At 43.3% G+C, this 144179-nt stretch overlaps 2 protein-coding genes and 1 long non-coding RNA gene across 6 annotated transcripts; 2 read left to right on the forward strand and 1 right to left on the reverse strand.

Moving 5' to 3' along the window:
- Positions 1–11391: 11391 nt before the first annotated feature.
- PDE6D (phosphodiesterase 6D) lies at positions 11392–74745 on the reverse strand. The gene is made up of 5 exons (XM_049888449.1): positions 74506–74745; positions 25160–25248; positions 24418–24543; positions 23636–23741; positions 11392–21177 (listed from the first exon to the last, which is right to left on the reverse strand). The coding sequence occupies exons 1-5, from the start codon at positions 74553–74555 to the stop codon at positions 21096–21098; spliced, it is 453 nt and encodes a 150-aa protein (XP_049744406.1). The 5' UTR covers positions 74556–74745; the 3' UTR covers positions 11392–21095.
- Positions 74746–75053: 308 nt separating this feature from the next.
- Positions 75054–81026, forward strand: LOC126078211 (uncharacterized). Its single transcript, XR_007517993.1, has 3 exons — positions 75054–75306; positions 77463–77629; positions 78476–81026. It is a non-coding gene; the product is annotated as an uncharacterized LOC126078211 (long non-coding RNA).
- Positions 81027–95322: 14296 nt separating this feature from the next.
- On the forward strand, positions 95323–117058 carry COPS7B (COP9 signalosome subunit 7B). 4 transcript variants are annotated; one of them, XM_049888450.1, is made up of 7 exons: positions 95323–95429; positions 98456–98633; positions 101113–101188; positions 103457–103545; positions 105674–105876; positions 107931–108036; positions 115820–117058. In XM_049888450.1, exons 2-7 carry the CDS (start codon positions 98472–98474, stop codon positions 115976–115978), a joined length of 795 nt encoding a protein of 264 aa, XP_049744407.1. In that variant the 5' UTR covers positions 95323–95429; positions 98456–98471; the 3' UTR covers positions 115979–117058. The 4 variants fall into 4 exon arrangements, with proteins under 4 accessions (XP_049744407.1, XP_049744408.1, XP_049744409.1 ...); XM_049888451.1 differs by lacking the exon at positions 115820–117058 and adding an exon at positions 108197–115811; XM_049888452.1 differs by lacking the exon at positions 115820–117058 and adding an exon at positions 108200–115811.
- The last annotated feature ends 27121 nt before the right edge of the window (positions 117059–144179 follow it).

Below are 144179 nucleotides of genomic sequence, written 5' to 3' on the forward strand. Positions count from 1 at the left end.
GGAAGAGGCATAAATATGGATCTCTTCCAGTCAGTTGGCCAGGAACAGCTGCAAACATCTATTAATAATCAGAACCTGGAATGTACGAAGTACGAATCTAGGAAAATTGGAAATCATCAAAAATGAAATGGAACGCATAAACATCGATATCCTAGGCATTAGCGAGCTGAAAGGGACTTGTATTGGCCATTTTGAATTGACAATCATGTAGTCTACTATGCTGGGAATGACAACTTGAAGAGGAATGGTGTTGCATTCATTGTTAAAAAGAACATTTCAAGATCTATCCTGAAGTACAATGCTGTCAGTGATAGGATAATATCTATACGCCTACAAGGAAGACCAGTTAATACAACTTATTCAAATTTACACACCAACAACTAGGGCCAAAGATGAAGAAATAGAAGATTTTTATCAGCTGCTGCAGTCTGAAATTGATCGAACATGCAATCAGGGTGCATTGATAATTACTGGTGATTGGAATGTGAAAGTTGGAAACAAAGAAGGATCAGTAGTTGGAAAATATGGCCTTGGTGATAGAAAAAATGCCAGAGATTGAATGATAGAATTTTGCAAGACCAACGACTTCTTCATTGCAAATACCTTCTTTCACCAACTTAAATGGTGACTATACACATGGACCTCACGAGGTGGAACACACAGAAATCAAATTGACTACATCTGTGGAAAGAGATGATGGAAAAGCTCAATATCATCAGTCAGAACAAGGCCAGGAGGTGTCTGTGGAACAGACCATCAACTGTTCATATGCATGTTCAAGCTGAAACTGAAGAAAATCAGAGCAAGTCCACAGAGCCAAAATATGACCTTGAGTATATCCCACTTATGTCTTATAGTCCAGTCTAATCTTTGTCTGAAGAGTTGGCTTTGGGAATGGTTTTAGTTCTGGATTAACAGAGAGTCTGGGGCCATGTCTTCTGGGGTTCTCCACTCTCAGTCAGACCATTCAGTCTGGCCTTTTTACTACGAATTTGAGTTCTGCACCACACTTTTCTCCTACCCATCAGGGACTCTCTGTTGTGTTCCCTGTCAGGGTAGTCATTGGTGGTAGCCGAGTTCCATCTAGTTCTTCTGGTCTCAGGCTGATGGAGTCTCTGGTTTATGTGGCCATTTTTGTGTCTTGGGCTAATATTTTCTTTGTGTCTTTGGTGTGCTTCATTCTTCTTTGCTCCAGGTAGGCTGGGACCAATTGATGCATCTTAGATCACCACTCACTAGCTTTTTAAAAATCTTGATTTATTTTTGTGATTTCCCTATCTGGGTTGACATCTAGTTGCTCTGTCCTATGTTCTAATCTTGGGTTGATATCTGATATTATTGATTTTCTAACCAGAGAAATCCCTTCAGTATTTCTTGTAGTTTTGGTTTGGTTTTTATGAATTCCCTAAACTCCTGTTTATCTGGAAATGTCCTAATTTCACCTTCATATTTGAGAGACAGTTTTGCTGGATATATGATTCTTGGCTGGCAATTTTTTTCCTTCAGTGTTTATATAAGTCATCCCATTGCCTTCTTGTCTGCGTGGTTTCTGCTGAGTAGTCCGAGATTATTCTTACTGACTCTGCTTTGTACGTAACTTTTCATTTATCCCTAGCTGATCTTAAAATTCTCTCTTTATCTTTGGTTTTGGCTAGTTTGATTATGTCTTGGTGACTGTCTTTTGAGATCTACCTTATGTGGAGTTTGATGAGCATCTTGGGTAGATATCTTCTCATCATTCATGGTATCAGGGAAGTTTTCTGCCAACAAATCTTCAACAATTCTCTCTGTATTTTCTGTTATCCCTCCCTGTTCTGGTACTTCAATCACTAGTAGGTTATTTCTCTTGATAGAGTCCCACATGATTCTTAGGTTTCTTCATTGTTTTAAATTCTTTTATCCAATTTTTCTTCGAATATGTTGGCGCCAAGTGTTTTGTCTTCAAACTCACTAATTCTGCCTTCTAATTCCTCAATTCTGCTCCTCTGACTTTCTATGGAGTTGTCTAATTCTGTAATATTATTGTTAATCTTCTGAATTTCTGATTGCTGTCTCTCTATGGGTTCTTGCGGCTTATTAAATTTTTCATTATGTTCTTAAATAACCTTTTTAATTTCTTAAACTGTTTTATCTGTTCCTTGGCTTGTTCTGCATTTTGCCTGATCTCCTTCCTGATCTAGTTCCTGATGTTTTGAAGAGTTCTGTATATTAATCTTTTGTATTCTGCATCTGGGAATTCCAGGAAGTCACCTTCATCCAGAAGATCCTTTGAATCTTTGTTCTGAGAGCTTGTTGAAGCAATCATGGTCTGCTTCTTTATGTGATTTGATTCTGACTGTTGTCTCCAAGCCATCTATAAGTTATTGTATTAGTTTATCTTATGTTTGCTTACTGTATCCTAGTTTCTTGCTTTGTTTTGTTTTGATATGCCCAAGTAGGCTGCTTGAGTGAGCTAGCTTGGTTATTTTTACCTTTGAAGCTCTAACACCCTGTCACTAGATGACTAGAGCTGTTACCAGGTATATGAGCCTAGGAGTCCATTCGTTTTTCTTGTATTTATGCAGCTCAGGTGTCCAGGTAGTTGTTCATCAAGTATGTGGCACAGGCTCTGTCCTACAGTCTTAGAGGGACAGGGGTGATTGGTGTAGGTACAGCTATCTGGTTGCAGCATGGGATCACGTTCTGAACAAGGCAGGGGGTTGACAACTGTCTCCCAAGTGTTTGTGAGGAAAGCGTGTCTCTGTTCTCTACAGTGCATTGGTCTGCGGATTCTGCAGATGGTCCATGGGTACCCAATGCTTTTGGTTGTAAGGACTGGGAGGTACCACTTATCCTTGGACCCCCGTCATGGTTAGCTAGGTGACATGGATGGAGCCACCAGTCCTTAGGCCCCTGATGTGGGTATGTAAGGACCGTGTTTAATAGGGAAAGCGGTGTCAAACATCAAACACCCACCTTTCTACCACACAGCTGAAATAGCTGCAATCTGCCAACATAGGCCTAGTCTCCTGAAACGGGCCCACACAGGTCCATGCAGGGGTGAAAAGTATTCAAAGTCCACGGACCATTTATGCCTAGACAGGAGCTGCTTCTGTCCTGAGCTCCCTAGCTTAGTGGAGCTGGCAGATTATCTTTTCCCCCAGTTGTGAATTTATTCCTTTTCCAAGGCCAGAAGAATGGCTCAGGGTGCACAGCAGGACCTATGCCAGGCCCAGGAAAATTGACAGCCACTGAAGCCAGCTTGGGGGCTGGATGTGCAGTTAAATAAATGCAAGTACTTAGCTTTTGCCAGGAGCACCGTTCTTCTCTGGTCCCGGAGGTGTGAGTAGGCTTTGGGACTCCCTGTCTCTTCCTGAGGAAACCGAGTCCAGAATGCTACCATCTGCCCCACAGTGGTCACTCCAGGGGATGGTGCCTGAGGATTCCCAGTGATTCAGGTCCGGCAAATCCTCTCCGTTTCTGAACCATCTCTGCCTCCCCCTGCCACTCAGTCTACTTTCTAACTTTGCCTTTGATGTTCAGAGCTCCTAGCTTGTCATGAATATAATCATTTCACTTGTTTTTTCAGGTCTTTGTTGTAAGAGGGATCACCAGAAGCATCCAACTACTCTGCCAACTTGGCCCTGCCTCTAGCTCACTAGCTTTTAAGACCCCAGAAGCCACACAGCAAAGTGGGATGCAGAACATTTTCTTAATAAACTTTGTTATGCCAACTGACCTAGACGTAGCTTGAAACCAATGTCCCCAGAGACACCCGCCTCTGCTACTCTGTCCCTTGAAGTGTTTGGTTTTATTCAGGAAACTTCTTAGCCTTTGGTTTAGTCCAGTTGGTTTAGTCCACTGAGCCCAGTTACCCATGCTGCTTGAAAGCCAGGTACATGCTAACTCTCCCACCTCCTCCTTGCTTGCTAGCAACTGGAGGGTCACATACACCATGTGGTTAAAACGACCAGTGACTTAAGGGTCCTAGATTTGAATTTCAATCCTGACCATGGACAAGGCTCTAAGTAAACAATACGTGTGGCCAACAGTGTATTGTGAAAGAAATGACCACTATCAACCCCTGTAATAACATAAAACGGTAAAATGGAACTTCAAGGTCTATGAATAAGTAACAATCATATATAGCTCGATTATACAGAGGTGCCCTGTGCACCATTCATATAGCATATTATATAGCTCTTATGTACACAATTTAGTTCAAAATGAAAGTAATAATTATAACATATATTAAACATTCAAGTGATGATAATTTTATTTATCCTCTTATAATTGAGAAGGGCTATTTGGGAGTGATTTGAATAATTCAAGTCACCTAAAAAGCCATTCCAAGAAATTTGCATAGATGCCTTCTTTTACTAAATCTCCTTCAATAAGTACAAGAATTCAAAATCATTCCACCAATCCAAGAGCTGCCTCAGAGTTCAGAAGTGGGTGGTCAACACCTGTTTGCTGCTGCCGCTGCCTGTGATGCTGCCTGTGTGTGTGTTTCTAACCCCCCTGAAAGTCATGTTTTAGAGCTAAGGTCTTACTGGACGGAGCGGGAGAAAATTGTAGGACAAAATATCAAATTCACAAAATATCAAATTCACCAGGCTTTCTGGTCTGACAATGACTGGAGGAACCTCTGAGATTATGGCCCTAAGATATCCTTCTGACCTGGAAGGGAAGCCATTCTTGAGACCACCTCCCAGCTAAACAACAGACAAGCACATAAGATAAACAATAACACCCAAGGGGAACATATTCCTTAGAGCAATCAATTACATGAGGTCAAAAGGGCATTATCTACCCCAAAGCAAATATGAGAAGGCAGGAAGGGATAGAAAGTCAGGACTAAAGAAAATGGGGAAACCAGGGAGGAAATGCAGAGCGTGCTGACACATCATGGGGAATGAAACCAAAGTAATGAAACACTTTTTTTTTTTTTAATTGTGCTTTAGGTGAAAGTTTACAGCTCAAGTTAATTTCTCAAACAAAAACTCATACATACATTGTTATGTGACCCTAGTTGCAATCCCCACAATGTGACAGAACACTCTGCCTTTCCACCTCAGGTTTCCTGTATCTATTCAACAAGCTCCTATCCCCTTCTGCCCTCCCATCCTGCCTTGGGACACGAGCTGCCCATTTAGTCTCCTGTATTTACTTGAACTAAGACACACAGTCTTCATCAGTATTATTTTATGTTTTGTAGTCCAGTCCAATCTTTGTCTGAAGAGTTGGCTTCGGGGATGGTCTCAGTTCTTGGTTAACAGTCTGGGAGTCATGTCTTTTGGGGTTCCTCTAGTTTCTGTCAGACCATTAAGTCTGGTCTTTATATGTGAATTTGAGTTCTGTGCCCCATTTTCTCCTGCTCCGTCAGGAACTCTCTGTTGTGTTCCCTGTCAGGGTGGTCATTGGTGGTAGCCAGGCACCATCTAGTTCTTCTGGTTTCAGGCTGATGGAGTTTCTGGTTTATGTGGCCCCTTTTGTCTCTTGGGTTAATATTTTCCTTGTGTCTTTGGTGTTCTTGGTGGGTTGGGACCAATTGATGCATCACCAAATGTTGAGGTACAACATTTTCTTACTTTATTATGCCATTTGACCTAGATGTCCCCCAAAACCATGGTCCCCAGGCCCTGCCCCTGCTATTCTGTCCCTCAAAGTGTTTGGTTGTATTCAGGAAATTTTGTAGCTTCTGGTTTAGTCCAGTCGTGCTGACTTTCCCTGTATTGCATGTTGTCCTTCCCTTCATCTAATTCTTGTCTGCTATTTTTTTTTTATCTAGTTAGTGAATTCCTCTCTCCCTCCCACCCCACTCTTGTAACCATCAAAGAGTGTTTCCTTCTGTGTTTAAACCTTTTCTTAAATTCTTATAAAAGTGGTCTCATACAATATTTGTCCCTTTGCAATTGACCCATTTCACTCAGCATAATGCTTCCCAGATTCATCCGTGTTGTGAGATATTTTGAGGATTCATCTTTGTTCTTTATCATTGCATAGTATTCCATTGTGTGACTATACCATAATTTGTTTATCCATTCATCTGTTGATGGGCATCTAGGTTGTTTCCATCTTTTTGCTATTGTGAACAATGCTGCAATGAACATGGGTGTGCATATGTCTATTAATGTGATGGCTCTTATTTCTTTAGGAAATATTCCTAGGAATGGGATTGCTGGATCATATGGTAGTTCTATTTCCAGCTTTTTAAATAAGTGCCAAATCAATTTCCAAAGTGGTTGTACTGGTTTACATTCCTACTAGCAGTGTGTAAGTGTTCCTGTCTCTCCACAACCTCTCCAACATTTATTATTTTGTTTTTTAGATTAATGCTAGCCTTGTTGGGGTGAGATGGTATCTCACTGTAGTTTTGATTTGCATTTCTCTAATGGCTAATGATCGTGAGCATTTCCTCATGTATGTCGTAGCTGCCTGAATGTCTTCTTTAGTGAAGTGCCTGTTCATATCCTTTGCCTATTTTTTAATTGGGTTATTTGTCTTGTTGCTGCAAAATAATGAAACGGTTTATATACAAACTATGGAATGGGAAATTAATTTGCTCTGTAAACTTTTGCCTAAAGTGCGATTAAAAAAGAAAGTCACTCTAAAAAAAAAAAAAACCAAACAAAACCTAAGGGCTTACCAGAGGCCTCCAAACTCTCTCTGTGTGCAGCACCCTTGCTATTCTTGTTAGGTGCTATTGAGTCAGTTGTGACTCATAGCTACCCTATGCACAACAGAACAAAACATTACCTGGCCCTGCACCATCCTCACAATTGTTATTAAGCTTGAGCCTATTGTTGCAGTCACTGTGTCAGTCCATCTCGTTGAGAGTTTTCCCCTTTTTCACTGACCCTCTACCAAGCATGAAGTCCTTCTCCAGGGACTGACCCTTCCTGATAACTTGTCCAAAGTGTGCGAGACAAGTCTCACCATCCTTGCTTCTAACGAGCATTCTGGCTGTATTTCTTCCAAAACAGATTTGTTCATTCTTTTGGCAGTGCATGGTATATTCAATATTCTTCAACAACACTGTAATTCAAAGGCATCAGTTCTTCTTTGGTCTTCCTTATCCATTGCCCAGCTTTCACATGCATATGAGGCGACTGGCTTGGGTCAGGTGTACCTTAGTTGTTTACATGACATCTTTGCTTTTTAACACTTTAAATAGGTCTTTTACAGCAGATTTGCCCAATGCAATACATCGTTTGATTTCTTGACTGCTGCTTCCATGGGTGTTGATTGTGGATCCAACTAAATGAAATCCTCTACAACTTCAATCTTTTCTCTGTTTATCATGATGTTGCTTATTGGTTCAGTTGTAACGATTTTTGTTTTCCTTATGTTGAGGTGTAATCCATACTGAAGGTTGTAGTCTTCGATTTTCATCACTAAGTGCTTCAAATCCTGTTCACTTTCAGCAAGCAAGGCTGTGTCAGCTGCATATTGCAGGTTGTTGATGGGTCTTTTACCAATCCTGATGCTGCCTTCTTCATATAGTCCAGCTTTTTGGGTTATTTGTTCAGCATAGAGATTAAGTATGGTGAAAAGATACAACTGTGATGCACACCTTTCCTGATTTTAAACCACGCAGTATCCCCTTGTTCTGTACGAACAACTGCCTCTTGGTCTATGTATGGGTTCCTCATAGCACAATTAAGTGTTCTGGAATTCCCATTTTTCACAATGTTATCCATAATTTGTTATGATCCACACAGCCGAATGCCTTTGCATAGTCAATAAAACACAGGTAAACATCCTTCTGGTATTCTCTGCTTTTAGCCAGGATCCATCTGACATCAGCAATGATACCCTTTGTTCTACATCCTCTTCTGAATCTAGCTTGAATTTCTGGCAGTTCCCTGTCAATGTACTGCTGCAACTGCTTTTGAATGATCTTCAGCAGAATTTTACTTGTGTGTGATATTAATGATATTGTTCTATAATTTCTGCATTCTGTTGGATCACCTTTCTTTGGAATGGGTGCAAATATGGATCTCTTCCAGTTGTTTGGCTAGGTAGCTGTCTTCCAAATTTTGTGACATAGACCAGTGAGCAACTCCAGAGCTTCATTCGTTGAAACATCTCAACTGGTATTCCATCAGTTCCTGAAGGCTTGTTTTTCACCAATGCCTTCAGGGCAGCTTGGACTTCTTCCTTTAGTACCATTGATTCTTGATCATATGCTACCTCCTGAAATGGCTGAATGTCAACCAATTCTTTTTGGTACAGTGACTCTGTGTATTCCTTCCATCTTCTTTTGATTCTTCCTGTGTAGTTTAATACTTTCCCTGTAGAATCCTTCAATATTGCAACTTGGGGCTTCAATTTTTTCTTCTGTTCTTTCAGCTTGGCAAACTGACAGACATGTGGTAGACAGCATCCTTAGTGCCGCAGTAATCTTGTTCACAGTGCTTCTAGGCCAAAATAACCAAAACCAAACTAAACCCACTGCCATCAAGTTGATTCTGACTCATAGTGACCCTGTAGGGTTTCCAAGGCTGTACATCTCTACAGAAGCAGACTGCCACATCTTTCTCCTGCGGAGCTGCTGGTGGTTTCAAACCACTGACCTTTCAGTTAGCAGTTAATGGCTTTAACCACTGTGCAACCAGGCTTCCTTCAGGCCAAAATAAATATCTAACAATTCCGGTTATTAAGTAGGTACGTCCAAACAACTTAATAAGTATTCACATTCTAACTTAGTAGCTGTTGTACTATTTTGAAAAAATAAAAGTCACATAAATTGAAAGAAAAAATAACTTTATTTCATTCTTCACCACAACTACTTCCTAGTGAGGTGTGTGGCCTGGTGGGCACTGCTCAGCTTCTCAAACCTTAGAATCAGATTGGACATCTATTTCCTGTTCCATATTGATTTTGAGTATTTGATATTTACTACAGCATGCTCTGAAAAACCTAATTTCTGAAGATATCACCAAAAGAATGTAGTATGACTGACTGTAGAAACTGAACTATCTTGAGCTGATGGTTTGAGCAGCATCTGACAGATGCTCAGTGTTCCTGTATTTTTTTTGAAATTTAAAAAAATCCTGTGGCATTCCTGTGAGCTTGCTGTGGTGTCCTGAGGTGCCCTTGCACATAGTTTGGGAACGTTGGGCTTATTTAACAAATCCCTGCTTCTCACCCCACCCTACCCCCTCAATTTATACAAAGCTGCAGTTGAAGATGTCACTTTGAGGACTAAAGTGTGCCTGACTCAAGTCGTATTTTCTGTTTTCTATTGTACTTTAAATGAAGGTTTACAGAACAACTAGCTTCTCATTAAAGTTAGCACACATATTGTTTTGTGATATTGGTTGCCAACCCCCCAACATGTCAACACTCTCCCTTTCTTGACCTTGGGTTCCCTATTACCAGCTTTTCTGTCCCCTCCTGCCTTCTCATCTTTTCCCTGAGCTGGTGTGCCCATTTAGTCTTGTTTTATTTTATGGGCCTGTCTAATCTTTGGCTGAAGGGTGAACCTCAGGAGGGACCTCATTACTGAGCTAAAAGGGTATCCAGAGGCCACACTCTCTGGGTTTTTTCAGTCTATGTCAGACCACTAAGTCTGCTCTTTTTTTTTTTTTTTCTTGACTTAAAATTTCTTCTATATTTTTCTCTAGTTCTGTCAGGACCCTCTGTTGTGGTCCCTGTTGGGGCAGCTGGTGGTGTAGCCGGGCACCATCTAGTTGTACTGGGCTCAGTCTGGTGGAGGCTGCAGTACTTATGGTCCATTAGTCATTTGGATTAATCCTTCCCTTGTATCTTTGGTTTTCTGCATTCTTCCTTGCTCCAGATGGGGTAAGACCAGTGAAGTATCTTAGATGGCTGCTCACAAGCTTTTAAGTCCACTCATCAAAATAGAATGTAGAACATTTTATTTATAAACTATGTTAAGGCAATTGAGCTAGATGTTCCCCTAAGGCCAAGGTCCGCACAGCCCTTAGCCCAGTAATTCCATCCGTCAGGGAGTTCGGATGTGTCTATGGAGCTTCCAAGACCTTTCCTTGGACAAGTTGTGCTGGCTTCTCCAGTATTATGTACTGTCTTACCCTTCACCGAAGTTATCACTTATCCATCATCTATTTAGTGTTTTTCCACCCTACCCCTCCCAGATAATCATCAAAGATTGTTTCTTTTTGTGTGTAAACCTTTTCATGAGTTTTTAAAGCAGCAGTCTCATACAATATTTGTTCTTTTGTGATTGACTTATTTCACTCAGCATGATCCCCTCCAGATTCATCCATGTTGTGAGATGCTTCACAGATTCATCATTGTTCTCTATCATTGCGTAGTATTCCATTGTGTGTATATACCATAGTTTGTTTATCCATTCATCTATTGGTGGGCATCTAGGTTGTTTCCATCTTTTTGCTATTGTGAACAATGCTGCAATGAACATGGGTGTGCATATGTCTATTCACGTGATGGCTCTTATTTCTCTAGGATATATTCCTAGGAGTGGGATTGCTGGATCATGTGGTATTTCTAAGGAAGTGCCATATTATTTTCTAAAATGGTTCTACCATTTTGCATTTCCATCAAGCCATATTTTTAATTGCCTCATATGCATGTGAAAGCTGGACTATGACTAAGGAAGACTGAAGAAGAATTGATGCCTTTGAATTACGGTGTTGGCAAAGAATACTGAATATACCATGGACTCCAGAAGAACGAACAAGTCTATCTTGGAAGAACTACAGCCAGAATGCTCCTTGGAAGGGAAGATGGGGAGGCTTCATCTCACATACTTTGGACATGTTATCATCCTGGAGAATGATATTAATTTAGCTGGTGTCAGAATGGTGGGTTTTGGTGCAATGGCCCAGACTCACTGGAATATGTGGTTTGGAAAAAAAGGGGATAAATGGGAGAATGAGAAACCTTTGGTTTCTAGATGAGATAAAAAACACCAGTGGCCTTGCGGGATGAAGTTCCCAGGCTCAAAGATGAAGGACCATAAACTTGGGGGACATCTACGTCAATTGGCACAACATAGTTCATAAAGACCAAGTTCTGCATCCTACTTTGGTGAGTAGCTCCTGGGATCTTAAAAACTTGTGAGATACAATTATTGGTCTCTTTCCATCTGGAGCAAGGGAGAGTGAAGAAAATCAAAGACTCAAGGGAGCAACTACTCCAAAAGACTAATGGTCCACATGAACCACAGCCTACATGACTGATACCAGAAGGACTAGACGGTGCCCAGCTACCACTATTGACTGCCCTGACTGGGATCACAACAGAGGGTCCCAGACAGAGTAAGAGAAAAATTGTGGAATAAAAAATCACATTCACAAAAAAGACCAGACTTACTGGTCCGACAGAGACTGGAGGAACTGCTGAGACTATGTATGGCCTTTTTTAGGCTGGGTTGTCTAAAGAAGCAAAACCAGTAAAGCATATAAATATATAGTATTTATATTGATATAAATATTGTATATTTATATCAAGGAAATGGTGCAGGCCAGTTGTAGAGGCTGGAATGTCCCAAGTCTGTGGGTCAGTATAGAAGCTTCTCCTGATTTGCATAGCCACAGGGGCTGGCAAATCCAAGATCAGCAGGTCAGAGAGCAGGGCTTTTGCTCACAGGCTGCGAAGATTGATGAATCCTAAGATTGGCAGGTAAGACCACAGGTAAGCTGCTAGCTCAAGTCCTAAGAACCAGAGGTCAGAAAAACAGGAGATAGCTGCAGGATCCAGCATGAGCAAAAAGCCCCCAGGCCTTGCCAAAATGTCTGCTTATATTTGATGCAGGTCACATGCCCAAGGAAACTTCCTTTCAACTAACTGATTGGCTACTCACAGCAGGTCCCATCGTGGCGGTGATCACATATCGAAGCTCGACAGGAAAGTGATCACAACATTATACGACTTCCAAAACACCGAGAATCATGGCTCAGCCAAGTTGGCACACAATCTTAACAATTATAGGCCCTAAGACACCCTTCTGAACTGAAACTGAAGCCATTCCTGGAAACCACCTTTCAGCTAAACCATAGACAAGCCCATAAATAAACAATAACACCCAAGAGGAATGTGCTCCTTACGGCAATCAAAGGGGAGAAGATCAAAAGGGCAACATATGCCCAAAAGCAAAGATGAGAAGGCAGGAAGGGGCAGAAAGTCAGGATGAAAGGATAAAAACAAAAACCCTCTTGAAGTAGCTATTATACTGTAATTGGTTACCCAAGGCAAAAGCTATTCATGGAATTAGGAGTTGGTGGATCTAACTCCCAAGGAATTGGCTAGTTGGATCCATATGGAAATACAGAGTGATAAGGAAAGAGCAGACATACAATTCCTTGGTTTCTGCTGTCAGTAGTAGCTGCAATGGTAGGGAAAAAGAATGTAGGGGCAGACCGTAGCACTGAACCATGCCCAGATCTGGTCAGGTTGTAGCTAAGACTGCTAGTCTCAAAAAACTGACCTAAAAAAAAATCCAAACCCACTGCCGCCGAGTAGATTCCGACTCATAGCGACCCTATAGGACAGAGCTGACCTAGAAACGAAAAATTATGCCAGAACAACATGAAGTACCCCTATGACTGCTGGTCACCAAGAAAGTAGTCTGAGAGGGGAATGCGCAAAATCAACAAACTATTGAAACCAGGGGCTATAGAGGAAAGAAGATGTTTCAATTTGTAGATCACTATCATTAGCTTCCTGAGGAACCATTACTAAAATGAATTGTGAGAGCAACTAATTTAGAGGCAGTGTCTTTAGTTTTGTGAATGCTGCAGAATGGAGGAGTATGTTTGGGTTGATGCAAGACGCACAACTCACTATGGAACAGTCATGAATGATAATACATGACCCAGTTACATGGCAGGTTAACCTGGAGGGACAGCCAGCTTAGTGGACTGGATAATACTTCCAGTGAGATTTGTTTACTCTGAGAAGGTGTCTTGGTCATCTAGGGCTGCTATAACAGAAATACCACAAGTGAAGGGCTTTCACAAAGAGAATTTTATTCTCTCACAGTCCAGTAGGTTAGAAGTCCGAATTTGGGGCACTGGCTCCAGGGGAAGGCTTTCTCTCTCTGTCAGCTCTGGAGGAAGGTCCTTGTCATCAGTCTTCCCTTGGTCTGAGAGCATCTCAGCACAGGAAGCTCAGGTCCAAAAGACATACTCTGCTCCTGGCACTGCTTTCTTGGTGGTACGAGGTCCCAATGTCTCTCTGCTCGCTTCTCTCTTTTATATGTTAAAAGAGATTGGCTTAAGACACTCTCTAATCTTGTAGGGCTCATCAACATAACCTGCTACTAATCCATCTCACTAACATCATAGTGATAGGATTTACAACACATAGGGAAAAATCACATCAGATGACAAAATGGTACACAATCACACAATACTGGGAATCATGACCTAGCCAAGTTGACAGATATTTTGGGGGGACACAATTCAATCCATGACAGAAGGGAAACTACCCCTCTCCCCTCTAAATACACAATGGAACACTCCAGAGGAAACAGCTGGGAGAGCTTTATGATGATCAGGATATTCATTCAATGACTATGCCCTTTACACAGATATGGTAATCAAGGGAGCCCTTGCTACTTGGGCACATCATGTAACCTTGCTACTGCAAAACAAAGCAACATTTGAGAAGCCTTGTTGGATCTGTTGACACAGCTTCCCCACATGGGTCTTAGAGATGCTAAAAACATAAGATTGATTCATAGAAGAATGGGAAGAGGCAATGGGGAAAGACTTACCCCAGCACGACAGATATTTTTAGATGGTTACTAAGAAATGGGATGAATATACTGGACATTGATAGAGTTGAGACAAAGGTTCTAACATAGCTCTACGGAAGGTTGGCTGGACTGATGGAAACTCCTGCTGGTCCCCAAACATTAAAGAGGGCCTAAACAAATCTGTTCTGTTTGCCCAAGTCAGGAAGAATTTAATGATGGGAAGTCCCATCTGGGACCATTTGAAGCAGAGGCTCAGCTAGTAGATAAGGTTGATGAGGGAGCCAGGGTCTTCTAGTTCAGCCTCCAGCAGGGGACCCAAGTTCCATATGCACATGTGTGGGTAAAATGGCCCAGGGGTGGGGAAGAGAAATTCTTGGGGTTCCTGGACACAGGAGCCCAATGTACTGTAATCCCAAAACCTGTTAATAAAATCTTGAAGGGGCCTAAGGTTAGACAGGGGGGATATGGGGATGTAACGGTTGATGGCACTAAGTGAAAGTTTGGGTAAGAATTGGAAGATTAAACAGATCTTATATGAAGTAGTTGCATCTCCCTTAGCTGAATATATTATTGGTATGGATATTATGTCTAGTTGCGCAATACTCCCTCTACCTGATGTTGTAAAACTGAAGATGTGTAAGTCTGCCCTTAGGCCAGTATTGATTGGAGATGCTAAATGGGAACCATTAAAATTGCCTGAACCCACTCAGGTTATTAATTTGAAACAATACAAGATACCTGGTGGATGAAAAGAGATTATTGCTTTGATTAAAGACACGGTAAAAGCTGGAGTGTTAGTGCCAACAAATTCTCTGTATCACAGCCCTGTATGGCCCATGAAAAAGGCAGATGACTCATGGAGGCTGACAGTAGACTATCGAGGCCTAAACAAAGTAGTGCCATCTCTGGCTTTAGCTGTTCCAGAGATGGTATCAATGGTGCAGAAAATACAGCAAGCTAAAGGAGACTGGTACACAGTGATTGATCTTGCAAATGTCTCTTTCTCAATCCCAATCTCAGAAAAAAGCCAGACGTAGTTTGCTTTCATGTGGGAAGGACTCCAAATTACTTCCACTGTATTGCTACAGGGTTACTTGTATTCACCGTTTTACTGTCATAACTTGGTTGGAAGAGACTTTGACTTGGTGCAGATCTCAAGTGTAATGATATATTACACTGATGATATTATGTTAATATCAACACTGAAGAACAGGCTAGGGCTGACTTGAATATAGTGGTGGCCCACAGGACCAACAGAGACTGGTTAATAAATCCACCAAAAATCCATGGCCCTGCTCAAATGGTGGAATTCTTGGGGATAACTTGGGCAGGAGTCACCTGTGACATTCTGCAGGTAACCAAGAATAAGTTGCTGTTGCTACCTACTCTTAAGACTAAGCAGAAGGCCCAATGTTTGGTTGGTCTGTTTGGGTTTTGGAGTCACATATTCCACATATGGGAATATCGCTAGCTCCCATCCATAAAACCACTCGGAAGAAAACTGCATTCAAATGGGGCCAAAGCAATGGCAGGCTAAGTCCGAATTACAGAAAGCGGTCTCACTTTCCATGCGTTTAGGCCCTTATGGTCCACATTCAGACAGGATTTTGGAGGTGTCTGCTACACATGCTTATGCAGATCAGAGCTTATGGCGAAAACCTGAAACACTGCCCTATGGCAACCACTGGGATTCTGGACTAGAAAGTGTCCAGATACTGCAGCACGATACATGCCATTTGAAAGGCAATTTCTCACCTGCTATCGGGCATTGAGACTGCCTCAAAGACAGAAGGACATAAAATCATCTTGAGACATGAAATACCCATAATATCTTATGTGATGTCAGAGAAACACTCTAATAAGGAAGGTGGTGCCCAAAATAGCTCCATAGTAAAATGAAAATGGTTCATACAAGAACAAGCTACAGGGAGAATGCAGGGAGGCACCCACCATGTCCACAAGTAGGTAGCCTCTTTTCCCATAGGTCCTACCCTGGAACCACCTGGGAAGCTGTGAGAGCCCACTGCCACATGGACAGTGCCCTGTGAACAACTTTCTGCTGGCCAGCAGAAGGCTGCTTGGTTTATGGATGGCAGTTCCAGGGTACATGAGCAACACTGGATGTGGAAAGCTACTACATTAAGACCAGCAGGTGGAAAGACCCTGATTGAAGACAGTAAGAACAGGTCAGCTGAGCTGCATGCTGCCTTCCTAGCTGTGATGGAAGAATCGGGCAATAGTGAGAGCCCATATATATGGATTTTTACCAATTCATGGGCAGTGGCCAACAGCCTGGCTATATGGTTAGGCAAATGGGCAATGAAAAATTGGACTATTGAGACACTTGTGTGGGGCATGAACCTACAGAAAACATTCTGGAATTTAGAGGATGCCTTAGAATAGGATGTGTTGATGTCCATCAGAAGAATACCTTCCTGGATCAGAAGGCAATTGGAATGAGCAAACGGACCTGTTAGTATGCTCACTTGAGGTCACCAATTGGGTCCATGAAATGAGCAGACATGGCAGTGCTGCAGCAATGCAGATATGGGTGGAATCTAGACACGTCCCCCTTGCATCCTCTGAGGTACAAAATGCCAGTAAGCAGTGCTCTATTTACCAGCAAGAAAGACAGAGGTTGCAGATGGCTATTGGGCCCATTCCCCAGGGGGAACGGCCTGCACATAGCTGGCAAGTTGATTATATTGGACCAACGACGCTGGTGGCACTGGGTGGCTACAAATGGGTTCTCACAGGCATAGATACTTGCTCTGGACTGGGCTTTGCATATCCTGTGACAGATGCAAATACCAAAAACACCATTAAGAGACTGGAACAAAAGATACTCTGCCAATTTGGGCCACTCAGTTATATTTCATCAGACCAAGGAAAACACAGCCCACAGGCCAAGAACATCGTATTCAATGGACATACCATATTGCATAATACCACCCTCGGTGTAATGGTTTGATAGAGAATTGGAATGCACAATTGAAACATTTGTTATCTAAAACGGGGAGATAAAGGCATGAAGGGCTGGCTCACATGCCTTCATGAGGATGGGCTCACACTCAACATGGGGGTGCAAAGGGAGGGTCATCACTGGACAGATTTCTAAGCTTCTCTGGTAGATTTGGGGAAGAGTGGTGGGGGAGGACGCTGCTGCCACTGTACAGTTCTTCCCCACATCACCTAAAATTGTGTTTTTTCCTGCTGGATGCTGCAATTCCAGGGCCAGGGATGCAGCTCCGGGTGCTAGAAGCAGGGGTGATCCCTAAGCAAGAGACTTTAACTATATCCTTAGACTTATTCCCAAGGGCCTGATGGGATGGATTGTACTTCCCCCCATCTGGCAAATGGGGGTTGACAGTGAATACTGCCATATTGCCTGCTGGTTGAGATAGCCCACTAGTGTTGTACCTATGTAACCCTATACAATATGAATGGGAGTGGACTGAGGGGGATGCACTTGCTAGACTGGTCTTGCTACCAGCAATCTAGAATGACACAGCAGCTGAATCTGATGCCCCTTCCCAAGGTGAAAAAATTTGGGTAAAAATAAATGACAATTGGAAGGAAGGAGAAATGAATAGCTCAAAGGAAAGGAATGAATAAATAGGACATGCAGGGAGGAAAATCCAACATCATGCTGCTACCTAGAGAGAAATTCAGAAGCCAGAGAGGGTGAAGCTGAGATGACTTTTGAAGAGCCTGACCAGATCAGATGAATATCTGCAGCAGACCTGAATGGCTGGTACCTAAGTAACCTCACTCTGAGGACTCTTTGCCCCACTGAAAGATTAATTGTTAATGACTGCTTTGGACTGGTAAAATGATTGAAAGGGAGAAGTTAATCCTTCAGGTATGAAAAAGCCAATGTTTAGAAGAACTAGGGGTTGGCCTAGGTGCAGTGAATTCCTTAATATGGCCCTTCTAGCCATAGTCTTTGTAACTCCCAGCAAATGACTGGGTGAAACTATGCAAATGAGGTGCTTGTGGCCCACCAAGGGGATTGGATAGCTTGCTAATAATGTAAATAAGGTACCTGGCACCATTGTGGGAGTGCAACTGTGCAGAAATGTGTATGGAACCCTAACAAGGGGATTGGTCAGTTTTGCCATCCTGCTGGGCTTAAAAGGAGACATGGAGAGAGAGAGAAAGAGAGGGAGAGAGAGAGGAGATAATAACATGGAAGACAGTGAGAGACAGCAGGAACCAGGAGACCAGCATGACATGGCTGTGGTGGGGCTTGCCAACCCACAAAGCTAAGAGGTGTAATACTTGCCCAAGAAGGCCCCAGCAGGGTCTGGCAGCAGAGGGTGAGAAGGTGCCCTGATTGAGGAACTGTGTCCCGAGTTGTACTGTTACTTCCTTAATAAACCACTTAACTGTAAGTACGGTTCATGAGTTCTGATAAAGAGGGAGTTGTACAGCAGTTTGGAAAAGTTGGACATTTGGGACATCTGTAACCTCTACCTCATAGAAACTAGCTTTGTGCTGATCCTTATAAAAGAAATTATTCATTTATGTACACAGGGTTGCTGAGTCGGAACTGACTCGATGGCACCTAACAACATTGGTCCTATCTCCCTCCTAGAGACTAAGCTCGGTAAAGCAGGGCCTGGGCCTGAGCTGTGCCCTGCAGCTCCTCACACATCTTACCGATACACAGAGAAGGTCTGGAAGTGTGTGTGGCCAGATCCCCTTTGGGAGGCTGCTTTCCCGACCCCCTCATGCCTAGCTAGGGCCTATCTCAGTCCTGTACCACATTCCCCATCACAAAAGCCGGATACCCAAAGCACTGGCCAGTAACATAAATGGGAGATGGATGAGAGGGCTTACTGCGTGTTTACTGTAAACCTTAACCAAAATTCTTGAAACGTGTTCTTTCTCCCAAGTCTCCCCTCTTTCAGGCCCTGCTGTCTGGGATTCTTCTCTCTTCTCCTCTTCTGCATGGCCTCTCAAGACCCCTGGATTATCCTGAGCAACTGAACTCTTCCCCTCAGCTCACACTGGCCAGCGCTGGGACCACCCTTTGTTCCTTAAGCCTGCTGCTGTTTATCCTGCGGCCATTCCGGTGTACCCATGCATGTGTCTAACATTTATTAAACATCTCTACCAGTCTTTCTTAAAGTATGGTTCAGAGACAGTTGTGTCAGAATCACCTGGGATGCCTTAGTACGCAGTTCCTGAGCCCCACATCTACTGACTCAGACTCTGGGGGCAGGACAGCACCCACCAGTGCTTGAGAGCCAGTGGCATACATGGTGCCAGGCATGGTCTGCATGCTTCCCTTTCAACAACGCTCAGCAGCCTTCAGCGGGTCCAGGAAAAAGCTCAGATCTTCAGGCGTTTGGGCCTGCATCCATCCTGTAAGAGCTGACCTTGACCCACCAGGGGTCCTAGTCCAGCCGGCCACGTCTCCCCAGTTGGTCCCCACAGCTCTGTGTTCTCTCCTTTTCACCTGTGCTCATCCCTGGCCTTTCAGTAGGCCCCTCATCCTCCTCCCACTATTCAGAATTGGGCTGTCTCCTGGTCACCTCAAATCCCACCAGCACTGCTTGGAGCCCCTGGGCCGGCACTGTCCCTGAATCACACACTTCTTCATTGCTTGTTTCATGATAAAAGTGATCATTATTTCCTGAGTGTACGTATTGTTACTCCAAAGAGATGGCAAGTGTCTATGAACAACCGGGCTATCGCTCTTTTAGTATTCCTCGGAGCAGCTACCAAAACTGTGCCTGACAGTTCTGGGGCTGAGGGAGCGGAGGGAGGGTGCGGGAGGAGGCTAGTAGCGGGGACGCGCCCCTGATAAGCTCTGTCCCCACTGGATGTGTCTGTCCCCACAGGGTTCCTGGATGGGATTCTGTGGAGCAGATATGGTTTGGGCCAAGGGAAGGAGACAGGCCCACTCTCTGAGAAAAAAGATGGCAGTCCAAGGGAGCAAGAGGAAATCCTGACTCATTTTCCTCGCGGGTTTTTTTAATCCAGTCTTTGGTACTTAAAAACTAGACAGGCTGTAAAAGCAACAGATCTAATGTGAGGACGGCCTCACTGACAGATGATGGTGCACAAAGGACGCACGGCTTCTCCTCCCCGCCACAGCTTCAAACAGATCCTGAGGTAACGGACAGAGAGGTGAGCAGGAACCTGGGAGCCAGGGCCACACCACAGAAGGTCTGTCTCTCCGGTGTACTCTCCTGCCCTCTAGCCTCAGACCTCACTACTTTAGTAACTAGAAAACCATTTATTGTTGGTGTTTTATAAAGGACAGTGAAGGCTACTGGCAGCTCAGTGGTAAGTTCCTAAAAGAGAACTCTATCGTTTCCTCTCCATGTCAGACTTGAAGGCAGTGCATATATTTTCACTTCTCTTCCATGCCGACGTTCTCCGAACACTGTTTTCAGACCTCGGTTTCAAAGACCTCCCCAGTACTGCTCCCCACCCCCAATTCTTCACCATGGCTCTGCAGTTAAGCAGATGGAGGTTGCCTTTTCATTTTGTAACTTCAATTCTCCCACTTAGGAATAGAGGGGCCCCTACTCTACCAACTTAGAACGTCTACCCTTCCTGGAACTCTCTGAATAAATGAACACTGTAAAGGAATGGAAAATGTTACGAACAACAAGAAGCAAAGGACGCACGTGGGCTGTGGAGGAGAAACATGAAACATCAGGTCTCAGAGACAGACGTTAAGGTCTCGGGTCTTGTTCAGGTGCGCGGTATATTTTTGGAAAGCAGCATCTGAGGTACTCAGGAACCACAAGAGCTACCAGCTGATCTCTAGAGTGAAATATAGTTGTGATCCTAGGGTCTGATAAATTTCCTTCTCCCGTCATGCGTCCAGGTTCTTGTTCCAGAAAAGGAGAAAAGAAAGCATTGCCATGCTAAAGACTGTAGGAATATTTTAATTCATATGTTTTAATTATATTATGTAATAATAATATCAGAGTCTATTTTACAAGTTAAATGCAGAGAATGTATGAAATAGAAATGGGGAAAAAACTAAACATGGGTCAGGAACATGAATTTTTCCAAAACCAGGGGCCAAAGGAAGGTGTGTAGCCAGCCCGCAGGGTCCAAGGAGGAGGCAGGGGCAGGTACAGGATTGGCTCATGGTATGTGTTTGCTCCTCTGTGTTTGCACCGGGAAGGGGTCAAGGCACCCCTCCCTGACCTGGTCTGGGGTTGGATGTTTAGTCTGGTCGGTGGAAGATGGCTGTTTGGGACAAAAAAAGCCATCTGGTTACCTACACAGAGCTGGTCCCCTGGTGGCCACAGGTAGTTTTTGCCGTTGAGGGAATCGGGGGTGGAACTGTCAAAAATCGAATGTGTGGAGGAAAAAGTAAACGGTTTCCTCCTCCCCCCAAAAACCCAAACTCTTGAAATGCACACACATTCTTCTCTCAAATGTAGAAAAGTCTCACTCTGGATGTGCTCACAAGAAGATCATCGTCAAAAAATTTTGTTTCTATGATAACATTCCCACTGTAAGAAGAGAAACAGAGGGCAAAAGAAAGAGGGTGTGTCAGGCAACGAGACTGCATTTCCACAAGTGGTTTCTATCTGGGTTTGCTGGGCCCATGGGCATGCACCCCACCTAGATCCGTGGCTTGCGGACATTGAAATCTGACTCCACATGGGGTTAGACATCCTATTTAATCGGATCACGTGACTAGGCTTGACCTCCTCCCGTTCAGGAATCAGAAGAGAGAGCATGTCTTCGTTCCTGGGTACACTCTAAAGCCCTTAGTAGAGTGCTCTGCACACAGGGCGCTTAATAAACACGACTGACTTTCTGATATCCCACTGGAGGCCATACCTGCTAGACTACACACAGAACCTGCAGACATGGGGGCGGGGTGGTATTCCCCCATCACACCTCCCATACCTACCATAGTGGCCAGCTGTGGTCTGGCCTGCCTGTCCGGCATTTGTTCTCCTTTCTTTGGGTAACAGCACCTGGCTCTTCACTTGGGGAGCCATCCTCCCCCAGTCCCTGGGTCAATCAAGTGGCACAGGATGTAATGTGGGCCAAAACTCTCCCCTAAGGAGGATCCTTCCTGCGGCAGCTCCTTGAAGAAACCATCCTGGGATTCCCACCACCTGCATCTCCCGAGCTACCCCTGGTCTCACCCTCGTGCCTTCAACTCTGTTTTGTTCACGTTAGCCAGAGTCTGTCTCTATAGCTTGTAACCAAAAAGCTCTAAACGATACACCTATACTCTGCAGGCTAATGCAGGCAGAGAGAGGGCAAATAGGATCTTGGTGGGTAGGTACCTTGGTGCTCTCATCTGTAAAATGGGAAAGACTGTGAACTCAGTTGAGGCAACTTAAGAATTGTTTTCTGAGGTTCTAAAAAGTGAGACATGGCTTAAATAACCTAAATATGTTATCACAGACTTACTGGTTTTAGTACCTGAGAGAAATCAGGCCTGGCCAGCAGAAGTCAAATGAAGGTTAATAAAATCCTAAAAAACACCCTTCTATACTACACTGGTGGTGTAGTGGCTAAGTGCAACGGCTACTAATCAAAAGGTTGGCAGTTTGAATCCACCAGGTGCTCCTTGAAAACTCTGTGGAGCAGTTCTGCTCTCTTATAGGGTTGCTATGAGTCAAAATTGACCCAATGGTAATAGGTTTTTTTAAAAAAAGTTTTTTTATATTACACTGTGGAGCCCTGGTGCACATGGTTAAGAGCTACAGCTGCTAACCACAAGGTCAGCTGTTTGAATCCACCAGCGGCTCCTTGGAAACCCTATGGGGCAGTTATACTCTGTACTCTCGGGTCGCTATGAGTTGGAATCAAGTCAACAGCAGTGGGTTTATGCTACACTGTACTTTTCCAAGGTAATTAATAACCAGCAGATACACTTTTGCTCATAATTAATTATGAAACAAGTAAATCTGGTACTCAAGATCTCACTGGCTGATTGTTGTTGTTAGCTGCCACTGAGCTGGCTCTGACTCACGGCACCTTTGCGTACAGTGGGCCGACATGCGGCCCGGCCCTGCGCCTCCTTCACGGTTGCTGGGCCGACACGCGGCCCGGCCCTGCGCCTCCTTCACGGTTGCCGGTATGTTGAGTCTACTGTAGTGGCTGGCTATCGTGTCCATCCATCTCACTGAGGGTTCTCCTTGTTAGAACGGAAAAATACCCACTGTTGTAATTAAATATCTATTAGATAAAAAGCTACTGAAGACTTAAAAACTAAATAACCTCTATTTATAAATTTAGTGTGGCTTTCACAAAGGATGTGTTTAAAAAGACTATGCAATATTATGTAATTATCCGTGCAAGTAACTCCTTTTTAGGGACTGTTACAAACACATCTGAAAGACTAACGCATTTTTCCAAGAGAAAATGATAGGTGGGAAGTTACTGACGATGTTTTTGGACAAAGGACAAACTAACTGTTGTTTGGGCAGGAAACATAGATATTGAAATGGTAAATTTTTCTCTGAAACTCTGTAACCGAATATCATCCTCCAAAACGCCATCAGGACTTACCAGATTCTGTCAAAGGCAATCACAGTACAGGGGCTCCCCAAGTGCAGCTGGCAGGTGAGGGGCAAATTAGCATGCTTTGGGTACACATATGGCAGATTTTTCCCACATCACCTTGTTTAATAGAGAGAATTACTAATTTTAAGTTTAGAAATGAGAAGATTAAGGCTTCAAGAGCTAAAGTATATTGCCCAAGATGACACCTAGTCAGGGTGAAATAGGGATTTAAAACCTGGTCTAATCTGAGGTTTTTGACTCTTTCCACTCTAGCATACTGATGCTTCCACATGACAAAAGTCAGTACCTTGTAGAGTAGGATTCCCCAGATACTCTTTTACCCCATTCCTCAACCGGGTCCCTGCCTGCTGAGCTGGCCGAGAGGCCCACCTGCCTGATTTTTAGACATGCTCCACAATTTCCTGAGACCTGCTCACTCACGTTAAGACGCTCGCTGGCATCATCTGGGACTCGGGTGCTGCCTCTATCAAGGACTGCCAGGTATTTGTGGAGTTAGGGATCACAAAGCCAAACTCGAAGAACCATTCTGAAGGAAGAAGGAAAAGCTGGAGTGAGCAGGAACCCCAGTATAAAGCAGAAGGGCTCTTTGTGCCCCTCCCTAGAGTGAGCCTCTTCTTACCCAGGTGAGAGCCACCCAAGGAAGCTGTCAGAAACCTCCCAGACCAGAGACATAAACATGGGCACAGATGCCCCCTTCAGGCTGTCCTCTGAACCACACCAGAGCCTCGGTTCTTGTGCTTTGGGGTTTGACCGACTGGGACCAGGGAGCTGGATACAGGGTAAGCAAATTTTCTTAAAAGTAGGCTGGGTGTAAATTATAAACAGCAGTACAGAATAGGTCTTTTTCACTTGGAATTTTAGCTCTAAAATACAGCTGTGCACTCTCAGACTTCATGGACTTGCCAGTCAGATCTGTACAATACTGTATGTAGAGCACTGTACTAGGCCCTGATCATAGCCGCGTCCTCCACAGCCACATAAGCCGATGACAACGCCCAGGTCACGGGCATCAGAAATCCTTTGTGGAGGGCCTCACAGCATCTTGTGTTGCCAGCTTTGTTTGTTTTCATTGGGGGGTAGGAATGTTATTACAATCCAAGTTGTGAAATGAATGGTATCAAAGCACTGCTTTGGTTCACTGGGTCCTGCCTTTGTCCCCGCCAAACTAAGCCCTGACTTTAGGGATATTAGCGGCAGAATACCTTCTAGGCATTGCCCTTTGAAGTAAACTTTTTGTTCCAGGCGGAACTTTTCCATTTGCTCTGCTGAAGAGAAGTTCAACTCTCGAGAGACTGCCTTGCACTTGAGGATTTTCTTGGGAACACGGGCTGTAAGAGAAAAGTAAACACTGAAGCCATTCTCAATGAAAACCATACAACCAAGGTGCTTAATGTTTCTGGGGGCCTCTTGCCAGCTGTTTACAGAACACGTCACATGTGTTAAATTCCCATCGAAATCAGATAATATTTTGGTAACTGTCCTTTCCTTTTTAGTTGAAGGCAGAAGTTCCCAATTGGTCAGCTATGTTTGACTGAAAGATCCTCAAGGAACACCAGGTTTAGGGCACCTAAGGGCCTCACTTTGCCTCTCTCATCAGGAAGGTGCTGAATTGGTACCCTCTCTCTGCTCTATTCTGCTGGTTTTAACCCCTTACTTTTCTTTTTCCTTCAGGGAGATAAATGTTCAAACTTTCTTTTGGAAAAAAAAAGGTGACATCTTAGTCTGTATCTTTGGGTATGGACTAATGCTAAAATTTCAGCACAAAGTGAGTTTTGGGAAGTGGAAGAAAGAAACATAAGGAAGGAAGTAGAAATATCAAGCAGCTCAGTGAACCTTGGTGCTGTGCCTTCAGGGTCTCACCCACTATCAGGTCTGCACTAATGATGCCCAAGCACTGCTCCCGCACTGGTCACGCCCCTGTGCAGACAAAGGATTGCAAAGTACCTTCATGCTCCACTCCAGGGACAGACAGGTCTTCTGTTCCTTGCCAGAGTATCTTCCCTGTCTCAGCATCCCGAAGGTTCATCCAATTTCTGATCAAATATGGTTGAAGAAAAATAAGGTACTGAAAGTGACCCCTACTTTGTATTCTGGGTGTCTCACATTTGTTCCTATTAACACTTGTTTACTTTTTATCAAGTCTGCCAAACTGTTATGTACTATGAAAGCAGATAAGAATGTGAAGGAGAGCCCAACAGACATCTAAGGAAAGAAACAGAGACCTAGAGAAGATATTTTAATCTACAATGTAAGAACCGAAAGACTGGATATACCTAGAAATTACAAGAAAGGGGTCGGAAACTAACAGTGCAAAATTTTAAATTCCCTGACAGAATCTGATCAACCAAGATAAAAGACCTAAAGGAACAGACAGCAGAGATACCTGAAGGAAACAACCCAGGCAGATCACCCCCCAGGAAAGACCACAGTTCATAAGCTTCATGCCCAGGCACAGACCTTTCAAACAGCTTTTTAGTGCCCTGCTTTTAAATACGAGAAAACAGCCAAGGACCACCAGAAACTCAAGGAAAGCATTTACTAGGAAGACAGACCAAAACAAAGGGAAAAAAGCAACTAGAGAAAAAAAAAAACTTAGAGGAAGATTGTTGTTGTAGTTGCTGTCAAGTCGGCTTCGACTCTGGCAGTCCTGTGTACAACAGAACAAAACACTGCCCATTCCTGCACTGTCGTCGCCATCACTGGTATGGCTGAGTCCATAGTTGTGGCCCCTGTGTATTCTGAGTGCTGTTCAATCTAGAGGGCTCATCTTCCAGCACTTTACTGGGCAATATTCTGTTGTGACCCATAGGGTTTTCAGTGGCTAATATTCAGAAGTAGATAATCAGACCTTTCTTTGTAGTCTGTCCTAGTCTGGGAGCTCCACTGAAACCTGGCCACCATGAATGGCCCTAGTGGTATTTGAAATACTGGTGGCATAGCTTTCAGTGTCATAGCAACACGCAAGCTGCCACAGTACAACCAACTGATAGACAAGTGGTGGAGAGGAAAATACAGATTTTTTAAAAGGAGCATTAAAAAAAAAACAGACATAGCCTTTACAGACAGAATATAACATACAACCGGATTTTGTCTATTTTGTATGATTCTGATCTTCCTCTGGCTTGATGTTACAACTTAGGAGGCTGGTCAACTGATACTCTCTTTAGTCAGAAAATGCCTTCTAACTTTAGTAGTTCTATTTTCTAGTTTCTGTATTGTTCATTGATATAGTGAGTGAGTCAATAATACCAATTAAAAAAGGAACTTACAGAGAACAACAACAACAAAAAAAACCTCTTGAAAAGTATACATTTTGATAGCAGAACTGAACAAGTCAACACAAAGGTTGAGTTGAGGAACACTCAGAAAAGGAAAAAGACAACAAGGATAGAAAATAAGAGAGGAAAGGTATAAAAACCGGATGACAGTTTAAGAGGTCTAACATCTAACTATTAGGAGTTCTAGAAAGAACAGAGAACACCATTAATGAATTAATTCAAGAAAAATTTCCAGATTGAAAAGGTCCAGCAAGTGCCCAAGTCATAGTAAACTTGCAGAACACTGAGGATAAAGAGAAGCTTTCAGGAAGGAAAACAGTGAGTCATGTAAATGGTCAAAATCAGGATGGGGAAATAAAATAAGAATGGATCAGACTTTCAACATGAGCCCTGGAGGACTGAAGAAAATAGAGCAGAACCAAACTGAACCATTCCTGAATCAAACTATCTAAAAAACACCAATTTTCTCAAGAAGCAAATGATGATATACTCCATCAAAATGACAAGGAAACTAAGAAGCAAGAGATCTAAACCAAGAGACAGGTGAAGGGAGTCCCCAGAATGATGGTGAAGGAAGATCCCAAGACAACAGCTCGTCAGCAAGCCTGGGGACAGTCCAGGGTCCAGACTAGAGCAGGTCAGAAAGCCCAGGGATATTCACAGAATATCTAATGTGTTTATATTGAAAAGAGATTCATATAACTAGGGGAAAGTCTGGAGTCAAATTAGTGAGAAGTGCCCATGGATTGACAGAGTGGCTGCAACAATGGGCTCAAGCGTTAACAGCGATTGTGAGGATGACACAGGACCGGGCGGTGCTTCATTCTGTAGTACACAGGGTCGCTATGAGTTGGAACCAATTCGACGGCACCTAACAACAACAGAAAACCTAAGCAAATGAATTGAAAAAAAAAATTAACAGGGAAAATCAAAAGGGTACTGAAAGGAAAAAGTAGTCACCGTATACTATACAGCTTCATTAAAAACGGTGTTGACGCAGTCAAATTAATAGCTATGGATCCAAAACCATTATCCTGGGAGGATGGGGGGATGAGAAAAGTGTGTATGTGTGATCATGCATGAAATGCTGAGAAAGAACAAAACGGTCATTTTTCCATAGTGGGAAGTCAATAAATAACGTTGAAAACTGAAACATTAAGACATAGTCTCTGGTGGGAACGTAAAATGGTACAACCACTATGGAAAATGATGTGGTACTTCCTCAAAAAGCTAGAAATAGAAATACCACAAGATTCAGCAATCCCACTCCTAGGTATATATCCTAGAGAATTAAGAGCTGTGACACGAATAGACATATGCACACTGTTTCAGTCATTTAGTGGTGCTACAACAGAAATACCACAAGTGGATGGCTTTAACAAAGAGAAATTTATTCTCTCACAGTTTAGGCGGCTAGAAATCCAAATTCAGGGTGCCAGCTCCAGGGGAAGGCTTTCCCTCTATGTTGGCTCTGGGGGAAGGTCCTTGTCATCAATCTCTCCCTGGTCTAGGAGCTTTTCAGTGCAGGAGCCCCGGGTCCAAAGGACGTGCGCTCCTGGCTCTGCTTTCTTGGTGGTATGAGGTCCCCATGTCTCTCTGCTGGCTTCTCTCTTTTATATTTCAAAAGAGATTGACTTAAAACACAACCTCATTTTGTAGATTGAGTCCTGCCTCATTAATGTAACTGCCGCTAAACTCACCTTATTAACATCATAGAGGTAGGATTAACAACCCAGAAGAAAATCACATCAGATGACAAAGTGGTGGACAATCATACAATAATCATGGACTAGTCAAGTTAACACACATTTTTAGGGGACACAATTCAATCTATAACACACCCATGTTCACTGCAGCATTATTTACAATAGCAAAAAGATGGAAACAGCCTAAGTGCCCATCAACAGACGAATGGATAAACAAACTATGGTACATACATACAAGGAATACTACGCAACATTAAAGAATAACGAATCCAAGAAACATCTCACAACATGGATGAACCTGGAAGACATTATGCTGAGTGAAATAAGTCAAACACAAAAGGACAAATATTTTATGAGACCACTATTGTAAAAAGTCAAGAAAAGGTTTTCACACAGACAGAAACACTCTTTGATGGTTACCAGGGATGGGGGAGTAGGGAAAACCATTAACTAGATAGTAGATACGTACTAACTTTGGTGAAGGGAGAGATAACACACAATATGGAGGAAGTCAGCACAACATAATCAAGGTAAGGGAAGACACTGAAAGGTTTGCAAGGGTAAAAGGCAATGGTAAATACTAATACATATAGAATCCTGCAACAACAGTAATAACAAACAATAATGTACGAGTGGATACATAGGTAGATACGTAAACTGAACACGGGTGGGAGGGTGTACGGAAGTACTCCCATGTATATACATAAGTGTGCACGCTGTAAACGTACCCATGTACGCAATAGTGCACACAGGAAACAGAGACATGCAAACTTCTTAGCCGTAACCATACACATCCAGGGACTGAGATATGGGGCTTGAGGGCTAAGGACTATAGTCTTGGGGGACATCTAGGTCAACTGGAATATCATAATCCATACGGACAATGTTCTGCATCCTACCTTGGTGAGTAGCAACTGGGGTCCTAAAAGCTTTCGAGTGGTCATCTAAGATACAACAATTGGTCTCTTACTGTCCAGAGCAAAGAAGAGAGAAGAAAACCAAAGACTCAAGGAAATGATCGGCCCAGAAGACTAATGGCTCACATGAACTACAGCCTCCACTAACCTGAGACCAGAACCAGATGGTGCCTGGCTACAACTACCTACTGCTTTGACCAGGACCACAATAGTAGGTAAAGGACAGAGTAGGGGAGAAATACAGTACAAAATTCAAACTCATAAATAAGACCAGACCTACTGGTCTGATAGACACTGGTGGAACCCCCAAGACCACGGCCCTTAGACACCCTTCAAACTTGGAACTGAAATCGCTCCCAGAGATCATATCATAGCCATGCAAAAGGTAGGTCTATAAAATGAACAATAACACCAGTGAGGAATGTATATCTCAGAACAATCAACTATAGGAGACCTAAAGGGCATATCTGCCCAAAAGTAAACTTCAGAAGGACGTAGGGGTAGGAAGCTGGGCAAATGGATGTGGGGAACCCAGGGAGGAACGGAGGAGAATGCTGACACAGTCAGGGGTTTGCAACCAATGTCGCAAAACAAGCTGTGTATAAATTGTTGAATGGGAAACGAATTTGCTCTATAAATTTTCACCTAAACAATAATAATAATAAAAAGATGTAGCCCCAGTGTGCTATTTAGAAATATCAAGATAAATACTAAAGAAATCAGTTAAAAATAATTGAAAATATTTTTCTCTGGGGAGCCAAAAATAGGGATGAGAAGTCAGGGAGTGCTGCTTTTCATTAGAAACTGGGTAGAACTATGAACTCTTTAAATGAAGTACTTACATAACTTTGATTTTAAAAAAAAAGGACTAAATTAAAAAGATATTTCCAAGTTTTTTTTTAAACAATAAACAAACCATTAAAGGAAAATATTAATAAACTACGCAGAGAGGCTAAGTCTGAGAAAGATGGTTGATATTTGTAAAGAGATTGAGCGTCAGATAAATACAGTCGATATAGTTTACATGCCCTTCTCCTCCCTCCACCCCAGCAACCACACCCTCTTCCTGGCAGCACTCTGGCTCCTCCCCTCATACTACAGCAGTACAAAGAGCAGGGGGTGAGCACACGACCTAGGCTTGGACACCTGGATGCTTTGGTACAGTACCCTGAGGCTCTAGTCACACCAGGACGTGAGGAGCAAGTCAGCAGTTCTTCAGGGTGGGGCAGTAGGGCATGCCAACCTGACCTTCCCTGCTGTGTGGTCATTGCTACAGGTCCCGGTCCTCCAGCTTCCAGTCAGTTCTGAGAGCCCCAGACAGCCTTCCAGTACTTTTCCATTGTTTGGGTAGTTTGCAGTGCAGAACCCTGAGCACTGGTATCACAACTGTAATGGTATTACATCTGGCCCCCTAGAGAGATTCTTTCTAGTTTTTGCTGCTGTATTAGAAAAGTCACAAAGGATAACCAAGGATATCCAGTAGAGTGCCTTGGAACTAACAACACTCTAACTTCCTGTGTCCTCGACCTTCTTGTGCACCATTTGCCTGCATGAACGTACTGTTGCTTTGAGGCTGGTTGTGTGACTGTGCCACGCTCCTCACAGTGTGTGCATATCCTAACATACTGTCCTCATATGCTCATTTCAGCTCCGGATGCTGCTGGTCCTCAACACCCAGTGCTTTCTGTCCTCAGCTTTATACTTCCAAACTCCACATTTTTTGTACAGCCAAATTCAAATGCAAGTCAAAACTTTACATACTTGGCTGAGGCTGTATCTTACAATTCTAATTCCTACAAACATGCTTACCAAGACTGGAGTCATATTAAGAGAAAGTTTCCCCACCAGGAGAAATAAAACAACAGAAACAATCCCTGCTCTATAAAATCCTCTCTGAGCTTGTATCTCAACAGAACCGCCTTCAACATCTAACCTCAAAGTTTTCAGAAGACACAATACTCATTCAACCTGCTTTTTATATACTTTTTACTCTTTCTCTCCAGATAGTCTCCTACATTCTAGTACAGCAGCATGGACAATATCAGACTTTCCCCAATTAAACAACATAACAAATACACTTCCAAGGTTCTAGGCTCACATCCAGGCAGGGCATTCTAGCAAAACTAATGTGAGAAAAATCCTGTAGACAGGGCTTCCTGCACAAGGCAGCCAACTTTAAGAAAAAGCATTACTGCTACTGGTCTGGGTCTGCAAAGAAATGCTTAGGGCTGGGGCTTACTCTTTAATCTATTAGGTGATAAAAAGAAGAAAGGAAGTCTTACAGCCTTCTCTGATTACTTGGTGGGTAGTGAATGTAAGGTTCCTCCATTTCACAGCAAGGAAGAGAGGCTGCTAAACAGACATGACACTCACAGCCTCTTCTCTTTACAAAGAATCAGGTTAAGGACTAGTTAACTGTCTTCACGGGAAATACGTATTTTTAAAAAATATCCTTGGCTTTCAATGATTAGGCATTCCCTGCAATGAACCCTTACCTGGAAAACTGTCTATTATTGATCTCATTCTAAATCACATACTATTTGATAATCCTAACAAGATTTATAAGTTTTTTATCCTTAATAAATAATACAAAATTGGAGTAATGCAAACAGAGCTCCATTCAGGATATTGAGATGCAGACTACTTAAGACCCCTCTGAGTTCTATAACTTTAGGGGTGAAAAGAAAGGCTCTCAGTTCACAGGAGGGTTGCAGTCCTTTGGGAACAGTTTCATAAACCATAAAAATGCAAATCCATGACAGTCTATTAGCACAAAGAAATAGAAACTAAAGTAGGTGTCTTAACAACAACGAGAAAAGCTGGTCCTCAAGAGGAAATGAATTTGGTTAAAAATGTTAGAAATGAAAGGCAAATTCTGATGACAGGTAATTATCTGGTTGAACATTTTTGTTTTAGCAGCTTTTTGCTAACCGGATTTTTCAGAGGAAAAGAAAGCCTGAGTTTTAAGACTCAAAGGTCAAGTCACTTCCAATCTGGAGAGGAGAGGATTAGGTGGACAAGCTTTAAAGGAGGGGGTTGGAGAACTATTTATAAATACTACCTTCTAGGTCAGCCAGGTCTTTTCTCATTTCAAAGCTCCCTGGTCGTTTATGTGTAGGGTGAGCACAGAGGAACACAATTATTTTGTTATTTCACTACAGGCTGCCCCTGAATCACAAACGAGTTCCCTTCCTAAATCTGTCCTTAAGTGGAATTTGTACATAAGTCAGAATAGTTAGGTACCGTTGGTATCTAATATCAGTTAGTCAAATGTTTGTCTTGGTATACAGCATATAGTGTACCTTTCTATGGATAAAAAACATTTAAGAAACACTTCCAGATACACTAAAATGCTTCTAACATTATACAGTAATAACAACAATAATATAATGTTTTGATGCACGTTGCAAAGTAGTGCCTGTTTGTTATTATGAACCATTGTATGTACCTCGAATTTTTAATACAATAGGCTTTTTGGGGGTTGGTTACTACGGGATGCACATAAACCAGATATTCGTAACCTAGGGACTCCCTGTATTTCCTTCGCTCTAGGAAGCCTCCTTGCTGAGGGTGAGCTGGCCCTGGCACTCTCTGGTTCGGACCCAGGCAGACACAATGAAGCACTCTCATACATAAAAATGCGAGCATCTCAAAAATAAGCTTCAGAGAGAAATCAAGAGTTTGCAAAATATCAAGCCTTGGGAAAGGTAAAAAAGGAAGTAAACGAAGATAAATATTAAGAAAGGATGAGAGACACTTGGCTCAATGTGGAAGGTTACCTAAGTCCTCCTAGGTTTGTAAAGAATGGACGTGATCTGGCATGATTTAGGTGCAGTCCAGTGTAGGAGTTGGGGACAGACTTTACATTGAGGGCAATGAGAGAGACCGGCTGTGGAGTGGAAAGAGAGAGCACGGGGATAGGGATAAACCAGTTAGATCAACAGGGCACTAGGGAAATTTCCTTGAGACCTGTGAATGCAGGAGATGGGATAAAAATATTTCGAATATTTTGTAATAATCTAGAAGCATTTTGGAATGAACACACTAGCTTTCGGAGTCTTAATCTTAAATTGCAATGGGCAACATCAATTTTTATATAATAAGTAGGATAGATACGCTGTACATGCCAGTACCTCATTGGTCAGTTAAGGGAGGAAGAAAAGACGAAAGAGTGATTAGGGGAAGGGAAGAGAGTGGAAAGTAAGAGGAAATTGGGAAGGCAAAGAGGGGAAAGAGAAAAAAAGAAAGGACACACACATAGAGGGAAAGAGAAAGACACAATGGGGGGAGTGAAGAAACAACAATAACAACAACACTCAGAAAAAGACTCAAATAGAAATGTCCATATGGAACTCAGAATCCAGAGAAATGGCCAGGGCAGACAGGGAAAAAAAGCAGGAGGCCCAGGAAGTCTGGAGATGAGATCCCATACAGTTTTTTCCTCATTTAATATTGTGTTGGTTAGCAGCTTTCACAGACTGGTTTGAAACTCACGGACAGAGGAGGAAGACTGAGCATTCCAATGGTTAAACCCCTCTGAAAATGTTAATTGGCTGATTCACAGTTTTGTGTAATTTATCATCCAAACTGTAATTAATCATTCAAACTGAGAATGAAAGGGACTGCTAACTGGATAGCACACCTGAACGAGTTGGGCAGTGCTTTGTGAGGATTAAATGAGTCGGTTCGTGCAAGGTGCGTAGAAGAGTGCCTGAGCGTTTAGTGAATACAGAGCATTGGCTGTTATTGTTATTATTCATTATCATCTCCTATCTCGCCTCCTGTCTGGTTTTCCTTGCTTCCGTTCTTCCCTCCTCCTACCCATCCCCACTACAAGAAGGAAGTGGCCTTTTAAAACTATAAATTCGATTTCAACCCCTGCTTTCCTCTGTATTAAAAACGACAAAAAAATCCAGTCCTTTTCAAGGCCCCCAGTCACTACGCTCCTCCAGCCACCAAGGCCTCCAATTTCTCTCCAACATGCTAGAGCCTCTCCTGGCCTGCACCAGTCTTTCTGGAATGCTCTTCCCCTTACACAGCTGGCTGCTTCTCAGCCTTCAGGTGCTGGCTTCACTGGTGCCTCCTCAGAGACACTCCTGGGACCTGGTTCTACAGTTCTTTTTTTTTTTTTTTTTAATTGTACTTTAGATGAAGGTTTACAGAACAACCTAGTTTCTCCTTAAACAGTACGCATATTATTTTATGACATTGGTTAATTACCCCATGACATGTCAACACTCTCCCTTCTCTATCTTGGGTTCCCTATTGCCAGCTTTCCTGTCCCCTCCAGCCTTCTAGTCCTTGCCCCTGAGCTGGTGTGCCCCTTTAGTCTCGTTTTGTTTTATGGGCCTGTCTAATCTTTGGCAGAAGGGTGAACCTCAGCAGTGACTTCATTACTGAACTAATAGGGTGACTGGGGGCCATACTCTTGGGGTTTCTCCAGTCCTGTCTGGTCTTTTTTTTTCCTACAGAGGCTTTTGAATCCAGATTGGCCTGCCTCCTAAGTTGGCTCCTTCTGTGCCCTCAAGCCAATACCTGGCCACACCCTGGGCTCCTCTTAGCAGATGTTTTGTAATATCTCCACCTGCTCTGAAAAGAGCCTCAACGCCACTCCACCTTGGTGTCTTACTGCCTGATCAAAGACCTTCAGTGGGTCCTCACAGGCTGGTCCAGGGCTCTCCATATGTGATTCATTCAAGAAATGTTTACTGACAACCTCCTATGTGTCTTGTATTGATACTAAAGCAGCATGTAAAAAATTAGGGTAAAATTATTTTATAAAAAGTGAGAGGTGTGTGGGGGGGGGACAAGATTTATAAATTCATGTATTATTTTATAAAATCTGGTTTTCAGTATGTACGTGAATACATTTGTCTATTTCATTCACATCGCTTTTAAAAAATATGTTTTCATGAGAAAGATAATCAGGGTCATCTTACAGTTTGGCAGATTCTGCTAATTTTATTGGTTCCCTTCTAGTTTAAACCAAGTAACTTTTCTCCTCATTTTCTTCAAAACAATTCCTAGTCATGCATGATAATTCTCAATGATATTTCGATAATCCTCTCATGATATTAACCCAAATCCTGACTATCAATCCAGGATAGGTGATCTGTAACATTTCAACAAATCACCAAAAAGGGAACTGGTTTATCAAGTGTTAATCTAGTCTAGTCTTTTTTTTTTCCCCCCAAATAAACTTTATTTTAGAATAGTTTTAGATTTACAGAAAAGTTGTAAGATAGTACTGAGCTCCCATATACCCCCCACACCCAGCTTCTCTTATTATTAATATCGTATATTAGTATCTTACATTTACTACAACTAATGGACCAGTACTAATAATTATTAAGGGCTAAAATTTTTTTTCTTAAAGTCCATATGGAAACTCTGGTGGCGGAGTGGTTAAGTGCTACGGCTGCTAACCAAGAGGTCAGCAGTTTGAATCTGCCAGGTGCTCCTTGGAAACTTTATTGGGTAGCTCTACTTTGTCCTATAGGGTCGCTATGAGTCAGAATCAACTCGACGGCAGTGGGTTTGTTTTTTTTGTTTTTGGTTTGAAGTCCATACTTAATTCAGATTTCCTTAGTTGCACCTAATGTCCTTTTTCTATTCCAGGATCCCAACCAGGATATCACATTACATTTAGTCGTCATGTCTCCTGAGGTTTCTCTAGACTGTGATAGTTTCTAGGGCTTTCCTTGTTTTTAGTGACCTTGACAGTTTTGAAGGGTGCTGGTCAGATATTCTGTAGAAGCTTGTTAGAAGTGAGGATGGTGAGATTTTATCTTGTGTACTTTGGACACGTTACCAGGAGGGACCAGTCCCTGTAGAAGGAAATCATGGTTGGTAAAATAAGGGTCAGTGAAAAACAGGAAGACCCTCAATGAGATGGACTGACACAGTGGCTGCAACAATGGGCTCAAGCATAGCAACAATTGTGAAGATGGTGCAGGACCAGGCAGTATTTCATTCTGTTATGTGTAGGGTTGCTATGAGTTGAAACTGACTCGATGGCACTTAACAACAACAATAACTTCTTATAGGACATTTCAAATTCTCTAATAAAAGCACATATTATCTTAAATGCTCTCTCTATAATCTTCAATAAGGGAAAAAGAACCTGAAAACTTAATTATATTAATTAATGTTTGACCTCGGTTTTAATTCACTTAAAACCTTATAATTCCTAGAAAATCTGCTGCTATCCTTTGTTGCTCATACATTAACCTCCATCCCATTCCTTATCCTCATTCATTTAAGAGTACTGACAAGACCTGATTCTACTTTTATGTTTGTAAGTACTTAATTGCTAAATATTAGATAAATATAAACAGAGCAGAAATTGTATTTGAAAGATTTGAGCATTTTAATCTGAAAACAAATTAAAGGAAGAACTGGCTCCTTTACTTTTAGCATTTCAAAAAAACCTAACTTTAATTCCTTCTGGTTTTCTACTTTCCCGACATTCCACACAGAACTCAGGACTGATAGGTAATAACTAAAATTAACAGTGAGGTAGACTTTTTGAGAAAAATCACTAGAAAATTAAAATTTTTTTTTTCTATTTTTGGCCCTTGGTGTTAAGCTAGTTCTCTTAATACATATATTTTTTCGTTTATATTGGTGGCTCCATAGCCTCCCAACTTATTTCCCTCTTTCAAATCCAATATTTCTCAAAATGTGGCTCAATGCTGTTATTAAAAATGCCATTTCCAGTGCTTCATCTCAGACCTACTTAATCCAAATCTCTCCAGGTAAGTCCAGAGTGTTCATTTAAAACAATGAGTCTTACGTGCAGTAAAGTTGAAGGTAGGTGAATCTATGCTCTCTAATCAGCTCGGTGCAGTAAAGTTGAAGGTAGGTGAATCTATGCTCTCTAATCAGCTCGGACACTCATTTGAAACTTCTTAACCGAGAAGACCAAACCTAAAACCTATTGCCATCCAGTCGATTCCGACTCATAGCGGCCTTATGGGACAGACTAGAACTGCCCCATCGGATTTTCAAGGAGCGGCTGGTGGATTTGAACTGCCGACCTTTTGGTTACCCGCCAAAGGTGTAACCACCGCACCAACAGAGAAGACAGCAAATTCAAATTAGTTGAGTGGCCTTTTAGGGACCCAATCAAGTGTTATGATTACCATAAGACCACACCGGCCAAAGCTAATAAAATGAGGTGGGAAGAAACCTATCCCGAACTTAGAGCTCCATGTGGAGGCAATGGTTGCAGAGGAAAACAGAAGGAACAAAGCCACAGTTAATTGTCATCAGCAGTGGCAGGCTGTAATACAAGGTTGCCCCTGATGTACGAACTGCAGAGCAAAACCACCCAAGAAAATATCTCTAAAACACATCGAGGCTGACTGGTCTTCACTTCCATCACTGAGATGAGGAAATAGCCTTTGTTTTTTTCATTCAAGAAAGTTATAAATGCTATGCAGCAAAGCTTGTTTCAAAGAATGGCCGAGTTTCTCACTGAGTGAAGAGCTAAGGGAAGGGCAATAAAGCAGAGCTGTTAAGCAGCTTGGCCAAGGTCACACAGCTAGAAGGAGCGGACCAGGATTTGGGATTTGGAATCTTGGCTCAGCTCCAAAGCTAGAGCTTCTTCTACTACCCCCTGCTGTCACCTCATGCATGATAAAGAATAAAACAATTATAAAACGACAACCTTATTCTTCTAGCTCTGCCCATCACCTTTCTTAATCTCTCCTTCAATGATTAAAATTCACTCTGTTTCTATTGCAACTTTTAAAATTACTCCATTTTTTGCCTTAATGAAATGAAAAACAACTTATTTGTAAAAAGACCTGGAAAAACTAAGTCTTTAGCACTTCTATATATATACACCAAGCTGGTCAAATCAGTGACGATTCTGATTTCAGCCACAGGCTTCCACCTTTGACAAAGCTGATGGCTTATGAAAGTGATTCACAGATAAAATACAGCTCTTAATCCTTTCAACCAACAGCAGTTCAGGTGTCCCTTAGTTTGCTCATTCTTGTAGGTCCTGAGTTTTTATGGTCTTTGGATGCTGAAGAATTGAAGACTCTTGAATGTTAGGTGATGGAGCAGGAATGTAAATTTTTAACAATGGTTAAAAAAAAAAAAAACATTTTGTACTTAAGGAAGAGAATGGTCCAAGAAATGGTGAGTAACGAAGAATACAGATGCTTCGTATAAGTGAACCATAATTCATGATTGCTGGGGAACCACGAGAAGCATTTCCTTCAAAGTCAGAAGAAAGACAAAGAGAGTTTGTCTAAAAGCACTACTATTATTTAACATTATTCTGGAGGTACTAGGCAATATCATTATAAGGGAAAGGAATAAGAAACATAAAATTCAAAAAAGAGGAGAAAAATTATCATTATTTACAAGTGATCTGATTGTACATACACCTGGAAAACCTACTGTAAGCAATAAATAAGTAAGGATGCTTGGCTTAAAACTAATATACAAAAATTGATAAATATCCTATATATAAACAGAAATCAGAAAATACAATGGAATAAAAATCTCATTTGGAAAAGCAATAAAAAAGTTAAATACTTAGCAAGAAAGTTATAAGCTGTACAAGAAAAAAACTTTAAATGCTGAGGCTCACAAAATAAAAAGTAAATGGAAAGGAATATCCTATTTTTGGATAGAAGACAGTGTCATAAAAATGCAATCCCAATAAATGCACCTATAGGAGTTTTTCGAAACCGGATAAGCTGATTCTAAAGTTCATATGGAAAGTACGAGAAAAACGAGGAAAATTCTGAAAAGCAGAGTAACAAGAAGAAACAGCCTCCCAGATGTTAAAACTTACAAAGCTATGGTAATTAAAATACTGCATGGTACTGGATATAACTAAACAGAACAATGGAACAGAATAGAAAGTTACCTAGAAATGAAATCATATGGAATTTAGTATACGTTAATGGGTAAATTTTAAAACAGTAGTGAAAAGATGAACTATTAAATAAAGTGTTGGTCCAACACGATAGTCATCTGGTTAAAAATTAAATTGAGTGTCTACTTCAGTCTTTCCACTAAAATATGTTTTAGATAGATTGGAGATGGGGGGGGGACCCAAGAAAATACTAGGGAAAAAAATGGAATTTTTAAAAATAATCCTGGGAAGGTCTGATAGGACAGAAAATCCAGACTCCTTTATAGTCAGTCTCTTCCCTCTCTGACCAAACCTACAGACTGCCAGAACAGTGTTACTTAAATGCCATTGTCACTATGCTACTCCCCACTTAAAGTTTATGAAGGCTCCCCCGCCTTTTTTAAATTGTTGTAAATTTATGTGTAACAAAAACATTTGCCAATTTGACATTTTTTACATGTATAATTCTGTGACATTAACTACGTTCATCTTGTTGTTTAATCATCAACACCATCCATTTCCAAATTCTCCCATTACCCTTTACAGAAGCTCGATGTCCTCTGACCCTCCCTCCCACCTCCCTTGGTAACCACTAATAAACTTTGGTTTCCATGCACTTGCCTATTCTAAATATATCACAGATGTGGCATCATACAATAAGTGGGATCATATTCAGTCCTTTTGTGACTGCCTTATTTTACTCCGCATGATGTTTGCAAGGTTCATCCATGTTGTAGCATGTATCAGGACTTCATTTCTCTTTATGTTTGGGTAACATTTCATTGTATGTACGCTCTATATTTTGTTTATCCATTCATCTGTTGATGGACAGATGTTTCTACCTTTTGGCTACTGTAAATAGTGCTGTAATGAACACCAGTGTACAAACATGTTTGCGTTCCTGCTTTCAATTCTTTTGGTTATATACCTAGGAGTGGTACTGCTGGGTCATATGGTAGTTCTAAGGAGCCCTGGTGGCACAATGGTTAAGCTTCCAGCTGTTAACCCAAATGTTAGCTGTTTGAACCCACCAGCAGCTCCTCAGGAGAAAAGACCTAGTGATCTGCTCCCATAAAGATTACATCTAGGAAATCCTATGAGGCAGTTTTACTCTGTCCCATATGGTCGCTATGAGTCGGAATCAATTCGACAGTATATAACAACGACGGTAGTTCTGTGTTTAACTTTTTGAGGACCTGCCACCCTGTTTTCCATAGCAGCTGTACTATTTTACAGTCCACCAGCTACGGATGAAGGTTCCAATTTCTCCACATCCTTGCCAACACCTGTTGTTTTCCGTTTTTTTTTTTTTTTAAATCATAGCCACCTTAGTGGGTGTGGCTCCCCGTTTCTTTTAATATATAATTTCTTTGTCTGATTTAAAAAAAAAACATAGTCCAGCTTTTAAAATGAACAAAAAAAAAAAAAATGGGAGAGGTAGGGGAAGACTTAGTTTTCACTGTATAACCTTTTGTACTGTTAGAAAATTTAAAACTGTTACTTAAAAATAGAAGCATAAATAACTTTGAGAAAAAATGTTTCTTAGGTCTCTTGAATGTCTTTCTTTCATTGGGAGCTTTTCTCTTTTGTGAAGACTCAGGCCTAGGTTCCTCGTTACTCTAAGATACAGCAGGATCTTCCTACTGAAGGAGAGGGCTTCAGCAGGGTCTTCTGAATTTCAGCAGATTACTCTGTACAGCAGCTTCTGCTATGTTAACTCTGGGGTCATCTGGTTTCAGTTCACTAAAGGCAGAAGTGCTCAACTTCTTTTTAAACAGAGAGGCATAATTACCAGGCCACACATTTAGGCCTCCTGGCTAAAAGACACTATAATCCTCCATTTCTGAACTAATCAATATTTAAAAATAAGCTTCCACTTGCAAATGCCCCCTCCTCAGTGCCTATTTCTTGTCTCACTCTTGTCTGGTTTTCTAGGGCTTGCTCCCCATTATGCGTCCTCTCTTCTGAACTCACATACTATACTGATTTTAGTGGGTCTTTCTCGTACTAGTTACAGTCTAATTGGACTGTAAGAGTCCTTGGGTGGCCCAAGTGGTTAAGCTCTTAACTACTAGCTGAAAGGTTGGTGGTTCAAAGGAAGGCCAGGTGATCTGCTCCCAAAAGGTCACAGTCAGGAAACCCTATGGAGTGCAGTTCTACTCTGCACACATGCGGTTGCCATGAGTCGGAATCCACTGACAGCAGCTATTCTTCTTCTTCTTTTTTTATTATAGGCTCTTGAGGGCAGAGGTATTTCCTCTCCTTGAGATAACAGCAAAATGCCAGGGTCTTCTGTCATTTGGTCACAGCAGATCAGTAAAACTCTCTAGTATACCAGAAGTACTTAGTAAAGATTTTGTTTTAGGTGGGGTAATATGGCTAATAAGAATGAAAAATGGAGAAACTGCTTGCGAATGATTAGATTTGGCGTGCTTTGTATATAAAACCCAGTGCCAGTGCCGTTGAGTCGATTCTGACTCATAGCGACCCTACAGCACAGAGTAGAACTGCCCCATAGAGTTTCCAAGGAGCACCTGGCGGATTTGAACTGCCGACCCTTTGGTTAGCAGCCGTAGCAATGATAGCCAAAGTTGGTTCTTCTAAAGTTCATTTTCTTAGGAAGATTTTTTACTTCAGAATTATGTTTGAATTAAGGCAAAAAAGGGGACTAATTTCTTAATCAGTATTTTATTTTTATTCTACTTTGTAAAGTACAAATTAAATGATCTCTTTCTCATGACACTTACTAATAGGTACCTTAGAGCTGCTGCGTAGTCCTTACTTATCTAGGACTGCTTCTTATTTTCAGCCTATTTAAAAAATAATCCTATTTCAGAAACAATTTTTTTCCTGTCATTTCAAGAGCAGTTTAGAATTATAAGCCTTTGAAAACAGAATCTCTTAAAGATGCAACCCAAATCAAAACAGGGCAAATTACTAAATCAATGCCAGAAAAACAAAGGCCCCATTAGATCTATTAGCATGAAACTTTTCCACGTGTAAATAAATCGTTTAAATGGAATATTATTATTATAATTAAGTAGCTGAGTCTCCTTTATACTTCATACTATTTTTAGAGATTTGCTAGTTTTTTAAAATAAGTGAGTATATCTGCTTGCTGGTCATTTAAATGCATAATAATATCACATTAAACTAAAAATAATATCACGTTAAATTAAAACAGGCGCCAGATCTAAGGTTCTGTGAGAGATGCCTTAATTTAAGCGCACAGAGGGAGCACTTTTCTAAAGTTTCTGAGGTTTTGAAATTTAGAATATGTAAAATGCTGAGATCTCTATACAAGTAAATTTAATTTTAGCAATTAAAAACTGTTGCATGAAAATAATTTTTGGTAAATTAAATGATTTAAAAAGTTCTACATCAATTTACTGTTTTAAAAGTACCAAGTGAGTTACCTGATAAATGGAATAAATCTTCTATCAATGTCTGAAAAACCTAATTTAAGAACTGTAAGTGAATTGTTGTTTACTGAATTTTTTAGGGCAGGGCACACCTAGGATAAGTAGTTTAGGAAAGAATTTGACTCCTGTCAGGTGGTAACCACTTCTAAAGATTATACCCACTCAGAACTAATCACATTTTGAATACTGACCCCCTAAAAAGCTGAAATTTAACTTGCTACACCACCACCACCACAATATCATCTTTTCCTACCACACAAGACCTCTTTGTTTCTTTTCATTCCTCTGACATCTTCATAAAGTTACTTTTTTTTTTTTTTTTAAGTCAAAGAACCTGAAATATCTTGTCTATGGCACCTTATAATAAGCACACATTTTCAGTATAGCCTCAGGCAAGGGCCAAGACTGAACTATCTGTGTATGAAACCACTTCCGGGGCAGCACTAACTCTGTACAACTAGAGAAGCTGAAATCTTATGACATACTAGTAATTACTGGAAGAGGTTGCCTCTGTCAATTAGTTCCTGCCACATTGTTTTCCTCTGTCTCAGTCAGAAGCCACGAGGGAGGGTTACAGGATTTGCTTTTGACTTGTAACAACAGCAGAGGTGATGGAGTCCCTCCCTGCCTAACTTGACTCTTTGCTCCTCCCCTAGAAACCAGGTAAAACTAGAGACAGAACACACCAAACAGGAGGAGTCACCTGCTATCCCACCAGACTTCTGGTTGGCTACTTGGGTAACATGGAAACGTCTGTCAGAGGAAGGAACAAAAGGAAATTATTCTGTTGAGTTGGTTTTGACAGGAAAGTTGGCTAGGGTCCCTTTATTCTTTGTTTCTTTGATCAATTTCTCACTTCTATTTTCTTTGAACACATACAGCTGAGTCTGAGTGTAAATAAGGTAGCTCAAAAGCTGGTTCTGCAGCTCTTTTGCCTGGTTATTCATCATATGAACTCTCAGAGTAAATACAGAATATGTTAGCCAGGAAAACAGTAGTTAATAGTATTGTACCTGTACCTGGTATGGATTAAGTTGTGTCCCAAAAAATGTGTGTCAACCTGGCTAGTCCATGATTCCCAGGATCATGTGATTGTCCACCATTTTGTCATCTGATATGATTTTCGTATGTGTTGTAAATCCTACCTCTATGATGTTAACGAGGTGGGATTAACAGCAGTTATGTTAATGAGGCAGGACTCAATCTACAAGATTAGGTTGTGGTTTAAATCAATCTCTTTTGAGATATAAAAGAGAGAAGCAGTAGAGAGACATGGGGACCTCAGAGCACCAAGAAACAAGAGCCAGGAGAATAGTGCATTGCATCCTTTGGACCTGGTGTCCCTGTGCTGAGGAGCTCCTAGACCAAGGGAAGATTGATGACAAACACCTTTCCCCAGAACTGACAGAGAGAGAAAGACTTCCCCTGGAGCTGGCACTCTGAATTCAGATATCTAGCCTCTTAGGCTGTGAGAGAATAAATTTCTGTTTGTTAAAGCCACCCACTTGTGGCATTTCTGTTACCGCATTACCAGATAACTAAGACACCACCTCTTTAGGGGATAGTCTGGTTTCAGTGAGGGCAGGCAGATGGGAGGCAGGGCTCTGTGGAGAGGTCCAGGAAGGAGGGGATTTGGTTTACAACGGAAAAGTGCTTTCTGATAGGGCACAGCCAGGAGAATAGTGCATCCTTTGGACCTGGTGTCCCTGTGCTGAGAAGATCCTAGACCAGGGGAAGACTGATGAGTTGGGAAAGGACCTGGGTGAAGTAAAACTCAAGGGGATGAGACCACTAGAAAGGACTGGTACCTGGAGGCACCTACATTTTGGGAGGTGCTGAAGTTTATGGGAACGAGAGTCAACGTGTCATTTATAGCCTATCCTCAAGGATTCCAACTATGACAAAATTATTTTGATGCCAAAACTGCCTGAGGGCTTTGTCTCTTTGAGGATTGCCTTTTATAACCTCTCGTGACCTTCCTTTTCAGTCATTCACCAAGTCTGGATATTTCTTCCACTGAAGTGCATGTTCACTTTTCCACATAATGGCTGGACTTCTGCAAGGACTTCCTGATTTCCCTCTCTCAAGTCTCTCTCCATTTCCATCTAGTCTGCACACTGCTGACAGACTAAGTTTTCCTTAAATATCGTCTGGTTTATGTCACCTCCCTGCTCAAAAACCTTTCAGTGCCTTCCACCGACACCTGATCAAGTCTAGACACCCTAGTCCAATATGCTTAACTCTGCAAGTTGGCTCCAGTTCATTTAAAAAACATCTACTCCAGCCAAAGTGGTTCAGTCCCTGACATGTCCCAAACATTTTTTATGCTCCTCGGATTATATTGATTTTCCAGTTGAAACACCCTTTTCTCTCTACTTATCCATATTTTAGAATTCTTTCTTACTCAGTTTAATTCCCTCCCTCCCATAAGTACAGCAATGTGGTTAAGGCACACAGGCTTGGAAGCCTCTGCCATTTAATTGTTTTGTGATCTTGGGCTTAGTTTCTTAAGGCTGAGTTTGCCTCAACTTTAAAATTTGATACTTACCTCATATGATTTTTGTGAAGCTTCAATGAGAATTAATGTATGTAAAACAAACACAGTAAGTACTTACTAGTGTTAATATTATTGTTCAAATGTACTCTTTTCTCTGGGTGTAAAGTCTTTTTTAACTACCTTGTTATAGCTGTGTGTACTGTTATTTTATCTCATACATTTAAACTTTATATTGAGGTCTTGTTTCCTCATGCTTTATATATTCCATCTCATTAACAGTCAATATGCCAAGCCCTGTGTTAGGTGCTTTACATACAACCAAACCCTGTGAGTTAGGTATTGACTATTACTGCACTTTCTGAATGGGAAAACTAAGCTTTAAGTTCGGGAGATATCAAAAATCTTGTTGTAGTTATTGCCGGGTGCCATTGAGTCGATTGCAACTCATAGTGACCCCATGTGATAAAGCAGAACTGCCCCCTAAGGTTTTCTAGGCTGTAATCTTTACGGGAGCAGATTGCCAGGTCTTTGTGATGAAGATGCACATCATCTTTTTTTTTTTTTTTGGTTGATTCACTTTTAGGATTTAGAATTTCCTAGGATTTCTATGAATTATCATCGGGCAGTTCTAAAGAGCCGGTTCTATGTCTTCCCTTACCAGGAGATGCCTCCCCGGGAGAATTGAGCACTGTCACTAGCCTAGCTTCAACATCACACCACGAACAGCCAGAGCCTGTTCTTTCCTCCAGGGACTGCTGCTGTCCTTTGACTTTCCAAAAGAAAGCATACTGGAAGCTCCATGTTTTGTTATAAGAAGAGAGGACAATCATATCCAGAGTCAAAAACCGTGCCATCAGGAGTCAAGAACAAAATCCAAGTTTTTATCAGCAAAAAGCACCCTTTATCCTCCACTAGTTTTCTGAGAGAAAAAAAGTGATGGGCTCTTACTAGAAAGAGCCAAGCCTTCTGAGTACAAACAAGGCCAATGTTTCCCAAAGGTAACACTGAAAAGAATGAGTCTTAAGAGTCAGAGAGACAAAAAGCTAAAGGGCATGGGAAGCACAGACCCCACCACTGTTTATTCTTTAGTCTGGTCCATTAAATGAGAGTGCAACTATATACAACTAGAACATTTTTAAAAGCGCATTGAAGGAACACAAAAACAAACCAGGGTATGTTAACTGATATTGAACTATGTTTACAAATGGCTCTTCAATGGAATAATCACATTTTAAGGCCTCCTTAGGAGTCTGTAGTTTCCTGACTGAGAGAACATGTGCCTTTCCAAAAGCATGGCCTCTGAGCTAAACCTGGCAACTTTATCTTGCCAACTCTCAAACTGTTTTGGCTGATAAAGTTTAAATAATTCCTCCAAAATAGCCAAACAAACCAACAACCATAAAACAAAACAAAAAGCAAAATTCTATGTTCAGGAAAACTGAAAGCTTAAAGAACACAAAAAACTATAGGTTCATATACATAAGGAACAAACATGCCTTCCCTGCTACACTGTCTCTCACCACCTGGGATATTTTAGAGGTCAGAGGAGTGGAATAGACAGCCCCATCAATGGGAGGCTAGGATTCTCTAAGGCATGGTATAAGTAACTCCCTGAATTGGGAGACTGGAGTCGATGACTAACAGGGGTTCTGAGGTTTCCCCATTTGTTTATCCACTTGTCAAATTCCTCCAGAATCTCTTTACTTGCGGTAGGAGGGCAAAGAACTTTATTCACAGTGCCTTTCGTTATTCTCTCCTACAGGTTAAAAAAAAAAAAATACAATACATGCATTGGACTAATTAATATTGTTAAGATGGCACAACTTTCTAAATTGGTCCACAGATTCAAATGAATCCCTATCAAAATCCCAGCCAGCTTCTTTGCAGAAATCGACAAGCTGATCCTAAAATTCATGAGGAAATTCAAGGGACCCACAAGAGCCAAACAATCTTGAAAAATAAGAACAAAGTTGGAGGACTTACACTTCCCAGTTTCAGAACTTACAACAAAGCTATAGTAATCAAGATTGTATGGTACTGGCATAAGGAAAGACATGTAGATAAAGGAATAGAATTGAGAGTCCAGAAACAAACCCAAACATCTATGGTCGACTGGTTTTTGACAACGGTGCCAAAATAATCAAATGGGGAAGGAATACCTAATTTTTCAACAAATGGTGCTGGAATTGGATATTCACATGCCACCAAAAAATGAAGTTAAACTTCTACCTCATGCTATATACAAGAATTAACTCAAAATGAATCACAGACCTAAACGTAGGAGCTAAATTTATAAGACTCTTGGAAGCAGGAGTAAATCTTTGTGACCTTGGGTTAGGCAAAGCCTTCTTCAGTATGACACCAAAAACACAAGTGAAAAAAGAAAAGTTGGATTTCATCAAAATTATGGTTCAAAGTACACCATCAACAAAGTGGAAAGACAATCCACTGAATGGAAGAAAATATTTGCAAAACATGTATCTGATAAGGGAATTGTATCTAGAATACATATAAAAAAAAACCCTTACAACTCAATAATAAAAAGACAACCTGATTAAAAATGGTCAAAGACTGACAGGGAATGCAACAGAGAATTCTGACAGCAGAACAGTGGGATGCAGACATTTAATTCTAGCAAAAAGACCAGACTTAATGGTCTGACTGAGACTGGAGGGACCCGGAGGTTATGGTCCTGGACCTTCTGTTAGTCCAAGACTGGAGTCATTCCCAAAGCCAACTCTTTAGATAGGGACTGAATTGGACTATGGGATAGAAAATGATACTGGTGATGAGTGAGAATCTAGGATCAAGTACACACATGAGACTATGTGGGCATCTCCTGTCTGGAGGGGAGATGAGGGGGCAGAGGGGGTCAGAAACCGGCCGAATGGACACAAAAACAGAGAGTGGAGGGAAGGAGTGTGCTGTCTCATTAGAGGGAAAGCAACTACGAGTATACAACAAAGTGTATATAAGTTTTTGTATGAAAGACTGGCTTGGTTTGTAAACTTTCACTTAAAGCACACAAAAAAAAGTTTAAAAAAATGGGCAAAGAATTTTCATATATATTTTCCTAAAGAAAAATCTAAAGGAGCCCTGGTGATGCAGTGGTTGAGCACGCAGCTTCTAACCAAAAAGTTGGTGGTTCAAACCCACCAGCTGCTCCCTGGGAGAAAGATGTAGCAGTCTGCTTCTGTAAAGATTATAGCCTCGGAAGCCCTATGGGGGCAGTTCTGCTCTGACCTATAGGGTCACTATGAGTTGGAATTGACTCAAGGGCAAGATGTTTTTATAGAAAAATCTAGGAATGGCCAATAAGCACATGAAAAGATGCTCAATATCATTAGTCTTCAGGGAAACGCAAATCAAAACCACAGTGAGATGCCGCTTCACACCCACTAGGATGGCCATTTTCAAACAGACAAGTGTTGGTGAGGATGTGGAGAAGTTGGAACACTTATATACTGTTGGTAGGAATGTAAAATGGTGTACCCATTTTGGAAAATAGTGTGGCAGTTCCTAAAAAGGTTAAACAGAGTTACCATATGACCCAGTGATTCCAGTCTTAGGTATACATTCAAGACAACTTGAAAATATACAATCACACAAAAATTTCAACATGCATGTTCATAGCAGCATTATACATAATAGTCAAATAGCGAAAACAACCCAAATGTCCATCAACTGATGAATGAATAAGTAAAATGTGGTATATCCATACAATGTAATATCATTTGGCAATAAAAAAGGAATAAAGTACTGATGGACAACAGGCATAGACCTTCAAAACATTATGCTTAGTGAAAGAAGCCAGTGACAAAAAAGCACATATTCTATGATTCCATTGCTATGAAATGTCCAGAATAGGCAAATACATAATATAAAGATAGAAAGTAGATTAATGGTTGCCTAGGGCTGGGGTAGGTTGGGGTAGGTTGGGGTAGGAGGAAATGAGAAGTGACTGCTAATAGGTAGGAATGGGGTAAGGTGTGATTCTTTTCAGGGTGATAAAAATGTTCTAAAAGTGATTGTATTGATGGTTGTACAATATTGTGAATATATTAGAAAATCAGTGAATCACACACTTTAAATGGGCGAATTGTATGGTATGTGAATTGTATCTCAATAAAGCTGTTATAGATAAGAAAGAATCACACAAATAATCTAGAAAGGGCCTTCAAAATTAAAAAAAGGGTTATAAAATATTTCAAAAGCAAAAACCTAATAAAAGATCAGAGAGATAGTTGGTAATCACATGAAAAAAAGAATAGCAATAGAAAGGATATAATACAAAACTGGACCAATAAACATCACGATAAACAGAGAAAATACTGAAATTGTCAAGGATTTCATTTTATTTGGATCCACAACCAACGCCCATGGAAGCAGTAGTCAAGAAATCAAACAACATATCGCATTGGGAAAATTCAGTGCAAAAGACTTCTTTAAAGTGTTAAAAAGCAAAGGTATCACTTTGAGGACTAAAGAACACCTGACCCAAGCCATGGTATTTTCAATAGCCTCATATACATGCAAAAGTTAGACAATGAATAAGGAAGACCAAAGAAGACTTGATGCCTTCAAATTCTGGTGTTGGTGAAGAATACTAAATATACCACAGCCTTCCAGAAGAACAAACAAACCTATCTTGGAAGAACTACAGCCAGAATGCTCCTTAGAAGCAAAGATGGTGAGACTTTGTCTCATGTACTTTGGACATTGTCTTAGTTATTTGGTGCTGCTATGACAGAAATACAAGTAGATGGCTTTAACAAACAGAAATGTATTCTCTCACAGTCTAGGAGGCTAGAAGTCCAAATTCAGGGTGCCAGCTCCAGGAGAAGGTTTTCTCTGCCAGCTCTGGCGGAAGGTCCTTGTCATCAAGCTTCCCTTGGATCTAGGAGTTTCTCAATGCAGGGATCCCAGGCCCAAAAGATGTGCTCTGTTTCTGTCTCTTCTTTCTAGTGGTATGAGGTCCCTCTCCTTTCTGCTCACTTCTCTCTTTCATATCTCAAATGAGACTGATTCAAAATACAACCTAATCCTGTAGATTGTATCTTGCCTCATTAAAATAACTGCCTCTAATCCTGCCTCATTAACATCATAACCCCAAAACCAAACCAAACCCATTGGCATCAAGTCGATTCCAACTCAAAGCAGCCTTATAGATCAGAGCAGAACTGCCCCATATGGATTCCAAGGAGCAGCTGGTGAATTTGAACTGCTGATATTTGGTCAGCAGCTGAACTCTTTACCATGTGCCACCAGGGCTCTCATTAACATCACTAAGGTTAGAATTTACCACACATAGGATAATCACATCAGATCACAAAATGGAGGACAACCACACAATACTGGGAATCATAGCCTAGCCAAGTTGACACACATTGTTGGGTGACACAATTCAATCCATAACACGTTATCTAGTCCTTAGAGAAGGAGATTATGCTTGGTAAAGCAGAGGGTCAGGGAAAAAAAAGGAGGCAGAATGAGATGGATTTGGCTGCAACAATGGGCTCAAACATGGCAATGATTGTGAGACTGGCACAGGGCCGGGCAGTGTTTCATTCTGTTGTTCATAGGGTTGCTATGAGTCAGAACCAATTTGACTGCAGCTAACAACAAGAATACAAAAATCAAATGTATTCTTGGTTTTTTCCGAAAAACAAGCAAAAGCCAAAACCACTAGGGAGAGTCTAACATATTCCGTTCCACTTCTTTCCATTTTCATTGTATAAATGACCTAAAAAGTCTGGTCTATGCATGAACTCTGCAGATACATGAAATGCTTAATAGTTATTTTTCATATCCAAGTAAGCCTCTATCCTAATGTTTTCTAAATCATTGCTTTAGTAATAATAAAAAGATAAAGAGCTGGGTTACAAAATCTACTAAAGATATCAATGAAATCCATAATTCATTTGTATATAGCACCTTAAAGTTCATAAATCACTTTTATACATATTATCTCAGCTGACCCTCTTGAAATAGGTAGGTATCATCCCTATATTATAGATGAAGAAACAGCTTCAGAGACATTAACAGACTTACCTAAAGCCTCATAACTAGTGAGAGGTAGAGAAAGGTAGAACCTAGGTCTTGCTTATACTATGCTACCTTCTAAGCTTATAAAGAAATTCTTCTTTTGTATAGAATATTCTTTTTGAAAGCTACTTTTTCATAGGAGTAAAATTTCATGTTACTTGACTTCAATTTTTTCATCGGTGAATTTTTCCTTATTTACAGAGTTTGAAACTCCTTTTTAATAGTAATTTGATATATACTAACACAGCTTAATATACAGTTTACCCATACTCTACAGTAATATTTAATCATATATTTTATTTAAAAAATTAAAAATACTATTACTTAGGATGAAACAAATTCTAAGCTGACTACCACAGACAGCTTCTGACTAATGGTTAAGACAGTAACTTTGCTTGGCATCTGTCATGGATTGAATTATGTCCCCCCCAAAAATGTGTGTATTGACTTGGTTAGGCCATGATTCCCAGTATTCTGTGGTTGTCCTCCATTTTGTGATTGTAATTTTATGTTAAAGAGGATTAGGGGGGATTGTAACACCCTTACCAGGTCACATCCCTGATCCAATGGAAAGGGAGTTTCCCTGGTGTGTGGCCTGCACCACTTTTTATCTTTCAAGAGATAAAAGGAAAGGAAAGCTAGCAGAGAGAGGGGACCTCATATCACCAAGGGATAAGCACCGGAAGCAGAGCGCATCCTTTGGACCCAGGGTTCCTGTGCAGAGAAGCTCCTAGTATAGGGGAAGATTGATGAGAAGGACCTTCCTCCAGAGCCAATAGAGAGAGAAAGCCTTCCCCTGGAGCTGACACCCTGAATTTAGACTTCTAGCCTACTAGACTGTAAGAAAATAAATTTCTCTTTGTTAAAGCCGTCCGTTTGTGGTATTTCTGTTGTAGCAGCACTAGATGACAAAGACAGCATCCAAATATCAAACGTATGTCACATCCATTTAATTTACCCAGTATATCGGCACTGGGTTTTTGGGTCAGCAGCAGTATCTAGAGAAATACCCTTTGCTTAGCTTGTGTTTCATCTTATTTAAGAGTCAAGGCACTATGATGACAGGCAATATAGTGTGTACACATCCCCAAACATGGAATCATTCTAAAATAAACAAACATAGCCTACAATTCTGGTCTCAAGATTTTGGATATAATTTTAGATTAAAAGTTTAGTTGTTTTTCCACAACAGAGACCCCCTGAAGGAGGAGAGCAATGGGATGCAGACCCCAAATTCTTGTAAAAAGGCCAGACTTAATGGTCTGACTGAGACTAGAAAGACCCTGGTGGGGTCCCCAGACCTCCTGTTAGGCCAAGACAGGAACCATTCTCAAAGCCAACTCTTCAGCTAGGGATTGGACTGGACAATGGGATAGAAAATGATACTGGTGAAGAATGAGCTTCTTGGATCAAGTAGGGACATAAAGCTATGTTGGCATCTCCTATCTGGAAGGGAGATGAGAGGGCAGAGGGGGTCAGAAGCTGGCGGAACGCACACAAAAAAAGAGAGTATGGGGAAGGACTGTGCTGTCTCATTGGGGGAGAGCAATTAGGAGTATATAGCAAGGTGTGTATAAATTTTTGTATGAGAGACTGACTTGATTTGTAAACTTTCATTTAAAGCACAATCAAAATCAAAAGAAAAAATTTAGCTGTTTTTCCCCATCTTCTATCCAGAGTGTACAGAATAATCTATAGCGTTAAACACTTATTGGTGTTAAGTAATTATCAACTTTTAATTGGTTAAAAATAATGAAGTTAACCCAAATTTAATTATGACCAAAGGGTTTTGGATTATGGCAAGGCTGGTTTGGACATTTCATTTCTCCAACATTTACTGAACACTTATGAGCACTGGGCTCAGGGCTAGGATATACTATGATTAATAAAACATGGTCACTGCCCATCGTCCCTGGAATTCTCCAGGTAGGGAAAACCACCAGGTTAAAGAATAATTACAATGCAACGTGAGAAGGGCTATCTATAATGGAGGCTTGTACAAAGTACCATCTTCGGCTTGCCTGTGATCAGGCCTTGTGAGGTAAGTATCGGTGTCTAAAACATGCCTGTGAAGCTGAATATCCACTCACTAACGTGTATCACCTTTCAATACCATACCATACCCAGGAGTCTCATCTCTTCCTCATTTGCATACGCAGACTAGACGGCCAGGGTCGATAAGATTATGGTCTCCAGTTAAGACACAAACTCAGATCAAACAATACTCAAAGGCGCACACACCCTGCCATTACTTATTCAATAGGTAAAGCTCCCAAAGTCTTTAGGCAGTGAAGTGCCTTGGAATCTTTCTCCTCAGAAGAAATGCTAAGTTTAAAATCTCTTTAAATTACAACTTCAGCTCTATTTCTTTGGAACTAAAAATTGCACATTTCGGAGCCCTTTATGTACAGATACAGGTAGAGAAAAGGTGAAGCAGGACAAAGACATGACAAATAGAGTTTTTCTTTTTTAGTCATTAGTCTTGATTGATGTACATACACATGATATTCTTAGAATATAGGACAAATGATAAGACTCATGGGCAAGAGTGGTTCTCAACCTTGGCTGCATGTTAGGATCACCTGAGGAACTTGAAAAATCCCAGCGCCTAGACTACTCTCCAGGCCAATTAAATCAGAATCTCTGGAGATGGAACCTAGGTATCAGTATTTTTCAAAGTTCACCAGGTCATTGATTCCACTGCAGAACCAGAATTGAGAACCATTACTTGAAAGAAACTTTCCCCCTTTGAACATAACCTGAATTAACAGCTCTCTTAAACTTTCATGTGCATATAAACCCCCTGGGGACCTTGTTCAAATACAGATCCTGGTTCAGTCAGTCTGGGGTGCAACACGATAGTCTGCATTTCTAAGCAGTTTCCAGGTAATGCCAATGTTACTGGCCCGGGACAACACTTTGTGTAGCTTTAGAATTCTTGGAAAGAAAACTCAAAGAATGAAAGGAAAAAATTATAGCCACTGAAGCCCATATTCTACAGGAGGGGTGGTGAGGCTGGGAGGTAAAAGATGTTTCTAGGAAATAAGATTTTAGGGATCTGAAAGAAGGTCTGGAATAACCACACATATTTTTCAGGTGAAAAACCATCATTGGAGCATATGCATTTGTGTGTACAAAGGAAAGCAAGTGAACATGGGGGGAAGAGACGTGGTTATGGTTGATTCTGACTCATAGCGACCCACAGTGACAGAGCAGAACTGCCCCATAGGTTTCCTAGGCTGAAATTGTTTTACAGGAGTAGATTGCCAGGTCTTTTCTACCACTGAGCGTCTGGTGGGTTCGAACCACCGACCTTTTGGTTAGCAGCCAAATGCTTAACCATTGTGCCACCAGGACTACATAAGAGAGATGGACAGTGAGAGAAAAAGAATCAAATGCCTAAAAATCACTGTGAAAACAATAAAACCCTTGGCTACAATGCAGGAAAGAGAGAAGCACAATAATGGGAGGACCAGCACAATCTCTGCCAAAAACATGTTTGGGAACCACTCTGGCTAATAAGCTGAGGGTGGTGTAGATTAATAACCATCTTCCAGCAACTCCCTCTTGGGGACACAGGAGGAGACCCAGGAGTTTGTCTCCCCTGACAGTGCTTTAGGAACCAACAACAAACAGTGAACTATCCGCCCTGCTGCTTCTCTTTGTCTGCAGAAAGAACAGGCTCAAAAAGCTCAGAGATGGAACTCCTTGGCAGTTGCTTGGCAATACCTGTCTTTGCATTTTTAAACTTTAAAACAGCCCTCACTAGAGATGTAACAGAAAGGGTGTGGGGGGGGAGGGGAGGCACGGCACTTTCCCTTTTTTTCCTGAAGACTTTCCTGTGGAAGTTGGAAGTGGTTAGTATGTTTTTTAAATGATAAATATTTAATACAGAAATATTCCTGAGTTACCACCAGACCTTTATTCCTCCACAATGATTTCTAAAAACAATAGGAAAACCTTCATACAAAATGACTTGGAACAATCACACCTGTCAGCCTGCATTCTATCACATATTCCTTATCAAATGGGCCACATCTAAGTAAATTTCTGTTTACATGAGCAGAGGAAAACAAAAGGGGAAGACTTTACCAAGAAACAGAAAGAATTCTCTTCTCAGATTATTCATGCTACACATCTTTTTTTTTTTGGTACCTTGGATGAAGGTTTACAGAGCAAATTAGTTTCTCATTAAACAATTAATACACATATTGTTTTGCAACACTGGTTGCCAATCCGACGGCATGTCAACACTCTCCCCTTCGTGACCTTGGGTTCCCTGTTATCAGCTTTCCTGTCCCCACCTCTCTTCTCATCCTTGCCCTTGAGCTGGTGTGCCCAGTCTCCTTTTGTTTTATGGGCCTGTCTAATCTTTGGCTGAAGGGTGAACCTCAGGAGTGACTTCACTACTGAGTTCAAAGGGTGGCTGGGGGTCATTTCTCAGGGTTTCTCCAGTCTCTGTCAGACCAGCAGGACTTTTTTTTTGTGAATTTGAATTTTGTTCTACATATTCCTCCCACTCTGTCTGAGACCCTCTACTGTGATCCCTGTCAGAGCAGTCAGTGGTAGCCGGTCAACAGCTCGTTATGCTGGACTTAGTCTGGTGGAGCCTGTGGTAGTTGTGGCCCATTACACGCTACACATCTTTTGGACATAAGAACCTCTCGCAAAAATGTATGCAATCATAACAATACCACTGATTTTTATGCTTAGCACCTATTTACTGTATAGTGAGGATGGCTAACCTTTACTGAGTGCCGGACATTGTGACAGTGCCTTATCCACATCTAAAGTAATCCTCACAACCCTATGAGATAGGCATTATAATTACAGCCTTTATATGGACGAGGAATCTGGTTTCTGATGTCAAATACCTTGCCCAAAGACCATGAAGTCAGTAAGTAGTAAAGTGGGCTCTTTTTATACACTACCAGCTATCCTGCACATCCCGTTTGTACCAGGAAGAGATCACACTTGAGACTGGGGATATAAGATGAACAGGTCATGATCCCTAAACTCATGGTGCAAGCAAGCAGTCCTTCCAGGACATGAGGCTAGGAAAAAACAAAACAAAACAAAACAAAGCAAGCTGTTGCCATCCACTCAATTCCGACTCCCAGTGACCCTACAGGACAGAGTAGAACTGCCCCATAGGGTTTCCAAGGAGCGGCTGGTGGATTTGAACTGCTGACCTTTTGGTTAGCACCTGAGCTCTTAATCACTGTGCCACCAGGGCTCCTAAGGCCAGAAAAAAAAAAAAAAAAAAGGCACTTCCAAATACTGCAGGATACAAAACGCCTCTTGGTGCTGTGGAAGGCCTACTCAGATGAAGCCGAACATATCCAGTACGGTAGCTTGATTTTTGCCTAAGACAACATTTCATGATTCTTAATTCTGATCCTAATCATTCCATGTTCTGCAGCATGAGAAGAAAATAACTTTCTATATTTAAAAATATTTATACCAAATCAAGATATAAACCAATATGCTAAAGGATAGAGAAATTTCATATTTGGGAAGCTTGCTTCAGGTTTGGGAAACATGAAGATGATAAAATCAAGTGTGTAGCAAAAGAGAAGACATCAATGAGAGTTAAGAAAATTAGGCAGGGTAGACAATACACTATAAAGCAAAATTTATACTCAATGACACAGAGGGTCACTACAAGTTGGAATCGACTCAGCAACAACTAACAACATACTTAATATTTTCTCCATTTTTGTTTTTCTCAGCTTTATTTCTAACAAAAGAAAAACTATTTGCTTGAGATCGTATGGGATACTAATTTCAGGATATATTAATAATGCTGAATAACTTTTTGTTCTATTAGACTCCTCAGCATTTCTTTTATATTTAAGATTCTGCCTCATACAAGTGGTCAAAACTAAGGGACCCAGTGTCTCTTAAAACTTCAGCAGCTTATAGTGGCTCCATTTTTAATAAAATTTTAAAAAGTAGTAGTAAATTTAATTAGTAATCTAGAAACATTGATCAAATACATGGATGATACTTTCAACTTTAATATTAAGAACATAGTAATCTTTTGCACAAACTAAATTATACCCAAACATTTATTCCTTACAACTGTGAGTGCATTAAGAAAAGGGGCTCTGTCCTGTTCATCTCTGTATTCCCAGCACCTGCACAGTGCCTGATATGTCTTGGTACATGATAAATGTTTGGTGAATGAATGAATGAATAATATAATTTCATATTTCTAAATCGATAGAATTTAAAATACTCTAAAAATATTTGTTTTCCTACATTTTCAATTGCCGGGTGGATGAAGGAATGACATTCACATACTGCATTAATCTTTCTTACTCTCTCAACAATTTGGCCTAACAATCTTTAGAATTAACTTTCTAGTTTGTACACTTTCTAAGAAACCGTTAGCACAGCTTCACTGAAATTTCCTCTTCCCTTCCTTGGAAACCCTAGTGGTGTAGTGGTTAAGAGCCATGGCTGCTAACCAAAAGGTCAGCAGTTTGAATCCACCAGCTCCTTGGTAACCCTATGGGGCAGTTCAACTCTGTCCTGTAGGGTCACTGTGAGTCGAAATCGACTCCACGGCAATGGGTGTTTTGGTTTTCCTTGTCAAGGATTAAGTAAAAAATCAAAAGAATCAAAGATGTAAGAGCTACCAGAAAAAGCCTATGTCCCAGGTGTCTCCAGGGCATTTTAAGCAACAAAGACTGGAGAAAGGATGCATTTATTGCACTTGCTCTACACAGCTACACACCTATGCACAGAATCACCTCTGGCTCCTAAGCTAATTTGGAATTCATTTTCTTTTAAACTGCAATTTACATCATTGATACATCTGGGAAGCAACAGTATCTACCCCTGCAGTTTCCTAATGCTGTAAGTGTATTCCACTGGTCAAAATTCATGTACTTTCGGGTCTCTGGTTCTTGATCTTTCACATATTCTTCATGGGTGAAAGACATATCTACAAGAAAAACACATTGCATGGCCAGAGACACTATTTTCTATTTCAGGCAAGCTTTGCGGAACCTGCTGAACCTAATATTGCTGAACCACCTAAAAGTACATAAATATCAATTCTTAAAGCCACAACAGAACAGATCTAGTACGAGTTGAGGGTTTGGTCTCTTTCACATTCAAAGAGTAAAGAGTGTTGCCTGATGGCTTGAACACATCAGGATTAATTTGTTGCCATCAAGTTGCTTCTGACTCCCAGCAACCCTATAGGACAGAGTAGAACTGTCCCATAGGGTTTCCATTGAGTGGCTGGTGGATTTGAAATGCTGACATTTTGCTTAGCAGCCATTGCTCTTAACCACTGTGCCACCCGGGCTCCACATCAGGATTGGGAGAATAAAAATCAGCCTAAGATTGAGGTTCTGGTCTTTCTTCTGAGTTTCTACAAAATCTCCAAAAAGTATGGGAAACCTGTTGATTGTATTAACCTAGCAATGGCTGTGAAGGTCAATAATTCTTAACCTAGGATTTATTATCAATGCAGATACAGAAAGTCTTAACTTTTCACACTTCAGTCTTGAGTTCTTTTTCTGTAGGCTAGCTTCCAAAGAGTCCTCTTTCACTTGATAATTGTAGGCAGCATAAGGCTAAGGAAAAGGTGAACGTATTTCCAGCCTTATCTGGCACCTGCCTACGTTCATGGCTTAAAGGCAATTCTCAAAGGAAGAGGTGGCAAGGTAAAACAACTAGTATTTGAGTACTTATGTATAATGTTGTTCCCAGGTGCCGTAAAGTTGGTCCCTACTCACAGCGATCCTACATACAACAGAATGAAACACTGTCCAGTCCTGCGCCATCCTCACGATCATTATACTTGAGCCCATTGGCGCAGCCACTGTGTCAATACATCTCGTTGGGGGTCTTCTTCTTTTTCCCTGACCTTCTATTTTACCAAGCATCATGTCCTTCTCCAAGGACTGGTTCCTTCAGAAAACGTGTCCAAAGTATGTGAGATGAAGTCTTGCCATCCTCGCTTCTGAGAACATTCTGGTTGCATTTGTTCCAAGACATTTATTTGTTCTTCTGGTATATTCAATATTCTTCACCAATACCATAATTCAAGGGCATCAATTCTTCTCCAGTCTTCCTTACTTATTGTCCAGCTTTTGCAGGCCTATCAGGCAACTGAAGATATCATGGCCTGGGTCGGGCTCACCTTTGTCCTCAAAGTGACACTTCTGCTTTTTAACACTTTAAAGAGGTCTTTTGGAGCAGATCTGCCCAATGCAATACATTGTCTGATTTACTGACTGTGGCTTCCATAGGCGTTGATTGTGGATCCAAGAAAAATGAAATTCTTGACAACTTCAATATTTTCTCCATTTATCATGATGCTGCTTATTGGTCCAGTTGTGAGGATTTTTGTCTTCTTTATGTGGAGGTACAATCTCTAATTGAGGTTGTAGTCTTTGATCTTCATCAGTAAGTGCTTCAAGTCCTCTTCACTTTCAGTAAGCAAGGTTGTGTCATCTGTATATCACAGGTGGTTAATGAGTCTTCCTCCAATCCTGATGCCCCATACTTCTTCATATAGCCCAGCTCCTCAGATTATTATTTGCTCAGCATACAGACTGAATAAGCATGGTGAAAGGACATAACCCTGACACACACCCTTCCTGATTTTAAACCATGTGGTATCCCCTTGTTCTGTTCGAACGACTGCCTCTTCGTCTATGTACAGGTTCCTCATGAGCACGAGCAAGTGTTCTGGAATTCCCATTTTTCACAATGTTATTTATAATTTGTTATGATCCACACAGTCAAATGCCTTTGCATAGTCAACAAAACACAGGTAAACATCTTTCTGGTATTCTCTGCTTTCAGCCAAGATCCATTTGACATCAGCAATGATATCCCTGGTTCCACCTCCTCTTCTGAATCTGGCTTGAACTTCTGTCAGTTCCCTGTTGATGTATTGCTGCAACTCCTTTTGAATAATCTTCAGCAAAATTTCACTTGTGTGTGATAATATTGTTCCATAATTTCTGCATTCTGTTGGACCATCTTTCTTTGGAATGGGCACAAATACGGATCTCTTCCAGTTGGTTGGCCAGGTAGGTATCTTCCAAATTTCTTGACATAAACCAGTGAGTACCTCTAGTGCTGCATCTGTTTGTTGAAACATCTCAACTGGTATTCTGTCAATTCCTGGAGCCTTGTTTTTCACCAATGCCTTCAGTGCAGCTTGGAATTTTTCCTTCAATACCATCAGTTCTTGATCATATGCTACCTCCTTAAATGGTTGAACGTGAATCAATTTTTTTTGGTACAATGACCCTGTGTATTCCTTCCATCTTCTTTTGACACTTTCTGTGTTGTTCAGTATTTTCCCCGTAGAATTCTGGGAATTAAATATTTTTCTCAAGAACTCACAGCTAGTAAATAACACCTAGCATTCAGACAGAGGTCTATCTACTACATACCCTGGGGAAAACAGAATAAGAGCTGACAAAACTGATAAGAGAGTAAGAAAGGCAAGTAGATGCTCAAATACACCATGGAAATGGTCCTTTTGCCCTTCCTATCAGTGTTCTCTTGGGACATGGGTAGTACAGAATGAAGATGATGTACTGAGTTATTGCTGCTGCATGGATTCACTCCATAAACAAAATTCTACTTATGACAATAAATTCTCCCTCTTATAAGTTACATTTAAATATTATTTCAGCTTAAATTTTCAAAGAATGATCCCCTTCAAGTACAGCTATGATTCAAAACTTATGTCTGATGATATGATCTACGTGTTTGAATATTAAAAAGTTAGTACCCCTATGAAGGAGATTCAAGACCTTACCATTTTTTTTTTAACTTGTTAGATCCCTTTTTTTAAAGAAGCACTGTTCTGGGGGATAGAAAGAAATAAACCCCTTCCTCCTGATAAGGTCTCAGTCTTGCCTTATGAGAGTATCCAATAATAAAAACCTCAAATCTGAGACATATATATTTTTGAGGAACATATAAATTTTAGGCTTTGTAAATGGTTTAGGGAATACTGATTAAAAAAAGTGTCATGAATTACTGATAGGTTAAAAGGACAATGGAGAAAGGTGAAATAGGAAAGCAGTGCCAAATATACAGAAAGAGTTGACAAGAAAAAGGAAATCAGCAGGCAACCAGGAAGGCAGTAGGTATAAGAAATTGCTATATGCCTGGGGTGAAGAAATCAAGGCTTACTGGAGGGAGGAAGAGACCTAGTCCAGTCTCTGCCATCCATCCATTTTCTAGATTACCCTCTGTTCCAGCCTCAACTCCTATCCCACATCTAGATACACCATACCCTCCAGTTTCACTTACTTGCCCAGTTCCCAAAGACATAATGTTCTTGAGCCTCAGTGCTTAGCTCCCTGCTTCTTTTGGCTTAGAATGTGGATCCAATTCTCAGCATTCTCCTTAAAGACCCAGTGCCATGTCAACCGCCTCTCTGACTGTGGCCCTTGAGCCACCCCTAGGCAAAGATACATGATCCCTCAGTGTGCCTGTACACTTGTACCTGCATCATAGAACTAATTAGAATCTGTTAAGTTTGCAAGTCAAATTCCACTGGCATGGTATTATTTATCTTTATATTCTCAGTGCTCAGCACATAATCAGTTCTCACATATGTGTTGAACCACAGAGTAAAATCAGAAGGGTTAATTAAAACTCTTTCAGGCTGAGCAATAAGAAAGCCTTATCAAAGGGTGTCTTACAGTCATTTGGGATTCAGCAGGCTGTGGAAAGGGCAACCTAGAGCCGGAGTTCAACAAAAAAGAAAAAACAAAAAGCAAACAACAAACAAAACCCCCACTCTCCCTAAGGAGCAAAGTTAAGATAGTTAGTCAAATTATAGGTAAAACCAACTAGAATTTAAAAGCCTATTTTGCATTAAACTGAATTCAATGACTTAGAGTACCAGAAACCCTGGTGGCCTAAACTGAATTCAATGACTTAGAGTACCAGAAACCCTGGTGGCCTAGTGGTTAAGTGCTAGGGCTGCTAACCAAAGGGTCGGCAGTTCAAATCCGCCAGGCGCTCCTTGGAAACTCTATGGGACTGTTGTACTCTGTCCTATAGGGTTGCTATGAGTTGGAAGTGACTCGATGGCACTGGGTTTGGTTTGGTTTGGTTTTGGGCTCAGTAGAGTACCTGTAAATTACATATGAGCATGTGGCTCATTGGATTCAGACTCATAGCGACCCTATATGACTAAAGAACTGCCCCATAGGGTTTCCAAGGCTGTAAATGTTTATGGAAGCAGACTGTCACATCTCTCTCCCGCACAGTGGCTGGTGGCTTCGAACCACCAACCTTTAGGTTAGCAATCAAGAAGTTTAACCACTGCACTATCAGGGCTCCTCTCATTACCTGTAGTCTGAGGAATTGCAGGGTAAGTAGATTTTCCAGGCACAATGGCTGACTAAGCATATAATGGTACATGCTAATGTCTACCGTGGCAGAGCAGAGCAATATGAGGCAAAGCTTTCACACCAAGGTAGAAAGAAGCCCTTTCCCTTCCCATTCCTTTGGGGTAAAAGCAGCAACAATGACTATCGGTAAACAAAAAGAGCTTCTATTTAGTGGTATCCTGAGTACTGTCAATACAGGAAAGCTTTTTTTGCTCTGCTTTCCCAGTTTTTGGTTGGGGTTTTTCTTGTCTCTCTGCCTTTATGATCTCTCCCCTCTCAATACTCTCCCCTCCTTGCTCACTTTCTACCTGAGCCCTTCATTTCCTTCTCTACTTCCACCATTATTAATTCTTAAATACCCCTTGGGTCACAGCCCTCCTTGTAAACATCCTTTGCCCCAGCATTGGTAATCCAGAAGACCAGCCTTTAGTAAGTTCTTAACAACCCATCCTTAAGTTTGCCAAATTCATGGATGTGCAAACATCTTCCTTCACACAGTAATTTCCCAGTGGTATTCTTCTCTCTATGGGGGACAAGGTGAGAAAATATCAATCGTTCCCTGAGAAACCAGGTTTCACTATCCTTGAAACATAACATGCAGCACTGTAATCAGTGGAGATATCCCCGTGAAATACTACCCTGGCCCTGGCAAAGGTGCTGTGCTTGGAAAGCGTACAATCGAAATTCAAACTGGCCTGGGAAAGAGTGGAGGCAAGTAATTTAGTAATGAGAAAAAGATCACAATTTGAAACAAAACCCAGTCTCTCACTAGCAAAGTCAAACAATAAAACAAACCTTTCCTTTTCTAGTAGGTCCATTATTCTACTAATATATGCAGTTATGGGCCTGAAGCTGAGCAGAAACAAGCTGGAATAGACATATCCAAAAGGGTTCTTTGAGACTCACTTTTCATTTTTATTTCATTCACAGCATCTTCTGATTGAAGGGGAGAAGAGACAGGCCCTTTTTCAAGGACGTGTTCCCAGAAGGACTGGCCACTGTCTCTTTGTTATTTGGAGGCATAAAGATAGTACCTTAAATCCGATCAAAACCCACATTTAGCTTTCTTAATTTTACCTAGTTTTAAAAAAATGCTACAGTACTCAGAGGGAAATCAACTTCCTCAAACTATAACCCACTTAAAAAACTAAAAGCTAAACCAAAGATGATTTTTGTTTTCAAATGGGACATATGTGTCATCCTGGGGACTTCCTTTTTTGCCATTCCAACAGCTTCAATTACTTACCAGAATTGTGAAAAAGGGCTTCTGATGTTTAAGCTGGGGTAAAAAGGAATCACCGAGACTCTGGCTTTTCAGACACTCAGAAATTAGCAAAATAGAAAGTAACCCTGAACTTCAAAGCAAGGACAGATAGACAATTGTCATAATACATTAACAAGCATAAAGCATTTGAAGAGTTATGGTTGGCATGTATTGTGTCATTCAAATTTCTTACCGTCTCTGTAAGGCAGATGGAGCCAGCACTACCCTTCTCTTACAGACGTTAAGCAACTTGCACAAAGTCAGGCAGGTTAAATATGTGATTCCTGTTCTTTAAAATTCCTGGGACACTGGATTTCTTGAAAGAATAATCTACTCGTGCTGACTTTATTCCCTCATCTAGTACCCATTTCCTAATCTTGGCAAATTATAATTGGTTTTTTCAGCTATACAGCATTCTTGAAAAGATCACTAATGGTCTATAAGGTATCATGGAACTCTCAGTAGAGTCTCAAATATTCGCAAATGAATGAAATTTCCAGCAATTCCAAGGATTTGTTTTTGGTCCTCATTCTTCTCATTCTCAAGCCAGCTCCCCCTTGAAACACTCTCCTCCCTCATCTTCATGACATCACTTTCCTTCCTCTCTGTTCCTCCCATGTATCTCGAAGATTAAAATGCTGAACACCTACTCATCCTCAAGATGCTACTCAAACGACAATCCTGAAGTCTTCCACAAGCCTGCAGCAGTAGTCATTCTTTTTCTGAGATTTCACAGCACTTTAAACTACCAGGCACTTACCACCTTGTATTCTGACTGTTACTGCCTTTTTCTCTCTCTCTTTTATATAAAAAAGGTTCTCTGGGCACGGACACTGGCTTATTATTTTGTATCTCCTGGGTTTAGCAGAGTATCTGGCACTTACAGATTCAGCTAATAAATGCCTGAATGCACGGCCAGTAAGTGGCAGTATTAGGACCAGACCCCAGCTCTGCTTCTGCTCTTTGCACAGAAGATGGCTCAAAAGCAATTAGGGCTTAAGGTTACATTTTTCACTTTTTATTCTGTGAAAGTGTTCAGGCTGGATTCTCAGATTTAGCTCCTTTTTCTGAATCTGTCATTTAGCAGTGACCTGTCCAAGAGCCGTACTTTCTACATAGAACTGTCACCCTAGTAACAGTACCACACATGGTGTAGTAATGACTGCCATACCATTTGCTACTCCACATTTTTTATCATACAATTACAGAGAAAAGTGCTACATTCTCATCTTAGTCCATAGTATTTAAAGGAAATCTTTAAAACTAACCCTAAATGCATAATATCACTCTATAATAGGAACCTTAGAGCTGGTTCTAAAACTTAGTCACAACATACTTTCACTTGATATCTTCATAAAGGTTAAAGGAAAAGGTTCCAGAATGAAACTGAAATATATTAAGCTAGTCACAAGGTAACCTTGTCTATTCTGAACAAAGCCAGGAAATATTTGCCTATATGTGCCGAGGTCCAAAGGGATACCAGACATTCTCTCTCCTTTTCCTACAAATGACAAGAACTGAATTGCTCATCTGAAGACCACTTATTTGTGGGATACATTTTGTGAGTAATTTTATTGGACAAAGTCATACAGATACAATCTTGTGCTCATCAGACTTAGGTAACATTCTCCTGTGTTTGACCGTGATCAGTTGCTAATCAGATTCCTATGAGTGGTCATCTTTTCACTACAGAGGAACTGTGTTTAAAATTAAAAAATACGAAATTCATTCATGTATTGTTTAAATGCTTTCCGGAAAGTGTATTAATTCTTCCTTAAACTGAGTAAAACTATCCCCTACATCTAAGAGCTAAGGAAAACAAGAATATGGACATGACCACAATGGAAAAGAATAATTTTCAAGTGAAAAATAAATCTCACTGTGACTTAAATACCAAGGAAAAATTTCTAACTCATCATCAATAATACAGCAACAAAAATAAATTCCCCAGAGAGGCCTCATGGTAGACTGGAGAGAATGTGAATTTTGTAGAAAGACAAACCAGGCTTTAGATTAAGGGTCTACCTTTATCTGAGTAACAACTTTGTTGATCCTCAATTCCCTCATCTATATTGTTGTTGTCGCTAGTTGCCTTCTAGTCGGTTCTGACTCATAGTGACCCTATGTATAACAGCAGGAAACATGACCAGTCCTGCACTGTCCTCACAATCGTTGTTATGCTTGAGCCCACTGTTGCAGCCACTATGTCAATCCATCTCATTGAGGGTCTGCTTCTTTTTCACTGACCCTCTATTTTAGCAAGCATGATGTCCCTCATTTATAAAATGGGGATACTAATATACAGGTTGTTATGATACAGCAATACTGTATTAAAGTGCTTTGAAAAATTGAAAAGCACTATAGGAATATCAGAGCCCTGGTGGCATAGTAGTTAAGAGCTTGGCTGCTAACCAAAAGGTGAGCAGTTCGAACACAGCAGAAATGCCATGGACACCCTATAAGGCAGTTTTGCTCTGTCCTTTAGGTCACTATTAGTTGGAATCGACTTGACAGCAATGAGGTTGATTTTTTTTCTTTATAAGAAAATCAGATATTACTGTTGTTGCTAGGTGCCATTAAGATGGTTCCGACTTATAGCAACCCTATGCACAAAAGAATGAAACACTGTGCCATTCTCACAAACTTTGCTATGTTTGAACCCATCATTGCAGCCACTGTGTTAATCCATTTTGTTGAGGGTCTTCCTCTTTTTTGCTGACCCTCTACTTTACCAAGCATGATGTTCTTCTTAGGGACTGGTCCCTCCTGATAACTTGTCCAAAGTACATGAGATGAAGTCTCACCATCCTTGCTTCTAAGGGCATTCTGGCTGTACTTCTTCCAAGACAGATTTTATTGTTGTTGTTGTTAGGTGCCATTGAGTTGGTTCTGACTCACAGCGACGCTATGCACAACAAAACAAAACGCTGCCCAGTCCTGTGCCATCCTCACAATCGTTGTCGTGCTTACTTAGGCCCACTGTTGCAGCCACTGTGTCAATCCATCTCCTTGAGGGTCTTCCTCTTTTTTGCTGACCCTCTACTTTACGGGTAGTGGTAGTGGTGTCTCCTTTACCAAGCATGATGTCCTTCTCCTGGGGCTGATCCCTCCCGACAATGTGTCCAAAGTACGTGAGACATAGTCTTGCCATCCTTGCTTCTAAGGAGCATTCTGGTTGTACTTCTTCCACAACAGATTTGTTCGTTCTTTTGGCAGTCCATGGTATATTCCATATTCTTTGCCAACATCATACTTCAAAGGCATCAATTCTTCTTCGGTCTTTATTTATCATCCAGCTTTTACATGCATAGGAGATGACTGAAAACACCATGGCTTCGGTCAGGTGCACCTTAGTCTTCAAGGTGACATCTTTGCTTTTCAACATGTTAAAGAGGTCTTTTGCAACAGATCTGTCCAATGCAACACATCTTTTGATTTCTTGACTGCTGCTTCCACAGGTGTTGATTGTGGATCCAAGTAAAATGTAATCTTTGACAACTTCGGTCTTTTCCCCGTTTGTCATGATGTTGCTTATTGGTCCAGTTGTGAGGGTTTTTTTCTTTATATTGAGGTATAATCCATACTGAAGGTTGTCATCTTTGATCTTCATCAGTAAATGCTTCAAGTCCTTTTCACTTTCAGCAAGCAAGGTTGTGTCATCTGCATAATTCAGGTTGTTAATAAGTCTTCCTCCAATCCTAATGCCCTGTTCTTCTTCAGATTTTATTAGTCCATCCATTTTCTTGTGGCTATATTTACAGTGTTATTTCTATTAGAGCTATTTATGTTTAGTTCTCCAGACTTTACCTAAATTCAGAGGCAATAACTGCTCACCTAGATTATGAATTAATATTGCCAAAATGCACTAAACAAATACTTCATCCATATTGAGTACTTAAGAAAGAGTTGTCTGAAAAGCAAAAAGTTATTTGAAATCATATGCTTTTATTACATTAAATCACAAAAAAAATGTTTTGCCTATTTTAGGCACGGAACATATCTCAATAGACATAATGGCTGAAAACAGTCCTTGTTAACTAAGAAAGGTTATTACCACCCCAAAGAATTGTAGTGTTGGAAAAGGATTTGGGTTCTTTTGGAGTTCATCTACTCTAATACCTTATCTGGTTTCATACATAATTTTCCTCTCCAACACACCTGACTGACAGGTGTCCATCTGCTGCCTAAACACTTTCCGGAAAGTATCTTTTTTTTGGGGGGGGGGGGGGCGTGCGAGAACTCTGTTAGAAACCAGGCTAAACACTGTCCCTTAGGACTTCTACCCTTGAGTCTTGTACTTCCTCTGAGAGCCACGCAGAACACATTTAATGCCTCCTCTTTAGAACAGCTTTTTAAACTTTGGAAGAGAACACTCATTCGTATCCCTTACCCAACTCTTTTTATCCTTAAGTTAAACTTTCATTAGTTCTCCAATTGTTGTATGTATGGCACATTTCCAGTGCCTTTCCTCTCCTCCAACTTGTCCCTGCCCCTCTTCACTGGAAACTAAACAAGTTCCCTGTATGTGCTCCTCAAAACAACAAACAACCCAGTGGTGTCGAGTCGATGGTGGTATTAATACTTTCTTTGCCAAAAACAATGTATTTCTTTTAGTCCAATCCACTGAGATCTTTTACAGTACTGGACTGTAAGAAAATATATTTGTTCTTCTTCCCAACTTCAAAATTACCAGTAGGTCAAAAGCAAAAAAGAATGCTGTTCTTAATATCTTGACAATTTGATTTTAAGCATTCAAGAATTGATTGGAACAGCTGGACCTCTGGACAAGATGACCTTTAAAATTCTTTCCTATGATGCTAAATCTCAGGAATAGGGACAAACATTCCGAAGGTAAGTCTTCTCATACCATAGGAGTGCTGACAAGTGAGGCCTGAGAGGCAAAAGAGGTCAAGCCTAATCAGAACCTGGAGCTGCCTGCCCCAGCACCACTGCTGGTACTTAATCAAATACAGTAATGACACAACCTGAATTTTCCATGGGAGTCTTACCATGTTCTGTCCCATTTCTCCAAAAGTTACTATAATGTTTCTCCTTAAACTATATTATATACTCCTGGAAAGAAACTCTGAAGTCTGAAGAAGACTATATCTAGTTATATTTCAAATTCCCCTCAAAAATGCAAAAGTAGGACTACCTGTTTAAAAATCCGAAGTAACAACAACAAAAAATCCTAAGTAACAACCCAGTAGGACATTGTACTCATTTAATCCATTCACGATAGCAATAATAACTTCTCAGAGCCCATTTGTGAGGATGCTAGAAAAACGAGCTACCAATCACAATCTCCATGAAATCCATGACTAGGCAATCTGTGATCAAACAGTGTTGAGTGGCTATATGGAAGCTGTTTGTTTTGGTTCCTTTTCCGGAATTTGGGTTGATAAGCAAAAACTGGAGACCCTGGTGGCATAGTGGTTAAGTGCTACGGCTGCTAACCAAGAGGTCGGTAGTTCAAATCCTCCAGGCGCTCCTTGGAAACTCTATTGGGCAGTTCTACTCTGTCACATAGGGTCGCTATGAGTTGGAATCAACTCGACGGCAGTGGGTTTGGTTTTTTTGGTTTAAGCAAAAACTGTATTTTAGGAAATCAAAAACTTCACTTTAACACTTGACCAAGGCAATTTTATTGGGCAACTGTGACATTCAAGAAAAGTTCAACAGTCTTCTATTCCTAATAAGGAAACCTACGTGAACAGAAGATGTAAAGTCAACTATTTTTGACTGGAAGTTAAGTCAAAGATCAAGGTGCTATGAAAAAGAGAATATGGGGGATCCAGGACCAAACTATGGCGAGAGGATGTAAGACCACAAATGACAGTGCTTTCAGAAAACTTCTGAGCCAAACTAGTTCTTTTTGCTAACCTACCATAAACTGGAGTGTGATTACTTACTAGACAACAAAATAAATACTACGTATATATCAGTGCTTATTAATGGAATCATTTCTTCAAAGAGGCAAAGCAGAAATATTATAATTTCTTGGTAGGAGAATAGTGTGAAGGTACCAGTTATACCTCAGAGAGATAAACGGCTTCGCAGTAATATTAATCCCATTGTTATTATTCAAAATATTATTCATAAAATGAATACTAAAAGCAGCTAACATTACTTACTATGTGCCAGGCACTGTATTCAGTTTTTTATATGCAATCTTGCTTAATTCTCATAACAACCCTCTGAGGTTGTCTTTCATCTTACAGATATGGAAACTCAAGCTCAAAGAGACTGGGTGCTCTGCGCAGGATCACAATGGTGGAGGCAGGTAGTCTGAACCCACCACCCATGCTCGTAACTACTATGCTGTACTGTAGTTTTATGTCAACTTTTGATAGATACTAGTTACTCTTCATAAAGGCTAAACACACACACACACACAGAGTGAGAGTGACCCTTTCTCCCAAAAGTTGCACTGTATATTATTAATCTTTTAAATTTTTGTCAATTAATTGGGAGAAAAGGAATAACTTGTTTTAGTAAGGTTGAGCATCCCTTTATTTATTGGTCATCTGTATTTTTCTTCTGTGAACTGTTTGTATCTTTTGTCCATTTTGAGTTCATTATCTTATTGATTTGCAGGAAGTGATTTATGTTTTGGATATTATATAAATATCTGGAATATAGATAAAGACATGGGGGAAAATTAGCTAACTATTAAAAAAAGTTAGATCACTACTTCATATTATACAAATAAAACAAATTCCAGATGAATTAAAGAAAATGAAACCATAAAAGCATAATTCTTTCTTAAGCCTATCTGTCAGTTTCTTGATACTAATTTGTAAAAGTTATATATTTATGTTCAGGAAAAAGTAATTTGAATAGTAAATAGGCAACACAGTGCTGTATAAGAGGACTGTGACAAATGCGTCACTCTAACTATCCCTGAAAATTATGAACATGTCAAATGTATTAAGTAAAAAAAGCAAGTTATAAAATAATATTTATGATTCCATATTTATAAAAGCAAATATATTATATATTAGCTATATTAAGACATTAAAATGTTAACAACGGTTATTACTGGGTGGCTGGAATTTGTATTAGAAATATTAAACACTGTTTTTAAAAATGCATTGCATTTGAAGATATCCCTCCCAAAATGACATAAAAATGGTTAAACTAGAAGGAGGGGACAGTGACCAAATGACTTTTGTATCCTTCAAGTACACAGTGTCCTGTACATAATCATCACCCAACAGATAACTGCTGAATGTAATGATATGAAGAAAGGAGGATACAAACATCAATCTCTATATCAGCTACTTAAGATAATCAAATCCAAAACCTTTGCAGGAAAATCACATTTCATTTATAACTTTAATTTACAATTTAGGAAATGTTATGCTTTTAACAAACAAGAAAGAAATATAGGACTTTTAACGTGTACAAGCTGGGGTGGGGTGAAGGCGATATAAGAAAGAAATCTTAAAAATGATGTATTTTTGAAATAACTTAGGCAAGTATAAAAGCTTATACTGAATTCTCTCAGACACAAAGACAATATCTGATTAAGACACTGTTATTCATACTTTTTGAGTATCTACTATGGGCATATAGGCAAGGCTCTGTGTGAATAATAGAGACATAAACGCTTATAAAGACCTTACAATATGACTTTAAACACACACTTTGCTCATACTGTTAACTATACTAAAACATATAATAAAACTGTAATAATTAAGCCAATGTGTACGGGCACAGGAAGAGACAAATGGATCAATGAAACAAAAATAATCCAAAAATAAAACCATGCCTACGGCTGCTAACCAAAAGGTCAGCAGTTCAAATCCACCAGGTGTTCCTTGGAAACTCTATGAGGCAGTTCTGCTCTGTCCTATAGGGTTGTTATGAATCAGAATCGACTGGATGGCAAGGGGTTTGGTTTGGTTTTTGGTTTTATGGAAATTTAGTATATGATAAAGATGGCATTTCAAAGCTGTGGGCAGACAATGGACTAATTACTTAGCAAACAGTATTGGACAATTGGCTATCTAAACAGCAGAAAAAGTTAGATTTTTACCATGTACCACACATACAAAGACATTGCAAACAGATTAAAGAGCTAATTAAAAAGAGAAGAAAACATAAGAGCATATTTCATTAATACTGGGATAAGGAAGGTTGTCTTAAACAAGACACAAAAATGCAGAAGCCATATGGAAAATATTGATAAATCTGACAACAACTTAAAAATTTTGTTCAACAATAACAAAAAAGAGACAAACAATACACTGAGAGAAGATATTTGTACCACCACCTAACAGGCAAAGGATTAATACTAAAACGTATAAAGAACACCTATGAAGCGATAAGAAAAATAAACAATTCAATAGTAAAATGGGCAAAAACAATACCAATAAGCAGTCAACAGAAGAAAAAGAAATGATCAAACAGATTTGCAACTTTTATAGTAATAATAACAACAATGGCACATATTGCCTACTACGCACCAAGTACTTTTCTAAAAGGTTTAGACACCAACTCATTTCATGTTCATAGCAACCCTATGAGGTGGGTACTATTATTTATCCTCATTTTCAGTTGACGAAATTGAGGCAGAGGTTATAAAAGTTGCTCAGGGACACATAACCAGGGGTGCAGGGCTGAGATTCCAATGCAGTGTATCTCTAGAGTAGTTCAGGCTCTTAAACCTTACTTAAATTACTTTCCCAGGGATCTAGAAATCCAGTGAAATATACTCTAAAACAAGGTATCATTTATTGTCCGAATTGGGGGAAAATAAAGACCGACAGAGTAGATATGGGAAAATGAGAACCACCAACACTGTTGCTGGGAGAATACAATGGAGCTTTTCTACTGTAGTAATAAAACTTACTAAAACATTAATTTTATTCTTTCTTGAAGGTACTACCAAATCCTAAAACCCCTTCTTTCTTTTTCTCTCTTAATCCTCAGATGCCAATAAAAGCTACCAAAGGATAAGTAAAGCATCACTCCCATGCTAACATTTTTATGTGGCTGTTTCCTTTGAGCTTCAGGATTTTGTCAGCACAGGTCAAACTTTCCCTGAAAGCCTTTTTCTAGACGCACTGATGTCATCACTGAATTGGTTAATCCACTTTTTCTTTTAGTGGCTGACACAGGTTCTGCTTTCTACTATTTTCCCATATTTGTCTCTCAGTCTCTTTCTCAACAGGTTCAAGGGCCAACACTGAAGGTGACAAGCTCAAACTTTCCCTTTCCACATTGTTCAGAAGTCATTAAAAAGACCCTTTCTTGTTTTCAGCATTAAGCTAATTCCAATCAGACAAAAGTATTGTTTCTGAGATCTGTCAACTTTCCATACCCTCTGGCTTACTGTCTACAACATACATGTTAAAGAACAATATAAATTACTTAAGGGAAAAACAAAACTCATGTCCGGGCTTTTCTAACACTACAGTCATCCTTATCTACTTACAGGCTTCATTAACAAGAGAAAGGTACATGGAGCATATAAGAAAAGGCTGTCACTAAACATCACTATGGAAAAGTAATAAAAATTTATCATGAACAGCAGCACGCAAAAGTGATACAGCATTCAATTAAAAAAAAAAGCATACTGGGTCCACTTCCATTTAAAAAATGTCATTTGTACATCCAAGACTTCCTGTACCTTTTTCTCATTTTGTGTCCTAAAAATTACTACCAACTTGTCTTCTGATGATGATCAAACAATTCAAATTTGCAGGGGTGAAATGGGCATTGAGAAAACACACCAGGCAGCTCAGAGACCAGTGCTCCATTAAACCTCCCAGGTGGGGGGAGCCCTGAAGTGATGACTACATTTTTCAATGAGAGAGAAATTTTACACTATTTCACATTGTATGGATTAGATGTAAGGACACTTTAAGGTCAGCAGGAAAACGTAAAATTGCCACATACAAGAATGCATTTTTTTCATCCGCATCATATAGTTACAGATTAATACTCCATGAAAACACAAAGCTTCTTTACTGCACGAAAGAGAGAAGGTGACGAAAGGGGTGTCACAACTGGCCTGTGGCAATGATTTCTATACCCTACTATAGCCTACGGTATCCCCAAAGTCATCAATTCATTGCTGGACAGCTCCACCATGCCTACGCATTTCGGAAACACAGGAGCAAGCCAAGATACCTTTGCTAGGAGTCCCAGGGCAAACCCCAAAGCACATCCAGTTATCTCACACACAGTTTAGGGTCCTCATTTTTTCTGGAAAGAAAACGGAAGAGTTGAGGGGAGAAGCAGTGGCCATCCAGCGCCTCAAAAGGCCAAGACAGAGTTAGATGAGGTCGATGTAGGACTTCTCCTGCCCCACCTTCCTCTCCTCCGGCCCTGGGAGAAGCCACAAGTGAGGAAGAGAAGTTGTGGAAACAAGGCGGGGGCGGGGAAGGGCAGGGGGCTCGGAGAGTGGAACACAAGCCTTCGCATTTGTCCCACACCAGGGCACTCGCTCCAAGTCACCTTCCGCGTCCCCCCGTGGGCTTCCCGCCAACGAGACTCCTGGGCTTCGAGGGGGCCCACCGCGCCCCCACCCGCTGCGGGTCGCGGCCCCTGTCCGACTTCGGGGTCCCGGCTGGAGCTCAGAACCCAGCGGGCCTTCCCGAAACCCGTTTCCGACGCCCGGAGCCTCCCCCGGCCCAATTCCCGGGGCTCCCGCGCCTCCACCCCCGGGCTCCCGTCAACGTCCCCTTCTTCCCTCAGGACGCCCCTCGGCCCGCCTCCAGCGCCGGTCCCCGCCGGGGTCCGGGACGCCGGTCCTGTGCTCGCCCCTCCCGCGCCCTTCTCCTCAGGTGCCCACCCGGCGCGGCCCCCGCGCGGCTGGTCTCCTCAGGGGGCGGCCGCCTCCCAGTCCTCCCGGCCCCGCCCCGCCCCGCTCCCGGGCGGATACAGTTTGAAGCCCCTCAGGATCTCCCTGGCCCGCTCGTCCTCGGTTGACATGATGCGGCGGCCGCCGCCCGCGGCTCTCACACGCTGGCCCGGCGGAGCCTCGGAGATGATGCCGAGGAGCCGAGGACGGAGCCGCAGCCCGGCCTGGAGACCTCGGGCGAGCAGCGGCAGCGGCCAGATCCGGACCGGCCTCTCTCTCCCCTCAGCTCCCGCTCCTTATCCCTTCTTCTTCCCCGTAGCCTCCGAGCGCCCGCCCCTCCGCCAATGGAAAGCCCGCCTCGGCGATTGGCATCCTGATCAACCAATAATGACATCCAGCGGCTTCGCAGGGGGATGGGGAGCGCCAGTGGGAAGAGCCCTCCCGGGGACGTCCCTTAGGACAAATATTTCACTTGGAGTTGTTGCCTGGAGTTTGTCCCAGGGGAATGTTGGCTTCAGAGACTCCAGGGGCCTGCTCTTGCCGCTGGGTACAGCAGGGCTTTGAGATGAAGGCAGGTTGCACTAAGCGATGCGGCTGAGACTACATTTCCCAGCATTCCAGGGGCACTGCCGGGAACCACAGATCCCGGCACGCAACAAAGAGGCCCAGGGACTACAGATCCCAGCATTCCCTGCACCCCGTTCGTCTGTATGTCCCTCTTAGGGTTTGCAAATTCATAAATTCGCCGTCAGGACTCTCTGGTTTCGGAATCGGAGACTGTAGACCGGGCAGGAAGACCCTCTTCCCCTTGAAATGAAAATGACAGCCCACAAAGAACTAACTTCTCTTTACATGAAACTCAGCATTCTCCTGCAAATCACGGTAAGGCTGCAAACAACAAACAAAAACACTGATTTAACCATGAGACTAACGAAATGACTCCTTCAAATTGTGCTTGTATGTTGGTCTGGGGCGCCTTTTACGTGGTTTGCAGGGGATTCTGGTGTGTTCATGCACTGGCCTGGGAAATATATGGATTGTAAACTCAGAATATCGATACAGTTAGTGACTTTAGAGAATTTGCTAATCTAACCCCTGTTGTTTTACATGTGAGGAAACTGAGGCCCAGAGAGGTGAAGACAATGGCCAGAGGTCATAGCAAGCTGGGACAGAGTTAGATTGGCCCTGAGTCCAGGGCCGCGTTAAGGCATATGAGGGCCCTGAATGCTGACAATCTGTGGTGCACCTTCCTCTGTTTACTCACACATTCTATCGGGATATGTGATTTATATCTATATATGATAGAGCCCTGGAGGCACAGTGATTAAAGCGCTGGGCTGTTAATCAAAAGTTTGGTGATTTGAACTCACCAGCCGCTCCTCAGGAGAAAGATGTGATACTCTGCAGATCTACTTTGTCCTGCAGAGTCGCTATAAGTCAGAATCCATTTGAGGGCAATGGGTATATATATATGTCCAAGCTGCACTGAAAGCATTGGCGAAAAACAAGACTCCCGGAATTGATGGAATACGAATTGAGATGTTTCAAGACACGGACGCAGCGCTGGAAGTGCTAATTCGTCTATGCCAAGAAATTTGTTTGACAGCTATTGGGCCAACCAACTGGAGGAGATCCATATTTGTACCCATTCCAAAGAAAGGTAATCAAACAGAATGTGGAAATTATCAAACAATATCATTAATATCACACTAAAGTAAAATTTTGCTGAAGATCATTCAAAAGCGGTTGCAGCAATACATGGACAGGGAACTGTCGGAAATTCAAGCCGGATTCAGAAGAGGGTGTAAAACAAGGGATATCATTGCTGATGTCAGGTGTATCTTGGCTGAAAGCAGAGAATACCAGAAAGATGTTTACCTGTGTTTTATTGACTATGCAAAGGCATTTGACTGTGTGGATCATAACAAATTATGGATAATATTGTGAAGAATGAGAATTCCAGAACACTTAATTGTGCTCGTGAGCAACCTGTACTTAGACCAAGAGGCAGTTGTTTGAACCAAACAAGGTGATACTGCATGGTTTAAAGCCAGAAAAAGTGTGCATCAGGGTTATATCCTTTCACCATGCTTATTCAATCTGTATGCTGAGCAAATAATCCAAGAAGCTGAACTATATGAAGGAGAGCAGGGAATCAGGATTGGAGGAAGATTCTTTAACAACCTGAGATATGCAGATGACACAACCTTGCTTGCTAAAAGTGAAGAAGACTTGAAGCACTTACTGATGAAGATCAAAGATTACAGCCTTCAGTATGGACTACACCTCAAAGAAAGCAAAAATCCTCACAGCTGGACCAATAAGCAACATCACAATAAACAGGGAAAAGATTGAAGTTGTCAAGGATTTCATTTTACTTGGATCCACAGTCAACACCCATGGAAGCAGCAGTCAGGAAATCAAAAGACGCTTTACATTGGGCAGATCTGCAAAAGATCTCTTCAAAGTGTTAAAAAGCAAAGATGTCACTTTAAGGACTAAGGTGCACCTGAACCACACCATGGTGTTTTCAATCATCTCATATGCATGTGAAATCTGGTCAGTGAATAAGGAAGACCAAAGAAGAATTGATGCCTTTGAATTATGGTGTTAGTAAAGAAATATTGAATATACCATGTACTGCCAGAAGGACAAATTTGTCTTGGAAGTAGTATAGTCATGATGCTCACTAGAAGCAAGGATGGCGAGACTTTGTCTCACATACTTTGGGAGTATTATCAGGAGGGACCAGTCACTGGAGAAGGACATCATGCTTGGTAGAATAGCACGTCAGTGAAAAAGAGGAAGACCTTCAACGAGATGGACTGACACAGTGGCTGCAACATTGGGCTCAAGCATAAAGATTGTGAGGATGGTGCAGGACTGGGGAGTGTTTTGTTCTGTTGTACATAGGGTTGCTGTCTTGGTTATCGAGTACTGGTTGTAACAGAAACACCACAAGTGGATGGCTTTAACAAAGAGAAATTTATTTTCTCACAGTCTAGTAAAAAAAAAAAAAAAATTTTTTTTTTTTTTAGTAGGCTACCTGTCCAAATTCAGGGCATCGGTTCCAGGGGAAGCCTCTCTCCCTGTCGGCTCTGGAGGAAGGCCCTTCTCATCAATCTTCCCCTGGACTAGGAGCTTCTCCATGCAGGAACCCTGGGTCCAAAGGCCACGTTCTGATCCTGGTGCTGCTTTCTTGGTGGTATGAGGTCCCCCATTCTCTGCTCAATTTCCTTTCCGTTTATCTCTTGAGAGATACAATGTGGTGCAGATCACACCCCAGGGGAACTCCCTTTACATGGATCAGGAATGTGACCTGGGTAAGGGTATTACACCCTATCCTAATCCTTTTTAACGTAATCTAATCATGCTTCATTAACCCCAGGCAGAGATTAGGATTTACAACGTATAGGAAAATTATATCAATCACAAAATGGAGGACAACCACACAATACTGGGAATCATGGCATAACCAAGTTAATATACATTTTTTGGGGACACAATTCAATCCATGACAGTTGCTGTGAGTTGGAACCGACTAGACGGCACTTAAAAATAACAATATCTGTGTGTGTGTCTTAGCTATCCATGATGTAATTTCTTTTTAAATGCGACTATAATATGGAGTGCAGAAGTGGCGTATGCCACTTTAATGGAATGAGATGAGCTGGATTATAAAATATTGAGTGGTTGTGGGGAACTAAGATTTATACTATATACCACATTTTCTACAAAAAGAATATGCCACGTACTTTACAACAAAGAAAATAAGTCAGTGAGCTTAGTTGTTTCAACAATCAATGTAAAATTCTGTTGATCTCCCACAATGAAAAATTGACTTATTAATTTTGCTTTAAATGCCTCATACTTCAATTCTGATGCTTGTTTTGTTATAAATGGTATAATTATAAATGAACAAATGAAAAGATGTCATAAAAGAAAATTTAACGATCAGAAAACATATTACAACAAATTATTTTATTTTTAGATAGATATTTCACCTCTAAAATGTTATAATTAGAAACATTTCTATTCTTTGCTCTTACAGATTCTTCAATGATTTCATCACAATTAAGCTGCTGAACAATATCTACTTCCATACATAATAAGAATAATGAATCGTGCCTTTCTTGAACCATTGTTGTATGCTGAGGGGTTTTGAGTCTCTTTAAGGATGAAAATGAGCATTCTGTTGTACAGTTTGGGATCATTAAAGTTAGGAATATGTGTAAAGAATTTTCAACATTGGCAAATATGCATTGTATTTTATCTTCTATTATGGAATCATACATGCCTACGTGAGTAAAATTTGTCTTTCCCGAATCTGTAAACTTAGTTCTCATGTAAGAATGAGATTGTCATGCTTCTCTGTAAAGGTTTGTATTTTAGTCATTGGGATAAGCCTGCATTAATTTCTTGGATGCCTCCATGCATTCTTCCTCAGGTATATCCATGTTGTTTAAGAAGAAAAATCTATTTGAAAGAACTTCCTATACTTTCACCCTTCTTTTCTTGCAAGATTCAAGTTTGTCAATGATGGTGTAGTGTGTGGTCACATGAAATTGATCTCTGGCACTCAACAATATTTTGGAACACTTCCATCATTTATTTGTTTCTTGCTAATGCTTCTGCAACAGTGAACTGCTTGATAATCAATATTCAGTAGGATTTGTTTTGTTGTGTTGTCAAAATTTTCTCTTAAATTACGTAAATTCCCTGTTAATGACTGGTAGAGAGCTGTGCATGTCTTCAAATTTACTTCTAAATCTTGGAGAGCTTGACTTGTCCAATGAAAATGATGCAATATATTAGTCCACATAACCAACATAAATACATACTCTAGCATTTGCATTTTATTGGCGATGTTTTCAGTTTCTCTTTTGGTACCTCCTTTTTGTGTCTGGTCTTCAGCAATATTTTCTAAGACATCTAGAATCTGAGTGTATGATTCCTAGGTCAATGAATCCAGGCTATGGGAGAAACAGCAGCATATATGGGATGCTAGTTTAGAGCATGTACAGCTTCCTGGAGAACATTGTCCCAACCCTGCAAGGTATTGCCACCTAGCTGGCACCGTAATTGTGTGTTTAGAAGGCCATTCAACCATTCTATCAAACCAGCTGCTTCAGGATGATGGGGGAACATTATAAGACCAGTGAATTCCATGAGCATGGGCCCACTGCAACACTTCATTAGCTGTGAAGTGAGTCCTTTGATCCAAGGCGATGTTTTGTGGGGTACCATGATAGTGGATAAGTTTTCTGTAAGTCACTGGTGGTAGTTTTGGCAGAAGCTTTACATGCAGGGAAGGCAAATTCATATCCAGAGTAAGTGTCTATTCCAATAAGAACGAAGCGCTGCCCTTTCCATGATGGAAGCGGCCCAATGTAATCAACCTGCCCCCAGATCACCAGGAGGAATGATGCCGCACCGAAGACTCAGTGTTGGTCTCTGCTACTGGCAAATTGGGTACTGTGGTGTGATGGATCTCTTTTGTGTGGCCTTTTTCGCCATGGTCTGGTAACTCCCACCTAAGTGATTGGGTGGGATTGTGGAAGTAGGGTAATTGTGGCCCACCAAGGGGATCGGTCAGTTTTGCCATCCCACTGGGCTTGAAATGAGCCATCCCAGAAGCAGGAAGGAGAGGACCCCACCACCACCAGTGAAGAACAGTCAAGAGCGGAGTATGTCCTTTGAACCTGGAATTCCTGCACTGAGAAGTTCCTGGAACTAGGAGACTGACTTTGAGAAGTCACTAACACTGAAGTCAGCAAGAAGTGGTGGCAGAGAAGTGGCAACAGGAGAGATTGGCAGGAGACAGTGTGGTGGGCTTCCCAGCCTACAGAGCAAGAAAGCTGGCTTGCTGGTGGAGTGGAGTGCTTCTAGGCACTTACCAGCAGAGCTGAAAGAGCTTTGTAACACTTGCCTGAGCAGGGCAGAGGCCGAGGGCCAGGCAGAGGCCTGCCTGAGAGCACAGCTAGGAAGAGGCTGCCCTGACCAAAGAACCGTATCCTGAGCATTCCTGAACCTGAACTGTAACCTGTTACTTCCCTAATAAACCCCATAATCGAGAGTATTGTCTGTGAGTTCTGTGTGGCCGTTGCAGTGAATTATCAAACCCAGTAGAGAAGTAGAGAGTGCTGTGGGAGGGACAACTGGTGTCAGAATTGGTAAAGATGGTGGAGAGAAGGGTCATGTCTGACCTCTGCCTCATGGGAATCAGTCTTGGGCTGTTGATCTTTATTTTTCTTCTTCCTTGTGAAGTTAGAGGAGGTCAGACACTGCCCCTGTACCATTTGTACAGGCACTCAGTAGTGGCTGTATCCAAGTCAACCTAGGTGAGTGGAAGTCCATGTTGCTGAGCCCATGCATAACCTCCATCCCTGCTACCGTGGCCACTTTGTTCATGAGTCCATTGGGCAATGACGGGAGTGTCTGGGGAAAGAAGATGACTGGTTTCCATGGAATGCGTCTTTCTATCCACTTGATAAAATCCTCCTCTGCTGAGTTCACCCTTTGATGAGCATTCACATGAGACACAAATATCTTGACTTCTTTGGCCCACTTAGAGAGGTCTAGCCACATACCTCTGCCCTATACCTCCTTGTAAAAACAGCTTGGGGGCACTGTCTGACCTCCTCTTACTTCACAAGGGGAAAGGAGAATCAAGATTAACAGCCCAAGGCTGATTCCCATGAGGTGGAGGTCAGACATGCCTCCTCTCTCTGCCATCTTTATTAATTCTGACACCAGCCATCCCTCCCATGGCACTCTTTACTGGGTGGCACTCTCTACTGGGTTTGATAATTTATTGCAATGGCCACAAAGCACTCACAGACCATACTCACAATTATGGAGTTTATTAGGGAAGCAACAGTTACAATTCAGGCTCAAGAATACTCAGGATACAGTTTTTCCATCAGGATAGCCTCTCTGCAGCTGTGTTCACAGGCATGCCTCTCCTTGGCCCTCAGTCTCTGCTTAAAGGCACTTGGCTTTCTCTCACCATGGGCCAGGAAGCCTACCACGCCATCTTCTGCTACCAGGTCTCTGCTGCTGGGTCTCTCCTGCTGGTCTCTCCTCCCTTAGTGGTGGGTTCCTCCTCTCTGCTCTGGAATTGGCTCTCTTTTAAGGCAAAACTGGATAATTCCCTTGGTAGGACACAACTACCCTATCACACAATCATCTGGTGGGAGTTACAAGACCATGTTTAGAAAGGCCACATAAAAGTAATCAATGAGTAATCAATTGCACTTCATTCCTTGTCACCAATTTTCCAATCACGTTCCTTCCAAGTCCCTGACCATCCAGCCAAACCACTGACCACAGCCCATGAATCAGTATACAGTTGCACACCTGGCCATTTCTCCTTTCAAGCAAAGTGAACAACCAGCTGCACTGCTTGAAGTTCTGCCCACTGGGGAATCTCCCTTCACTACTGTCCTTCAGGGAAGTCCCAGAAAGGAGCTGTAGTGCTGCCACTGTCCACTTTTGAGTGGTGCCTGCATATTGTGCAGAACCATCTGTAAACCAGGCACAAATTTTCTCTCCCTCAGTCAACTGACAGTAAGGAACTCTCCATGAGACCATAGGTGCAGACTGGGAGAGGGCAGATAATGTGACAGCAGTGAAGACCATAGTCATTTGGGCCACTTCCTCATACACCTTACTTGTGCCTTCAGGTCATGCTCTTACACTGCCTGGTCCTGATTTCGTATATACTACTTCCATTTAATGATGGAGTGCTGCTGTGCATGTCTGACATATGACTCTGTGGGTCAGACAATACTCACTTCATGATGGACAGCTCAGGCTGCATGTGACTTAGTGTCCCATGGTTAAGCGTTCAGTCTCTGCTAAGGCCCTGTAACAAGCCAAAAGCTGTTTCTCAAAAGAAGAGTAGTTATCTGCAGAGGATGGCAGGGCTTTCCTCTAAAATCCTAGGGGTCTGCCCTTTGATTCACCAATAGGGTCCTGCCAAAGATACCAAACAGCATCTCTATCTGGCACTGAGACTTAACGCACCATTGGATGAGCTGGATCATATGACCCAAGTGTCAGAGCTGCTGGCAAGGCAGCTGGAACCTGTTACAGAGCCCTCTTTTGGTCTGGGCCCCACTCAAAACTACCAGCTTTTCAAGTCACTTGATAAATAGGCTGGAGTAGCACACCCAAATGAGGAATATATTGCTTTCAAAATCCAAAGAGGCCCACTAGGCATTGTGCCTCCTTTTTAGCTGTGGAAGGAACCAGATGCAATAACTTATCCTTTGCCTTAAAAGGATTGTCGAGATATTCATTTAATATTTTCTTAGATAGGAGCAGTTCTAATGGCTTTCCACTTGGCTTTTCCTATTCCATAATTAAATGGAAGTGATATCTCGACATGCCCCACACCACAGGACTCCTAGAAAATTCACTGAGGTGGAAGGCACCTCTATCAAGCAAATGTTTTACCAATAAGTCCAGAGTCACTGACATTTCTTCCTTACTGGGTCCAGTCTGCATAACGTCATCAATGTAATGCACCAGTGTGGCGTCTTGTGGAAAGGAAAGGCAACCAAGGTCCCTGTGGACTAAATTAGACATAGAGCTGGAGAGTTGATATACCCATGAGGTAGGACAGTAAAGGTGTATTGCTGGCCTTGCTTCTGGTGGTCCTTCAAAACAGGTATGGAGAATATGGAGAAAAAGGCATTAGCCAGATCAATAGCTGCATACCAGGAGCTGTATTAATTTACTAAAGCAGCGAAGCCACATCTGGAACAAGAGCTGCAGTTGGAGTTACCACCTGGTTAAGTTTTCGATAATCCACTGTCATTCTCTAAGACCCATCTATTTTTTGCACAGGCCAAATAGGCAAGTTGAATGGGGATGTGGTGGGAATCACCATCCCTGCATCCTTCATGTCCTTGATGGTGGCAGTATTCTCTGCAATCCCTCCAGAAATGTGGTATTGCTTTTCATTTAATATTTTCCTAGGTAAGGGCAGTTCTGATGGCTTCACTTTGCTTTTCCTACCATAATAGCCTTTACTCCACTTTGTCAGGAATCCAGTGTGTGGGTTATGCCAGTTACTGAGTATATCCATTCCAGTTATGGGTTCTGGAATTGGGGAAATCACGACCGGATGGGTTTGGGGACCCACTGGGATCACTGTGAGCCAAAGCTGAGCTTGTTGTTGTTGTTAGGTATCATTGAGTCCGTTCCAACTCATAGTGACCCTGTGAAGGAAACACTGCCTGGTCCTGCACCATCTTCACAATCATTGTTATGCTTGATCCCATTGTTGCAGCCACTGTGTCAATCCATTTTGTTGAGGGTCTTTCTCTTCTTTGCTGACCCTCTACTTTACCAAGAATGATGCCTTTCTCCAGGGACTGATCCCTCCTGATAACATGTCCAAAGTATGTGGGACAAACTCTCACCATGCTTGCTTCTAAGGAGCATTCTGGCTGTTCTTCTTCCAAGACAGATTTGTTTGTTGTTTTGGTAGTTCATGGTATATTCAATATTCTTCACCAACACCATAATTCAAAGGTGTTGATTCTTCTTCAGTCTTTCTTATTCATCGTCAACTTATTGACAGCAATTACAATAATCAGCTGTGCAACCCTGCCTTTAATAAACACGGTATTTGTATCACTGTTAACTCCTCCTCCCCCTCCCTCTTGCCCTTGGTAACCACTAGTAAACTTTGGTCTTTATACATTTGCCTTTTCTTGTCTTTTTACATAAGTGAGGTCATACAATATTTTTTCTTTTGTATTGACTTATTTCACTCAGCATAATGTCTTCGGCCCCCATGAGTCTATCAGTTTGTCGTACTGTGGGGGCTTGCATGTTGTTATGATTCTGGAAGGTATGCCACCAGTATTCAAGTACCAGCAGGGTCACCACTGGTGAACAGGTTTCAGCTGAGCTTCCAGACTAAGACTAGGAAGAAGGACCTGGTAGTCTACTTCAGAAAAAAACTATCCAGTGAAAATGTTATGAATAGCAGCAGAACATTGTCTGATATAGTGCTGAAAGATGAGCCCATCAGGTTGGGAGGCACTCAAAAGACGACTGGGGAAGAGCTGCCTCCTCAAAGTAGAGTCCACCTTAATGACGTGGATGGAGTCAAGCTTTTAGAACCTTCATTTGCTGATGTGGCATGAGTCAAAATGAGAAGAAACAACTGCAAACATCCATTAGTAATTGGAATATGGGATGTACAAAGTATGAATCTAGGAAAACTGGAAATAGTCAAAAATGAAATGGAATGCATAAACATTGATATCCTAGGCATTAATGAGCTGAAATTGACTGGTATTGGCCATTTTGAACCTGACAGTCATATGGTCTGCTATGCTGGTAATGACAACTTGAAGAGGAATGGCATTGCATTTATCGTTAAAAAAAAAAAAAAAAATTTCAAGATCTATCCTGAAGTACAGCACTGTCAGTGATAGGATAATATCCATATTCCTACAAGGAAGACCAGTTAATATGAATAGATATCTGGGGAATATGTGTGGGAATGGCTATTAAGGATGTGGGATAATGGTGCAAGGGACATAAAGTTGGATGAGGTTGAGTTTATTGATACTGGCCCACTAATCATAGATTATTCAGTGTTTCAGCTCGAGAGCTTAGGAAAGGATCTAATAGTTTATTTGGTTGGTTTGCTGAACCATGGATTATGTGGTGGCCTAAACTAAATCAGGCTGAAGTACCAGAACTGCTTTGGTATACTGTAGAGGAAGAAATCCAAAGACTTAGGGAAATTGGCATGTTAGAGTAGATTTATCAGGTTAGAACCACAGAGCCACATATGGAGTGCCCAAAGGACATCTTTTACCAAAACAGTGAGGAACAAATTTGTGAAGGGAGCCCCAGCATCTTTGAAAACTGCTGTAATTGCTATTTTATGTAAGTCAGATTTGACGGTGGAAACTGCCCTAGCTGAATTAAGACACCTAACTACAATGGGACTGATTGGACCCCGTGGTGGTAGGGGCCAAGTGGCGGCACCCAATCAACAATGTGGGTGTGGTTACCATAATGGACAAGGGGAGTCAAAGCAGTAATCAGAATACTCTGACTCGTATGGACTTATGGTGTTGGCTACTTAGTCATGTTGTCCCTAGGAGTGAAATAGATAGAAACCTACTAAATATTTACTTGATCTGCACAAGCAGAAGAATTCTAGGTTAGGTGAATGGCAGTCTAACTCAAATCGCCAGGATAGAAAGTCATGGCCCCTCAGTCAAGTCCCAGACTTGAGCCAGTTTACAGACCCACAACCTCTTGAATGAAGGGGAGGCTGGGTCCCCTTAAGGAAGGACCCCACTACACTGCCAAAAATTTATACTGTTTATCTTTCTGCCAGCTTTCCTGAAAGGGATCTACAGCTTTTTACAAGAGTGATTGTTCATTGTTGAAAAGGAAATAATTCAACTATTTGGAGATTACTGAATACTGGTTCTAAACTGACACTAATTCCAGGAGACCCAAAACATCGCTGTGGCCCACCAGCCAGAGTTGGGGCTTACGGAGGACAGGTTGTTGACGGAGTCTTAGCTCAGCTTCTTCTTTGTTTCCAAATTTCACTTTCCAATCACCAGTAATTATCAATGCATCCTGGTTGCATGTTTGATGAATTTCAGACTGCAGAAGTTGTTAATATCTTTAATTTCTTCATCTTTGGCCCTAGTGGTTGGTGCATAAATTTGAATAATACTCATATTAACTGTCTTGGAAGAAGTACAGCCAGAATGCTCCTTAGAAGTGAGGATGGCAAAACTTCATCTCACGTACTTTGGACATGTTATCAGGAGAGACCAGTCCTTGGAGAAGGGCATCATCTTTGGTAAATTAGAGGATCAGCAAAAAAGAGGAAGCGCCTCAATGAGACGGATTGACACGGTGGCTGCAACGACGGGTTCAAGCATAACAATGCTTGTGAGGATGGCACGGGACCGAGCAGTGTTTCATTCTGTTGTACATAGGGTCGCGGAGTCAGAACTGAGTTGATGGCACCTAACAACAATTACAACAACATGGGGGTAAAAATGAGCCCTGATGGTGCAGTGGTTAAAGCGATTGAGGGCTAACTGAAAGGTCGGCGGTTCGAATCCACCAGTGGCTCCACAGGAGAAAGATGTGGCATTCTACTTCCATAGAGATTTATAGCGTTGGAAACCCTATGGGGTCGCTGTGAGTTGGAATCAACTTTAGATGGCAGTGGGTGGTGGTGGTGGGTGGGGGTTAAAGGTGAAAGTCATAGCCATTGCCACCAGGAAGAATCTAGTTAGGAAAATAAGGAGACCCTACTGAGATTCAAGGTAGAGTGTGATAAATGGCATAAAAGAAATGACATAATGCTACTGAGGTCCTGATGGATTTATCTCAGGTGGCAAAACTGTATGGAGGAGTGGCATTTGAACTTGAAGAATGGATAGGCTTTTTTCCTACTGAAAAATTGTTTTGCTGGTGAGGTAAAATATACATATAGAAAGGGCACCATTTTCACAGATGTATACACCTGTCTCGTCACCACCCAGATAAAAATATAGACCATTTTCAACGCCCCTTGGGCCCGTTTCTAATCAGTACTGCATCTTCCCATCTCCAGATAATATTTCATCTGAGTCTCACCATGGATTAGTTTTCATCTGTTCTTGAATTTCATTTAAATGTAACCATATACAGCATGTAATCTTCCTTGTCTGGCTTCTTGGTTCATCAGTATTTTTTTGAGATTCATCCATGTTGTGTAGCAGCAGCTGTTACTGTTTTCATTTTTTTAAATTGTATTCTATTGTATGGGAGCCCTTGTGGCGCAGTGGTTAAGTGCTTGGTTGCTAACCAAAAGGTTGGCAGTTCAAACCCACTGTTGAAAGATGTGGCAGTTTGCTTCCATAAAGATTTACAGCCTTGGAAACCCTATGGGGCAGTCCTGTTGTTATGAGTCAGAATCAACTCCATGGCAACAAGTTTTTTTTTTTTTTTAATTCCATTGTATGTATACATCACTATTTATCTTTTCTACTGCTGATGCACGTTCAGGTTGTCATCAGTGGTGGGCTATTGTTAACAAAGCCACAACAAGCATTCTTATATGTATATTCTTGTGGGCATGTGTGCTCATTTCTAGAAGCAGAGTTGCTGGCTTGTAGGGTACACAGAGAGTTGGCCTTAGTAAATATTTCCAAGTAGTTCTCCACAGTAATTGCAGCAATTTATGCTCTTATCAGCAATGTAAGAGAGTTCTCATGCTCCTTATCCTTGTCAATAGAAAGTATTGTCATGCTTTTTAATCTTAGCTCTCTGGCCAATAGTAGTATCTCATTATGGTTTTTTAAGTAAAATTTACATTTTCCTAATGTTGACCCCCTTTCCACAGGCTTACTGGCCATTTAGGAGCCCTGGAGGCTCAGTGGTTAAGCGCTCACCTGCTAACCGAAATATCAGCAGTTTGAATCCACCAGCCCACCGCTTCGTGGAGGAAAGATGTGGCAGTCTGCTTCTGGGAGATTTTTTTTTTTTTTTAGCCTTGGAAATCCTATGGGGCAGTTCTGCTCTGTCCTATAAGGTCACTCACTGTGAGTCTGAATCAACTCAACAGCAGTGCTTTTTTGTTGTTGTTGTTGATCTGTTGTTTACTGTCCTCTTTTGTGAAGTGCCCGTTCAAGTCTTATGCCCATTCTTTTAGTGAATTTTCTTGATTTGTAGTCTTTATATAGTCTGGATATGGAGGTCTTTGTCCAATATTGTAACTACAGTGAAACCTGTGACAGCTGTAACTTGACAGGGCTGCCTGGTTTTTCTGGGTCTTGCGAGTTTTCCACCTTTGAAGGTGTAAAGTTAACACTTTTCTATTGCTCTCTATTAGTGGAAAATATTTGAGTTTTCCTTCTCTATAGATTCCCACCTTACACAAGTTCCATTTCTCACTTTCCAGATAGTCTTTTGATTAATAAGAAATTCTCGATTTTAATGCAGTAGGTGTCTTTTTTTTGTTGTCTTTGAGAGTATATGCAGCAAAACATACACCAATTCAACAGTTTCTACATGTACAATTCAGTACGCGTAGACAGTGATTACATTCTTCGAGTTGTGCAACCATTCTCACCCTCCTTTTCTGAGTTGTTCCTCCCCCGTTAAATAAATTCACTGCCCCCCTAAGGTTCCTGTCTAAACTTTTGAGTTGCTGTTGTCAATTTGATCCCATGTAGATAGTTCTTAAAAGAGCATAATGCTTTTTTTTTTTACTAGTTAAGAACACTTCAGGGGCTATTTTTGGTTTAAGTTTTAAAGATTATATGTAGGCCATAGTTTCCCAGCTCCCTTGGCTTCAGAAAATCTGGAGTCCATGAAAATTTGAAATTCTGATCTGCATTTTCCCCCTTTTGATCAGGATTCTTCTATGGAATCTTTGATTAAAATGTTCAGTAATGGTAGCTGGGCACCATCCGGTTCTTCTGGTCTCATGGCAATTAGCCCCGCATTCCATATCCTCCTCCTATTCCTGAATCTCCTTCTTCCTCCTGTTCTAGGCAAATAGAGACCCACTGTTGAGCCTTGGATGGCCACCTGCAAGCTTTTAAGATCCCAGGCATTACCCATCGAACTAGGAGGTAGAACAGAAGCACTAAACATGTCATTAAGCCAATTAACTGGGATGTCCCATGAAACCCTAAACCTCCAAACTAAGAAGCTAAATCCCATGAGGTTTTTGGTTGTACATAAACAGCCTCAGTAGCTACTGTTTTTGTTGTTGTTATATATATATCACACAACTTTTGCCAGTTTACCTTTTTATAGGTGTGTAACTTATTGACAGCAAATATCATAATCGGCTGTGCAGCCCTGCTCTTAGTAAATGAGATATTTCTGTCACTGTTAACTCCACCTTTCCCTCTTCCTCCTGTTCTTGGTAACCACTAATACACTTTGGTCTTTATACATTTGCCTTTTCTTGTCTTTTCATATAAGTGAGTCCATACAATATTTGTACTTTTGTGATTGGCTTATTTCACTCAGCATACTGTCTTCCAGCTCCATCCACATTGTAGCAAGTACCAAGACTTCATTTCTCCTACTGGCTGAGTAGTATTCCATTGTATGTATATACCACATTTTGTTTATTCATTCATCTGTTGATGTGCATCTAGGTTGTTTCCACCTTTTGGCTATTGTGAATAGTGCTGCAATGAACACTGGCGTACAAGTCTCTGTTTGAGTCTCTGCTTTCAAGTCTTTTGGTTATATGCTTAGGAGTAGAATTGCGGGTCAAATTGTAGTTCTAGTTTTAGTTTTTTGAGGAGCCGCCACAGTGTTTTCCACTCAGTGTCTTGTTAGTGTTTTTTTGCTTCTGGTTTAAGAAATTTTTGCCTGCTGGTTTGGTAGGATTTTAACAGGCAAATATGAGAGAAAAGAACTGCAAATGGGAGAGCAAGCTTGACCACAGGCCCTGGCATAGGCTTAAGGGAGAGAAAGCGCTGGTGATGCTGGGCATGGAAAGGCTGGGAGTCTGGGCCGTGAGGAGTGGTGTGAGACAAAGCTGGAAGGGTGGGAAAGAGGTCCACTGCCCAGAGCTTTAACTTTGGCCTTGGAATCTGGACATCATTCTGGAGGAAGTGGAGGCACTGCCAGTACATTTATGAACTGAGGGTGCTAGAAGGAAAGCTGCCCTTCGTGGAATCTTTGAGTATTTCTGGGTTATTTATGTAGAAGCGTTAAGCACTGAGCAACGTGGGGAGAAGGACCAGCTTAGCTCTTGCAGACCCACCCACCCACCAAACCAAAGCCAGTGGTTCACAGATGCACCCTCCCTTCCCTCCTTAGAAGGCGTTAGTAACCACCTGTGGTTACTAGAAGGAGCCCTGGTGGCACGGTGGCTAAGTGTTCAGCTGTTAACCAAGAAATCCATGGTTTGAACCCACCAGCCACTCCACAGGACAAAAGATGTGGCAGTCTGCTTCCATAAACATGGCAGCCTTGGAACCCCTATGGGGCAGTTCTACTCTGTTCTATAGGGTCACTATCAGTTGGAATTGATTCTACTGCATTGGGTTTGGAAGGGTGGTTACTAGAGCAAGGACGATCCCTACTCAAGCAGCCTATCAAAAGATTCATTTCAACCACCTCAGCACTCTTCCTGGGAGGAGTTCTGGTGAAGATTTCTTTCCCCATCTCCTTATGAGTTGGAATTGATTTGATGGCAACGGGTTTGGTTTTTCAGGGTTACATCCCCATAGGATGTTGTCAGGAGGGATCAGTCCCCGGAGAAGGACATCATGCTTGACAGAGTACAGGGTCAGCGGAAAAGAGGAAGACCCTCAACGAGGTGGATTGACACAATGGCTGCAACAATGAGCTCAAGCATAACAACGATTGTAAAGATGGCTCAGGACTGGGCAGTGTTTTGTTCTGTTGTGCGTAGGGTCGCTATGAGTCGGAACTGACTCAACGGCACCTAACAACAACAACATCCCCGTAGGGACAGGCTCACTTTAGACCGGCTGACCTGCAGACTAGTTGTGTCTCGATAAGGATTCATTCTCACTCACAGATAAGCTGTGGCCTCAGAATACCACCAATACCCAAGTTCTCTTTCTGCTGCCCTCAGCCATAATGAAAAAACCTTAAATTCTCAGCTGGCCTCTGTAGTTAGTTTTCTGAGAAGGTAAAAATGCTCTGAATTAAATAATTCACACTGAGGTATGAACAGCTTATAATCTTCTGGGAAGATATTTGCATTTGAATAGGGAATCTTGTTGATCAAAGTAAAACCCTAATAGAAATTTTGGGAAAAGCCAGAAATGTATAGAAATACTTCTACTCCCATCACGCACAGAGGACCCTGTTAAAGTTTTGGTGTGGTTCTTTCAAGTCCTGTTTCCGTGTGTATCACCTATTCAGGTCTCTCATCTTCCCTCCTGGACCCTACCTCCCTTTAGCTGTTCTTTGTCTTGTTTGTCACACCCAAGCTTGTTGAAAGAGTCATCCATCCTCCCTGCCTCCATCTGCACTTCTTCCTCACTCTGCCCTTCTGAAACTGCTCTAACTGCAGTCATTATCGGCTTCCCCTCTGCAAAATCCCATGAGATCTTTTCAGTTCTTTGTTTGCTTGACATCTCTGCAGTCTTCCATGGGTTGACTATGCCGTCTGACGCTCTCTCCTCCCTGGTGTCCGGGACCCCACTCTTTGCTCATTTCCTCTGATCTTTGCCTATTCCTAATCCTTCTCCTTTTCAGGTAGACTGTCTTCAACTGGCCTCCTCCTTGTTGGTTTTCTCTGGATTCTATTTTCTGCGTCTGTCTTACCAGCACACCCACTCAGAGCTTCAGTTATGGTCTACACACTGATCTCTGGAATCTGCATCTCTAGCTTGTATCTCTCTCTTCTGAGTGCCAGTCTGTTTGCACCTCTGTCTCCCAGACAAATTCAGTAGGCTCAAACTGAACTCAGTTGTCTTCCTCCCATTCCCAAACTTGCCCCTCCTTCTCTGCAGCCCTGTTTACTTATACCACCTCCAGCCAGCCAGCTACTAGCCACCTAAGCCAGAATCCTGGGTGACATCCTTCTTCCCTCTACCTGCATTCAACTGACCACCAAGTCTTAGAGGTCCTATGGCCTAAATGTTCCCAGCAGTGTTCCTTCTTTTCCATCCCCAGTTGCCACTATCTTCATCCAAAATCTCATAGTCTCTTATCTGGGATATATCAGTCACCTCCCAGGTTCCCTGCCTTCATCTCCACATCTTATCCATTCTGTATAGCAACTAGAGTGACCATTCTAAAATGTCAATTATCCATACCTGTCTTAGTTATCTAGTGCTGCTACAACGGAAGTACCACAAGTGGATGGCTTTAACACAGGGAAATTCATTCTCCCATAGTCTAGGAGGCTAGAAGTCCAAATTCAGGATGCCAGCTCCAGGGGAAGGCTTTCTCTCTCTGTCAGCTCTGGAGGAAACTCCTTGTCATCAATCTGGACCCTGGTTGAGGAGCTTCTTAGCACAGGGACTCTGGGTCCAAAGGATGTGCTATTCTCCTGACTCTTGTTTTTTGGTGTTATGAGGTCCCCATGTCTCTCTGCTTGCTTCTCTTTTATATCTCAAAAGAGACTGATTTAAGACACAACTTAATCTTGTAGATTGAGTCCTGTCTCATTAACATAACTGCCACTAATTCCAGCTCATTAATGTCATAGAGATAGGATTTACAACATATAGGAAAATAACATCAAATGACAAAATGGTGGATAATCACAGAATACTGGGAATCATGGACTAGTCAAGTTGACACACTTTTTTGGGGGGACACAATTCAATCCATAACAATACCTCTCCCTAGCTTAAAACCCTAAAATAGCTCTCAATAACCTTAAGATAAAGTAAAAACTCCTTCACCTGCGTAAGCCCTTTGTGATTTGCTTGCTCACTCTTCCAGACTCAACTCAAGCTTCATGTCCTCCAAGACACCTGCCCTAAATCACCTTCCCCCAGGCAGAGTTAGGAGAACTTGATCACCACCCCTGTGATGCCTGTAGAAGCCCTCTGTTGTAGCCAGACAGGCCTATCTCTCCCAGGGGGCTCTGAGTTCTCCACGGCAGGAACTTGTCATATTTAGATCTTCCTGGGGATAGAGCTTAGCATGTTGATTTCAAGACCATTCATGACCTGACTGCAGCCTCTGTACCCTTCATCTCTAATACCTGAACTGTGGCTCAAGCCACTTCGGGTTTCTTTTCCACATCAGTATATGCTGCAAAGTGCAAGCCTCTGTGACTATGGTCACTGCTTCTAAGCCTGAAATATTCTTTTTCCTTCCGCTATTTGCCTGGAATATGCCTGCTGTTTCTTCCTCAGCCTATTCTCTTCTGTGCTTCCGAAGCGTAGCTGTATCTCTTTCATAGCACTTAACTCACTGGGGCTTTTTAAGGGCAAGGACCTTGTCTTATTTATCTTTATATAACCTCCTAAGACATAAATCAACCAAAACCAATTGCCATCAAGTCTAATCTACTCATAGTAACCCTACAGGACAGAGTATAACTGCCCCATAGTGTTTCCAAGACTATAATCTTTATGCAAGCAGATTGTCACACCTTTCTCCCACTGAGTGGCTGGTGGGTTCAAACCACTGCCGCCCTTTTGGTTAGCAACCGAGCACAGCCTGGACTCCTTCTTCTAGGACATAACAGGTACTAAAGATATTTTTTTAATAAATGAATGAATTCGTTGGTGCCAGGCCCCATTGCATTTGTCTTGTCTGATATCTGCCCTCTAATGTGCAAAAGGGCTCTTTTCCTCATCGTCAAGATCTGAAAGACTGTGGTATATACTTAAAAGGAACCAGTTTTAGTGTTCAGTGGTATGGCATTACTTAGCCATCTTCCCAGAGGAGTTGGTAAGCACCAAATGCAACTCCACGAACAATATTTTGGTCATGCAGCCATTGTTGGCTCAGCCCATCTCTTGCTTATTATAAAACACTTTCTGAATAAAAAACAAAACAAAACAGAATAAAGGTAAAAAAAAAATACGGTCTTTGGCTTTAGATAGCCCAGGTTCCAATGCAGGCTTTGCCATTAATAGCTTTCGGCTTTTCGGCTTATTTAACTCACCTGAAAAATGGGACTAATATTACAGGCCATGGAATAATGCTGTTGTTAGGGTTTTTTTTTTTTTTTTTAGGTGCCATCCAGTCAGTTCCGACTCATAGTGACCTTATGTACAACAGAACAAAACACTGTGCCGTCCTGTGCCATCCTCACAATCCTTGTTATGCTTAAGCCCATAGTTGCAGACACTGTGTCAGTCCATCTTGTCGAGGGTCTTTCTCTTTTCTCTGATCCTCCAATTTACCAAGCATAATATCCTTTTCCAGGGACTGGTCCCTTCTGATAACATGTCCAAAGTACGTGAGATGCAGTCTCGCCATCCTCACTTCCGAGGAACATTCCGGCTGTACATCTTCCGGGACAGATTTGTTCGTTTGCCTGGCAGTCTGTGGTATATTTACCATTGGTCATCGCCAACAGCATAATTCAAAGGTGTCTTCCTTACTCATTGCTCTGGTTTCTCATGCATATGAGGTGACTGAAAACACCGTGGCTTGGGTCAGGCACACCTTAGTCCTTAAAGTGACATCTTTGCTTTTGAACACTTTGAAGAGGTCTTTTGCAGCAGATTTGCCCAGTGCAACACATTCCTTGATTTCTTGACTGCTGCTTCCATGAGCGTTGATTGTGCATTCAAATAAGATGAAACGCTTGACAATTTCAGTTTGCATCCGTTTATTGTGATGTTGCTTATTGGTCCGGCTGTGAGGATTTTCATTTTCTTTATGTTGAGGTGCAATCCATACTGAAGCCTGTAGTCTCTGCCCTTCGTCAGTAAGTGCTGCAAGTCCTCTTCACCTTCCACAAGCAAGGTTGTGTCACCTGCATCTCGCCCCAGGTTGTGAATGCGTCTCCAATTCTGATGCCGCGTTCTTCCTCATAATGTTAAAGTTAGTAATAATACCTGGTACACGGAAAAAAAGCTCAATAAATGGTAGTTGTTATTCGGTGTACCCAGGGGTGGCCGCAGTCGCCACAGGGCGCGCCTGAGGGGTAAAGCGCAGCCAGAGGGGTGGATTTGGAGCCCAGGATGGTGATACCGTGGTTTGGGCCCCAGGCGCACCTAGGCCGCACTTCTCTCCTTGGGTCCGTCGCCGCCCTCCTCTCCGACCCGTTCCCGTGCTCCAGCCCTGCTCTGCCCCCTTCCTCGGACCCGGCCCTTCAGAAGGACGGAGGCTGCGATCGCGGTGGGGGGGCGGGGAACCTTGTGTGGGCGGAACTCGAGTGCAGCGGAGGGAGGCTTCCGGGGGAGCGGCACAGGCAACGGGTCGGCGGAGGTAGAAAAGCGCCGGACGCCGGGCCGACCATGGACGCTTGACAACCTGCGGGCAGGCGCCGAGAGGCCGAGCGAGCGACCGAGAGGACGGAGAGGCGGCGCGGACAGGTAGGAGCCGGCGAGAGGGTGGGCCGCGCGGAGGGCGGCGCTCCGGGCCCGGCCGGGCCGTCCTCGCTCGCGCTGGCCCCGGGGAAGCCCGCGCCGCCCCGCCCCCGCCGGGGGAGCACGCCCCGCCGCCCCTCCCTCGGCGCCCGCGGGCCTGCTCGGAGCGCCCCGCAGGCCTGCAGTCGGCCCGGCCCGCGACCCCCGACGCCCGCTGCCTGCCAGCGTGACGGCCCCGGTCTCGCCGCCCCGGCCCCCTCGGGCCCCCGGTCGGGAAGACAGCGGGGACCGCCGCCCGCGCACCTGCCCGCCCGCGCAGGCGTGGCCCCTAGGCCGGGGTCCCCGGGGGCCCGAGGCCTGTGCCCACCGTTCCCAGCTCTCCACCCTGTCTGTCTGCTTCCGCTCGCCCGCCTGGAAGGGGTTCTCCTCCCGCCTCGCCAGGCGTCAGCTCCCGCCTCCCCCTTCTCCCCTCTGCCCTCTGCCCTCTCCTCCCTTCCCCTCTCCCCCCCCTCTCTGCCCTCTCCCCTCTCCTCCCTTCCCCTCTCCCCTCTCCTCCCTTCCCCTCTCCCCTCTCCTCCCTTCCCCTCTCCCCTCTCCTCCCTTCCCCTCTGCCCTCTCCTCCCTTCCCCTCTCCCCTCTCCTCCCTTCCCCTCTGCCCTCTCCTCCCTTCCCCTCTGCCCTCTCCTCCCTTCCCCTCTCTCCTCTCCTCCCTTCCCCTCTGCCCTCTCCTCCCTTCCCCTCTCCCCTCTCCTCCCTTCCCCTCTCCCCTCTCCTCCCTTCCCCTCTGCCCTCTCCTCCCTTCCCCTCTGCCCTCTCCTCCCTTCCCCTCTGCCCTCTCCTCCCTTCCCCTCTGCCCTCTCCTCCCTTCCCCTCTGCCCTCTCCTCCCTTCCCCACTCCCCTCTCCTCCCTTCCCCACTCCCCTCTCCTCCCTTCCCCACTCCCCTCTCCTCCCTTCCCCACTCCCCTCTCCTCCCTTCCCCTCTCCCCTCTCCTCCCTTCCGCTCTCCCCCCGCCCTCTGCCCTTCTTCCGCAGAGCCCTTTGTGCCTTAGTGCTTCACTTTCTCTCTTCCTGACAAGACCCTCTTAGGTGAGGTGACACACTTGTTTCTTTAGTCCTTTGAGAGGACCGCCACTCTCTGTGCCAGTTTCCACAGAAAACTTGGTTTCTCTTGCACCCAACTACCCTGTGAGTTGTCTGCCTCACTCTGCTACACCCTTTCTCCTTAATTTTGCCCCGCTGCTCTTTACAGGGAAACCCTGGTGGCTTAGTGGCTTAGTGATATGGCTACTAACCAAAAGGTTGGCAGTTTGAACCCACCAGGCGCTCCTTGGAAACTCTATGGGGGGGTTCTACTCTGTCCTATAGGGTCCCTGAGTCGGAATTAATTTGATGACAACAGGTTTGGGTTTGGTTTGGACTTTCCGGCCCCAGTGCCTCCTGTTCTCACAGGGGTGATGGTTTCTTCTGACACAGGACTCATGGGGGCTAGGTATAAAGTGGTGCCCATGTATACATGGCATGTAGCTGGATTACACAGTTGAGGGGCCTCCCTGCACCTCATGTCTTCAGGATGGCAACACAAGATCTTCACTGTTTTCTCAACGTCTTTTTATTGCTTTCCCAAGGTTTCGTACAAGTTCTAAAGTCACGTTTGGTCAAATGTCGCGTATATATCAGGAGGAGGCCACATAGAGGGATTTTCCTCATGGAGTCACGTGGCATGTACTTTTTTAGTTTGAATATGTTGCTGTTTATCTTTCAGAGTGATTTTTCTCCCTTTCCTCCTGCTGAAATGCCGTCTTTCCTGAGCTGAGACATCACTCTTGTCTGCGTTTTGTGTTGCTTTCTTATCTGTCTCCGGCTGCAGTTGCGATTTTGATGACACCTTGGAAGATGCAACTGATTGCTTTTCTTGCTGCATGTGACTCTGCTGGGGCCGGTCTGCATCTTCTGTCTTAGCCAGAGTCTGTCAGTGAGTGGGTACAAAAACAGCCGCTGAGAAACTCCTCTGTGCGCCTTGGGTTCTGGTCAGGTGTGAGGCGTTAGGAAGTACTGCCTCTGGGAGAGAAGCAGAGGGATGAAGAGGCTTTTACTAAGTGAGTTTCAAACTTAGTAAAAGAGGATGAGGACAAGATCCCGTTATCTCCAAGTTGAACCCCAGCCATCTAGCAGAGGCATCGCATCTGGACTCAGCTGTTTGCTCTTTATGGACACTATCAGTTATTCTGGTATCTGACCCAACAGTAAATAAGTATAGACTTCACAAAGGAAAGTAAAAATGGCATGGGAGCAGTGTCTGACCTTCAACCCCACAAGGTGGAAGGAGGACCAAGATCGACAGCACAAGGCTGACCCCCATGAGGTGGAGGCCAGACAAGCCCCGTTTCCACCATCTTTACTAATTCTGACACCAGCTGTCCCTCACACAGCACTCTCTACTTCTCTGCTGGGTTCAATAATTCGTTGCAACAGCCCCACAGAACTCACAGACCATACTCAAGATTATAGTGTTATTAGGGAAGTAACAGTTACAATTCAGGCTCGGGAACACTCACGGATATAGTTCTTCCGTCAGGATAGCCTCTTCCCAGCCCAGCTTTTAGGCACACCTCTCCCTGGGCCTAGGCCTCTGCCCAGAGGCTCTCAGCTTTCTCTCTCCATGGGCTGGGAAGCCTGCCACACCGTCTCCTGCTGCCGGGTATTTCCTGCCACCTCTTCTCACCATCTTCAGGGTTAGAGCTTTCTCTGTCTGTCTCCTGCTTTCAGGAACTTCTCAGCGCATGAATCCTGGGTCCAAAGGATGCACTCTCTGTTCCTGGCTGTCTGTCCTTGGTGGCGATAGGATTCCTCTCTTTGCTCTGGAATTGGCTCTCTTTTAAGGCGGAACTAACCAATCCCCTTGGTAGGCCACAATTACCCTATCACACAGTCCCACCCAGTCACTTGGGTGGGAGTTACAAGACCATGGCTGGAAAGGCTACACGCAAAAGTAATTAATCCACCGCACTAATACACTTTTCTTTTGGACAGATCTCAAGGCCAGAGAATGGCAGGTGAACAGAAACCCTCAAGTAATCTCCTGGAACAGTTTATTTTACTAGCCAAAGGTACCAGTGGCTCAGCCCTTACTGCTCTTATAAGCCAAGTCTTGGAGGCGCCTGGAGTGTATGTCTTTGGAGAACTGCTGGAGCTGGCTAATGTGCAGGAGGTAAGACTGTTTCCAGACACTTTGTCTTCTTTCTTCTGAGCCTTCCTATGATTTTTCGGGGTTCCAGGGAATTTCAGTTGAGGAAGCACTGGGGACCTGTGAGGTACCCTGGTGAGGGAGGGGTTGGAATTGGTGGGGCAGGGGAGGAAAGGGAGGATGATCTCCTGGGCTCCTCCTGTTCACTGTTTTCATCTGAACTTAGGGTGAGATTAGACTGGGTTGCTAATAATCAGAAAGATAGAAGAAAAAACAAATGGAAACTGATAAATTAGAAAAGTAGTGCTATAAGCATGGGCTGATGTGTAATAGAGGAAATTTCAAGCATTCTTCGAGATAAAAAGCTCCAATGCAAATAGAGAGAAGAAAGATTAGCTGGGTCCATAAATAGCAGAAAATGATTGCTATTGCAAATAAGGTGGGCATGAAGAGAGAATGTATTATTCCAATGAAAGGAGGCAGTGTTGAACTGAAGTAGACGTGTTACAAAGATTGTTGTTGTTAGGTGTTGTCGAGTCAGTTCAGACTCATAGCAACCCAGTGTACAACAGAATGAAGCGCTGCCTGGTCCTGCTGCAGCCTCACAATCATGGCTATGTTTCAGCCCATTGTTGCAGCCACTGTGTCAGTCCATCTTGTTGAGGGGTTTCCTCTTTTTCACTGACCCTCTCTCTTACCATGTATGATGTCCTTCTCCAGGGACTGGTCTCTCCTGATAACATGTCCAGAGTATGTGAGATGAAGTCTTGCCATCCTTGCATCTAAGGAGCATTCTGGTGTATGTCGTCCAAGACAGATTTGTTCGTCCTTCTGGCAGTCTGTGGTGTTTCTTCACTAATACCACAATTCAAAGGCATTGGGTCTTCTTCAGTATGACAAGATATGACACAAAAAGCTGGGAAATAGTTCTTTTTGATTTCTTTGCTTGTTTGGTTTGTTGTTGTCAGTAAGACCTTGGGTATCTAGGTTTTGTTATTGTGCCTTAAAAATGAGAAGGCCTGTTGAAGAATGACCAGATGGAGCGAAAAAGATGGAAAGCACCCTATGCTTTTCAACCTCTGCTTCCTGCTTTGGACACTTTTATTTTTTAATTGTAATGTTTGTTTTATTTAACATTTGTCTAGAGTGTAAGCTCTGTGAGGGTAAAGTCTTTGGTGTTCACTATTGTTTCCTCAGAGCTTAATGTATAGCCTGACACAGTAGGCTTTTAGTAAAAATGTAATTTACTAGAGATGAAAAATGAACCCTATGAGGAAAACCTAAGAGAACTGCGTTCCTTTTTCAACAGAAGAGATGGTCGGGGGAGATTTGTTTCCTTCAGGTTCATGAAAAGGTTGAATAAATATGCCAAGTGGTTGTTTTGTATCTGTGGAAGATTCGGCTAAGAAAAGATGGATGAAAAGTCAAGCCATAAAGACCTTACTGATTTAGGCCAGGGGGAGAAGTTTAGAGTTTCTCCTCTAGAAGAAAACGGACAGTCTGTTGCGGCTGGTTTTGTAATCCTCTGCCTGAGAGCTGGGGATGAGGCTTGATGGTCTTTATGAGATCACCTCCAGCTCTGATTTGGGGACCTCAGGAGGTTTCCCGTAACCTGAGAAGGTAGACTGGGTGTTAGGGTACCCCACTAAGCCTGCTTAGCAAGTCACTTTTTCTCTCCCCATAGTTTATTTTTTTCATATGTGAACTAATTGTCTTTCGGTGGTCTGAAATTATAGATGCAGTTCTTGGAGCCCCTTTTTGAAAGGTGGCTGAGATTGAGTGGTATTGCTATTGGTGTCTCCAGAGCACCACTCGGGTGTTCTTGTCTAGACTTTACTGAGCGTGGTAAACTGGAGGAGTAATAGGGTACGTTTGTGAATAAAAGGAACACCCAGTCAAGAGCAGTTCCAGGCAGAGCGGTGGCTCTTTTGTTTTTCTCCTGCCTATGGGTCTTTGCCATCAGCATTGGTGAGGCGTAAGTAATTGTAATGAAAATTTTTATTTGGGCAAGCATGATACCCTGGTTTCTTGTCCCAGCCTGGCTTTTCTGTGGCAACTTAAGCTATGCTAATCTGTCCCAGGTTCCATAGTCCATGTGTCTTGAAACTTGGAGCCAACCCTAAGCTTTCTCAGTTTCACTGGACGGTGGCTGGTTCTATTGTGGCCTAGCATCCCCAGCGTTCACTCGAGTGGCAGGGGAATCCTGAGAAAACCTGAGCTGCTTCCAGTGCTTAACGCTTTATGTATGTGTGTGATAAAAGCGATTACTTAGGCATCTGATGCTGAGTGTGAAACACATCTTCCTGAGGAAGGACAACGAACTTTGGGGCCTTAATAATCTTATTTTTCCCACAGTCAGAGTTGGAAGGGACCTCAGGGGCCAGCTACTCACACAGGACAGGAAAATACAGCCATGGCATCTTTCATACATGGTCACTCCTCCGTTTGAACACTTACAATGGTTGATAGTTTGGTCTGTGGTGAACTTTTTTTTCCTCCTCAGCTCGCAGAAGGAGCTAATGCTGCTTATTTGCAGCTGCTGAACCTGTTTGCCTATGGAACATACCCAGATTACATAGGTGAGTTGGTTAAGATCCTTCGAAAGACTAAAGTATGTTGGTGTGTTCGAATGTGTTCCCTCCATAGGATAACTGAGGTTTGGGATATAAAGCATGGGGTGGGAACTGCTTGGCTTGGCTGCTTCCTGCTTTGCTAGAGTGTGTAGGTGACCTCACACAGTGCGTTCCCCTTCTCATCTTTTACTTCCCTGTGGGTAAAATGGGGGCTATGTGTATGCTCATCCACATATAACGGGTTGCCATCGAGTCTATCCTGACTCATGGCGACCCTGTGGGACAGAGCTGGAACTGCCCCATAGGATTTCCAAGTCTGTGTAACCTGGAAGTCCATGTAACTGCCAAATTATGGGGGCAGACTGCCACATCTACAAGTAGTCTTTATTTTCCTGTTGACATTCTTGAGGACTGGTGTTTGTAGAACACTCAGACTGTTGTGAGATATCAGAAAACCCGCCTGTGAAATATTTAAACATTTTAAATATTATCCAAATAATATCCCCATATTGAAGAAAATTTGGAAAATAGAAAAAGTCACTCATAGTTGCACCACCCTTGAGCTGCTGTCAGCATTATGGTGCTGGTCTTTTCCCTCCTTAGGCTTGTGTTTTCTGTCACAGAGGTGCCGTTTGATTCCGCATGCAATTTTATTTCTAGCCCTTTTCACTTATTTCATAAGCATTTATCCATATTCTAAGTCTTTGTAGTCATTTTTAACATTCCATAATCTGTTTGGCCCAGTCTCATTAGTAGGGCATCTGAGTCATTTTAAATTCGAATCTTAAGTATCAGGAATGAGGTGCTTGCATGTCCAAACTGTAACTTACTTTCTCCCAAACCATTTTGTTCCTGGGTTCCCTGGTTTATTTTAGTGCTATGATAATAGCTGACACTCAAGGCCTTCCCTACCATACCCCTGACTCTCCCTTCTTTCTCACTGGTCACTTCTACTTACCCTGCTGCTCTCAGACTGCACAGTTGGCTGCTTCCTGGTACACCCCATTTTTCCTCACCTTTGAGCTGTTCCAGTATGAGTGTGTTCGCTGTCTCCATCCTCGCTTATTACAGAGGCAGCATGGCATGAACTCTGGACCCGGGCTGCCTGTGCTTAAAGCCTGGCTCCACTTCCACTAGTTCTATGTCCTTCGGCGTACCTTCGCTTCCTCACCTGTAAAATGGTGATAGTGATATGGGTCTTTAATCCCTTAACTGCACTCCTTGAGGCGAGCTGTTTCAGAATCTAGACTTTGGGAGCTTTAAAAAGGTACTCTGATGCCTTTTTATGCAGCACTTCAGAGGATTGTGGCAGCACCTGGAGTCAAACATATTCATAATTTTGCAGCAAAACAGATGATTATTCCCACAAACGGGTTTAAAAACCTGCTTCAGTTCAGGTCAGGAATTACTACCAAATAAATGTTGGCACCATGCTTTAAAAAAAATCAGCTTGGATTCAGCTTTTTGGATTTCAGAATATAGGCTAAGGGTTGAGGACATTTGGAATCTATTTTGTGGTGGTGTAAGGATTAACTGGATGTGTGTCTGTGTGTCTGCACTAAGTGTTACCTGCGGCTGCTGCCATATATTGTTGTTATTACCTGCAGCTGCTGTTATTGTTAAATTTTACCCATCCATCAGGGCTCATCTCAGACTCCATCTTCTCCATGAAGCCTTTTCTTTTCCTCTCCTGCACCTTCCCAATGAGATTGTTGTCACTCATTCTCTCCTAGTAGTTTGCACCTTTCTTCTGGTAGTTCTGCCTTTCGTTTGTAGCTATCGAGATACCTGATGTAAAACTGGGGCCAAGTCAAGGCCAGTAAGCTGCACACCTCCAGGCGGCTGGTACGTTTGGACTTGGGCAGCACAGCAGCCCAGCAAGGACCATCGACTCATCCTTGATTCCCCAAACCACTTAAGACAGGGCATGGCACATGACGGGCTCAGCAAAGGCGGTTTGAACTTAATCGAATATCATGAGGGGCGCAGCTAGTCCTCCATGAAGCTAATTGTCAAATCATCTTATTCGTTCACATGCCTGGTGAGACTGAACCCCTTGTGTGTAGAGACTGAGTCCTTTCTTCTTTCAAGCACATTGTCTTCCAGAGAAGACAGGAGGTGCTCGCTGAAACTCTGCCCCGTGAATAAATAAACGCAGACTCATTACAGTGATTCAGAGGTAGATTTGGTTTGGGGAGCCTGTGAGTTCATTCCACAAAAGAAATACTAATTTCCTTTTGTGTCTTGATTTCTGTGGTGGGTGGGACTGAGCAGCCAACAAGGAGAGCCTGCCAGAACTGAGCACAGCTCAGCAGAACAAGCTGAAGCATCTCACCATCGTGAGCTTGGCCTCCAGGATGAAGGTACAGTCCCCAACCCTGTCCTGTCTTCCTCCTCACGCTGAGCCAGGCAATCTCAGTGGCACCAACGAGGCAGCTCCCAGCTACATGCAGTAGAGTCACATCATAAACATACAGTTTGCTTGGCAAAGGAAGAAAGAGAGAAAGTAACAATTAAAATAGTGCAGGCAATTACTCACTCCCATTTAGGAAAAGTCCGCCCAGCAGTGATTATGACTCAGTCAGTCTCCGTCCTGGCATGCCCTGTCGCATTGTGTGGTGGGAGCATTTTGCCATGCAAAAGGGAGACGGGTGCTTAAAGGTGTGTATGTTTCAAACAGCACAGCATCTCAAGGCAGGTTTCCACTTCCTCTGTTGCTCAGTGAGTGTGCCAGTGCTGGTGGGAAACCTCGCCGCGTTGGACTTGCTGAGAGTCGCTTTCCTGACGTGAGAATGGTCTGGTGCATTCCTTGACAGAGGCCTTTTGCTGTAAGCTAAGTGTGCCAGACTGAATCGCCACCACGTTCCTAAGCTGTGCTTAGTAGCCGCAGCTGACAGGCCAGGGGACACAGGAAAACAGGACGCCAAAAGGTCCACAGCCCCCAGCAAGCCTGGTGTACAGTTTAACTCTCCGCACAATTTTGTCGTCTGTCCCTCTCTCTCTCTCTCTCTCTCTCTAGCTCTCTCCCTTTCTGTTTCTCTCTGACTGTCTTTCTCTCACACACGTTCCCCTCCTGTTCAGTGCTGGGGTGCCTGACAGGAGGGCTGTATCTAGTGAGGATCCTGGTCCCGTGGCTCAGAGCCTTTTTCTGGGCCGAGAAGTAGCCTTTTAATACGCTGCCTTCCTCTGAGATTTTCAAAAGTAACTAGTCTAGTCGTGCTTTTTGTCCTACTTGTTAACTTTAGACCCTTGCCTCCTGTAAGACACCGTAGCACCATACCTGAGCCCTTTGCCCGAGCCCACTGAGCAGAAGCTGAGTTGCAGCCGGCCCCTCACAGTCACCATCAAAGAAGAGCCTGGTTCAGTTTGTTTATAGGTGATTTTGGTTCTCCGCCCAACCCCAGCCTAAGTTGCTAAGTTTCATGGGGTTATGCCTTTGAAAAAGTCGGCGTTCTGCATTTCCCTCCCGTGATAGAGCTTGAGAGATGGGTATTTGTTCTTGGGCTGCCATTTCAGTTGCTGCAGACATTTTACCTGCTCTCATCATAGATTTCTGGCTCTCAGCCTGGCATTTCAGGCAAGAGGCCCATTTTGTTAGGAATTGAGGACTGACCTTTTTTCTTATCCTGATCCATGCACTTCTCAGGTGTAGCAAAGAGTAGGAGTGACTTTGTCCGCTCATGTCTGCAGTGTGTCATCGTCAGCCCACTTACCACCCATGGATTTCAGGCCTTCAGCCATAGAAAGCCCTTCCAGGATGCTTGCTGTTACCCTCTTCTCTGCACACATGTTCCTCCTGTCTGTTTCTGTAGATTTGATTGCTGTGTTAATTTCCCAACTAGTAGTAATGGGTCAGAGGACTTGCAGAACACTGGGTATTTAGATATCCTGTTGTCATGAAGTCACGCGGAATGGTGGTACAGCCCAATATAGAACATGTTGTTGAGGTCCCCAATTGACAGTGGCTGCAGGGCTCTGAGAAAACAAATGAAAACTTCAGGGGGACCTCAGTGGTCCCCACTGGCCACCTGTAGGTGGATGCACTGGCTGGTGTGTTTTTTGTTTGCCCTCTGCTGGGCCAGCAGCCAGTTCTCTCCACGGCCTGGGATTGGAGGCTGGTAATGATCTGGCATCTGATGCAGACCCTGCAAGCTTTCAGAAGGTGGCAGAGTGGCACGTACTGAGCATTTCCCTTTTTCTCCTTTGGGAGGAGCCTTTTGGATTCTGAGTGTACTCCAGGGTATGAAAGCTGAAGCCTGGGCGAAGCACAGGAGGCAAAGAGTCTAGGAGAGCACATTCTTAGATGCTGTGGGGCCTTGTTTTGATATTACAGCTCTCACAGCTCATTTACCCATCTTTGCTGACTAATAATTGCCACTAGACTGCATCTCCCCAAGCCCCGAGGCAGCTGTTGCCTGTGTGGGGAAGACCTGCATGTTCTCTCATGCTTGCCAGATGGTTTTTATGACTGTCACGTGGCCTTATCTACAGTGTATCCCCTACTCCGTGCTGCTGAAGGACCTGGAGATGCGGAATCTCCGGGAGCTAGAAGACCTCATCATCGAGGCTGTCTACACTGACATCATCCAGGGCAAGCTGGACCAGCGAAACCAGCTGCTGGAAGTGGATTTCTGCATTGGCCGTGATATCCGCAAGAAGGACATCAACAACATCGTCAAGACCCTGCACGAGTGGTGAGACTGAAAGAAGAGGGGCCCCTCTCTTCAGGGAGGAGACTCTCTAGCCTGTCTCCTGGCCCTCTGCTTGGGGCAGTGTGTTCTCCAGGTGGGACCTGCCCTTGCTGTGGGCTTGGAGTGGGTCTGAGGGTTGCCTGGGAGCTGGGAGCCTTCGGACGGACGGAAGTCAGAGAGTGGGGCTGCGTTTGTGCCTGCAGCTGTGTGGAGCGGTGCTTGTCTCAGGCCTCCTTGTAAAGTCGTCTTCTCTGCAGCTGGGGGCCATTTAGTCACGGGCTGTAAAGTGCTCAGGATTAGCAGCTGGAGCCCCTGGAACCTGGCTCTGTGACCCCCATCCTGTGCCTTCCTGCTCAGGAAGTCAGTGTTTGTGAGTCTCTGGATAAGAGAACCCATGTTCAGAGTCAGGGACATACTTGGGCTGGTGGTTGTAAAACATTGTTGGGGAAGGGCTTTGTCTGATTTGGAGGAACTGCTCTGAACTCACACAGAATATTCAAGACTATATTCAGGTAGACGAAAACAATTGGGACATTAGCTTATACTTTATTCTAATGGAATCTGGTGTTTGCAGGTGCTGTTACACTCTCTGCAAGGATCTGTTGTGGGGTTATTTAAATGATTTGGGGCTTATGAAGCCAAATGGGCTTAGTTGGTGAAGCGGTTTGGGCTGCATTCTGAGGCCAGGCCGGGGTCAGAGTATAATTGGAGTTGAGGAGAACACGTTCCCCTGCAGGCACACGGTGCGCTGGCGGTCACGAGGCAGAGCAGGCAGGCCTGTGCAGAGAGGGCAGAAACTGTTTGCTCTGAGACAAACAGAATCTCTGGGCTTATCCCCAGAAGGCGTGTCCAGTGGTAACTGGCCCAGGGTTGCTGCCTGAGGTCCCTCACTTCAGCTTCTCCTGGAGCCCTGGGCATGTGCTGTCTGCCCCCTCCCCCACCCACGTTCTGTCCAACCTGTGGCCCTGAATGCCTTCCTTGTACAGCAAGAACTTTGAAAAGATTTTAAAGCTATTAAATCAGAATAAAAGGGAAATAAACTTAGAAAATCCCCAAACACAGAAGCGGTCTGGCAAACAAAATCTAGGTTCTCATCCCACCGAAGTTGCTGTCCTGTTCATTTTTGAGATGGCTGACAGAATTCTGCATGTCCGTCATTTGGTTTCCTATATTCCAGCCTCTAGCGTGTTTCCACCTGGTGGTACCATGATAACACCCATCCCAGGGTATTTACTAGTAAAAAAAAAAAAAAAGTAGAGAGTCCTAAATCCGGTGTGTAGGGGTTAGGGTTAAATTTGAAACAGACTGGTTCCTAGACAGGGGCTGCAGATACAGCAATGTGTTCTCAACTACTGAACCTTAAGTGGGGGTATGTGGGTGTTCTTCGTACTATTCTTTCACGTTGTTTCTTTTTTTTAATGTTTTAAATTTTTCCAAAATAAAAAGTGGGTAAATTGAAAGAACAAGGAGGGGGTGGCAATTAGGAATTAACTTCTGAGGAAAGGGGCATTCCCTGAATCAGGGAACTAACTTCTGAGGAAAGGGGCAGCCTCTGAATCAGGGAACTAACTCCTGAGGAAAGGGGCAGCCTCTGAATCAGAGAACTAACTTCTGAGGAAAGGGGCAGCCTCTGAATCAGGGCGCTTTTAGAAAGTGACTTTTCTGAAGACAGAAGTGATTGATCAGTGCTACCGGTGAAGTCTCCAATTCCTTGAATCTCACGTTCTGTAAAAATCAATGCCTATGGGATGTGAAGGTTGGAAATTTAGCCGTATTCTAAGAAATCACCCCAGATCCATGCTACCTCTTCCCATTTGCTCTGTGTTAACGTGTTCAGAAATTCCTGTCTCTTGGAAGGCGTGGAGGGGCAAGAGCCCTGGCAGAGGGAGTGGGAAAATGGAAGCCCAGGAGCGTGCTGGGGAGGGGTGTCCTGAGCTGGGAGAGCGCTGGCACGGGGGTGAGAACAGGAGTCTAGGAGGGTGCGAGGAGAGGAGTTCTGAGCTGGGAGAGCACTGTCAGGCCCTCCTGCGGCTCAGGACTGCTCGTCTCCTTGGTAGGTGTGATGGCTGTGAAGCAGTTCTGCTGGGCATCGAGCAGCAAGTACTGAGAGCCAACCAGTACAAAGAGAACCACAACCGCACACAGCAGCAGGTGGAGACAGAGGTAAGGGGGGGAGCCGTGCCTTTTGCCTGGTTCTGGGAGTCTTGGGGCAAATGAAGCAGGCATTCACCAAACAGGCACTGGGCTGGGTGCTGGGACAGAGACAAGTGAGAAGCGGTGCCTGCTCTCAGTAGTCTCCACCTCCTTTGTGATCCCTGATCAGCAGAGTCGTCCGGCATGGAGTGCAGAGACTGGTGTGATTCCTCAGTCCACGTGCATTTTGCAGCTGTCAAGCCAAAGAAGATGAGTTTGGGGATGGATCTTAATAGAAGGATGGTGCTTACCAGGCGGGGGCGGGGGCTTACAGATCCTGCATTGTTCTGTTTGCTCAGCTCTGTGCTTGGGGCATCGCGTTGTATTTTCTTCTTCTTTAAACTGTACACATATATTACAGACATTTTTATGCATGATATGTTTCATAAAAAGAAAAAAGGAAGGGAAAGAAAATCAGTGAATGAGAGTGTACCAGTGGGGTTTTAGTGACACTGCTTGTTTAGGACCCTTTTACAGCCATCCCCAGGCCTCTTGGACACAGGTGCCAGCCTTCGTTTGTGTGTGAGCATGCGCCTGTATGCCGGTGTCCTGGATGCCTGTGAGTGACCTCACAGCTTGGCTGGAGCCCTTAAAGGCCAAAATGTTGGCATTGGGAGGAAGTCCTTTTCTAGTGTGAACAGGTCTTGAAGTGTTACGGGTATTAATGAGTTTTAAAAGCCAGGTGTCTAAGAATGTGGGAGAGTGGGGCCCAGGATTACAGCTAACAAACATGAGACGTAAGTAAACTTGCCTGTTGAAAGGGGGGTTGTGGAATTTGGAGATTTCCCCTACTGTGTTACGTGTACTTCTTGGAAATACAGCCTGTGCCTTATCTTGTTTGTAAGTCCAGCTTCTTGCCCTGTGCCTGGCCCGTGGTAGGTACTCAAGTGTTTGTTGAAGTGAGCATTTCTGACACACCATACGAATGTGCCAGTGGGCTGCTGAAGTGTGCTTCTCACGGGTGAGAGCTGGCTTATTTGACTACACATGCGTACGTACAGGTCTGCGTGGATTACCTATGTTGTGGGTTCTTAATCCATAGTCAGTTTCTAATCCTGCTTCTAGTGGGAAGTGTGAACTGCATTTAATTTAACATTAGCCAAAGACAAACCCTGTTAGGAAAATCAGCCGGATTGTGGCTGTTATCAATGGTGAGTGGTACTAATTTTAGAATTTTGAAGTGTTTGAGCTTATTTTCATGATGAATGGCATCTGGCAAAATAAAGGATGTGAGCAGAGCTTCTTTGAACACTTGGCTAATGTTTGGGGCACACCCACTACTCATAAAATAGTGTGAACTCTCTCAGTCACGAACAGAAACAAAGGGGAGCCAGCACAAGAGGATTTCTCACTGGACCGTTGTTGGGAGACATGGCTCTCCCTGCCGGTAGAACCTGATGCTGCCACCAGGTGGCAGTGTTGTTGGGAGACACGGCTCTCCCTGCCGGTAGAACCTGATGCTGCCACCAGGTGGCAGTGTTGTTGGGAGACACGGCTCTCCCTGCCGGTAGAACCTGATTCTGCCACCAGGTGGCAGTAAGAATTGGATTACTGAGTTTGAGAGAAAGAAATCTGAGGAAAAGGCCAAGGCCACCTCTGCCGGCAATTGAAAGCAACGTATTGATTTAATAACCTGAATTAATAAATTAATAAGTCAATGTATTGATTTAATAATCTTCTCGAATATCTGGAACAAACCAGTGTGGGAAGAGGGAGAGAGTAGTCAAAGCCTAGAGCCTTATCAGGTTTTCCATTCAGTAAATGTGTGATCTGGCTGATGGTCCCCAGCTTGAGGCACGTAGAAGGGACTCACAGCATTTGTTGACTTGAAATCACATCTCCAAAGAACAAAGGTAATTTCATCATACTCTGCTCGGATTTATGCGTCTGTTCCCTTGACCTTGCTCTGTAAGCCTTTTTCTCAGCAGTTAGTGATCTTTTCTCGATTTGTCCTTGAGTTAGGTTGCTTGTTCTCAGAGGAAAAGCTTGCCTTTTTCCCCCTGAATCTTACAATAACAGTTTTTTTTCTGATGAGTTGCAGCTTCAAGAGCCTTTCCTCTTACTGAAGTCAGCCCTGTCACAAAGTGCCTAAAAACACCCTCTCCTTCCAGCTATCTACAGAAGCAACACGTATTAATTAGTTCCAACCCAAGGATAGCTGAAAGAAATCCACCAGCAATGTTATGAGCTGTTGTATTACCTCCAAAGGGAGGTAATGGTTCGTTCGAGCATCGTAAAGCATCTCATACAGAATTTATTTTTGGAGTTTGTGTTTCTTTGTATTTGAATGTGCCTACGTCTGATGTGCCGTGTAACCTTAATATTAGTTATCAGTATATAACTATTGCTACGTTTACAAAACTGGCTATGTTCTAGTCATGTAGGGAATAAAGCAGAATTGGACAGAATAAGCTCCGTTTTCCATTATGTAGAAGATCCCCCAGGAGTTGAGTTAGTGACAAAACTCAGGCCTTGTTGGCGGTTATAGTGCATCAGAAGTGGGCCTCCTCATGCCTCCTGGAGAGTTGTTGTAGCTCCCAGTTCTCTTTTTCTTTGTAGCACTTTTCCAACTGTGGGCTCTACTTCCTATTGTCTACCTTGGCTTTGTCCCACAACTGAATGAACTTTTCCTGTCCCAGGACGCTCTTCTCTCTCCTTTTGCCTGAATATTTAAGGTTTTAATAGAGCCAGGCTGCATTTTTGCCAGTAGGTGCAATCCCATTTGAAAGGAGCTCATGGTTTGAAGAGCTTGACAGACTGCATCATCTGGAGGTAAGTGGATGAGGGCATAAGCCAGGCCACTAGAGGAGGGAAAACGGAAAGGACCAGGGACATTGAGACCAAAGAAGACAAGCCTGTGGGGATAATACTTGTCATCAGTTGAACGGCAGCTCTGTGGAAGAGGAATTAGACTTTTCAAGATTGTTTCATGAGGCTGAACCAGACTCAACTGATGGAGCTCCTGGGGAGGCCAGTCTTGGGTCTTGGGAGGAGGCATCAACAGTTAGACCTGCTAGTCTGTTGGAAGAAGCTCGTTGGCACTTGAGATCCCATTTGACTGTGAGAGTGTGTCGTGGGCTCAGCAGTTGCTTTTGTGAGGTCTGTGTGGTTGAAATGCAAATGATAGAGCTGACTTGAACGAGGTATATGTGTAATAAAACCCCAGTGTAAGGATGTGTCACTTCCCCCTACCCAGCCAATTCTTTGTGGAAGATAAAGGACCTCACTTCTTAGGCTAAGAGATACCTGCCCAAGAAGCCCTCTTTTCTTCTGTGGGTTGTTTATATTTTGCCTCAGAGTGGTAGTGACTGTGGAGGACCTAACATTTGTCAGTAGTCTTACTGGAGAAGCCAGACCTGTGCACTTGACTCAGCAGGACACACAGCGGCATGTGAGGGGACCCACTAGTGAGAGCTGTCTACCCCAGGCCCGTCTGGGTTGAGGGGAGGGCAGGTCTGTGGCGCCAAGTGGTCAAAGAAGGGTTTGTGGAGAGGTGCTTGACTGCAGAGCTGGCTAGGTGAGCCGCAGACCAGCCCAGACTAGGGGGATAGAGCACCTTAGAGGCCAAAGGCAGAAATGAAATGACTGCTTCAGAGTGCGTGGGAGAGACCAGCACAACGTGAGTGGAGGCGTGTGTTGAAGAGTAGGGCAGGAAGGTACAGGATCTTGAATGGTGTTTTAGAAATGGAGAAAGAACCAAGGTTTTTCTTGAGGAAAGTCTCATTTCTTTTTCTCATACACCAGGGTCACCAAACACCCCCAAAAGTAGCTTATTTCCATAAGAGAAAACTGCTTGAACAGGTAAATGGGCATTTAAATGGAGTGGGGGTTGTTTGTGCTTTTCCCCACTTACCTGTCAGAAGTTTTTTTTTAAAATAATTTTTATTGAGCTTTAAGTGAATGTTTAAAAATTGAGTCAGTTCCTGTCAGAAGCTTTTGACAGGATTCTGTGTCAAAAACTTGAGTAGCCGAGAGATAAGCTTGCTGCATCGTCACGGTGCTGTGATGGCGTAGACAGGAACAGAGGGTGTCCTCCTGTGCACGTGCAGGCTCCTCACCCCAGCCCGCCGCCACCCCACCCTCGCTCGGCTGTGTAAGAGCATGACATTAGAAGGGTTGAATTGTGTGTGTGGGGGGAGCATATATAGGAGGAGAGGAAAACAGCAAAGCAGAAAGGGGTCAGTCGAGCCAGCTGGTTGCTTTGTTGAGAGGCTGACGAGGGAACGCTGTCTTGTGAATCTGGCGAGTGTGCCGCAGAGTCTGGGTCTTAGGCTGCCAGGGCAGGAACTCCCCTTCGCCTCAGCCACAGGTGCTCTGATGCCAAAGCTCACCCATGCCCACTATAAAAATCGAAATGGTGGTGCTTAATATTCTCACAGGCTTGTACCTATTTTTTTCCATGAAAACAGAATCATTATTTGCGGATTGAGTACATTTCTTTTCCCTCACTCGTCTGTTGTTGTTGGTGCTGTCGAGCCAGTTCTGCCTCACAGCAACCCTATGTGACAAGGGAGAACCGCCCCGTAGGGTTTCCTAGGCTGTAAGCATTACAGGAGCAGATGGCCAGGGCTTTCTTCCATGGAGCCACTGAGTGGGTTCGAACCGCTGACCTTTTGGTTAGCAGCTGAGTTCTTAACTATCGTGCCACCAGAACTCCTTCCTTACTGACGTAGTGGTTGTAGAACTGGGTCATTGGATCTAAGACACACTAACTGAGGCAGTCAGTCTAGAACACTGTTGACGGTAGAAGCTGGTTGTTCAGTAACAATGACTGCACAAAGAAATGAGGAAGGAATGGTGTTTATCAACCAGGCTGAAACTAAGGAAATGATAACTTTTTGTTTATTGCTAATAAAGCAGTTTTACCCAGTGGGAGGGGAAATCATTTGCTTGGAAAGACACCATTTTTGGAAATAAAGGCGTTGTAACGCAAACTTGTCAGTTTTGTAATGTTTTATTTATGTAAAATTTTGTCAGCTTCTAGAGAAACCTCAAAACAAATTCTCTCAGGCAGTGCATCGCAAGTACTAAAATAAGAGGCATGCGGCTTGGTTTTTCTTTCATTTTCTTAGTGCCTGTTTTTAAGGTGCAGAATATTTTTAACACGTTTCAAGTCAGAGGTAACTGACATGCCAGGAAGTAAACTTAAGTTGTCCTGTTATTTCTTATTAAGATTTTAAGTAATTTTCCTCAGAATCTTAGAAAGCATATCACACTGGAGAAGCCTTGGAATGTTAATTTATGAAGCAGTGGTAACTGAGAAATTACATTTCTTAATCTGTCCTCCAAGGCCATCAAAATATGCCTTGAAGTAAAACAAACAGGAACAAGGATCTCATTTATAAGAGAGGGTGGTAAGCCGTCCACTTGCTCCAAATTCTACACTTACCAGCTCACCAGGTAGCCCTGCTGTCAAGACAAGTGGAAGCAGTGGATAGCAGTGAGCCGTTGCTTGGTCTGGCAGGACCCTGGCTCACCCTGAGCTGACTGGTAGACTGCCCTTCCCATTGGCCGTGCATGGCTTCCTGTCCTCTTAGCTCTTGTTTCCACAACGTTACAATGCTGAATGTACTTAAAGCAGTTTGAGGGTGTAGCTCAAAACTAAAACCACCTATAGTCTAATCGAGGTTCACTCTGCAGATGAAAAATCTCCCGTAGGAGCCTGGTTTTTTGTCTCCCTCTCATAGCTGCGTTTCATCTCTGCGTTCGGGCTCTCTTTTACTGTAGCTCCTGATATCCTGGCTGTTCAGAACTTTTCACCCTGACCACTCCCTTCTTGCTCTGTAGAAAACCGTCCCTCCTGCTTCCTAGAGAACACAGAAGCATCTAACAGGGAAGCCCTGAGCTTTCTCCCCAACAAAACACCTGACTCTGCACCCACCCTTCTCTTCTCTAATGATGAAAAAAGGGCTAATATTTATCATTTGCCCGAGAACTCTTCCTCTGAACTAGTTGAAGAGCAAAGGTATAAAAGATCCATTAGAGCAGGTGTTGGGCCATGTGCGTATGAACAACAGAGGAGTTCACAGTTGGTGGAAGTGCACAGTTGGTAAAGCCGTTTTTTAGAAGACAAGCTAGCAGTATTTATTAAAATGTAACAGGTACGTACTTTTTGATCTGGGAAGCTCACGTCTGGGAATATGCCCTCCACAGATATTCAGGAAAGTAAGCAAAGGTAAACATACAAGGACTAAAAAACAAACTGGGAACTAATTAAAAAATTGTGGACCATCCCTAATAGACTAGAACGTTGGTGTTACAGAGGGTATGAGATCTGACATGGAAAAAATGCTCAGGAGTTTAAATATTTTTGAACCCCTGCTTTGTTAAGTGAAAAAATATGCTGCAAAACAGTTGTGTGATAGCATTTTGCCAGTTCTTTTGCTACGTTTTCTTCATTTACACTTGGTTTGCTGAAGTTCGTCCTCTAGTGGTTTACTCAAAAGGGCTCCTGAACCTGTATCCCAAAGTTCTTGTGAAAATATTTGTGGTTCTCTACATGAACAACAGCCGAGTATAGAATTCTTGAGCTCATTGTTTTTCTAAGAACATCTTAAGAGGGGCTTCAAACTGGTCTGAAACGGTTCAGGAATAGTTCAGTGATTGCCAGTGTAAACAAGGGCAGCATACACGTTGCATAGCACCATATCTGTTGCCTGTGGATCTTGACCTGGATGGGAAACAAACAGTGATGCCCAGCTCAAAGATGGCACCTGACTTTGCTGCTTTGAATGCGTGTTGCTCTCCATAGTCCTGTCAATAATCCAGTCTCCTGAATCAGGCTCCTGAGACTTTTGGGATCCGTGAGGAAGATTGGATTATTGGCAGGACTGTGGAGAGCATGGTCGCCTGCCGTCTGAGCAGTGTGTTGATTAAGGTTGTGTGTCACCTTCTGTTGTATAATGATGTAGTCATCCTCTATGATGTGATCTGATGTGATAAGGGGAGTTTTCCTTGGTGGTGTGGCCCGCATCCTCTATATGGATGTTCTGGCAAAGCTTGCTTGCTCTGGATCCTGCCTCTGGCTCATCATCATCTAACCTCCAGTTCTTGGGACTTGAGCTAGCAGCTTGCTGTATTCCCTGCCAGTCTTGGGATTCATCAGCCTCCGTAGCCTGTGAACTAGTGTCCTGCCTTCTGGCCTGCTGATCGTGGGTTTTTCAGCCCCTGTAGCCATGTGAGTCAGGAGAAGCCTGTAGCCTGATGCCTGACCCACAGACTTGGGACTTGTCAGCCTCTACAGTCGTGTGATCTGTTTCCTTGAGATATCTCTCTCTTTATACGTGTGTACAGTTCATTGGTTTTGCTTCTCTGGATAACCCAGCCTAAGACAAGCAGTTTGTTTCCTACTTCGTTCAAAATCTATGGGCAACAGATTTGGTTGCTACGCAGTGCATTTGCTGCCTTTGTTTACGATGGCAGTTACTGAACTGTTCCTGAACTGTTGTGGACCAGTTTGAAGCCCTGATTTTAAGCATTGCTTTCTTTTACCTTTCGTGTTCTATCTCTTTGCCAAATAGTCTACTTTGTTTATTCTCTTTTCAGCCAAGAAAGCATTAGTTCCATCTTTTTTTACTTAACTCATTTCCACCTGTCTTCAGGAATAGCCCTGCTTGCTTCTCCTCCTCAGGTCACTGAAGAAAATTCTAGGTTTTCTTACAGAGGTGGCGGCTTCTCTGTGTGGTTCTCATCATAGTAGGAACAAGTGTTGGTGCTTCCAGGCTGAACACACTCATTCTGTTTCCTCTTCCAGGTTACCAACATCAAGAAGACACTTAAAGCCACTGCGTCCTCTTCAGCTCAGGAGATGGAGCAACAGTTGGCTGAACGGGAGTGTCCCCCTCATGCTGAGCAGAGGCAGCCCACCAAGAAGATGTCTAAAGTGAAAGGTCTGGTCTCTAGCCGCCACTAGGGCTGGCTGGGGCAGCTGGCACTCACCAGGCCTGGGTCAGGTGGGGAAGGGACACTGAGGGCCTATTTCCTCCCCTCTCTACCTTCAGTGAGTTCCAGACCTGCCCGTCCCCTCACCAGCGCCTCCCCCCTGTTGGTACTGTTTCAGAAACACCATGACTCCTTTCCCTTCCCCACTTCCTCATTTCCCTCTTTGTTCCCTTCAGACTCAGGGGCTCCACTGATGCCATCCTGCAGGGTCAGACACTGCCCAGCTTCCCTTGAGGAGGTTCTTACCTCTGTTCAAGGGCTTGCTCCCTCCAAGTTTCCCTTTTGCTCCATGCAGTGGTCATGTCATTTTGCCAGGCTGGTCCTAAGCTGGAGGCAGCTTTACCTGGCCTACAGGGATGACTGAAGGTGGCCTCTCTGATGAGGAGGGAGGTGGGCCTTTTCCAGCTCCATGTACCACAGAACCCACAATGGTGCAGGCTATCTCTAGCCAGGTATCAAATGCTTTGTGTCCCTTTTCCTGCCTCACCCCTGGTTGGCAGCTCTGATTCAGGCCATGGAGGGATGTGACGCTGGGCTATGTTTACTAAACCTGCGGGTTTGCAGCCTCTTAAGCCCAGCTCCAGTCTCATTAGTTGGGAGTGCTGGTCTGACTAACCTCTGGTATCTGAGCACAAACAGAGGGTGCTGTGGGTCTGCTGAGTGGCAGAAGTGGTTTCTTCCAGCTTGATGTTCTCTGCTGGCCGCTCTTCCTGCTGCCTGTGACTGCAGACTTGTTTTCGGTGTGCAGGCCCCAGCAGCACATGGGGCCATCTGCCAGCATGAGCTCTTACCAGATCTGTGACTTCCCAGCTGTGCCAGCGGTGGGCACGGTGGTGCCGAGGCCCCTCTGTCTGGCGAAGGACCTGTTGCTGCTTCTGTCTCTTCTTTCTGCCCCTCCTTGGCTGGTGACCCAGAGCCCTCTGATGATGGCACTCTCCTGGCAAGAGAAAAGGACTTGACTAGCCTTTCTGAACTTGAACAGTTGCAGGTTATATTTTAATTTTTTTTGTACAGGTTCTGATTCTAATACATTTCAATGTGCGTTTTTTTCCCCCGCGTGTCAGTATTTGTTACAGACCAATCGCCGAGGCTTTTTCACCTGGCTGGAGGGTGGTGGTGTGCGTGCGTGTGTGTGCGTGTGTGTGGGCACGTGTGTGTGTGTTGTTTTGAAAGCGGAAGTGGAGGTCCTGGACTGCTATTAAAGTTCAATGAAGAAAAAGCACATTTTAGAATGAAAAATAAAAGCGTAGATTTAATGTACGTGATTGTGGAGTGTGGGATTGCACAGCTGCCGGATTTGAAGCATTGGGATAAGGGGGATTCAGGAAAGTGTGGTTATTACAGTGCCATGTGAAAACGGACTTCTCCTTTTACTGAAATATCCGTCCACTGCCTGTCGTTGATCTAATGTTAACAAAGCGTTTTCACGTCCCTTTTAAGCTGGTCCGTGTACCCACATAACATTATGGCCAACTGGAGAGTTGTTAAATGCAGCATTTCCCAAAATACAGTTCGTGAAGCTCTTGGCTGCTCTGTGAAAAAGTGTTCTGTTGTTAAATAAATTTGGCACACCCTGCACCCCATATCCTCCACTGGAGATTCATTCTTAAACCTCGGAGATGTCCTGGGTAAGGAAGCCCATTTCCCTCACTGATTTCAAAATCCTCTTTGGTAATATCTATTGGAACACATCTTGGGGAAGTTCTTGGAAACATTTCTCGACAGCCGTAAGAGAAGCCGATCACTTCCCAGGCTTCCAGTTTTTTCCTGCTGTTGTTTCCAGACCTCAAACAGGCACATTCACTCTTAGCAAGTTGGTTGTGTCCCCAATGCAGAGAAGTGACTTCTGGCTTGTATAAAATGTCTGGTCATGGACCTGTGACCACTGCTCGCTTGAATGCCCAAAGGCTCTGAAGGCTGTAAGTTCATCTTCCTTAAAAGTAGTAACAACACACTCATAAAGTGTTTTGGAGTCCTTGGTGGTGCAAATGTTAACACTCTCAGCTGAAAAGTTGGAGGTTTGAGCCCACCCAGAGGTGCCTTGGAAGAAAAATCTGTCAGCCTGCTTCCGAAAAATCAGCCATTGAAAACCCTGTGGAGCGCAGTTCAACTTTGACACACAAGTGGTCACTGTGGGTCAGAATTGACCCAACAGCTACTGGCTTTTTAAAAAACTGCTTTACAAAGTGTCTTCATGCACAGTAAGTAATCCTCTCTACCCAAACCATCTTCCAAGGTTGGTAAGGGTAACAATTACTACAGTCGTCCTCACTTTACATATGAGAAGATGAAACTCAAAGATTCAAAGTGCCTTCATGGTAAGTGGCAGACAAGAACTAGATCTCCTCACTTGGACCTCCTGGCTGTCTTCTCTTTGTTACATTCTCAGAGTCAGCCCCACAAACTGACCCTTCTAACTGACACCCAGTACACACAGCCTCTGCTTCCTAAACCCACCCAGCTACCTTACGGGGAAGCAGAGAGTGTGGGGTGGGGGCTCCAGGAATTGTGGGAACACTGGCCCAGCCGGAAGTGACTGCTGAAAGCTGACCACACTCCAGGGTTTCATGTCACTGCTCTGTTGGTAGCCTGGTGGGAGACCTGGCCCCCGAGGCCTGCTGTTCCTACCTGGCACACTGTGATAGCTGGGTTCAGGTCTGACGTGTGTGAGGTGTTTCACACACAAATAACGGATGAACAAATGTTCGGAAGAGCAGTCCTCATCAGCAGTCGGACATCTTGGGTGGGAAGAAGACACTGCTGTGGGCCCCAGTCACCATTAACCCTGGGCTTCCAGCCTCCTGAAGACCTTGTTCTTCACCATCTGTCCAGATGAGAGATGTTATGGTGCCCGCTTGGGTAACAGGAAGGTGGTCAACTCTCCCCTCCCCCTTACAGGCCATTCTTGTGTTCTAAATCTGAGACGACCACTAATGATAGTAGGGACCCCCCCCACGCGCCAGCTTTCCAGGCATAAGAAATGGGGTGGTGTCCAAAGAAGCTAAGATGATAAACTACTTGTGATATTTTTAACATATTTGCTGTTTTCTCCATTTCTGAGGTGCTGGGTTGCCTGAAACCAATTCTCGTGCTCTGTTCTAACAGCCTGAGAGTTCAGATATTTTGTTTTGTTTTTAAAGAAAAGCAGTTTGTATCTATTCCACTGCAGTAGTTTAATTTGCCCTGGTCTTGGAGGACCAAGCAGACTACTACTGGTATTTTTGAGTGTTGAGTCTGGAATATCTTGGTCCGGGATTGTTTGCATCTCCCTGGAAATTCTGCATAACAGCAGTGAGCATCTGACTGCCTTATTAAGCCTCTTGTAGTTATGCTTGAGGTTTACAGATTGCAATCCACATTTTATCAGGAATTCCATTCTACATCTTTATATTACCCTAAGGGCATTTCATGGATTTCTTAAATGCCTGTGCGTTAGGTGGATTGGGACTTGAGCTCAGGACAGCAAAGATGGGTGTTAACAAAATAGTCACAATAAAAAGGGCATGCTGGGCTGATAAAGGATGGGAGCTGCTATCCTTGGTTCAGGATGAAGCTGACAAGCCACTAAGTGTTGGGGAAGCTAAGAGAGGAGGCAGCACAGCTCTGCTCAGGGTCATTTATGTCTGTCTTTGCATGGCTTTTCCCTAACAAACACCACCGTGGGTTAAGCTAGTTGGTTACTTTTCCTCCTTGTACAGTTGCTGGAGAAGTCACCCAACCTTAGATTTGTTGTCAGACCTTAACTGGGTGCTCAGAACTGGTGAACAAGCCCATCCTATGTCTCCAGTTAGCCCTCACTCATTTCCCTACAGCTGTTACAGTTACGCCATTCTCTTACAATAGTTTACCTCATTACGCCCCGCTCACTCAGCAGATGACCACACTCTCCTATTTCATCAGGAAAATGGAAGACTGCTGGGAAAATCCTGGTTCTCATCTTCACTTACAGACTCATCTACACCCATCCTTAACCTCCATGGCTCCCATCACAGTGGAAAAGATGCCCTTCTTCCTTTTCAGTGTAATTCACCATGTGTGCCCTTGCCTGGGATTCCTCCCTACCTCCCCCTTGTTCAGGAGAACCTTTCCTGACCTCTTGTTGCCCTCTGTGTCACGTTAGTACCCCAGGCCTTTCCTGGGCTTCCAGTTGGTACTCTGCAGTACAGTACTTGGTGAAGGCGTCTGTGTGCCTGGCTGGAGTGTGAGCAGAGAACCAGGACTGTGCTGTACTTTAGCATCTTGCATGGGCCCAGCACATGGAGGCCTTTCCCCCAGTCTGTAATGCAGGACACAGACGGACTGAAACTTGGTCTGTTCCAGGTGTGGATGGAGATGGAGTCCACGGTTACTAGGAGCTCTTGAAGTGGGAGTCCCACTCATTGTCCTGGCTTACACTATACTAGGGTGAGTGCATCCTGTCGTCTTTGCCAAAAAAGGTTCACCAGCATCTTAGCTAGAACTGAGATCCTGGTGTGGAGTCCTCCACCAATTTAGACTTGCCCAGCACTTACTGTGTAGTAGGTGCTAGGTTGAATGCTTCATGGGTAGCTCACTGGACCCTCACCAACTCATAGCGACCCTATAGGACAGAGTAGAACTGCCCCATAGGGTTTCCAAGTTGTGGCTGATGGATTAGAACTGCCGACGTTTTGGTTAGCAGACATAGCTTGTAACCACTGCACCAGCAGGGCTCCCCCTTTTTTTTTTTTTTTTTTTTTTTTACTACTTCCTAAATAACAGAACTGGGATTTGCAGCTGGTCTGACCCAGGCTTAAACCCGCAACCACTCTACTGTGGGACTTGCTGGCCTGAAGTTCAGGTATCGCTGTACCTCTCGGGGTCTCAGGGTGGCCGGTGGCAAGGCCCAGGTTCAGGGCCCAGGAGTGTGTGTAGGTAGGCAGCAAAGGGGCCACTACCTCTGCCAGGCGGTTTATGCCAAGCCTGGTCTCCACCTTCCCACAGAGGGCTTCCAGGAAGCTTTGTACCAGCCCTGAGTAATTTATGTTGCCGATTCACACATCACGCATGCTCACTGTAGAATATTAGGAAATACGAATAAGCAAAAAGGAAAAAAAGCCTAGCGCTCAGAGCTAACCATTTTTTCCCTCTCTTGTTTAATTGTGGTGAAAACATACACACCAAAGCATCTGCCAACACAACTTCCACACTTAGAACTCAGTGACAGCGATTACACTTCTCATGTTGTACCAGCAGGTTCGCTACCCTCCTCCGAACATCCCGTGCACCGTCATACAAGTCGTCATTCTGTTCCGTCATCACTAATCTGGTTGAAGAGGAATTATATGCCCCTATTGTTTTACTTGAATTTATTTGATTACCGGTGAGGGTAAACATTTTTATATGCATTTTTTCTTCTGTGACTTCCTTGTTCTTGTCCCTTACTCCATTTCCCACTGGGAAAATTGCTTTTTTGTACTGATTTCTAAGTACTACCTTGAGACTACCAGCAGAGGGCAGCAGTGCATCAGGGTCCAAAGGATGGTGCTGGACCCTGATGCTTAAACCATATATTCTGGGCAAAGGCGGAGTCTGGTCCCTGGGACATGGGCATTAGTGGGCCTGGAGGGGACTAGGACACAGCAAGGTGGTTAATTTCTTCTCCAAATTGGAGTTATTTGTCCGGAAGCCTGTGGGGTGCAAGATGACTTTGAAAGGTGAAGTCCCAGAGGTAGATAAATTCTATCCAGTAGTAGACACCCAGGAACCTTGAGATGCAGGCACTTTCTCTGTCCTAGAGAGGATGGAGAGGGTGCAGCACTGCATGCGTCCAGGTTGTCGCCAGCGCGCAGGGTGTGTGTGTGCATGTAGGGGTGCTAGGCAAACGCCCACCCAGCCTCTAGAGAGGTGCCTGGGTATGTTTGCTCTCGTGCATGGCACCTCTTTGAGCTGGCTGGGTCTCAGTCACACCTGGAAAACTGAAGAAGCTTAATGGCGAGGGCCTGGGTGGCGATGCTGGAATGTGTGACTGTGAAGGGGAGAGGGCCTGGGAACTCTGCCCTGTGCCTCCTTTCACCCTAGGAAGGAGAGGAGCCGCAGGGAGATGTGAAGTCCCAAAATCATGCGCAGAACTGGGTATGCACATGATAAATATATAAGTACATACATGTATATACGCGGTGTATATGTGTTTGTCTCTGTATATATACATACCCTGACCCATGTGTATATAAAAAACCAAAAGCCAAACTCATCGCTGTGGAGTCGATTCCGACTCATAGCGACCCTATATGTATGTATAATATATATATGTATAAGCTTTTTATTTTGAAATAATTCACAGGAAAGTTACAAAAATAGTGCACAGAAGTCCTGGGTACCTTTCGTCCGGTTTCTCCCAATGGTAACATGTAACTGTAGTATAATATCTAAACCAGGAAACTGACGTTGGTACAGTTCAGACCTCTTTCTGACTTCACCGGTTTTACATGCACTGTGTACGGCTGTGCTTCTATGTAATTTTATCACATATGTAGGTTTGGGTAACTCCCACCACTCTTTAAGATGCAAAACTGCTCCATCATCCCAAAGATCCTTCAGGCTCCCCGTTTATAGTCACACCTATCCCTTTTCCCCCACCCCGTCCCTAAGCCCTGGCAACCACTAATCTGTTCTCCATCCCTATCATTTTGTCATTTCAAGGATGTTAACTTATATGTGTTTACAACATGGCTTTATTCAAGGACCTAGAGCTGTCGCCATCTTTCCAAGGCCTCCATGGTAAAATGCTGAGATCACAGGAGCCTGGAGTGAACGCTACAAGAAGCGGGACGGGAGTAGATTCTGTTCTCTTGCCAGGCAATGTCAGGTGATCTGTGGGTGTGAGGAAATAACAGCCAGCCTCTATTGAAAGATTACTTTGTGTCAGGCACCAAAGGCTCAGAGAGGTCAAGCGCCTGCCCAAGGTCACACAGCAGTAAGTGGCAGAGCAGAAGTGAGCCAAGGTCTCCAGATCTCTGTGTGCCTGTGCTTTAGCGAACCTACTGCAGTCGAGTCAATTCTGACTCATGGCGACCCCATGTGTTACAGAGTAGAACTGCTTCACAGGGTTTCCAAGGCTGTAATCTTTATGGAAGCAGACTGCCACATCTTTCTCCCAAGGAGCAGCTGGTGGGTTTGAACTTTGAATTAGCAGCCAAGTGCTTAACCACTACCCCACCAGGGCATCTTATGCTTTAGAAAGGAATGCTGATAAGAGGCAAATGGCTGAGAGGGCTCAGAGCAGCAGAAACCGCGGCAAGCCCAGAACCCAGTCCTGAAGCCGGCAGGAGGCTTGGAAGATGCCAACATGCCTGGAGGACCCCAGCCCTGTGGGTGAGAGAGCTTGTCGGCGGGACTGGTGGGCCATGGTGTTCCAGAGGGCAGCCTGGGGGTCTTCTGGTGGAGCCAAGTACCTCTAAGTGCTGAGTGGCTTCCCAACTCACGGCGGTACTGGGTGGTTAAGGTAAGTGTGGGGTGGGAGTGGGGGCAGACCCCTGTTGTTACAGAAGGTCGGGGAATGGGCAGGCCGTGGAAGATGATGGCGGTCGACGGGTTTGGCTGTGCAGATGGTGGAGCTGTCGCCATCTCGGTCAATGTTTAGTGCACGTGGGTGTGGGCTCCTAGTGGTTTCTTGTCCTCTGGCAGCCTGGCTGCCCTGGGGCCTGCTACCTGAAGGCTAGCCACCCTCTCTCAGTCCCTGTTGTCGCTCCCTGCCTCTGTCTGGTGCCTTTGGGTGCCCTCTCTGCTCACTGCTTGGCCCTTAAAAGAGAGGCCTGGGTGGGAGTTTGGGAGCATCCCTGTGGCGTACACTGGGATGGTTGGGCTCCTGGTATTTTTGTCTGGCTATGGGCTCCTCTCTTTCTGAAGTGGGGAAGGTTTGACTCCCAGTTTTGGTCTTTGGAGGCATCCATGGGTTTTGGCTGCCCAGCTAGCATCTCTTCTTCCTGTAAAGACCCCGGTTTCCTTTACAGGAATGGCCTCTTCCATCTGTGTATCCATGGAGGAGGTAATCCTGCAGCAAAAGTCATTGTTTGGCAGCCACCCGTTCCTGGCCCCAGGCTATGGCTCAGGTTCCCGCAGGCTGCCCTCTAGGGCACCCCTGCTGCTGAGCACCCTTGTTGTTAGCTGCCATGGAGCTATGCACAGCAAGATCTGACCTTTGGATTCATGGGGCTTTCATTGGCTGATTTTCAAAAGTAGATTGCCAGGCCTTTCTTCCTAGTCTGTCTTAGTCTGGAATCTGAGTCTGGAATCTCTGCTGAAACCTGTTCAGCATCATAGCAACATACAAGCCTCCACTGATAGACCATGGTAGCTGTTCATGAGGTGTACTGTCCAGGAATTGAACCAGAGTCTCCCTCAGGGAAGGTGAGAATTCTACCACTGAACCACTGCTGCCACCAGTAGGGGTCACCCTTAATTCTTGTTCATTTTCAAGCCACCTTCCTGCTCTCACTTAATTCTGAGGATCCCTAGTATTTCTCCCAGTGCCCCTCCTGCTTAAGTTAGCGAGCATTGGTTTCTTTACTAGCGACCTGGTGGCGTGGTGGTTAAGAGCTTGGCTGCTAACCGAAAAGGTTGGCAGTTCAAATCGGCCAGCTGCTCCTTGGAAACCTTATGGGGCAGTTCTACTCTGTCCTGTAGGGTCGCTGTGAGTTGGAATCGACTCGACGGCAATGGGTTTTTGGTTTTGACCTCGTTTTGGTCCCATCCCTTGTGGGCAGTCCAGCTCTGCTATGGGACGCCCCTTAGGGCCTGGCCCAGTTCACCAACCCAGCTCCCCATGGTACCTGCCAGGAGGCATATAATGTCTGCCAGCCTCACTTTTTGTTGTGTTAATAGTCTTTGATGCTCAGTACCTGGATCCATTCATTGACTAGGGTTCCAGATTGGTGAGATATGTATTTTTTTTCCCTTGAATTGTAATTCAGAGTTTATTGCTTATTTTGTCATTCCACACAACTTATAAGTAAATAGACTTTGAGGAACTTTACCCATTGCCAATGAGTCGGTTCCAACTCATAGAGACCCTATAGGAGAAAGGAGAGTTGCCCCATAGCGTTTCCAAGGAGTGCCTGGCGGGTTCGAACTGCTGACCTTTTGGTTAGCGGCCATAGCATTTAACTGCTACGCCAGCAGGGTTCCCTTGAGGAACTATGCTGAGTGCTACACACGATGGCAGCATTGATCCGACTGTCCAGGTGTTTTCCATGAGGTGGTAAAAGTATCACAGCTGCTGCCACTACAAAATGATGCTGTTTTAATCCTGCCATTTCTCTTTCGTTTACTAGCGAGAATTCTCTACAAACAGGTGCTTCTGTTCATCCGCTAGCAGTTACCCCGTGGTGCAGCTCGTGCAGAAGAGACAGGACAAGTGCGTTCTTCTTCCTCTGTATTTACCTGTTTGTAAAATAAGAAACTGGTTCCTTATTGCCCTCTGGAAATGACCAATTAATTTAAAAAATATTATGAACTCTTGGATTTAAATGTGTTTGGAGGGTTTCGGTTTGTTGTGATTATTATTTTTATTTAAAGCTCAAATTGTCCCACATGTGGCCAGTGGGAGCCTTTTGGGGCTGGCTCCTGAGTCCTTTTGATACCACACTAGTAATATTTGATGGCTTCCTTGCCCTGGTGGCACAATGGTTAAAGCACTCAGGGCTAACTGAAAGGTCGGCGGTTCGAACCCACCAGTTGCTCCTCGGGAGGAAGATGTGGCAGTCTGCCTCTGTAAAGATTTATAGCCTTGGAAACCCTATGGGACAGTTCTACTCTGTCCTGTAAGGTCGCTATGAGTCAGGATTGACTTGACAGCAGTGGGTTTGGTTTGGGTGAGTTTTGCTATTGTTTATATCAAGGTGTTTTAGGCTCCTTTCCTACATTTTCTCCCCAGACCTGGAATCAGCCATTTCGCCATGAAACTCTGACTTTTAGTGGGAAATGGCATTTCATGACCCATTGTGGACTCCAGGGATGCCCGCTACTACTGGGTTGCCCATTGTTTCTAGGTCTTTTCAGTGGGGAGAGCTGATAGATACCAATAGAGCGATAGATAAAATACCTCATGAGTTTATACTGATCTTTGCAATTCTGACTTTGGATTTTTTGTTGAGCTTTTTTGTTACAGTGTTACTTTCTTCCACACTGAGCATCCTGATTCTTTAGGACACAGGGGATGAAGACACTAAAATATCCCAGAATAATTCATTTGTTTCAGCAACATTACACACATAACAGGGAATAACAATACTAATGCTACTACCACCAGAGTGATAACTGAAATAGTTAAAAAGTTCTTGTCTAATTTTTATAGTTCTATACAAGGTTGGCGGTTCGAACCTTACATAGCAGCTCTGCGCGAGAAAGACCTGGCGATCTTCTCCCATAAAGATTTTTAAAAAACCAGTGCCATTGAGTCAATTCCGACTCATAGTGACCCTACAGGACAGAGTAGAGCTGCCCCATAACGTTTGCAAGGCTGTAATCTTTACAGAAGCAGACTGCCACATCTTCTTCCTGCAAAGCAGCTGGTGGTTTCAAACTGCTGACCCTTCAGTTAGCAGCTGAGTGTTAAACCAGTATGCCTCCTTCATAAAGATTGTAGTTGTTTGGTGGCATTGAGTTGGTTCCAACTCATAGTGACTCTACGTACAGAAGAATGAAACACTGCCTGACCCTGTGCCATCCTCATAATTGTTGCTATTCTTGAGCCCACTGATGCAGCCACCATGTCAATCCATCTCTTTGAGGGTCTTCCTCTTTTTCACTGACCCTCTACCAAGCATGATGTCCTTCTCTAGGGACTGATCTCTAGAAAACCCTATGGGGCAGCTCTACTCTGTCATGTGGGGTCACTGTGAGTTCAAATCAATGGCACCCAACAACAACATACACAACAAAACATACACCTACTCAACAGTTTTTACATACACAGTTCACTGGCAATGTGACAATGGTTACCTACTTCCCATTGTGTCAGCGTTCTGTCTCTGCCCACATTGCTTCACCATTGTTAACTTAGCCTCTCTGCCTCTTCAAGCTCTCGTCTGTGTTTTAGAGTTACTGTTGTCCATTTCGTCTCATACAGATAATTCTTTAAAAGAGCAAAGTGCTCCAGGCGAACATTACTAAATGAGTTAAATTGTTGTTTAGTTTAAAGATGACTTCATGGTTAAAGGCCTGAAAGTTGTTTCTAGGCAATAGATTAGGGGGTTTCCCCAGTCTCAATGTATCCAGTAGGTCTGGTTTCCAATAAGAATTTGAAGTTCTGTTCCACATTTTTTCCTCCTTTTGATGAAGATCCTTCTATTGGGTCCTTGATCAGAACATTCAGTAATGGCAGCTGGGCACCAGCCATTTCTTCTGGTCTCATAGCAAAGGAGGTGGTAGTTCATGCTAGTCCTGTATACTAGGGAGTTCTCTAGCCATTACTCCATTACTCCAGTCCCCTGTTAAAGCTAATAGTTCTTTATATTAAATGTTTCCTATTCAAATTACCATATGGTTTCTCTTTCCTCAGTGGGCCCTGACTAATGCAATGTAGTATCAAAAGTTTTTCTTTCTTTTTTTTAATTTCATAAAAGTTTCCTTAAATTACAGTGTTTAGGATTTGTCCTGTTCCCTTGCTTTGATTTCCATTTTCAGGGACTCCTGTTAGCTACAGGGTGTATTGTCTTTGCTTCTCTCCAACATTCATCATTTTCTCTTGAGCCCTTTTTATGTGTTCATTTCTCTTTGATTTAAAATTTTTCTTTTCACCTTGTGTTTCTCATAAGGCAGCACCTGGTTTGGTCTTGTTTCTTCTAATATATTCTTCATATCTGAAATTATTTTTACTTTTATTTCTAAATTTTTCCCAAGTGCTATCATTTCATTATTGAGCTTTTCTGAGTGTCACGTGTTTTGAAATAGTTGGTATAGCTTTGCTCCGTTTTGTGGGCGTGTCTTTATGGCATACTTTCATTGTCCATATGGATGTTATTCTGCTCTTTATCCTCTTCTTTTCTTACAGAAATTTTGTATGGGATTTGACATTGATACTTTTCTGTACTTCATTTTCTATGTCAAATTAGTTTCCCTGAACCATTAGAATGAGATGGGTTGGGGAAAGCTTTTCTAACTTCACAGTGCTTCCTCTCCTGCTGTTTTCATGTGTTAAAACAGCATGGAAAACTATTAGAACGAATAAATGAGTTCAGGAAGGTTGCAGGATACCAAATCAAAATGCAAAAATCCAGTGTATTTCTACACATTTGCCATGAATAATCCAAAAAGGAAATTAGGAAAACAATTTCTTTTACAAATGCATAAAAGAATAAAATACTTAGGGATAAATTTAACAATAGAAGTGTAAAACCTTTAAAACTGCAAAATATTGTTGAGAGAAACTTAAAAAGATCTACATAAATTGAAAGACATCCTATATCCATGGATTGAAATATTTACTATGGTTAAGATGGCAATACACCTGCAACTGATCTACAGGGTAATGCAATCCCTAGCCGAATCCCAGCTGGCTTCTTTACATAAGCTGACAAGCTGATCCTAAAATTCATATGGAAACTCAAGGGGCCCGAAATAGCCAAAACAATCTTGAAAAAGAAAAACAAAGTTGGAGGACTCACATTTCCTGGTTTCAAAACTTACTAAAAGGCAACAGTAATCAAGACACTGGCGATGGCATAAGAATAGACCTATAAATCAATGGGATAGAATTGTGAATCCAGAAGCAAACCCTGACATCTACAGTCAACTGGATTTTGACAAGGATTCCAAAACAATTAAATGGGGGAAGAATAGTCTCTTCGACAAATAGTCCATCCTGTTGGGGATGGTGATGGTCAGGCACGCGTCAGGCAGAGTCCTGATTAGGTCCATATACACTAGGCCCATCTACTCTCTGGGACAGATTCAAGTTAATCAAACTTATGAGACTGATGTATCAACTGAAAACACTGATTTAGTTCATTTCATTGTGAGAAATGTTGCTGCCAAAGGAATTGGAAAACTCCTGGCCCCATAATCCAAAAATTGTTTTACTTGCAGCTGGCCCACATTTGGAAAAGCAAGCCATAAACAGAAAATTGTTTTGGGAAGATGGAATCAGGACAAAGGAACTTGATGGTGTCAATAGCTCGTGGCATTGGGTCAGAGTAGCCAGGCACATCCGTCTTTCTTCATAGGGCAAGAACTCCAGATGGCCCTGGGGTGAGCCACTGCCTACCAAGTCTTTGCCTGGACAGGTACCGGTGTGGCTCCTTTTGTGTGTGTCTGTGGTCTGCTCCTCTCTGGAGGACACCATCTTTCTTGAGAAATGTTCATCTATCCAGGGGCTCCCAGTGGAGTCTTAGAGGCCGGGGAGCAGTTCTGGGTCTTTCAGATGGGTTTGCATAGCTCTACCGTATCCTTTCAGGGCTCCTTTTGATAACTCTTGGGGGCAATCTTATTTCTCCATCTTCCACGTTCTTGGGGTGTTTGGGGAAAGGCTTATTGTAAGCCCCAAGGAGTGCTGTCAAACACTAATATAATTAATCTAGTACTGTAGCAGGGCCTGTGAGTATGGGACGGACAGGTAACTGTAACCTTATGAGGACAGTGAATGTGGTCACAGGTGTGTGCACTTGTCATTGGTCAGACATCTCGGAGGGATGATCATCAGCCATTCCCAGCCACGAGGAGTGAGTCCATGCAGCAGATACTCCAGCACAGGAATCGCAGGCCGTGGGTAACTGTCCACCCGTCTGGGCTTTCCTCCAAGAGGCAGCTGGGAGAGGGTTAGATTCCACACCACCACCCAAAAACCAGTTGCCATGGAGTCTGTCCTGACTCCTGGTGGCCCTATGTTTGTCAGCGTACACTGTGCTCCACAGCATTTTCGATGGCTGATTTTTTGGAAGTCAATCACCGGGACTTTCTACTAAGGTGCCGCTGGGTGGACTTGAACCCCCAACCTTCCAGTTAGCAGCCAAGCACATTAATTGTTTGCACCCCCCAGGGACTCCTAATTCCACACATGAGATACTTATTCAGAGGCACTAGTCAGCCCTGCCATTCTGTGACCTCATAAAAATGCGAACGCCCTTTTTCTCATTCACATGTAAACCTAGAAAAAATTAAACTGATCTCAGCCATAATTTGTATGGGCATATAAGACTCAGTTATAATTTACCACTGTCATCAAAAAACTCCCTCCTCTTTGTTGCTAAATGACACACTGAAAGTTTATTATCCTGCACTGAAGCTTTCTTTTTATGGCCATTAGAAGATATATGGCCCTTGGAAACCCTGGTGGCATAGTGGTTAAGAGCTATGGCTGCTAACAAAGAGGTCAGCAGTTTGAATCTACCAGGTGCTCCTTGGAAGCTCTATGGGGCAGTTCCATAGGTCGCTGTGAGTCGGAATCGACTTGACAGTGACAGATTTTTTTTTTTTTTTTTAATACCAATAGGAAAAACTAACCAAATTTTTACCAAGAATGCATTCCCTTCTGTGTCCATCTGGGTTCTCCAGAGAGATAGAACCTATGATATATATAAAATATATTACATATGTAAAAAAGTATGTAATATTATGCATATGTAATGTACATACAGGTAGTCTCTGACAGCATATCTGAGTTACAATGAACTGTACTTATGACCGTGCATTTGTTTTTTTTTTTTTTTGCCCTTAAAATGACACTCTGAAGACAAAATCCAAACTGTCTTCAAATGCTTTTAAAACCTTTCCATAAAATACAAATTGCTTGTCAACTTTATAAATAGTGGGACTCTGCCAGCCTGGTACCACTCTGCAATTGCTAAAGTCATCAGATGGGCCATTCAGCAAAACCGGTAAAAGAATACTAAAAATGCTAAGTGTTGGCAAGAGAGAAGATGTCTTTTAAAAGGATTCAAGAAGAAAAAAGAATTGAAGCGAAATCAGTGTAAACTGAAAAATTCTTATATGAAAGGTTAAAATTTGGGATATAGTTGTAGAAAGGCTACAGTCAGAAAAAGGTTAAATTGGTCTTTAGTTTTCAACTATTTGAACATTTCTTAAAATACTAATAAGATATTAAAGAAGAATATTAGGTAACATAGAAGCATATTCCTAAAATAGTATTTGGAAAATCAGTGTACCAGCTGTTTGGTAAATTGGTCATTTGGGGACCAATTGATAAAAGATGGGAGGAGCTTTCATGGAATCTATTGTGGGACCTGCAGCTGAGTTTAGGGACCCTGGAAAGTCACTGGGAGCTTCTCTGTCCATCATTTCCATCATCTGCATCATCATTAATTCCACCATTTTCATCTCCACCATCTCTCTCCATCTCTATCATCTTCAACTCTATTATCTCCATCTCCATCATTCCCATCATCTCTTTCCACCTCCATCATCTCTCTCTATCCCCATCATCTCTCTCCATCTCCGTCATTTCCATCATCTCCATCTGCATTAGCTACGTCTTTATCATCTTCATCTCTGTCATCTTTATCTCCATTATTTCCATCTCCACCATCTCTATTTTCATTATCTCCATCAATTCCCTCTTCATCTTCATTAATTCCATCTTCATCATCTCCATTATCTCTCTCCATCTCCATCTCTATCATCTCTTTCCATCATCTCTGCCATTCCCATCATCTCCACCATCTCTCTCCATCATCTCCATCTCCATCATTTCTGTCCATCTGTCACCACTCTCCATCATCTTCATCTCCATCATCATTATCCATCTGCATCATCTCTGTCCATCATCTCCATCATTCCCATCAACTCCATAATCTCCATTTCCATTATCTCTGTCCATCATCTCCATCTCCATCACCTCCATCATTCCCATCATCTCCATCTCAATTATCTCTCTCCATCATCTCTCTGCCCATCATCTTTCTCCACCTCCATCATCTCTTTTCATCTCCACCTATTTCTATCTCCATCTCTCTCCCTCTCCCAGCAGTCAGATCCCTGCTTCTCCCTGCCCTACGCCTCAGTCTCCTCTCTGCACACTGGTTTCTGCAGCAGCCTCTTGCCTTCTGCTTCCACATGACTTCAGCCGGCAGGTATTTCCAGCCTGCCCAATGCCCCTCTGGCCCTAACTCCACACCCCTACCACTCAGTGTCCCTTTACTCACCGATTCCATTCAGCCCTATGTTCAAATTTCAAATTTCCTTAGAGAGAAGCTGCGGGCTCAGGTCATTTATCTACTACTTACTCATCAGGTGTGACCTAGTGGAGCCACACCTTCCAAGGTAGAGAGGATTCTCTAAAAAGGGAGTGCAACAAGGAGGAAAAGATGGATGGCACAGCTGATTCCACCCACTCCCCAGCCTGGCATCTACCCCTTCTTCTCATGGATCCAGTTTTCATATAGTTTCTGCATATTTATTGTCAAGATAATTTCTAGAGTACTTTATTTTTGGAGTTTATTGTATTTGGGGTCTTCCTCCCCACCCCCTGCTTTATTTTCTAATTGTTGGTATAGAGGAAAGGAATTGATTTGTGAATCTATTTTGTATCCATTCACTTTAACTAAACCCTTACTAATTCTAAAAAATTTTTATTCAATTATCTTGGGTATAAAATCACATTAGCAACAGATGATAATTTTATCCCTTCCTTTTCCTTCCACTCCTTGTACCTCTTTTTCAGCTGTTTCTTATTGCATTCGGCAGAGCACATCCTTTTTTAAATAAACCTTTGGTCAGAGAAGACATTTATGATGCAACGGAATATTTAAAGAACAAAACCATGGAAGTGACACATCTCACTTTCTGGGAAGCTGCCAATGCAGTACTTAGAGGAGACTGATTGCTCCCAGTGCTTATATTAGGCAGGAAAAAAAGAGAAACAATAAATCAAGTCGATACCTGATGAACTTTCTTCCCCTTAAGTTATGAACCAAGAGGGGAGAAAAAGGAAGTAATAAATTTAAACAAAATGGAGGAAGAAGAAAGACTTGATAAACGGACTCAATAGCACTTGTGAGGAAATAGCCCTTCTGCAGGGGTGGGGAGAGGATGAGAGAGACAAGTCCTGCTGGCCAGCCTGGCTTTTCCTTGTCATCAGACACTTGGGGGCGGTGGGCTTGGTAAAGGTGGTCCTATTGACTTTTGTGGCCACCCACTGGCTATACATCTGCACGCCTGACCAGATAGAATTCCTGCCCCCACCAGTACCCAGGGAACTGGGGGAAGAATGGTGAGTAGGGAGGGGTGGAGGGTGCTCAGGATCATGAAAACGCCAGGGCCACCCCGCATCTGCATCCAAGGAGAGGAAGGCGCCATGCTTAGGCTGAGCAGTGAGTGGTGATTCCTCTTGGGTCTCAGACACCTGTACCCTGTAAATCCATCTAGTCTTACACTCCATGTCTTAGTTTCTTTGTGCTGCTATAACAAATACCACAGGTGGGTGGCTTTAATGAATGGAAATTTATTTTCTCACAGTTTGTTGTTGTTAGGTGCCGTTGAGTTGATTCAGACACTACTCGGACCTGCAGCAGCCTCACCATCGTTATTATGCTTGAGCCCATTGTTGTGGCCACTATGTCAGTCCATCTCGTTGAGGGTCTTCCTCTTTTTCATGGCTCTCTACTTTACCAAGCATGATGTCCTTCTCAAGAGACTGATCCCTCCTGATAACATGCCCAGAGTATGTGAGACGAAGTCTTACCATCCTTGCTTCTAAGGAGCATTCTGGTTGTACTTCTTCCAAGATGGATTTGTTCATTCTTTTGGCAGCTGATGGTAAAATCAATATTCTTTGCCAACACCATAATTCAAAGTCATCAATTCTTCTTCCGTCTTCCCTATTCATTGTCCAGCTTTCACATGCATTGAGGCGATTGAAAACACCATGGCTTGGGTCAGGTGTACCTTAGTCTTCAAGGGTGACAACTTTGCTTTTTAACGCTTTAAAGAGGTCTTTTGCAGCAAAATTGCCCAATGCAATGTGTTGATTTCATGACTGTTGCTTCCCTGGGTGTTGATTGTGGATCCAAGTAAAATGAAATCCTTGACAACTTCAGTCTTTTCTGCGTTTATCATGATGTAGCTTATAGGTCCAGTTGTGAGGATTTTTGTTTTCTTTCTGTAGTCTCACAATTTAGGAGGCTAGAAGTCTAAATTCAGGGTGCTGGCTCTAGGGGAAGGCTTTCTTTCTATGTCCAGTCTGGGGGCAGGTCTTGTTCTCTTTTTAGCTTCTGTTCCTCATTTCTTGGGCGATCCACATATGACTTCTATCATCCCCACCTCTGCTTGCTTGTCTCTGCCTAATCAGCCCTTCCGTCACTCAGAAGGGATTGGGTACAGGACACACCCTGTGCTGATACGGCCTCATTAACCTAACAAAGAGAATCACAGACGGGATCATATCTGCAAGTATAGGGTTAGGATTCACAACACGTATTTTTGGGGGACACAGTTCAACCCGTAACAGTGCCTATAGGGTCTTTTTCCCTCCTATCTTGCTTGTTAGATTTCGTTTCACAGTTCCACTCTGATAGAGAAAGGGCAATTTCTTGGTTTTGTCTTCCTCAGGCCAGAGCATGGGGGTCGGGTGCCCAGAGTTGTGCCTGGGGAGGGGGGCAGAGGGGACCAGTGTGGACTCAGAAAGTGGAAACGGGTTTTGCTGGGCTCACCAGTTCTCTGTTAAATCCTTGGAGGATTTAACATTATGCTTACTTGAGGAGAAAATTCCCTTAATAGCTGGTCTAAAAAAAATTAATAAGCCCTTAGCCAGATTCTAAAAAGGAGCAAACGCAAATTAATACACTCTGAATGAAAAGGAAAGAGCTAATACAAAAGACGTTTTATAAGCAAAACAAGGGGATCAGATTCTCAGCAGTTGCCTTGTATGTTTTTATAAAAAAATGGAGATTAATATCTTCCCAGGGGCTCATCATCTATTCTCCACTGCTCCATGGACTATGTAGCAATTTTTTTTTTTTTTTTAACAGAGAAGAAAAAGCTTCCAGCTGCTTTTTTGAACAAGCAGAGACAAAAAGATATCTTGGTGTAGATCCTGGGTGGCCTCTTTGTTTTACAGTGTGAGGGGAGTCAGCTCCACTTTTCCTGGTGGGGGTCCTGGTAGACCAGGCTGAACAAGTGCTGACCTCCCAGTTGATCAGGGTTCCTTTACAAGCAAACCAAAAGTCTCCTGGGAGGAAAAAACAGAGACTTTTCTCCCTGAGACCTATAGTTGCGGAGACTGGAGACCAATGGGATCTTCTGGAGGTCTCTGTGCTAGGGCTGCTTGCTAGAAAGGGCTGCAGTGGCTCTAGCCACATTGTGGGGTGAGCCTGGGGGTCCTGGGGCTCAGCCAACCTCCTGGGGTGTAGTTTTGGCCAGGATCCCTACTATGTGAAGGTGACCTAAGGACACTGAGGCCTTGAAGCCCAAACGAGGGGCACCCTTGGGCCAGGAGCAGCAGGGTCATCACCCCCAGGTAGTTCACAGGCCTCCTGCAGATGGTGGAACCTGTTTTCAGCAGTGACACTGGGTGGGAGCTGCAGAGACCAAGATGGCAGCTACTCTCCCTGCCTGGTGTAGGGTATGAGTGGGGGAGGCCTCAAGCTGGCGAAGCAAGTCATCTGTTCCCCTCGGTGGACTTGACACCACATATCAATTTCAGTATTTAACAAAATCAAGTCAGTTTGGGCAGCTTTAAAAAAGGGAATGGAGACCATAAACACGTCTAAGTTTCAGAGTTTTAATATAGGACTACGTTTTTCTCTAATGGTCAAATATATCATCTAACTGGGTTTACTTAAGGTAATGCTAACTGCTGTAACAAACCTTGATACGTCCAGGGCTCAAATGTGATCCGAAGTCCAACATGGATATTGCAGTTTGGGAGGCAGGCTCTCCTGTAAGTACTTTGTTCTGGACCCAGAATCCTGCCATTGTTTGGGGAATATGTCACAGCCCCAAGAGTGTCGCATTCATGCAGCTTTGAGCCTTGGGGTATTCAGGGCACTGAAGATTGTGCTGAGGAGAGATGTCGGTACTTGGGACAGGTGCAGCTCTGGCTGCGATTACCCAGGAACTCATGTGTGATAACCTTTGAGTTATGGCCAGGGTAAAGACTTTGCAGAGAAGAGGTCTTTGAAAGTAGATGGTGGTTATTTCCATAGGAATACAGGTTATTCCAACACCTGTGATGAGGGCTGGTGGGGCCAGGGGAAACTTGGGCTACGCAAAGTGGAGGACATTTGTCTTTCAGGGGGAGCCGTGGTCCCTTGGAGGCATCTAGCACCTGATGGAGATGATTCAGGGTAGTTTCATTTTCTCTTGGCAAATGCCTATGCCTCCTTCAGCCATTCCAATATGAAGGCTCTTGCTCATTTCAAGAAGAAATCCTTTCTTTGTTTCCTTATTTGACGCATATTCCTCTCAGCCGGTACTCCAGAGCTGGAGCTGATTAATCCCCATGGGAAGCCGTGAGTTGGGCATGTACTGTGTACAGAGCACCGGGCTGGGCACGCAATGGACACGATTGTCTATCCTTGTAGCCACCCTGTGGGTGTGGTTCTGCATCCACTCTTTGGGTTCCAAGGAACAAGAACAAGAGGCTCGCTCCAGCTCCCTCAGGGAGTGTGTGTTCATTGCACAAACCAGAAACCCCAGGTGCTCTGCCTTCAGGGCATTTCAAAATGGCTCAGTCCTCCTCCCCCATGTTCTGTGAGAACTGTCTTTGCCGTCCTCAACCTCTGTGTATTCCCAGGTTTGCTACTTTCTCGTAGTCACTTCTGACCACTCGACCTCACTCCCATTGCACCTCATCCTAGGCTATCCTTGTTCTTTTCTCTTTCACTCTAACCCAGACATAGAATGTGGCCCCTTGTCTTTGACCCCCTCTAACCCCAGGCCACTTGCACGAGGTGTTTTGATGCTGTTTTACTTAAGGTTTTCGAACGCACCAGCCGCTCTGCAGGAGAAAGATGTGGCAGTCTGCTTTTGTAGATTACAGCCGTAGACCCCCTATGTGGCAGTTCTACCCTGTCCTATAGGGTCACCATGAGTCGGAGTTGACTGGACAGCAATGGGATATGAGCGGGACTGCCTTCTTCCTCCTCTCCTTCCACACTCCAGGCCAAAATGGCTACAGTCACTTGTTTTATAATGGGAGAGAAAGGCATCTCTCAGCTTTCCAAGCACAGGGACCACGGTTTGTCCACCCCTCAGACACGAGTTGTGGATCCCGGCAGGTCCAGGAGCAGGTACTTGTCACTTGTTCAAAAGAAGAGCCAGCTTGCCCTCCCAGGCTCCATCTCCACCTCCCGAGGCTCAGCTGCTCATCGTGTGCCTACTCCTGGCCCACCACCTACTGACTACAGGATTCACTCCTTTTCCCAGTTCACACTTCTGAGAGGATGTATATATTGGGCTCATTAATTTCCACCCTCCTTTTTTCACATCAGGCCAGCCCATAAGTCAGACGGCCACTGGGACCAGTCGGCTGTGGCCAGGGTAGTTCAGGACACAGCCACCCTCACTAGGAACAGATCGAGGAGTGGGCAGTCCCCTTAGTGTTGGATTCCCTGCTTGTTCTGGGAGAGGCTGTATAGTACACACTGTCCCTTATTTTGTCCAAAGTCTACAGCTGTGAAATGTCAAAAAAAACAAAAACCCAAATCTGTTGCTGTTGAGTTGATTCCGACTTATAGTGACCGTATAGGACAGAGTAGAATGCCCCATAAGGTTTCCAAGGAGCAGCTGAGCTATTAACCACTGCACCACCAGTGTCAAAGGTAGGTTTCCACTCCAGGTCTGTTGATGTCAAAGCCCCTTAACCATCAGGGCCTTATTCTATATTGGCATTTTAAAGTTAGATATGAGGCGGGGCGGGGGGGGGGGGCAAGAGGGATTCTTTGGCCAAAATTGAAATATGGCCAGAATGGTGACATAAGAAAGTATTGTTTTTTGATCACTCCTTTAGTAGATACATCTATAGCCCCCCCACCAAGAACAGTCATCAAGCCCCTTAAGCAAAAAACACTCACACTACAGATTAGTGCAAGGGGCAGGGGGGAAGCCAATAAATCATTACCCAAACTTTTTTTAAAAAGTGGCGTGAACTGAATATTAAAAAGTCAAGGGACTGGGCTGAGGTAATCTTAAAATGGCCGCCGGCCCCTGAAATTAGAGCCAGCTGTGCACAGGCTCCCCACCTGGCCCCACACGCGGGCCAGTCTGCGTGACAGATGAGTCAGGGGTGGAATACAAGCCATCCTGGAACCACAGGAAATGCAAGCCCCTCGCCAGGTAGGAGCTGAAGTAGGAACTCAGTGACACTGGTGGCTTTTTAAACTCTCCATGGTTCAGCACTTCAAGAGAAACCCTCAAGGGTTTTTAAAGCTTTCCATCCCCTCGCTTTATTTTATCGTCAAAATCGCTCTGTCCCAATCTCTTCCTCCTCCTCTGGTCTCATGGTGACTTCCTGTTCCAGGCACCTGCAAAACAGTCCCAATTCCCCCTGATTATCAAGACCCCTGAGCGTTTGTACTAAGTTTCTACAGCGGCACCACACCCGTGGCATCCTTTGTGGAGAAACAGTTCAGAGATTACAAGATTCCAACCAAGATTACCTGGGTTTGAATCCCCGTTCTAATTCTCACCAGCTGTGTGATTTAGGATTGGTGCCTTAGTTTCATCATCTGTAAAATGGGGGTAAGAACAGTAGCCCTCTAGTAGGTCTGTTAAATGAGATGGTTTATGTTAATCATTGGAGTAGTGCCTGGCACATAGTAAGCATTTAGTGAATATCCATTTTTGCTATGTAGTAGATAGGAAAGGAGTCGCTTGACATTTTTTGGATAACAAAGTTAGCAATTTTGGCTATTCCAGTGAAAGGGATGTCATAGGGTTGCCTGATTTGGGGCCTGTAGACAGTCTTATTGGCATCTTCCTATGGGTCTTTGTCTTCCTCCATGCATCATGGCTATGAAGTAAAGAATTAACCTCACCCAAAGAGAGGCCTGGCTTTTGCCCTGAGCTCCTGGTAGTTCAGGGCTCTTGAGAGCCCTTCTCTCCCTGGCAGGTGGCTATTTAAAAGTCAAAGCACTCAAAGAAGAGGGAAGAAAGGCCCTGCCTGGCCACCGCAAGGCAAAGGAGCCACCCATTTTTTATCCAATGGTTCACTGAAAATATTTTTCCAAATAAAACTTTTCCCAGCTGGCACGAGATGGTCTAGAAGTGCATCGCTCGGATAACGGAGGAAGGCCTGTCGAGGCCAATGCAGTTACTGACGCCCTGACTCGGAACGTCAAAACCACCACCGGGAAACCTGAGCACGCAAGACCACAGTCTCCAGTTCAGCTGAGAGAACCTGCAGCCCTCAGGGGCCCAATGCCAGAGAATGTGCCGGAACCTAAATTTAACCAGCTGGAGCTCTTCTTAAACAATCATCCCATTCATATATTTAAAATAAATCGTGCATCTTTTAACAGGCAGTCAGCGTTTCATTATTAAGATGGAAGATGGGACAGAGTGTTCTTGGCTGGGCTGATCCTGGAATCCCAGGCCCCTTATCAGGATCACTCGGCATGTGGGAAAGACATTTGTGAAGGTAAATGTATTTCCGGCCTGACAGGGTGGAGGCACACATGCCTGCACAGCAAGCCGCTGCCAGCCAACTGAGTGGTGAGTGGTGAGCCCTTCCCAGAGTGATATCATTATCTCCTGAAGTCCTACCCGGTGCCTGGAGAGAATGAGAAAGTTAAGAAGAAAAGGGAAGCTAGAGAGAGCTCACCGGGTGTACCAAAACCTCTTGGTGCTTCATGTTATTGTTTGCCAATGAGTCAATTCCGACTCGTAGTGACTCTATATGACAGGGTAGAACTGCCCTATAGGGTTTCCTAGGCTGTAATCTTTACAGGAACAGATCACCAGTTCTTTTCTCCCACAGAGCCCCTGGGTGGGTTCAAACTGCCGACCTTTAGGTTAGCAGCTGAGCACTTAAATATTGTGGCACCATGGCTCCTTAAAATACTTCATACCCAACCAACCCATTGCCGTTGACTCGGTTTCGACTCATAGCAACCCTATAGGACAGAGCAGAGCTGCCCCGTAGGGTTTCTAAGGAGTGGCTGGTGGATTCAAGCTGCTGACCTTTTGGTTAGCAGCCAAGTTCTTAACCACTGCGTTACCAGGGCTCATTAAAATACTTCATAGAGCAACAACAATTAAAACAGTGTGAAATGGTTAAAAAAGAAGGGGGAAAAAAAAAAGACAGTTCCAATAAAGTAATTTTTTTTTCTTTCAGAAATCGACTAGGATATACAAGAAGTCAATATATAATAAAGAGAACCAAGAGTCTTTCTCTAAAAGGTTAACAAACCGTGAAAACTTCTGGCAAGTTTTGGAAATGAATATGGAGGGATTTTCCCTGAGGCAGTTCCTGATACCAAAACCTGACAAATCAGCACAAAAAATTATATGGATCAATCTTTCTTACTTTTGGATAGTGAAATAAAAACTCTAAATAAAATATTGGCTCACCTGATTTACCAGTGTATTAAGCCATGATTTTATTTCAAGGGGCCTCTTCTAGGTGGAGCAAACGGTTAAGAGCTTGGCTGTTAACTCTAAGGCTGGAGGTTGGAGTCCACCTAGAGGCACCTCGAAAGAAAGGCCTGGTGATCTACTTCTGAAAAATCAGCCACTGAAAACCCTACGGAGCACAGTCCTACTCTGACACACATGGGGTTGCCATGAGTCACATTGGACTCCATGGCAACTGGGATTTTTAAATTCTAGAAGTGCAAGTTGGGTTAAAAATCTAGGAAATTTGGTCTTATAATTTATCGCAGTAATAGGATAAAAGTAAAAAAAGAAGTAAAGCACCTTATAATTATCTTCAGTGCTTCTTTGCAAACTTTAATGCATTTACGAATCACCTGGGATCAGGTAAAAATGCAGATTCTGAGTCAGTGTGTCTGGGGTGGGACCGTGACTGCATTCCTACCAAGCTCCTGGATGATGCCAGTACTGCTGGTTCAAGGACCCCACTGTTACTAGCAAGAAATGCAGAATTCGAAACCCCACCCGCTCCAGGCCTATAACTCGTAGTCTGCATTTTATCAAGTTCCCCAGGTTTGCATATCAATGTTTGGGAAACCAGTGCTCTAGACCAGCAGTTCTTAACCCTGGCTAGATGTCATAGCATCCAGGAGAGCTTTAAAAAATGCTGATGCCTATAGGCTCCACCCCAGACCAATTAAATCAGAATCTGGGTGAGGGGGCACCCAGGCTCAGTATTCTTAAAAGGTTCCAGGTGACTCTAATGTGTAGCCAGAATTGAGAACCACTGATTTGGGGAAGGGGCCCTGGTGGCACAGTGCTTAAGGGCTTGGCTGCTAACCAAAAAGTCAGCAGTTTGAATCCACCAGCTGCTCCTTGAAAACCCCATGGGCAGTTCTATTCTGTCCTATAGGGTCGTTATGAGTCGGAATTGACTCGACGGCAGTGGGTTTGGTTTTGGTTGGTTGAAAAGATGCTAGGTGTAACTTAACATCCCTTTCTGATCAGAATGCTCAGAACCCCAGAAACAGGAGGGTGATTCCTTAGCATGTATTCTGTATGCTTCTATGACGATCCCAAATCCTGTAAGATATAAATCCCTATTATGCTTTCAAAATATGCATGTATGAGCACTTATAAACTTAGAAATATGTCCCCTTTGTGAGGCTCTCTTACTTTAACTATAATTCATTAGAAACTTGTAAGTTATTAGAAAGTTATTTACAAAAATTCTGAACTTAGACATAGAAACATAGAAGCATGCGAAGTATGTAAAGAACATAAACAACTTTAAAGTTCACGTCGACCTGGCATGCTGTGACACAAGAAAACATACCATAAATCAAAACAACCTCCCTAATCTCTAACCTTGAAGAAAAGATATGTTAGTTGGCTACTCTCTAACCCTGGAGAAAAATCATAACATACTAGTCTTTGACTTCACACTGGCCCTTGCCGTGGGAGCCAAGGTGAGAAATTCACATATAAACCCTAAATTTCTGCTCACTCACTGAGAGAAGGCAGAGATGGAACTCAGATTCTGTCCATGCCATTGACCCTGCACCCTAGCTACTAGGGACCTCTGCTGAGTTCAAGCCTTCCGCCTGAGACTTCTTGTTAAAGGTAATATTTAAGTCTAAAGATTTGGACTCTAACCATTAAATTATCGTTGTAATTATAATTGTCAATTCTGACCGTCTGGTTCTAAATGAGTGTTGTGAAGTCTTCTTTGTGTGCCTCGCCATGACTACCTTGTAGTAAACTAAAGGAGTTTGTGCAAGGTAAACCTGAGTATTGCTCTATTCATTTTCTAAAATCCTATACAACAGCATGGCTAAAAGTATCTATCAGAAACTAACAGCAAACATTGTACTTCACCAAGGAAAACCAGGCTGCCCCATTAAATCAGGCCATAACAAGAATGCCCACTGTCACTACAACTACTCAAAAGCTCTAAATAAGATTAAAAAAAACAAACCAAACCCATCGCCTTTGAGTCGATTCCGACTCATAGCGGCCCTATAGGGCAGAGTAGAACTGCCTCATAGAGTTTTGAAGTAGTGCCTGGTGGATTCAAACTGCTGACCTTTTGGTTAATAGTCATAGCTCTTAACCACTATGCCACTAGGGTTCCCAGAATAAGATTAGGTAAGAAAGAAAAAAGGAAGTTTAGGTATAAATACTCACAAGTAAAAGATATCCTCATGATGATTTCCAGATAATATGGTTATCTACCTACATCGGTCAAGGGTCTCTAGAGAAATGGAGCCAATAGGATATATATTGTTGTTAGGTGCTGTCGAGTTGATTAGACTCATAGCGACACCATGTGACAGACTAGAACTGACCCATAGGGCTTTCTAGGCTGTAATCTTTACAATCTTTTTTAGAGCCACTGGCTGGCTTTGAAACACCAGCCTTTTGGGTAGCAGCCGAGTGCTTAACCATTGTGCCATCAGGGCTTCATAAATAGGATATATAGAAAGGTCGATTTTAAGGAATTGGCTCACACAATTGTGGGGGGCTGGCAAGTCTGAGGAGCCCTGGCGTGCAGTGGTTGAGAGCTCGTCTGCTAACCAAAAGGTGGGCAGTTTGACTCCACCAGCTGTTCCTTGGAAACACTATGGGGCAGTTCTACTCTGGCCTATCAGGTCACTATGAGTCGAAATCAACTCAGTGGCAATGGGTTTGGTTTGGGTTTTAGTTTGGCAAGTGTGAATTTTGTAGGGCATTTTGGCAGCCTAGAAAATCAGACAGGACTTCTGTGTAGCAGTATTAAGGCAGAATTCCTTCATTCTTCAGGACACCTCAAGTTTTGCTCTTGAAGCCTTCAAATGATTAGATGAGGCCCACCCACATTGTGGAGGGCAATGTGCTTTACTTAAAGCCAGCTGATTGTAAATGTTAATCACATCTAAATACCTTCATGGCAACATCTAGATATGTTTGATCAACAACTGGTCAGCTCAGCTCGGAGCCCCTTTCCATGCCCTAAGGAGTTTCAAGTTCTGCACAGGATTTCTGCAGCGTCCAGTGGGGCCCACTTTCTTCAGATCACTGTTGAGGGCGGACCCTGCCCTGCAAGGAGGGATCAAAGTATGAGGCTCAGACCTTTCCTTAATCCCATCCCTCAAAATCCCACCCTTGGGGGGGGAGGAATTGACATCTCAGCAAAGAGGACATCAAACCGACCCTTAGATGCCACCTTGGGTCATCATCGTGGTGGTGTAATAGTAAGCGAGGATGGCGAGACTACGTTTCACGTACTTTTGACATGTTATCAGGAGGGACCAGTCTCTGAGGAAGGACATCATTCTTGGTAAAGTAGAGGGTCGCCAGAAAAGAGGAAGACCCTCAAAGGGATGGACTGACACTGGCTACAACGATGAGCTCAAACATAGCAAGGATTGTGAGGATGGTGCAAGATGAGGCCATGTTTTGTTCTGTTGTACACAGGGTCACTATGAGTCGAAACAGGCTTGATGGCAACTAACAACAGAAGTAGTAGCTGTCACAGTGGTAGCTGTTGATGTCCCGCCTTCTCCTTGGCTGACCACGGGAAACGTTCCAGTTGATGCTCTGGCTTGCACCATCTTGCCAGCCCCCCTCCCCTAGCTTCTCTCTTTCCCTTCTCTTCGTCCTCTGCAAGCAAAGCAGTTCCCCTCTTTATC

The sequence above is a fragment of the Elephas maximus genome, chromosome 6 (assembly GCF_024166365.1).
Source record: "Elephas maximus indicus isolate mEleMax1 chromosome 6, mEleMax1 primary haplotype, whole genome shotgun sequence".
NCBI lineage: Eukaryota > Metazoa > Chordata > Mammalia > Proboscidea > Elephantidae > Elephas > Elephas maximus.

Bases quoted from the DNA above. Each gene is read 5' to 3' on its own strand.
- COPS7B (XM_049888450.1), top strand. From the start codon at position 98,472: ATGGCAGGTGAACAGAAACCCTCAAGTAATCTCCTGGAACAGTTTATT. The intron at 98,634-101,112 runs GTAAGACTGTTT...TTTCCTCCTCAG, and splicing joins AGCTGGCTAATGTGCAGGAG to CTCGCAGAAGGAGCTAATGC. The intron at 103,546-105,673 runs GTACAGTCCCCA...CCTTATCTACAG, and splicing joins GCTTGGCCTCCAGGATGAAG to TGTATCCCCTACTCCGTGCT.
- PDE6D (XM_049888449.1), bottom strand. From the start codon at position 74,555: ATGTCAACCGAGGACGAGCGGGCCAGGGAGATCCTGAGGGGCTTCAAA. The intron at 25,249-74,505 runs GTATCCGCCCGG...ATATTTGATCAG, and splicing joins ATCCTGAGGGGCTTCAAACT to AAATTGGATGAACCTTCGGG. The intron at 24,544-25,159 runs GTACTTTGCAAT...TTTCTCTTACAG, and splicing joins CCCTGGAGTGGAGCATGAAG to CCCGTGTTCCCAAGAAAATC.